This window comes from Corvus cornix, chromosome 3 (genome assembly GCF_000738735.6).
Source record: "Corvus cornix cornix isolate S_Up_H32 chromosome 3, ASM73873v5, whole genome shotgun sequence".
In the NCBI taxonomy this organism is placed as follows: domain Eukaryota; kingdom Metazoa; phylum Chordata; class Aves; order Passeriformes; family Corvidae; genus Corvus; species Corvus cornix.
The window spans coordinates 91,349,142-91,490,289 of NC_047056.1; the positions used below are offsets into that span (position 1 = coordinate 91,349,142).

At 41.8% G+C, this 141,148-nt stretch overlaps 7 protein-coding genes and 2 long non-coding RNA genes across 21 annotated transcripts; 7 read left to right on the forward strand and 2 right to left on the reverse strand.

Moving 5' to 3' along the window:
* Positions 1-15,669: 15,669 nt before the first annotated feature.
* On the reverse strand, positions 15,670-35,289 carry FBXO9 (F-box protein 9). The gene is made up of 13 exons (XM_010406230.3): positions 35,034-35,289; positions 31,155-31,232; positions 29,999-30,157; positions 29,438-29,495; positions 26,447-26,546; positions 23,146-23,276; positions 21,826-21,940; positions 21,177-21,295; positions 20,799-20,889; positions 19,705-19,800; positions 18,901-18,994; positions 18,034-18,188; positions 15,670-17,064 (listed from the first exon to the last, which is right to left on the reverse strand). The coding sequence occupies exons 1-13, from the start codon at positions 35,034-35,036 to the stop codon at positions 16,956-16,958; spliced, it is 1,308 nt and encodes a 435-aa protein (XP_010404532.2). The 5' UTR covers positions 35,037-35,289; the 3' UTR covers positions 15,670-16,955.
* Positions 35,290-35,334: 45 nt separating this feature from the next.
* Positions 35,335-62,238, forward strand: CILK1 (ciliogenesis associated kinase 1). 7 transcript variants are annotated; one of them, XM_010406251.3, is made up of 14 exons: positions 35,335-35,884; positions 41,375-41,636; positions 43,504-43,558; positions 45,088-45,209; positions 46,457-46,536; positions 48,826-48,958; positions 49,373-49,544; positions 50,106-50,273; positions 52,592-52,888; positions 53,950-54,140; positions 54,683-54,837; positions 56,203-56,334; positions 58,022-58,135; positions 58,601-58,942. In XM_010406251.3, the coding sequence occupies exons 2-14, from the start codon at positions 41,536-41,538 to the stop codon at positions 58,753-58,755; spliced, it is 1,875 nt and encodes a 624-aa protein (XP_010404553.1). In that variant the 5' UTR covers positions 35,335-35,884; positions 41,375-41,535; the 3' UTR covers positions 58,756-58,942. The 7 variants fall into 7 exon arrangements, with proteins under 7 accessions (XP_010404553.1, XP_010404546.1, XP_010404567.1 ...); XM_010406244.4 differs by having other exon boundaries at positions 35,335-35,880; XM_010406265.3 differs by having other exon boundaries at positions 35,335-35,880; positions 41,454-41,636.
* Positions 62,239-63,561: 1,323 nt separating this feature from the next.
* On the forward strand, positions 63,562-72,578 carry LOC104693569 (glutathione S-transferase 3). Its single transcript, XM_039569572.1, is given in 8 exon segments — positions 63,562-63,661; positions 65,435-65,538; positions 66,005-66,111; positions 67,955-68,006; positions 68,715-68,847; positions 69,980-70,121; positions 71,126-71,257; positions 71,807-72,578. Coding segments are annotated over 6 exon segments (690 nt in total). The 5' UTR covers positions 63,562-63,661; positions 65,435-65,538; positions 66,005-66,024; the 3' UTR covers positions 71,951-72,578.
* Positions 72,579-83,353: 10,775 nt separating this feature from the next.
* LOC120411731 lies at positions 83,354-86,650 on the forward strand. Its single transcript, XR_005604234.1, has 3 exons — positions 83,354-83,434; positions 83,982-84,064; positions 84,186-86,650. It is a non-coding gene; the product is annotated as an uncharacterized LOC120411731 (long non-coding RNA).
* A 2,451-nt stretch (positions 86,651-89,101) lies between these two features.
* On the forward strand, positions 89,102-96,701 carry LOC104693575 (glutathione S-transferase A4-like). Of its 2 annotated transcripts, none has more exons than XM_019290792.3 (7): positions 89,102-89,137; positions 89,769-89,875; positions 90,566-90,617; positions 94,495-94,627; positions 94,950-95,091; positions 96,124-96,255; positions 96,392-96,701. In XM_019290792.3, the coding sequence occupies exons 2-7, from the start codon at positions 89,789-89,791 to the stop codon at positions 96,512-96,514; spliced, it is 669 nt and encodes a 222-aa protein (XP_019146337.1). In that variant the 5' UTR covers positions 89,102-89,137; positions 89,769-89,788; the 3' UTR covers positions 96,515-96,701. The 2 variants fall into 2 exon arrangements, with proteins under 2 accessions (XP_019146337.1, XP_019146332.1); XM_019290787.3 differs by lacking the exon at positions 89,102-89,137 and adding an exon at positions 89,201-89,370.
* A 3,612-nt stretch (positions 96,702-100,313) lies between these two features.
* Positions 100,314-105,766, forward strand: LOC104693583 (glutathione S-transferase-like). Its single transcript, XM_019290809.2, has 6 exons — positions 100,314-100,461; positions 101,126-101,177; positions 103,251-103,383; positions 104,162-104,303; positions 104,914-105,045; positions 105,376-105,766. Exons 1-6 carry the CDS (start codon positions 100,375-100,377, stop codon positions 105,496-105,498), a joined length of 669 nt encoding a protein of 222 aa, XP_019146354.1. The 5' UTR covers positions 100,314-100,374; the 3' UTR covers positions 105,499-105,766.
* Positions 105,767-108,440: 2,674 nt separating this feature from the next.
* On the forward strand, positions 108,441-118,363 carry LOC104693586 (glutathione S-transferase). Of its 3 annotated transcripts, none has more exons than XM_039569330.1 (7): positions 108,441-108,549; positions 111,698-111,804; positions 113,191-113,242; positions 113,459-113,591; positions 114,159-114,300; positions 117,137-117,268; positions 118,022-118,363. In XM_039569330.1, the coding sequence occupies exons 2-7, from the start codon at positions 111,718-111,720 to the stop codon at positions 118,142-118,144; spliced, it is 669 nt and encodes a 222-aa protein (XP_039425264.1). In that variant the 5' UTR covers positions 108,441-108,549; positions 111,698-111,717; the 3' UTR covers positions 118,145-118,363. The 3 variants fall into 3 exon arrangements, with proteins under 3 accessions (XP_039425264.1, XP_010404620.1, XP_010404628.1); XM_010406318.3 differs by lacking the exon at positions 108,441-108,549 and adding an exon at positions 108,561-108,767; XM_010406326.3 differs by lacking the exon at positions 108,441-108,549 and adding an exon at positions 110,031-111,049.
* A 1,807-nt stretch (positions 118,364-120,170) lies between these two features.
* TMEM14A (transmembrane protein 14A) lies at positions 120,171-129,042 on the reverse strand. 4 transcript variants are annotated; one of them, XM_039569495.1, is made up of 5 exons: positions 128,960-129,042; positions 127,324-127,409; positions 125,557-125,658; positions 122,052-122,139; positions 120,171-121,071 (listed from the first exon to the last, which is right to left on the reverse strand). In XM_039569495.1, exons 2-5 carry the CDS (start codon positions 127,397-127,399, stop codon positions 121,032-121,034), a joined length of 306 nt encoding a protein of 101 aa, XP_039425429.1. In that variant the 5' UTR covers positions 127,400-127,409; positions 128,960-129,042; the 3' UTR covers positions 120,171-121,031. The 4 variants fall into 4 exon arrangements, with proteins under 4 accessions (XP_039425429.1, XP_039425430.1, XP_010404646.1 ...); XM_039569496.1 differs by lacking the exon at positions 128,960-129,042 and adding an exon at positions 128,644-128,764; XM_010406344.3 differs by lacking the exon at positions 128,960-129,042 and adding an exon at positions 128,241-128,261.
* A 66-nt stretch (positions 129,043-129,108) lies between these two features.
* On the forward strand, positions 129,109-132,796 carry LOC104693611. Its single transcript, XR_752577.4, has 2 exons — positions 129,109-129,254; positions 130,680-132,796. It is a non-coding gene; the product is annotated as an uncharacterized LOC104693611 (long non-coding RNA).
* The last annotated feature ends 8,352 nt before the right edge of the window (positions 132,797-141,148 follow it).

Consider the following 141,148-nt stretch of genomic DNA (forward strand, 5'->3'; position numbering starts at 1 on the left):
CCTTTAACCACCAAAGGTAGAGAGCCTCAGCTCCAGCGGCTGCCCAGCTGTAACCATGCCCTGCCTTGCCTGGGGAGCAAGTCATGCCCCAGAGATATGAGGAGAAATAAACCTTTCAGTGGGATGAGTCTGGGAAGACAGCATTAAAAAACAAGTGGCAATAAAAACTTCACAGTACCTCAGAATGGGATGTATCTTGTGTTCATCAAATAGGTTCAGTCTTACCGTGCTTTTTTTTTTTTGGTGCTATTTTTTACCCTTTTAGATTCTCTCTTTTCTTTTTTTAAGATTTTGGAATGGATTAGTTGCTAGGGAAACCACTCTCCTGGTGAAGGGTGTAGTTCAGAGACATTTACAAGACAAGAATGAATTGTATTTATAGAGCGTTTCAAAATGTTTACTGGAATTTGTGAAATGGGGTGCATAATGATTTAAGTGGAAAAAAATCTAAATGTAGATCACAAAATAACAGTGTACTATTGTACATGAAAGTCAACTCTCCAAACTTTTTTTTAGTCAGTGAGTTTCTCCCACACTAATTCCAAGCTCGGCATGCTTTATGATGATTTTTCAGATCATTACCTCAAAGAAGGAAACTTTGATCAACATTTGTAAAAACCTCTACCTCTAAGACAGAAAAAGAGAAATTAATAGGAGCCATGAACACTTGTGCTTCAGGAGGTGATCTGCAGGATTAGGGACAGGCAGGGCCCCCAGGGCTGGTGTCCCATAGCTGGGATTCCTCTGCAACTGCCAAACCGGCCACACCAGTGAGGGACCGAGCAGGGCATGACCCCTGCCACTGCCATCTGGCTCTGTCTCACCTTGTTTCTCCTCTGGATTCCTTGCCTCTCCACTGCAATACTGCCAGCATCACCTCTCAGCAACTGTGCCATACAGATGGGAAGCTCCTTGGTAATTGTTCCCACACCAAAGTTCTATCAGTTCCCTTTACACTCCCCAACCACTTCCTCTGCTTTTAGAAACTTCCAGCAAAGGGAATTTAATAACTAATCCTGTTCCATGGCTTCTCCGTTCCAATCCCAACTGTTCGCATTTTTTCACTCATCTGATTTTCTTTCCTGCAAATCAATCATTTCTTCAAGTCTTTTAAGATGGGTAGCATCCAGTTACTAAGTTTCACAGGCTTCCTAAAGGACTATTACAACCAAACCTCCCTAAAAGATAATTACTACCAACATTTCTCCCTGCCTGAGAAGGAAGAACCTTTTTGTTGGTTTGCCTTTGAGTCTGAATCAAAAGGTTTACAAAATGAAACCTATTCCTGTGATCTCAGCTCCCCTCAGTAGCTCCCTGACATAGAAGAGCCATAGAGGAGCTGCCTTCTTGCAGCTTCCAGGCTTGTAATCCTGTGCAAGCAGGACTGTGCCACAGTTTGGGGGGACCCCCAGCCCCTGTTCACGCAGCGTTCATCACACCCAGCACGTTTCTGAGAGAAACACATTCCAGGCTCAAGGAGGGCAGGTTATTCATTTTTAAAAAGGAGGAAATGAAACTTTTATGATTTTTCTAAGGTTAAACACAGAAAGGCTTTCCAGATTTATAACCTGCCAGGGTCATTTTGACCTTTCCAATCTCTTGTAGCAACTTCTGTGCTGGTAGCAACCCCCTCCGCTTTAGGTACACTCAGCATGGTGGGTCAATATAGCACCAAAGTTATCTGTTTGGCTTGAAATACAAAGACACCAATCTCATCTCTGATCTTCAAAAAAATTAATTTTTCAATGTGTTTGGGATACATGAAAAGAAACATATGTATCACTGCTTTAAGCCTCTTTTAACCCAACCGGGCACTGATAAGAATAGCAGAATCATACATAGAATGGTGTGTGTTGGAAGGGATCTTAAAGACCATTTTGCACCAACAGCACTGCTATGGGCTGGGACACCTTCCACTAGAGCAGATTACTTAGAGCCCCATCCAGGCCCCCTCTAGGTACTGGAAGGTGCTCTAAAGTCATCCCAGAGCTTCCTCTCCTCCAGGATGAGCAGCCCCAACTCTCTCAGCCTATCTTCATAGAAGAGGGGTTCCAGCCCTGTGATCAACTTAGTGGCCTCCTCTGGACTCGTTCCAACAGGTCCATCTTTCTTGTGCTGGGGGCCTGCCATGGTTTGACACTGGCCCAATGCCAGGCACCCACGAAAGCCATTCACTCACCCTCCCCTGCCTCAGCTGAGCAGAGGAGAGGAAGAAAAAATTAACGAAAAAATTAATGAAGGGTTCATGAGTTGAGATAAGGATCGGGAGAAAACACTTCAAGGGCAAAACAGGCTCAACTTAAGTTGCAAAGTGAATTTATTACTAACAGAATCAGAGGAGGATAATGAGAAGTAAAATAAGCCCTTAGAACACCTTTTTCCCCCCACCCCCTCCCTCCTTCCCCCCGACAGCACAGGGAGACAGGGCGTGGGGGCTTGGTCAGTCCATCACTGAGATTTCCTTCTGCTGCTCAGGGAGAGGAATGAGGCCGTGGGGTCCCTCCCACAGAAGACAGTTCTCCGTTAACTTCTCCAATGTGGGTCCACTCTCACGAGCAGCAGTCCTGCCAAAACTGCTGCAACGTGAATCCCCCCATGGGCACACAGTCCTCCCAAAACTGCTGCACCGTGGCTCTCTCTTCCATGGGGTGCAGTCCTCCATGGACAGGCTGCTCCAGCCTGGAAGCAGGGCCCTCTCTCTCCAGCGGGTCTCCCACGGGATCACAGCCTCCTCTGGTGGCATCCACCCACTCCAGTGTGAGCACCTCCCCCACGGGCTGCGGGTGGATCTCTGCATCCCCCATGGATCCCCATGGGCTGCAGGGGCACAGCTGCCTCATCATGGTCTGCACCACAGCCTGCAGAGGAATCTCAGCTCTGGCGCCTGGAGCACCTCCTGCCCCTCCTTCTCCACTGACCTTGGTGTCCCATGTTGTTTCCGTCACTTGTTCTCACCTCCTCCTCCTCTCTGACTAGAATCCAAAACCTTGTGACTTTGTGTCAATTTTCTTCTTAAATCTGTCACCACAGAGGCATTACCAATCTGTCTCATTGGCCCAGTTTTGGCCAGCAGCATGTCCATCTTCAGAGCCATCAGCCATTGGCTCTGCTGGACATGGTGGAAGCTTCCAGCAGCTTCCTCACAGGAGCCACCTCGGTGGCTGCCCCCTGCTACCAAAAACCAGGCCAAGCAAAACCATCACAGGGCCCCAGACTGAGATGTAGCACTCCACTCTAGGTGTAGTCTCACGAGAGCAGAGTAGAGAGGGAGAATCAGAGGTGAAAGAGCACTGAGTGCATTATCCTTTGCATTTTTAAGAAAATACAATGAATGCTCGGGTTATTCAGATTATTTCATGAAGAAACACCAACTGATCTGTGAGGATCCACGTGTAAGTAACCCTGTAACCTTGTTCTCTTCTGCAGAAATGGTTTTCTGCAAGGCACAGCTGCAGCAAAGCATTAGGAAGCCAGCAGAGAGGTGAGGAGGTCAGGATGTGGATGATTACACAGGCAAAATGGTTTGTTCTGGCTTATTGCTGTTACTGATGGCTGTAGCTGCTGCCAAAGCTAACACAAGTGGCATGGATGATCGACACTACATTCCCAAAGTCTTAGCTCTGAAAGCACTGGCCTCAGTATTTAAGGGCTAATTCTTTGGGAGTAACCTCTGTGCTTGCTCTGAAGCAAGTACTTTTATATATAAGGGCTCTTTTAAGGCCATCAGAGAACTACAGAAATGTTCCTCAGAATCCTACACTAGCCAGGCTGTATCTTACAGAAACACAGCTTTTATATTTGGGGGGTTTTGACTAATGCAGCATTTAAAAGTGAAATATAGACATATCATGATAAGGAATACATAAATAGTACAAGACAGCAACTGGGCACCTCCATTTATTAGTGTATTTATCCTGAGAATACCAGTTTGAGAAAGGGAAATGGTTTAGTATCGGTCACACCAAAGGGGAAATGAGAAGGCAGAACAGGGATTTGACCCACATCTCTCCAGCCCGGGGAACATACACGGTGTTTATTTGGCCTTCCTCTCCCCAGGGCCTCTGCTTTGCATGTGAAAAGAATTGCAGGTCAGACTGAGCAAAGATAGATATTTTCCTTTTCAACCCCTTATACAAAGCTCCTGTCCCTGAGGAGATCGGTAAGACTATGAACTATTTTCTAAAATATGGTCCTAAATGCATTCTCTGTATTTTTAAATGAAGGAAGGTTGTCAAACTTCTGGTGTTGGAAAGGACTCCAGCTGAGGAAGCTTTAGGGGATACACCTCGATTCACTGTAGAAAGCTTTTCTTTCCTTTTGGTCTTTGGGATATTTAGTAATCTGTGTGTCTGGTACTCCTGGTAATTTTGCTCTGCTTTCTGTCAGGGTAGTAATCTGGGGCTTTTTAATAATTATGGTCAAGCAGTCAGTGTTTTACTTCATTGCAGGCAATATGTAGAAGTGGCTCCTGTGGTGGATGTCATCAGGGATATGGCCAGGAAGAGGCACTGTACTGAATCAGGGTCAGCCAGCAGAGATTGCACGAGTCAGGTTCAACTGCTTCGGGTGTTTAGATGTGAAATTTCAATATGCTATTCATGCTCTGCTTTGATTACTGATTGCATCTATTTTTAGTCTGACACCAGCAGACTTCCTTAATTTTTCTTTTTAAATGAACTGCACCATTTTCCCATTCTCCTCTGCCTCTCCTGGGTCTCCATGCCATGTAAAGCCTCTTCCTCCCTAAGCTGCTGCAGTCCCCAGGCACTAAGGGGTTTTTGTCTTTCACAAGGTGAACTTCCCCAACATTGGTCATTTCCTGAAGCAAGGAGGACTCACTGTCAATGCAGGGAAACAGGTTAGGGAACACTTAAACAAACCCGACATACATAAGCCCATGGGCCCTGCATGCACCCATGAGCACAGAGGAGACTGGCAGGTGTTATTGTGAGGTCACTCTCAATAATCTTTGAAAAGTCATGGTGATTGGGAGAGTCTGAAGACTGGAAAAAAGCAATGTAACTTTTGTCTTCAAGGAGAACAAGAAGGAAGATTTGGGAAACTACACACTGCCCAGCTACACCTTGAAATGTGCAAAGGTAGTGGAAAAAATCCTCTTCATAACACTGCAAACACATGGAAGACTAAAAAGTGATTAAGGCCAGTCAGCATGGATTTATCAAAGGGAAACTGTGCTTAACCAACCTCAGAGCAGTCTACAATGAGAGGACTGGCTTGGTGGATGAGGGGGAAGCAGTGGATATTTTTTATCTTGACATTAGCCTGGTTTTCAACACAGTCTTCTAAAACAGCCTCAGAGACAAGCTGATGAAGTATGGGATTGTTCAGTCGACAGTGAGGTGGACTGAAACCTCTGCTGTTTTGTGATTCTGGTAACACTTAGGATCAGTCATAGCTCTTCTCATACCAGAGAGCTGCTGTCTCCAGATGTTTCTGTTTGGATTAGCCATGTGAAGTGTGGCATATCCGGAAAGCCATCTGAACTCTGGCATATGAGAGACACCCTGGGGCAGCAGGTCACAGCCTTTGTGGCCCTGAAGACAGCAGCATCAGCAGTGTGAATGCCACAAGCATGGTTGCTCTCCTTGTTGAATTATTTGATTTCTGTGAGCAATGTTAGATGATCTCCTGTACAGCAGATAGTCTCTTAGGAGACAGGGCAAGCCAGGAAGGTCTTTGGCCAGCTTTTCACTCTAAGCCTGTTTCTGCTGTTTCCAGTTAGTAGGTGAGGAAGCAGAACTGTCTTGGAGGGCATGTCTCAGGCAAGTGGTTTTCATTTCTCAAAATCAGTTGTGTCAAGATTTAAACTTCACTTCATTTGGCAATTGTATCATCAGTGATGTGGCTTAAGTATTCCGTTTCCAAGGGTTGCCCAATCTATTTTTTCTTCTGAAGACAGACAGTCATAAATAATACAAACCACAGCACAAGTGTCCTCTTTGCGCAGTGCTTTCTGTCCCTGGTGGAAACTTGTAGGAACCCAGAGTGCCAAGAATATTTCTCTGCCTGTTTTTAAGGGTTTTACCCCCCTGAACAACACTGTTTTAGCCTCAAACCTTGGAAAAAATTACCAACAACCAGACAAGAAATTGAAAATACAATGGTGTGAATTAGGTGATAGACTACTATGTAAGATTGTCACAGGGTGAAAAATTTAGAGGTTTTGGGCTTCTCTTTGTAGTAAATAGATAAAAAATATCAAAATGGAGGATTGTTGTTGTTCTCTAAGCCTTCTTCTCCTTCTTCTACTACTCCATATTCTGCAGTAAAAGTACTTTGGAATGATTGGATAGAGAATTCCGCAGTTCCTGCCCATGTTACTGAATAATTGGTAGGAAAGTGAAAATAATGTACATTTTTAGTAACCATTGGTTAAATTATCTTTAAAAGGCTGTGTAAATCTTGATAGAGGGGCCTCACTCCTGCTTTCTGTGCTCTATGCTGTACCTGGGTCACACGAATGGCTCTGTTCCTCTGATAAGACTTAATAAACAGCTATCTGGAAGCATTGAAACTCAAGGAAAAGGCTTGGTTTATCTTTGAAACTCCTTGCAAGGACTTTCAGCAAATTCTCTCCCATCCGGAGGGACTTGATTTATGGCATGGTACAGTGACAAACTGTTAAGCAAAGGTCAAAGCCACATGGGAACTGGGCATCCAGCTCCTTTTTGCTTCTAGAGGAGAGAGCAATTCAAAGGTGGGGCTTCCTCTGCCGGTGAGTCCGAGCACGGCGTGTGAGGGGCTCTAGGGAGTGCGGCAGCGGGCAGAGAGGAGCGTGGCACAGCAGCTCGTGCAGGCAGGGCAAGCAGGCAGAGTTGCAGGTTTTTGGCGAGTAAGGTCGGATTGTTGTCTTTGTTAAAAATGGTTTCCATGAGATCAAAAACTGTGGTTAGTACAAGTGTGCGTAACCAATCGAGCCTTCCAAAAAGGATGTGTCTGTACAGACCCCTCCCTGTGCAGAGTGTTTGAGCCTATTAGTAGTTCCTGGGGCCGTAAGCAGAAGAAGCTTGCCTGAGATGTGAACAAGTAAATAACCTCCTTTCGCTAGTGGCTGAGCTTAGGGGAGAAGTTGAAAGACTAAGGAGCATTAGGGATAGTGAAAGGGAAATACTGGTGGAGCTCCACCCTTACATCCTTGAGGGAGGCCCACCAGGAGTCAGAAGACTCCCATGCCTCCTATTGCCAGGGACAGGGGACAGGGAAGGGACCTGGTTGACGGTGTCCGGGCGGAAAGGGCCCTGGGGGTGCTGGTCGACAGCTGACTGAACATGAGCCAGCAGTGTGCCTTGGTGGCCAAGAAGGCCAGAGGCATCCTGGCCTGCATTAGGAACTGTGTGGCCAGCAGGAACAGGGAGGTCATTCTTCCCCTGTGCTCGGCACTGGTGAGGCCACATCTTGAGTACTGTGTCCAGCTCTGGGCCCCTCAGTTCAGGGAGGACGTTGAGATGCTTGAGTGTGTCCAGAGGAGGGCAACAAGGCTGGTGAGGGGCTTGGAACACAAGCCCTATGAGGAACAATTGAGGGAACTGGGATTGTTTAGCCTGGAGAAAAGGAGACTTAGAGGTGACCTTATCACTCTCTACAGCTTCCTGAAAGGAGGTTGTAGGCAGGCAGGGGTTGGTCTCTTCCACCAGGCAGCAACTGACAGAACGAGAAGACACTGTCTCAAGCTGCATCAAGGAAGGTATAGGTTGGATATTAGGAAAAAGTTTTTCACAGAAAGAATAATAAAGTACTGGAATGGTCTACCCAGGGAGGTGGTAGAGTCACCATCCCTGGATGGGTTTAAAAAAAGACTAGACATGGCATTTGGTGCCATAGCTAAGTTGAGATGTTAGGACATGGGTTGGACTCGATGATCTTGGAGGTCTCTTCCAACCTCATTATTCTGTGATAATTGCCTGTGGCAGGATCAGGTCCCTCACTCCTTCATCCCCAGCAGAATGTCCCTACCAGGACACAGCATAGACCAGTTCATGGGGCCTTCTCCTGCCCCAAACACCAGGTGGGGAGTGGAGGCACAAGGACATGCTGCTGACCTTGTGCCTGCAGCCTCTCCCCTGGCACCTGCGGGTGGCAAGGTGAGATGGTGACAGCCTTATACTGGACTCTGGTACCTACAGCAATGTAATGACTGCCACATGAACTGTTGTGACCAACTTAATGTGCTGTCATGAAAAGCTGTTTGCCAAACATCCAAATTTCCTCTGCTCAAGTCACAGCTTGGATGGGAGGTAACACCCATGATCTTCAGTGCAGACAGCAGTGGCTGTGGGCAGAGCAGGATCTCTGGAAGCAGGGCCCTCCAAGCCGACAGCAAAAGCAGCAGTACATTTCAGGGCAGAGAAGGGCTAGTTCATGTTCATTGCCTCTAGACTTCCCTGATTCCCCACAGAGACGAGTGGGATTCCCTGTCTGAGAGGCTGGAGATGGTAGGACATGGTGTGACTGGAGACTCACTGACTCCTGCACTCAGAGGAAAGTTCGGGGCAGGAGGTGAGCAGAAGAAAAAAGTATGAATGTCTGGTCTTGGGATGAGTGAATACAGATGAACAAACAGACCTTAGCCAAAGTGAGTTAAAATATAAGTAAATAGATGGTGTCTTGCCAGTTTACTCCACTGAAGTCAATGATACATGTTGGTCTCTGTATGCACAGGAGAAAACTTCAGACTGTAATCCTGCCCTGACCTTCTTGCAATTCAATGCACTTAATCACCCCACCAAGAAGGACCAAACTTTCCAGAAGCCCCAATTACCTGCCAAGAGCCACTCCTAGAGAAATGAAAACCAAAAACTGTTCCTCTTTGCACAGATGGATTAGCGCTTGGTGCTCCAAGGCAGTGAGCCAGCAGAAAGCCTCAGGCAGCAGAGCAGGTATGGCAGTTCTCTGCTGATGGGGGATTCATGGCAGGGTGCAAGATTACCTGCACAGAGCACCATCATGCCACCAGCATTATGGAGGGTGAGAGATCAAAGCAGTGAAACACACAAAGCTCACCTGAAGAGCATCACTTAGCAGGTTACTGGGGCTGGTAACCTGCTCTCCTCTCTTCCTCTTGCTCAACACACAACACACCACTGGCAATGGGCAGAGGGCAGGGTTCAAGCAAGATATGTTCTGGGGTTTTATTATTTTATAGCTCAATAGTTAATAATAGTTGTGTAGCTGATTTAACAGGGGTTCTGGTGTTACTTGACTTGCTCTAACTAAACTGAAGCACTTAGACAAGGCACTCACTGAGTACTTCATTGCAATACTACTAAAACTTGTCACGTACCAGCCTCCTCTTGTGAACTTCCAGAAAATGCTCCTTCAAATACACTGAATTATTTACAGCTTAACCCTGCCCCCTCCCAGTGCCTTGTGGAGCCCTTCCTTGGGGACCAGAGGAGTTTGACTCACTTGTTAAATTCACTGTTAACATTCACCATTAACGCCTTTATGCATAGCAGTACTGACAAATGTAAGGAAGACAGGTTCATCTTCAGCCAGCTTAAACTATTCTTCATAACCATGATTTGCACAAGGAGACCACTCACAAACATGTCTGTGTCCTTCCTGCAGCATGGCAGTGAGTCCCAGCAGCAGGAGCCCTGGCAGCAGGAGGGTGCTGCTGCATGGCACGCAGCAGCCGGGCTGGGGTGACCTCAGCGGCTTGGTGAGGTTGCAGACTCCCCACACAGCAGATCTTGCCTGACCCCATGATAAAGGTCTGATTTGCTCTTTCCTGTAAAATCAATGCTTTCTCAGAAGGATCTTTCCAGGTGCCCACTAAGGGATTGCTTCAGTATTTTTAAAAAGGATCTCTTGAAAGCCCTATTCCAATAGGAGGAGAAAACCTCATTATTCAGCACGAAGCTTTTAAGTTTTTCTAAGCAGATCCTTTTAAGCTTGTCAGTAGGTTTTACTTGGCCACTCACACCCCCTCAAACAACACATGGCTGCTCTTCTCCAAGCCTGATCACTCCTGCATACTGGAAACCTGGTGTCCTGAACTCCAGATAGCCTCCTCCCTCCCTCCCTGTCATTCCTGTCATCCCTCCCTCACTCCTGGCACAGAGTGGATTTATGGTTTTCCACACTTATCCTTGAAGTTTAATTTAATTTTTAAAAGCTCATTCAAAATTTTACCTACTTGATTAAAATCTTGGTCTTACATGGCAGAAATTGTGAAGTTGGGCTTGGCCTCCTCTGCCAAGCTCTCCCTTGTGAGGTCTTTGGGTTCTAATAATGGAACAGTATTAAAGTGCTATAATTTGTGATGATATAAATAAAACCTGAAAATAGATGTTGTATGGCAGGCTTTCTTTCCATGGAGATACTAGAACTGTGTCTCTTTCCCCCCATTGCCTACTTTCATCATCAGAATTTGGTGCAACTGAAGCTTTGGTCCATCTGTCAAATTTATTTCGCAACTGGTCAGCAAGTTCAAAAGCTTTTGGTGGAATCTGTCAGGCTTGACAAGATGACTGCTTAACATTCATTTTGTTAGAGAACTGGATAAAAGACTCTATGGAGGTATCTGGACGGGCTGAATTGATGGACCAAGGCCAGTTGTCTGAGGCTCAACAAGGCCAAGTGCTGGGTCCTGCACTGGGGTCACAATAACCCCATCCAAAGCTAAAAGCTGGGGGCAGAGTGGCTTGTTCTGTTAGGTCTTTTGGAAGACCTTAACCAAGGCTTACTGTAAACCTGGGGTAACCTTTTCTCTGTTCAGGTGCCATGAGTTTAAACTTGTTTTAGGTTACAACTTTTGTATAGCAAACCATCTTCAAGGCCTGGTAAGAAGCTGAACTGCAATTTTAGGACAAGATGATCAGGAGTGCTGCTGTGCTGAAGCTCAGTGATCATCAGTTGATCAACAGTGCACCTCATTGTTATTTTTTTAATTCCTGTGAAAATCAGTAATGACATGCTGACAATACACTGTATGACTATGGTCTCATAAAAGACTCAAATTAGAGTCCTTTGAGAAGAAAGAAGAAAAACTTGATTCATTGTGTTCCACACACCCAAATATTTATCTTATCATCAGATTACTTTTCGTGGCAGTTTTTCAGGTTCTTCAGACTTTGGTGGATTTTCATGTGAAATTACTAAAAAGGCACACTTTTTTAAGAGGAAGCAGGTTTCAAACAAAATTGCTGGCAACTGTGTTAGCCCCCCCCAGTTTCCCCCCTCTACTACCACTGGGAAATGTGGCTGACTTTAATATCTGTAAGTTTATTTTTCTCAGACTGTACTTGCCAGATCACCATCTGTCTAGACACTGTCAATTACTAATATGTGTACTCAAGGCAAGTGTCAGGGTACTCAGTATTTTCTTTCTCAATATTTTTGTGATTAAATTTACAGGCAGAACAGATCCAGCCCACTATATTCATGTTTGTCATTTAAGGCAGATGTCAAATTATCCAAAACAAATTGAAGACCTTTGCATCAATTCAAAGTACAGAAGTTGTGATAAGTACCCTGAACCTCAAGGATTTTCTTGAAGGTCGTATAACAGGAACAATCTTTTCCTTGGGTATCCCCTCCACCCCACCAAAAAATCGGTAAGGCGTGGGAAGGCCACATCCATTGGGATAAATCAGCTAGTAAGAACCCCCTAAAGCTCCTGATTATATATACTCTTAATGAAAACTGGTTGTAACTGATTATTACTTTCATACCCATTTATCAAATTTCCTTTATATGAAGGGATTTGTGTCTTTTACTCTACACTAAACCACTGAATCCTATTCCCCAACCCTGAGGTGCCTGCTCCTCAAGTTGCCTTGAAAGCAAAAGTCAGCTGTTTGCGTGAACACTGTTTGAGTTAGGAGGGAATGGAAAATGGGTTCAGGGAAAAAGGAGAAAAGGGACCAATATTTTGTAGGTTTTTTTTCCTTGAAATATGCAACTGAGAGCTAATAAAACTTAATGCCCCTATAAAATACCTTAACTGTCTGTCCCAGGTTAATAAACTCTGAAGTGTGAAGTACTAGAACTAAACGAAATTTCTTATCAGCGTAGATAGAAAGGAGCTGCCTGAACTCTCCTTGCAATAAGAAACCCCTACAGTATCCTCTTAAAAATATGAGAAAAGATTGCTCCTTTTTTCTCCCCAAAGACAGCAGGTGATGCAACATCAAACTCTGGTGGAGATACACACCTGCAGCTCATGGGTTCACCTCTCTGCTCTCACTGAGGCACCCCATTCACATCCAAATTAACCAGTTTTACAGGGGTTCGGGGGAGAGATATTTGTTATGCCTTATTAAAGCTGTTCTATAACAAATAGATTACTTGCACATACTGGGGGGCAGGATGTCCAAAAACCCCAAAAGCGTGTCTGCTTGGTCCTGGCTGGGGCCACCAACCTCGCCCCAGCAAACAGACTGAACAGAAATGTTCAGAGCAGGGCAGGGACTGCAGTGATGACCCCCTGCTTTGGGAACATACACTCTCCAAGTGGCAGTGGTTAAACACACTTCAGTGCATCATCCTTCATCATATAGGGATGTTTTCCCTTTACATACTGGCTGCCTCAGATCCCATTTGGAAGCCATGATTCTGTGATTCAGATAATTAAAATCCCTCCTAAGAACTGGCCTTTCTGTTTATTCCCATTCAGTTGTGTTATTGTGAATGTCTTCCTAGTGCAGAAACCCCAGGAGATGAATGCTTGCTGGGCTAAATGTAATGTGTAACGACTGCTTGGTCCATTTCCTCCATTTTTCCTGGAATATGCTCAAACTTTAAATAAGTTGTAGGGGAAAATAAATATACTTAGTTTATGAAGTACAAAGAAAAGCTTCACAATGTAGCAAGCCACCTCGTGGCACAACAGCAACAGTGTGCACTGCCCCAGAAAACACAGGAAGCTGCATCCCAAAGCTCTTGTTTACTACTGAGCTGCAACAACCTGCAGGGCCCTATCCCAGAAATAAAATAAAACTAAAAATCAATCAGGCAAACTCCTTTTTTAAAGAAAGTTTACAAACTAAACCAGGTAGAACTTTTTTTTAGCAACTTCAGCAATCTCTTACCCTCATGGAAGTAGAATTTACTTCCATACTACTTAGAATTTACACATTTACTTAATGTGTAAATTTAGTATGGAAATGTTGGTCATGATGCTTGCATGTAAGGGGAAATTCGTTCCTTCAGAAATAAAATGTGTGGAAAAAAATGTCTACTCATCTTGGCCTTTCACATTAAAGAATTATTTAATTTGGCAGGGTTTAATAGTCTTAGTTTCCTTACCTCTGCATCATATCCAGCTGTTTCTCATAGAGCATTCTGAGGCTAAATTAATAAACGTCCTACAAGGATCTTCAAAAGATGTCAAAAAACTTGCAGTTGCCAAGGAAGGATGCCAATCCCAAAAGGTGCAGCAATGTTGTCTTCAGAAGCAGTCATGCTCCATGATATTTTTCTATTCATACTCTGAACATGTGTTCCATAAAGTCGCCCTATACTGCACAGCTAACACCTGTCTGTTACTGCCTTGAATGACAGGTACACACCAGCATGGTGCACCTTCCAGATGGGCCACCCTACCAGAGCTGAAAGAGTTTTAGCTAAGAGAGAACGCCACTTGTACATATCCTCAGAAGTTCCATTCAATAAAACAATCTTATCTCTCTTCCCAATCCTTTGTTCCAGTCGATATTATATAGGACTTCTGGCTCTAACAGTTATTTTAAGGACTCAGGAACTAGACTCTGGACAGGCCAGAGGCAAGACAAAGCACTAACTGTTCCTTTTAAGCAAACAATTATGCAAGTCATTTTAATAAGCAAGCTGCTAGTCTTAGCATAAAGGACAAAGCTTGAATCCAGACTGAGCAACAATCAAATGGCAACCTTTTGATTTCTCCACAGGTGTTAGTAATACTAAGTAGCTTATGTAACAATAATTTCTGAAATCCAAACTTTCACAAATGCATAGAAGCTTTTATGTTTTTCTCATATTGGACCGTAAAAAAATGGTGACACACCTCAGCAGTTCAGCCATTTTAACGCCAACAGAAGTTTCCAAATACACTGGCACACGTTCCAAGGGAACTCTTTTGAATTAAAAAACCCCCAAACAAAACAGATTCTATTGTTCTCTTTCATTAAATAAAGAAACTCATGTAAACACCACATGTTTTTTAAATCCTGACCAGCTTGGCTTAGGGCTATCAAGCAACTCAGCTGAACTAGCAGCTGGACAATGTCTACCTGCTGGTCCCTTGCTCAGGGTGCTGGATTCCACCTTCTCTTTACACACAAAGGTTTAACTGGTGCTAATCTCCAATCAGACTGAGACAAATCAGCATAACATCTGATCACCTGAGCGTCTTCTCTACACAAAACTGTGCACTCTGCTGTCTTTAATTCAATGCATAGAAAAGATCCACAGCTCCGAGAATGATGTTTCTGTCACCTTTTGTAGCCCTCCTCCCATTTTTGTAAGTGAATTTGTCTCAACTCCTTCAGTAACTCTTGGGAAAAAAGACTGTATAGGTGTACACCTTATTCTTTTAGTCAAGTTACTAATACAATTAGTAAAGGACAATTTTACACCAGTAAACTAGTTATACCAACTAATGTCATTATATGATAATGAAAAGGACAATGAAACTAAATTATAAGAACATAGAGCCTCTAGTAATTAGAGCCTTGGACTACTGAAAACACTACACAGAATGAAGGAAAAGCAACTAGTCACCAATTTTTTACTGAAACAGATGCTATTTTAATAGATGCACATAGTAACAGTGCACATATACAACAGTAATAGTACCTGCTCATTAACCAATTCAAAACACAAAACTAGCTTGACTCTTATATCACTTAATGCAAGCAAATTCATCACAGCTCAGTCTCATATATAGAAGGCTCACAGAATTTTCTTGGTGAAGGAGTATTTCATATAATCTCAAAATAATCATTGCTTGAGACTTCTGTTGAATCAACATCTCAATTTGTAACTAGCCAGCTTTTCCTTACGCCCAGACTTACACATGGCCAAAGCAAAGAAAAACAATATGTCAGAAGAAGCAACTAGGTTTTGGTATGAAAAGAGCTCTGAGTTAAAAGGCTCCTCTATTACATCCAACTTGCTTACCATACAAGAGTGTACCTCAACTAATAATCAGTATCATCATCTGACTCTTGTGGCAAAACTGACACTTCTCAGCAGGCAGAATCAGACCTTTACCTTTCACCCTCAACAAAAAGCGTTGCTAATTAACAGATTTTCCTGTTTACAAACTTTGCAATATTTCAAAACATGAAGCTGATGTTCTAAGCAGTTGCTTTTCCTTTGAGCAATGAGCACACACAATAGACTCCTTATTAAACATTCTGTTGTATGAAGTGATAGTGCAACTGCAGTCTAAGGATGCAGACCAAAGTCTTGTAGGCAGAGCCTTATTACAATAGCTAGAAACATGAACTTTCAGATGTACACATCCTTATTGAGAAATCATGTACCTGAAAACTGCTCTACTTTTCTCAGCTAACCTGTAAGGAGTGTAATAAAAAGTCGTTAAGAGGTTAATTCTACCTGTCAATCTTGTCTGGCATGTAGTTTATGCACAGTAGCTCATAATTAATACCATTAACTCTATGAAAATACAGATTTCTTGGGAAAATAAGAAATTGCAAGGGATTGCACGTTCAAAATCATGATTTATTGATGTATTTTTTAATCATGTAGCTCCTTGCAATGATACAGTTTATAAATTATAGAACAAGTATAGTTCTTTCCACAGCTTTCACATTTTAGTCCTCCAGTCCAGATCAGTATTTTGAAACAAGATGATCAAAGGTAAATTATGCAAAATGGCTTAAAAAAAACTACACTAAAAAGCTTCAGTTCTTCCAGGATCCAAGATACACACATAATAAGCAGCATTACAATGTCTGCACTACACCCCCAAGCGATATATGCAGGAGAAGCAGCGTACAGTACCTGCACCAGACCTCAAGGTACACTTCATGATTAGCAGTACACAGCACCTGAATATCTACAGCAGCCTCCAAATTTAACTTAGTAAAACAAATGCTCAAAGGGTTTACAGCATGTGTGGCAAGGTTAGATGAAGGGTTGTAGCACGTTACAATAGTGTCCAAGTGAGCCCTGCTTACCTGTGCATTCACACCAGGCCAGTGCACGAGCAGTACACACCAGCATTTCACCCCTGCACTGTGACACTCTCCAAGCAGGGACACGGACCTGCAAACTCATCCTACAGTACACGGGAACAACTCATTGCCCATATCCCTCTCCCTTCCACGCACATCCCATGGAGAAGGCAGGCAGGCTCCACTGAACTTCTACCAAGATCAAATTACATTGAGGAGCAACTGACACCACTGCATTGGTGGGGATGTACCTCTGCAGTCAAACTTTAAACTTCGTGCTTGCTTGCCCTTGATTGTTTTTCCTTAAGGTTGATGTTGACAAAATGCCATATCTTAAAGGCAAACAAAATTAAGTTTAATTTAAAGAAAACATTTATTTGAAGTTCTTTGAAGTCACACAGTTTAACAGATGACAACTTTCTCCCTTTCATATTTCAAGTCTTCACCAGAGACCATACACACTGTCCCATGGACAATGAGATTTTCCTATTGATTCCTTTTGAACAAATCAGTGTCTAGGCAGATGAAGATTCACATTTTAACCAGACTAATTTAAAAATAGTTTTTAAAAAACCCCAACACAACAAAACAAAACTTTGTTATCAAATTCTTATCACAAATAAAAGGTGTTTAACACTCATAAGCTTGATCTCAAAACAAAATCCCAGCCATTCACAATCAAATAGAACATACCGCCTTCAAAAAAATTCCCGGAATTTTAAAATGCTCCAAATATATACACATTTATAACTTAAGTGCTTATTAGCTACAACCTTTTACTCATGCAAAAGTTGTGAGAGGAGGAGTTTCTTAGAGTGGCTTTTCTGAATATGCAGTAAAACTCTTCACTCGTGCAAAGAACAAAGGGGTGTACATTTTGTCAATGTCAAAAGTAGTAACAGCTGTCTCACCAGTCGATCTGCAAAGAGCATTGTAAAAGTTAAATCAGACATAAGTTGCTGTTTGAGTCCCTCAGTAATGCAATCATGTTCCATGGTACAGTGTGTGCATCAAACTACAGTTGGAATAAAGTGTCTTTTGTAATGCCTTGTTCTGAAAGCATTTGAGTACTGGCTGAATCACACTATACAGAATTCATTTCTACTTTCATATCTAAGAAACCACTTTCCCTTTCCACTCTTATTATGAACTCTAAGACGTGAGTAGTACAGAAACTTCATGAATGAAAAGAATGTCTGCAATATGCACACTTCCTCATAAATTAGGTATGACAACATTAGCTTTTACAAAACTGATTTTTCTGTTTATGGAAGTTACCTATACTCCCAACCATCAGTAGTTTATTTCCTGTATTTTATATTTCCTGTATATTCTCACAGCTCAACAGCTGAGCTATGTTCCTGTAAAAACACTGAATATAAAGATTAAGAACACTGGAAGACAAGGCCTAAATCTACCCTAACTGCCAACATCAAACATTTGGAAAGCCAACTTGCCAATAATTTGGAGGGTCAGGTGCAAGAACAGTGGTCATGGCTCCTGCCTGGTTAGTGATCAGAACAGCTTGCCACATGCCCATATTTCTGCACTGCTGAATTATATATCTTAATGAATATACACTTTCCCTCACTAACACCACATTAAGTCATTCAACCCTGATTCAGTTCCAAAATCAAACACTCTGAATAAATCCTTTAAAAAGCTGAAATACTGCACTTATACTACTTAGGAAACCTCCTATTATCATTAGAACAGGTTACTAAAATCTTGGGATTTCTTTACGTAAAAGTTCAAATTAAGATATTTTGTTAAAGCCACCTAAGTCTCAGACTCTTTACATTTTTTGTGCTTAGTACTGGACAAATTAACATCACTTTTAATTCTACAGTTTAGTATCCTTCTTAGCTCCTGTTCTCCATTCACTTACCTGCAAGTGATGTGACAAGAATGATGTATCCACACAAGTTTGTTGAACCTCTGGCGCCCACTGGAGCACAACTGTAGTCCTACATGGAAACTGTGATCTGTTTCTTGAGCAGGAACTCGGCGGAAATACCTGTATTTGTGGTAATCAACTGGTTTCTGTACAGAGAAATAAGAAGTTTCATGACCTACAAAGAACACATTGTGCAACTATTTATCCTGAGTAATTGTGAGACCAGACTGGTAAAACTCTTGATACTTAAAAACAAGTACTACTGTTCCTTCAAAATACATAAATGTGTATGTTAATGATGGAAGAAGTTTTCAGAGAAAGCAAAATAAGCATGGAGGACACCACCCAACTGTGCATACTCACTGTAACACTTCTTACTCTTCACAGGTTTCTCTTGACTAGCACTTTGGTAATCAGAAGAATGTGTAAGTAAGTTAATCAAATCATTCATAGTTCAATTAACAAATACTGCTTATTTAGTTTTACTAAACATAACTGCACACAGTCAAATCTGATCTTAGAAAAGGACCTATTCATCCTTCTTTTGTGTTAACAATGGTGACACCTAATAGCACCACACCTGGAAATAAAGCCTAAGGGGGAGAACAACTGTTTAAATGTGAACCAGATATTTATTTGCCTTGAAAATTTATTACAGATCTGGGGACAAATGTAAGAGACATCACTGAGGTTATTTATTTATATTTTATTTTTAAACAATTTTAAAAATTAAATTAATTTTTTAATCCTTTGGTGTAATGCAAATCTTTGGGTCCCTTAAAACATTCAGTCTGAGTAAAATCTTGTTAGGAGCACCCTCCTTAATCCATTTCTCCTCTATTCTATTTTTCTACCTACCTCTTCCTTCTTCTTCATTATTACAGCAAATACTTTGGTTTGATTGTCTTTTTCCTGGGAAAGGCGATAATGGCCAAGCAAGATTGCATCTGTTCTGCAAGGTTAAAAAGAAGGATACTATCAAGGACATAAAAATATTCCGTGTCTCAAAAGCATGATGTTCTTGTAAGACAAATATCAGCAATGAAACAAAGACTGACTACATAGCATAATTATATAAACTATTTCTTATTTCCATTCAGTAAAGGCTCATCAATGATATTAAATGATGAAAACATTTTGGGAAGTTGCTTCTAATTTTCCCAAACAGGACAGTAAAGGTAGGTTAATTGGTTCTACCTAGCCTACTGCTTAATATTTACAGATTTCTGGTGAACAGCTCAAACCTGTTTTGAAGTTGCAAATTGTTTTCTATGTTTTTATGTGCAAACATCAAGAAGTAATAATTTCGACATAACCCAATGAAATCTTTATTTTCCTTCAGTTAAGGAAGTATGAGAAGGCAGTCAGTAACCAAATAGTATCTTTAAAAGGACTGTTCTATCTACGTGCCTTAAAAATTTCAAATCACATAACCCACAAATTAAATCTAATTACAATATCAGGACCCTAAAAGGAAAGATATCTTTGCATAAACATCAAAATTTTTTGTAGTTCTTAGGAGAGAATTATAAACATCTATAACACAATATAAATAACATTGTTTTCCTAAGCCAGGATATAGAATCTGAGACAAAAGTAAATAGAAATTGCTAGGTAAAAGCAAAATGAAAACGGTAGAGCCAAATTCTTTATTTCAATAACCTTGTGTTTTTCGTCCGCAAGCGGGGAACTATAGATTGAGGATCTTCAGGAGTTGTTAGCATCATAACTTGACCATCTGGAAAGAATCTCAAATACCTGCAAAAACATAATTACACAATGCAAACCTAGAAAATACATCCTTTTCCTGTCTTTTTTTCTGTTTGTTTGCTTTTAAAATCACAGGATGTCACCCAGAAGGATTTAGGATTTAATTAGTAATAGCATTTGAAAACACATTTCTTCATACATAACAGAAAAAAAAGAGATCAGAAATCAAAAGAGAGTGATGAATATTGAAAGAGGAAGTTATGAAGAGTTACAAAGTTTTGTCACCTCTACCAAAGCAAGGTGCCTACCCTGGGATCAAAACTGACCTCAAGTTTCTCCATTCCTAGCATCCACTGAGACCAATGCAACAAAATCTGTTACAGTATCAGTACAGAATTAGCAATGTCATATGGACTTTTTCAGGTTCTGGAATCCAACTGATTTTTACAGGACTGAAATACTGTGCAGATGTTTGAGACTACAGCAATAGCCATCAGGTTCAATGGTTTCTATGAACAGCTTCCAGCCTCAGAAGGGACAGCAGAATGAAACAATAAATGCTGGCAACGGCAAGACGAACAACAGCAGAAAAACAGGCTGAGGAAACAAATGGCAAGGCATTTACATCAAGTTGAGAAAGCCCAGCCTCTTGAGTTTTACAACAGATTACACATAAGCTAAACGACTAATCTTGAACAATCACATGTATTTTCTTTGCTGAATTCTGTCATGTGTTCTATCAGAAATGTAAAGCAAAAGTTGCTTAGAGAAAGAAATCTGCAGATGAGTATTAACTGTTATACGTGTTCAAGCTTTAGCCACATTACATGGTTTAAGTGAGAATGAAACATGTTTCTAAGCTCATTTCTAATTATCATAATAAATCCTATTTCTAAAACCTATTCTCAAAAAATACACATTGCTTTACACACTGTAGCAGTCCCATTCAGTTTTACAGAATGATTATTGTCTGTGATAGCCAGAGGTGGATTTAAAGAACTAAAGAGAGAGAAACATTTCACTCACTCATTGTACTACAGCTCTACCTGTAATATTCCACTTGGTGCCATGCTCTATAGAAACCATCAAGAGACTGTTCTCCTTGACGTATGTATTTTGTCTTGCTGACATATACACCTACAGAAAAGGAAGATATATGAACAAAAATTAAGAACATAAAATATTTATGATGGAAAACCAATAATCTAAAACTTTTGATAAGCTTTTGTTACTTAAATACATGGAAGTTTTTATTTTCAACCCTTACACCTTTCCCTTCCCTTTGCAGATATTCTACAAATTCAAATGCATGGACAAATTCAGATTAGGTCTAACAACAACAACGTCATAAACATCAAACCCACCTGACTGTTTCTGTCATGGCTACATACATAGTTACAACTATTTCCAGAAGTACTGCTTACCATCAAATCGAACGCGAGGCCTTTCCAAAAACATGTCCCTCCAAGACGCATATGGAACAAGTTTATTGCAGCTCCTGCCCCATATTTTCAAACAGACTTGATGCCAGATTTCAGGATCTCTAGTGAAAATGAGAGAAAAGCAAACCCCATAACTTCCCTACAAACCCTGTTTAGCTTTTATATATCAAAGTAACACTCCCTTACTTAGTTTGGATGCAACTAAAAGAACCTTTCTCAAACAGAAATAGCTCATAATTTAAAACCTTTGACTAATTTACTTAATCTTGGAGTGTTTGAAAGCTTTTTCCTCTTCCAGTGAAATTTAAGAACAGAGTGTCATTTTCATCCTAGTACAGAACCACAACACTGCAGCACACCGGCACTTCTCTATGTGGCTGTATGAGCATGACAACATAACAGACCCTATTTTGGAGACCTGAAACTAATTTGCAAACAGGGAAGAGCAAGTAATAGTTTCTGCTAGATTTTTTATTACAGTAAAGTCATCTATCTCACATACAATTTAATAGTCTATTCAAAAACTGATTAGCACTGTGAGGAGCTTAACATGAAAATGTCCATGGGAAGGAAAAGCAGGAGATACTCAGTGCAAAGAGAAGCTTCACTCTGGATAAATTATCTACAATACCTGGCACAAATGTAAAATCCTCGACAAACAAGGGATAATTGCTCCAATGATCTTAGATCCAAGTCACTTGAAACCACCCATCGGAAAATGTACATTAGTACTTCCATAGGTAATGCTTAAAAGAGAAAAGAAATCCTTGTTAGATGCAACCCGTAAATCAACAGGTTATTTATAATTCCATGTTCGGCTTTTGACTATCCATTAAAAAATCCTACTTTTCACACTGTAGCCCAATGCCAGAGAACAAAAAAAAAATTATCTTTAACTTAAAAGGTCACTATAGATTAGATGTGATATCCATAAAGAATCCTTTTCAGCCTACTAACTTCTGAAGCAGACATTGTGATTTTTTGAAAGTTTTCATTCTGCTATAAGAAAGTCGGTAAAAAAGATACTCTAACACAGGACTGGCTGGAAAGCAGAATATAAATCTAGAGACCAACATTGCTTCTCAAAGGACACATCTCCTGAGATCATTTTAGAGTACTGTCTGCAACATCTTGTCTTTATTGGCAAAAAAAGAAAATACATTTTCCCAAGTGTACAATGCACCAGTTATTAAAATAAAATAATTTTTTAAACCCTATTTTCTTTATGTTTTGATTTGCTTCACTTACTTCATTTTCTTTCCTTGACCAGAAAAAAGGAGATCAGGCCAAGATTTCAAAATGCAACTGATAATTTAGGATGCAGAACAAAAGTATCTGTTTTTAAGAAAGGTCATAGCTCATATACACTCTCTACAATTTAGATCTCATAAGGAAGTCTCGGGATAACTGTCCCAGAACTGAAGCACTGGAAGTCATTAACCTTCAAAAGACTTTCTAGCTTTGTTATATAGTCTTTCTAAACCTGAAAACACACTTGTTGCAAAAATCTCATACAGAATCAGATAAAATCAAGACATGTGAAGATGCATACCATTCACAGAACAATTGTCTCTTACTCACAGTTAAAAACTGTAATACGTATTTGCAACCAAAACAAAAGAACTGGAAGGAAAACTGGAATACACTTACTTCAGCAAGTCATTCCTAGAAGTTGCTACTTTTAAGTATGCCTCTGATCCTGAAAATTCTACTCAGAAATACTACACGGAAACAGCTTGTGTGATAAAGACAAGATCTTGTATGAGAACAAGATTTGTTTACCTAGTTGATCATTTTTTGTTCTTTGTATCTAACTATACCAGTAAATAAAGAGATCATGTATGCACTTCTTCAAAGGTGGCTTTTGAAATAAGGAGACAAATGTTTTCATCAAGTGAAACGTCTATATAAATTCTGCCTCTCAACTCTTACAGTGTATCATAACTCATACCTGAGATATGGGTCTGGCTGACATCAACTTCAGGCTGACAAAGTTTGACTGAAGATTCCTGAAGAGTTAACTGCTGTTGGAAATCCGTCAGGAGATCTGCCATTTTGTCATCCTCTTTGTTATCCTCAACACTAGAAAAGGGGCAATGCCAACACTGTAATATTGGACAGAACATACCAACAGATGTCCTCATCTTGGCATCAATCCACTGCCTTACTCTCATTCAATAGAGTTGTTTCCTGTGTGTTTTTAAAGCAATCTCATTTCATCATACAATAAAGCAACTACTGAAATATGATCAAGTTCATTTAGATGTTGCTGGAATGCCTCTGACAGTAACAACTGGGTTTTTTTCATTAAATTCCCATCCCAGTTTTTTTTTTGTATTTGAGAGTTTTTTAGTGAAGTCACTGAAGAATTTCTTGACCCTATGAAAAGAAAAATCTCATCTTGCACTTTGTCTAAAATATGGCATATGCAGGAAATAAAGTGCCGTTAATGAAAACTTGTATTTTGTAATCCTTCTCATATAATGTAAGATATTGGAAACAATTAAGGATTATTTTTCACTCTTGTGTTATTCACTAAAGAGTGATCCTTGGTGGGTTTATTCAACAACAATGAAGGAAAACTATTTTTGTACATATTCTGTAAATAGGCAGAAATAAAAATTTCAGGAGCCAGAACAAGATAGAAGAATGAAAACAATAAGCTTGCTACTCATCAGTAAACTTGAAGGATTACTAAGTGATAAAAGAACATTACCACACTGAAAAAATATGTCTAAATTTAAGTTGTATGTCATAATAAGATCTTTTAATAGCTGCCTGCTTGCTTGCCCCAAATAACCAGAAACTACATAAAACCCCTTAAGCGCACCACAAAACACCTTTTTTCCCCTGACTTGGTATACAAGCCAATTAAGAAATCTTCCAGTCACTTTTTAATACTATTCAATTCTACTTTAAACAAGCTAATAGAATGAGCTGAGAATATAAGCAAGCAACTAGTAGACCTACCAATGGGTTTTGAAGTATCATAGAGAAGACGATTATGTTTGGGCCTGCCATAACTAATACTACAGTAAAATGTTGCACTGAACATATCTTCCTTTATTTTGATGAGTACGATGGTTGGTCCCAGTATCTACAGGCCACATTGTAAACTGTTTTTTCAAATTTGATTGTGTAATTTGTTTTTTCTCATTAAGACTGTATGAAAAACCTTCAACAGTAATTCAGAAAGCACAAACACCACAACTAAAATCTCTCAAAACAATGTATCTCTACAAATACTGCTTTTAACCAATTGAGACTACTGGTTGTTTTTCCATCACTGCCACATAGTGCCGGGAACAGTACAGCAACACTTAGAAAACTAAATAAAAATCCACAGATTTGTAGAATCATTTAGGTTGGAAAAGACCTCTAAGATCATCAAGCCCAACCATTAACCCAGCACTGCCAAGTCCACCACTAACCATGTCCCTAAGTGCCACATGTACGCATCTTTTAAATACCTCCAGGCACGGTGACTCAACCTCTTCTCTGGGCAGCCTGTTCAAAGTGCTTGACAACCCTTTCTTCGAAGACATTTGTCCTAACATCCACCCTAAAGCACACCCTGAGGTCATTTCTTCTTGTCCTGTGCTTGTCATTTGGGAGAAGACAGCAACCCCTACCTCAATACAACCTCCTTTCAGGTGGTTGTAGAGAACAGCAAGATCTCCCCTGAGCCTCCTTTTCTCCAGGCTTAACACCCCCAGCTCCCTCAGCTGCTCCTTGTAAGATCTGTGCTCCAGACCCTTCACCAGCCCCATTGCTCTTCCCTGGACGCACTCCAGCCCCTCAATATCTTTCTTGTAGTGAGGGGCCCAGACCTGGACACAACACTCGAGGTGTGGCCTCACCAGTGCTGAGTACAGAGGGACAATCACTACCCTGGTCCTGCTGGCCACACTACTGCAGATACAGGCCAGGATGACATAGGCCTTCTTGGCCACCTGGGCACACACTGGCTCATGTTCAGACAACTATCAACCAGGATCCCAGGGTCATTTTGCAACATGCAGATTTCCAGCCACTCTGCCCCCAGCCTGTAGCTCTGTGTGGGGTTGCTGTGACCCAAGTGCAGGACCCAGCACTTGGCCTTGTTGAAGCTCACACTGTTGGCCTTGGCCCATTGATCCAGCACGTCCAGATCTCTCTGCAGTGCCTTCCTACCCTCCAGAAGGACCACTTCCACCGAACTTCACGTCAGAGAGTCTTAATGGAGTAGAGAAAGTGATGATAAAGAAAGAAAATAATCCTACGAAAACCAAGATTTTTACATGACCATAGTGCATGATCCAGTAGTTTTCCTAGTGCACAAATGCACAGCAAAGATTTCATGCCAGCAACACATTCAGAAATTAAAATAATGGATGTAAGTAAAGCACTTAGCTCATCTTGCACTGTTTTATATTAAGTCAACTGCTGCATTGGAGCTGTACTGTTCTGGGGCAACAAGACTGAGCTAGTAATACCACAGGGACATGATTGTGCTTTCCTCTTTCAGTCTCCATTTTAAAACTCTTGATTTCTTGATGCAGCTATCAGCAGCACCAATGGCTGCTATGAGTAAGCAAGTAATTGGGAAGCTGTTTCATAAGCTTGTCTACGTTTGGCTGCAAGGGCTGTAACAGAAGTTTTGGCCCTCCTTAAACAGATGTCTGGGGCTCATGTTACACCAACCATAAGCCACTACACACACATCTGCTGTACTAAGGCTAGGGGTATTCTGATGCCTGTAATGATGACAGACTAGACTACTCAGATTGCAATCTTTGAGCTTCTAAATGTATTGCTCTACTGAAAATGCTCTCATTTGGCTGTGTTAGCACAAGAACAGATTATTCCATCGTTTAAGTAAGATGCTTATTTTGTACTATGAAGCTTTGACTAATTACTCTTTTTGCCATCTACAACTTTGTAGATGACCAAAAAACAAAACAAAGTGACTGATGCTTTTTTTTTCTTAATTAAGTAACAACGTAACTATTTGTAATCCTTCCCCCTGAAATCAGCTACCTCCAAACAAGCCTGTTATCATCTTCAAAAACTAAAGTCAAGTCCTCCTTGGACTAATACATCTGTAAATGTTCTGTGAAGCAGTCTACTAACTGAGATTAGGTAAGTTTTCCACATACTAAGAGACTTAAAACTGCATGTTACAGAGTATTGATATCCTTCAGAAACAAAATGCCATGTTTCGGTACTCCTATGCTACTAATCCTACTTAATCAGTAAAATTTCATACTTACCACCTCTTTCCAACTCCATCGCCATCTGGGGACCGTGTATAGGTGATCTTAAACTCTATGTCAGGTACAAGCTGCATGGCTAGACGATAAAACTTGATGGCTGAAAATAAAGGTTTGATGTTCAAACATATCTGATACCCATACTAGCTTATCAAAGCAAAGACTATTTTCAGAGACATGGTTTCAGCTAAAAGCACTAAAAAGGTGGAAAATGCCTTTGCCTAAGAAAGCTTATTTAGTCTAAACTGTTAGGTTTAAATTCAATACAGAAGAGAGGAACATTAAGTACCTATTTTCAAAACTAAAACCTCATACACTTTTTCAGAATAAAGAGTTATCTCAGATGTGTTTCAGCTTTTACAGATTTATGTTATTTACCACAAATTCAATTATGGACTAGAAGATTTTACATTAAAACATTACAAGTCCTGATGTTGCTTGTTACCCAGCACTTCCACGGATTTCTCAACAAGCTGTAAAGATTTTAGACAGAAGATCCATAACTAGCTATAAGTTAAATGAAAGAGAAAAATTATGCAGGTAGCTTAAGTCCCTGGTATAGCACAGACAGGCATTCAGATATATACAACACTACAAAGGTGAGAATGATGAATAAAATATTGTTGCAACTTTAAAATTTCAACAATAGATGCAACATATCAATTTCTCTATGGAAACCCCTGGGATCTAAAGAAGGCACAGAAGCAAGCCACTCAACACACTGAAGGTGAGGAAAGCAGCCTTGTCACAAAACTATGGGATGTGAAGGAAAACCTGACAGATTGGGTTTTGCACGCTTTTCTCACACACAGAGAAAATACTTCTGCCTCTTGCACTACAAAGATCCTACAAACACTGAGTAGAGAAAGGGGTTCAGGAACATCACTGTGGCAACAAACTGTTATTTAAGCTGCAGAATATCTTTCTTCTGAGTCAGCTCTGTGAATCCTTCTTAATTTAAATGAATTGATTGTATGTACACTAAATCTATTTTAATACCAGTATTAAAATCATGTATGCATGTATATGTTTCTTTGTATTCCCGCATCATGACACCAAGATCAGACGGCAATTCTTCTTCAAGCTTGGACTCTTAAAACCCAAACTCAAATAAATCATCAATAAGTGTGGAGCTCAGAATTTGTCTAGTGAGTCTGAGAAACCAGAGTTTGAGGCTAGTAAGTGTTCCTATTTCCTTGAGTTCATGTCAGGGCCAGTGACTGATAAATAGTATCACTGGCTGCTGAGGATGAGAAATACCAGCAGACACAGATCAGTCTCAACGTTAGCACTTAATATTGCAGACAAGGCCTTTACTGTACTTAAGCAAGAACAAGCTGCAGCACATAACTGTCTCACAAACATCAGGTATCAGCAGATTTCAGAAGCAGGTTTGGATTCTGGTGACCTGGGCCAGGTCAGCAAATAAAAGCCTGGTCTGAAAACAGATGTCCCAACATGCGCTCAGTACTGTATCTGTGTCTGGCATAGGACTGTGCCTCTAAGGTCTCACATAGATCTATGTGCAGAAACAGTACAGTTTAGTTCTCTAAGTCTCAAATCAAATTCAATTGAGAAAGATGAATTTATATTCATGCAATCCAGATGTCTGAAACACTTTTGTGAATGGAACTCTGTTAGATATTACTATTTCTCTGCTGCTATGTTTAACATACACGGAGTGCACTGAAGCAGATGAAGCAACAGCTTTCATTTTATATACACAATGGTTAAATAGACTGCTTTCCTCACCTTTTTTTTTTTTAATTTACTCAGAAAGAACCTTCACAATCTACTACATGATTTCCTAAATATGTTACCAGATTTTTAGTTCTGACATACTTTTTATTGTGCATTTAATCCTATACCAAACACCCACCATATCTTAGCCTAAAGTAGTTTTGCCCTGTAAAAACATGTAACAAATTAGAAACTGAGACAACTAATTTTATTAACTACAGGGGACTCATATTTCTCTCAGTTAATATGAAATATGAAATAACAACCAGAAATCCTGAAAAGGAAGGAAAATTCCCATGGTGGAGTAGAAGTTTTGTATTCAGCAGGTGGCTGAGTTCAGGAGCTTCCAGAGTTCTCTCAGATTTTTATATCTTAACTTATTTTGCAGCTGCACTTTAAACACAGTGGTCAAACCCTCTGGTGGATGAGCAGGATGGCACATACGTTCTGCTTCGCTTTCTTTCTCGCATGTAAGAAATAGAAAATTGATATCTCCACTACTGACCTACAGGACTTGGAAGTCAGGACAGACTTTTTACTCTCTAGATTCTAAAAACTAAATATGAGAAAGAAAACTTGAATTTCCATTTTTACTAGTGCTGATAGCAAGAGTGCAGGTAAGCAAGCTAGGCACCTTAAACATTTATGACAAACCTCAAAGACTACCAGACTTAAACATTCACTTCAGGAATTCTTGAAAAAGCTAATTTAGCTGGATGTGTTAATTAAAAAAACAAACAAAAACCACCAAACCCAAACAGCACCTTAAAAAAAAAAAAAAAAAAAAAAAAGCACCAACCAAAGAAACCCACAACCAAACAACAAAGCATTCCACGGATTAAGCAGTTTTATTCTCAGTGGAACAATGAAGAACTGTGAGCACAGGAAATACAGTACATTTCCTTGATTAATTATTATGCTAATTTCATGTTACAGAAGTAACGTAAAGAAGCATTCTATATGAAGAAGCAATCTAGTGCTCCATTAAATTGCAGTATTTCAAGATACTGTTATTTTCCCTGAAAGCTAGAAATTCCTTCCTTGATATCACTTTTAGCTTTACCTCAACCTTAGAACTGTGATACGATGGTTCCTTCTATAGCATGTTTGTTTTCTTTTTTGAATAACAGAGCTCTCAAATGACTAGTAGCCTGTAGTTTAAGTTCACTGACACCATGCAGATTTTCCCATAAATTAGAGGGTGTTAGATTTTTCTGCAATAAAGGTGTTCATTGTAGACTTCCATATTACCTTCATAAAGGGCCCCATTTTGTTCTTCTTCCACTGCCTTCAGGAAAAGTTCTTTTGCCTGCACAATAAATTACACAGAGCACTTACTTAATTCCTTATAAATACGTATAAATATGACATAAACGTATTTATAAGGATAACGATAATATACAATAACGATATTTACAATATAAATAAGTGCAGTATCACTTGACTTAGAATTATTTTTTGATCTTACCTACTGTACCCTATGACAGAGATGAACAAAATAATTCCATAAATAGATAAGACATACTCATGTGCTACAAGACAACCGAAATTTCCAGTCAACAAACTATCTATATTCCTGCTACTCGCCCTTTACCTACAGTTTTTCAGAAAGCAATTACAAAGGTGACACCAAGGCAAACATAAAGACTAGAAAAATCAGTGTAGAATTATAAAGACATTTAGTATGGAGACAACAAGATAATAACCTCTGTTGTTTCTCCAGATTTAATTCAGCATTAGCTTTTAGAATAGTTATACTGGAACAGTAATACAGACAAATAAAACCTCAAAATTATGCATCTTTTTCTGTACCTTTTCCTCTTTTGCTATCTCCTGTTTTCCCCTGGCATCAACAGACTTTAGTCCAGGTCCTCTTGATGATGCTTTGCATGGCAGAGGTTCCAACCCACTAGAACTCACACCTGGGGCAAGCTCGAACATCCACTGAGCTCTGAACATCTGGAGCTCTGCCTAAAAAACATTAGTAATTTTACCTAGTATCACATATTCAGACAGTGTATCTTCTGAAGAGACATTATAAAGTACAAACACAAAAAAGAATTTCAAAACTATGCTTTACATTTCCATGTCTTAGATGGCTTCCGTGAATTTAGGCACAGAGAGTCAGCAATTGTTTTATGGTAAATTAAAAAAAAAAAGTGCACAAGTGCTTGTTCAGTCTCACTCAATAACAAAAGTGCTTTTTTCTGGACTGTTCACCTCAGAAGAAAAACTGGTGTTTCAAGAAGTGGTTGTTAGTACTATGGTTATGACCCAAGATTCCATAGGAAACTGTTGTTTCCAGACATGATCATGTTTGTTCTTGTTTATGCAGAATTATCATAAGCAAGAAGTCAATTAGCTCTTAAAATCAAAATTTAGGAAACCTAGTTTTTTGTACACAAGCATGGTAAGCTCTCTGACAACCAAAGCAGTCATTTATATATTATACAGATAAGACCTTACTCTTTTCTCTTTTAAAAATTATGGACTATGCTCTGTGAAACAAGACAAGTTACAATTCTCGCCATGCCTCTTTTTCAGCATCTTTGAATTACACTTTACACGTCTCTTGCAATCATCACAACTTTTGAGGAGCAACTACACAGAAATCTAGTCTTGTAAAAGAACAGACTTTTCTATTACACTGCTTTTATCAGCTTTCTGGTCCAGTAGAGAATAACAACTTAAACTGGAATTTGATCCATACAGAAACAGCTGTCCAATTCCTACAGTTCTTCAAAGAAATTCCAGATCTGTCATAAACTTTCTTTTCATCTACACAGACAACTGAAGACTGAATTTGACACTTGAAACACAATGCAAAATTTATCTCACTTTTGGAGGGGCAGAGAGATTAAGTATTTGTCAGATCAACAAATGTGTGGTGACTAAATGAGGATACGTGATGCAGCTTAAATCACAGCAGTACTATGTTTGTAAAAACTCACTAGCATGGGAGACATACCTGAAGATTTGCTTCACCAGATCTTTCACTGTCATCAGTTCTCACCAAATCAGTGTGACAATCTTCTTCAGCTTCTGCCTAGTAAAGAGCAGTCAAATGTGATTATAGGGTCTGTATAAGTCCCCACAGCATATTCACAAAGCACAACTGTCATGGACACACATTTAAAAAAAAAATTAAGCATACTCCCCTTTTGATGATAAAAATTAACTTTAGAACTACTGAGATCAGTTGTACTTCCCTATTAACTCAATGAAGATGGGTTTTGCATTTTAGACAGGTTAATCCAACACAGATTAGTTGTGTATCACTTGAAGGCTTCCATGCTTCAATACAATGGCACACCTGACTAAATACACTCAGTATCTACGTCAAAGCATAGAGCAAAAGCTTCAGTATTAAACAATAATGTGCTTTGTTCCACAAATTAAAATTTAATCACTATCTTCTCTTTCTAAAGATAACCAGTAGTTTTGATTTGTTTAATATTTGCAAGAGCACAAAATGCTTTGAATAACAATAGATATTTTATATATACATGTGAAACTAAACAAAAAATGTATTGGAAAATAAAACAAAAAACTAGCATGAGAGCTTGACAGCTGGTTTTATTTACAGTACAGCTGTGAGACAGGTTAAACAAATAAGATCTGAAATAAGACCTTTGACTAAACTTAACATGGCTCTACATAGGAAGTTAAGCCAGCTAGTTTAAGAGGAAAACTTAAAAATACGCAAATTATTTCTCATTGTGAAATATACTGAGATTTACAGTCTACACTAAAACAAAGGAAAACTAATTCTGAGCATCAGTGACAAGTCACTACAATGACAACAGCAAGATGCCAGTAAGGGGGAAAAAAACCCCAAAACCTCAACTAAGACACTTGTTTAAGGTTCTTTCTGCAGCTGAAGAAAACCAGTTTTTCTGCTATTCTGCACTGAAATTCACACCTGTAGTTCTGCAAGTAGATAATGCAAAGTGAGATTACAAGAAGGCAAACCTGACATTAAGATTATCACAACTACATACAAGAGTTTTATTTCCCACTCCTTTCTATTGTACACAGTGCTCAGAGACTTCAAGCAACATTCTGTCAGTGAGATCTACCAAGCTCTCAAAAAGAAATCTCTACCTCCTGCACAGTCAAAGTGCAAAAATCAAAGCATTCTTGTATTCAGAAAAATTATACCATTTTTACAGCATCTGGAAGTTCTGATCAAACTACAGAATACTAGCAAGCATGATGGGAAGGCAACCTTTAATCTCTTTGTCTTGGTGACAAGCACCTCTATGGAGTTTGCTTATGTCTTCAGATTCCCCAGCAACCACAAATTTACTGGCTTGTCATCTGTAAAAGTGTTTTCACTGATGTCTCAGATAATTTATCATTTACAATTGATAGACATGGTTGGTTGGCTAGAGATAAACAGATATTGCATCTATTTCTACATTCTCATGTTTAATTTCTGTACATTTTTAATTTCCCAGTCGAGGAAACAGGTGAGCCAGAACACTACAAAACACCATTAAATCTGAGCAAGGAGGAAATAACTTGGAAATTTCATGGGCTTTGATTCCAGAATTTAATTGCAGAGAGTTAATGCCCTATGAGTTGAGACAGTCCTACCACATTATTAGCATCCAGGAATATTTTGTAGGCAAAGCACAGCCAGCCTAGGAATGAGCTAGCTCTGAAATGGGTGTCTGTAAGTGCATTACTATGGCACTGGGCTGACAGAAATAAGGCGTAAGTCTGTGTGTAGTGCAAGGCCTCTGGTTTGCAGCTGAATTATGTCCAGTCAGCTCTCCAGTCTGGGCAGAATAAGCCTGGTTTTATCTCCAAAATGCAGAAACTAGCAATTTCTAAACTAAATCAACACACTATCTTCTTGTGCATAAAGGAACGCCCATTAAAACCTTTAACTCCTGAATTCTGTAAACAAACTGATTTAAGCGTTGAAACTACTTAGAAGGTTAGGAAGCTGGATGAAGTTTACCTCATTCAAAAACTTTTTATTTCGCTAATATGTTCAACTCTTGATTTTCATCCCCTCCTCTCTGTTCAACTGCCCTATTTCTTCATTTCTGAGTCACAGTCAGACATGGTAGTGGACCAACTGCATCCAAAATGTCATTTGATGCTCTTTAAAACCTAAATATGCTCTCAACTCAAACCAAAAATACTATGAAGACTTGGCCCACAGTCTAAAAGCTGTCAAAAACCATCATAAAAATGCTTATAACCGATGTTTTGACTTTTACCATCACCTTCCCTATATTTTACGCATGTGTGATCTGCAATCTCTCATACCTCTCAAAAGTCTGTCTTCTGGCAGTGGTAGCAGCCTAAGTGGCCACACCTCTAAATTTACTGGTAAAGCAATTAATTCACATTGCTACTGCACAGAAATGAACTGGAAAACTGATGTCTATTAACAACCTTTCCAGTATTTATTTGACCTGATGACACCCTACGATTTTGCTAGGACAAATGAGTAAACACAGGTACTGTGAAGCAAGGACCTTCACCTGCAGACAGCTCATGAGATCACACCTAAAGCACTTTAAAAAGTGTAAAAATTGGCTCCTTGCCCCCACTCTGACAATACCTGTGTTGTACTTATAGTTTATAAAATTCACAACACTGTGCTCTGACTGCTACTTAGTGGATAAATCTAGACTGTGCATCCTTGTGCTGCTGGGCTTCCTCCTGATACAAGTCAGCTGTCACATGGAACAGTGACTTCATCCTGATTGAAAGCAAGACATCGTAGTGTGTACTGACTGATTGGCTTGATTATTTTCCCTGAGAAAAGCAGTAGTCTGTCAAGCCACCAAAAGGCAACATGTCAAAAGTAAACATCTGAATTAGGCTGCAACCTGTAAAAAATGAAGTCAGCTGAATAGATTCGATTCTGATTTGCTTGCAAAGCTTTAGAAATCATTTGCCAAATGCAGAACTAGTTTATTTGCACAGTTGAGTTTTGTTTTGCAATCAATAGTTGCATGCTGATTTCCTCAGAGTACATTAACTGCTTACTAAACTGTCTGTAACATCACGTCCTTTAATGGTTCTGATCTCTGTTTCAGCAAAATAAAACCAAGATCAGAAACAGTTCAAAGATGAGTGTCACCAGTTGAACAGGGCTCTGTGTTACGTGTGAACCACACAGAACTCAGGGAGGAGCAAGCACGGCAAAGCGAAACAGTGACTGTCAGCTAACATTCCTCTTGGTTTTATAAAAAAATGAGAAAGCCGCCCTATTTTTCTGTAAATGTGGTAGAAGCGACACCGTATTCAAAAATAAGAGCTTTTGTAACCGTGGTGAGACATTTTAAGAGCTCCTGTGTGATATAAATGGTTTAACTTTGAATGACTGAGTTCTCATCATGGATACTTGAATCCATATTGAGGCGCCGTCAATAAAGCAATACTGAACCAAGGAGTATTTCTGATATGTTAAATAACAACTCAAATAACTCGAGTCCCTGGCCCACGGAGCACTTTAAATTACTGAGTGACTTTAAGCCACCACATTTTCGAGGGAAGAAAGGGAAAGGAAGGGCACGCTCCTCTGTAATGACACAGGGATTTTGTTACGCGCTCCTACGGAGAGCTAGATCGCTCCACAACCAAGCAGCCCCACTGATCAAAATCCTCTGCGGGAGGCGGCCGTGTCTCGCCGCGGTGGGGCGGGATCACGGCATGTTTCCCACAAGCATCACTGGGTGCCCCGGGGCGAACAGGCGGGCAGGGCAGGGCTGCCTGTCAGCAATTCGGCCAGGGGGCCGCTCCCACGCACACACCCCTTATCCCGGTCCCGCCCGGCCGTCCCTGCACGGCGGCCGAGCCCCCGCCGCCCGGGCCCGCTCACCATGCTGCCGACGCTCGGGCGGCGCTGTCCCGTCCCGGGGGCTCTGCCCCCGGCTTGGTCCGTGTGTCCTCCCTGCCCGCGGGGGGCACTTAGCAGAGTTCTCGGTCGGAGAAGCGCACCACGCAGCGGGAGTCCCTGCGGGCCCTGCGGACGGCAGCCATCTTCCCGGCGAGCGGGGCCGGCGGCGGGAGCGGCGGGACACGGCCCGGGCGAACCCGCCAGGTCAGAGCGCCGCCTCCCGCGCGGGCCGCTACGACGCGCGACCGCACAGACTCCCTGTCCCAGTACGCACCGCGGTCCGCGCCGCCTCTGCCGCCCGCGGGGGAGCGGCGCAAGGCCTGCTGGGGAGCGTAGTCCGCGGCGGCATACCACGGGAAGGGTTGCGGAGCAAAGGCTGCCGGGAATTGTAGTCTCCGCGAATGGAAATCCCGGCAAGCGGGATCCCAGGGGCGGGAGCCGAGGTAAAGCGGCGATGTCCAGGAGCCGCGATTTCCGCTGTGACTGTGGTCAGGCCGGGATCTGGCACAGGCGAATTGTCGACGGGTAACGGGAGAGCGCTCAGTGCCGCGGCTGCGGAGATAACAGCGGTGCCGAGGCCATTGAATCTCGTGGCCCTGGTCATTTGCCCGTCCAGTTCAGTGAGCGCAGTTATCACCTGCTGTCAGCACACGCCTCGTCAGGTTTTCTAAAATTGGACTAAACCTATTTTTTTAAGCGTGTCACAGTCTTTTTGTTCCAGAAGAAAACCACGTGTATGGATCGGTGAACCTTTGTGCATGTCTACTGCCCTGAGCGTTTTCAGGAAGAGGAGGAGGAGGAGGAGGCGGCGTGTGTCTTCTCTGGAGGGGTAGGTGAGCGCTCAGGCCCGGGCAGCGGGAGCAGGAAATGGGGACGCAAGGGCTGTGGGAGCCGGCGTCAGCAGTGCGTTTCAGATCCAGGTGACTGTAGAGCTGCTCTGTGGAGAGGAGAGCGTGAGAGGCAAGGGAGCTGCCTGACACGCCGGGCGCCGATCCCTGGGCGGGCAGCCGGAGGTGGTGCGGAGCAGCAGGGACTGGGTGCTGCTGGCGTGCTGGTCGGCCCGGTGTGAGCAGTGGAGATGACAAAGCATGACCACTTGAGGTTTTGATATGGGGTGCTCATGGCTACAACTAGTTACCATTAGTGCTGCTTCTTGTTTGGAGTTGGAGTCAAAGCTGCTTTTCTCCTGCTTGTCTCTTCTTAGATATTAAACATTAGATATTAGTAAAAAATTCTTTACTGTGGGGGCGGTGAGGCACTGGCACAGGTTGCCCTGAGAAGCTATGGAGCACCCCATCCCTGGCAGTGTTCAAGGCCAGTTTGGATGGGAGTCTGAGCAACCTGGTTTAGCAGGAAGTGCCCCTGCCCATGGCAGGGGGCTTGAAACTAGATGATTTTTAAGGTAATTTCCAATCCAAATAATTCTATGATTCTTTTGGGAATGAAAAAGCCTTGCCTCTAACAACAGAAAAACGGCGTCCAATGACTATCACTGGGCTGAGTGCTAATATGTGGTTATGCACATGGGATGTAATACAGGTGGCTTAAAGCAGAAGTCTCATGTAAGTGTACACTGCTCCTCCTGGCTTCACTGAGAATCATGCCTGTCTGTTGGAGGGAATTTGAGTCTTTATTATATATTCATGTAAATGTAAAGATTAGCCTCTGACTAGATGGGTTGGAGCGAGGCACCCAGAGCTTTGTTTTTCCCCACACCTGTTTTAGCAAATGAATGTCTTGTCCCACCCTGTACTCCTGAAGTACAGCACCAGCTCATCCTGTCTTTCCATACCCTGGGAATTAACTCTATGCTTTACCTTTAAAACCTAAGCGATAAAGTGTAAAAAGAAGTGGAGACTTTCTGAATCGCTATTACAGTCCTCATAATCAATTGTTCTTGAACAATTTTTTGTTCCTTGTTTTTGTTTTTCTGCCATTCCTGGTATGTCTTAGGCTGACCCTGTCAGAGCCAGGGTGCGCTGCTGCTGCTTGTATGAGGAAGGTACAGGCCTCTCTAGCAGCACTTAAGATGTCGATATTCTTCCCATTTGTTCATAATTTAGTATTTCTGCATTCTAGTCTTGTTTAAATTCTTCTCTACGATGTGGGAGAGGCCCATCACCGTTGTGGGGTTTTTGTTTGTTCAGCTGGGTTTTGTTTTCACAGAATCACAGAACTGTGAGGGTTGGTAAGGACCTCTGGAGGTCATCTAGACCAACCCCCTTGCCAAGGCAGGGTCACCTAGAGCAGGTTACACAGGAATACATCCAGGTGGGTTTTGAATGTCTCTGGAGAGGGAGACTCCATGACCTCCCTGGGCAGCCTGTTCCAGTGCTCTGCCACCCTCAATGTAAAGAAGTTCTTCCTCACGGTTAATGGAACTTCATGTGTTTTAGTTTATGGCCATTGCTCCTTGTCCTGTCACGGGGCACCACTGAAAGAGTCTGGCACCATCATCCTGGCACCCACCTTTGAGATACTTACACGCATTAACGAAATTTCCTCCCAGTCTTCTGCAGACTGAATAGGCCCAGCTCCCACAGTCTCATAAGAGAGATGCTCCAGAGATGGTTTGGTTTTTGGTTTTTTTTCGTTAAAACCCAGCTCCGCGCCCCCTCTGCGGGGGGGCCGGCCCGGCGCCCTCGGCCGCAGTCGTGGGGCGCTGTCCCCCCGCGGGGAGCCCCGGCGGGCCGGGCCGGGCCGGGGGTGCGGGGGGCCGGGGCGGGGCGGGGGCCGGGGCCGCGCCATGGGCCGAGCGAGGCCCGCGCGGGGCCGCCCTGGGCCGCAGCTGCTCCGCGGGGCGGCGGGGCCGCGGCGTCGCCATTCCGGGCCTCTCCCCAGGCCGTGCCGGAGCGGGGAGACGCGTCCGTGGTGAGTCCCGCCGGGCACGGGCACGGGCACGGGCTGGGGGACCCGCGTTCCGGTACAGCGAGGAACGGGAGCGGGGGCACTCGAGTGTACAGCGACCGTGGCTGGGATCGGGCGCCGCCGCAGCGCAGAGGCCGGGCGGGGGCTGGGACTCGGCCTGAGTGGCGAACCCGCCATCGCACATCTGTCCCTGCCTTGGTGCGCAGCTCACGGGGCACCCCCAGAGCCCTCTGTAACAAACGCGGCAGCCGCTGGGACCGCACCCATGGACACCCACGGCTTTGGACCGCGCCTTTCTCAGCGCTTCCTACTTACTAGTAATACCTTCGAGTAATTGCCGGAGCACAGCACAAGTTTAAAAAGGCACATGCTGATTGTTTACTGTCTGCGTTTCTCAGCTGTGGCAGAGTGAGCCAGTTTCGCTTTCAGTTCTCGGCGCTTCAGCCCTTCAAACAGGAGTGGATACATATTTAAAGGGTTCATAAGCTAAATAGTAGGTTTGAGTTGTACTTAGTCATAAAGTAGTCTCGATGCATTAAATTAAGCTTGCTGTTAAAGGCGCATTACTGGTTGATTTCTGCGGGGAAAAAGTTACAGGTAAGGTAGAGTCTGAACACGGTGTTACAATATGGTGAAAATAAGGGGTTTACATTTTAGTATCAACACACCTTTTACTTCAAGATATTTTTGCAGTTTATATTTGCATCCTCTAACGATGTGAATTGGTGTAGATAGTACTTTTAAATTAGATTATGCATGTTGTAGGTCTGCAGACTGCTTGTCGGAGACTCATGCTCTTTTCAGTGATTTCAGTGGGACTCAGGCAAAGCAGTTGAAGGCCAAGTAAAGCAGATTTTTAAAAACAACTTCACTATGAAGTTCAAGAAGAAATGGTGCTGACTGAGTTACCCAGAGAAGACTTTTATTTAGGGTTTGGTCAGTGGGGTTTTCATACAGGTGGGTTTTTGCTTCCATAGGAGCTGGGGTAACTTCTGTGCGTCCTGGACTGTTTTTTAACATGCATTCCTCACTGAAATCTCTGTTTTCTGACTGGTTTGGGGGGGTTTTTGTTGGTTTTTTGGTTTTTTTTTTGTTTGTTTGTTTGTTTGTTTTGTTTTGATTTTTTTTTTTTGGTTTTTTTGTTTGATTTGGGTGTGGGTGGTTTTTTTGTGTTTTGTTTTTTTGTTTGTTTGGTTTTGTATTTGGGGGGTTTTTGTTTTTGGTTTTCTTGGGGTTTGTTGGTTTTGTTTGTTTGGGGTTTTTTGTTCGGTTTTTTTTTGCTCTGCTCAGCTTTATTCCTCAAAAATATTTCGATTAGTCTAGTTTGGTCACATTTGACACCAGAGCTGGAATTGCAAAGATAATTTCATACAAGTTTTGTGAAAATTGGTGGCTGTAGAAAGGAGAGGGACTTAAATTAGTATCCTCAGCAAGGAATAAGCAGTTAGGTTCACCACTTCATCTGCTCAAGAGACATTAGATAAACAATCTATCCAGCTACTGGTGATTATTGCTAGTAGTGTTACACATCTTTAGTTTTGCTGTGGTTATCAAACATGAAGCAAAGGTGCTCCTCCACTCTTCAGTCACAGTTCCCTGAAAGGGATATGTGAATGGTGAGTCAGGGACAGCATAGGAGTCTGTGAATTGTAAGACATCACATCTGTTAGGGTCACAGTTTCAGAACTCTGTTGTTAGGGCAGTATGTGCTGAAGAGTCCACAAGTCCCATCTGTGTTGATTTGAAATACTGTATAAAATTGTTTGAATATTAATAAATTTTAGATTTTCAGACTAAAAGAACATGCAAGGATTTGTTGGTGTTTGAAATTTTGTTGCCAAGGATCTGAATAAAAGTTTCTGAGTTGCCATCCAGTCACTGACCAGCTGGAGTAACCCGCTTAAAGCTTTTTAACCTGGATGCAGATCGTTGAACATAGCTTTATGCCATTCAGGTGCACAGCCTGAAAACCAGCCAAAAAGGAACTGGTACTCCAAACTGCTGTTGTTACAGACAGGCTCTGTGTTCCTTGGCAAGTAGTACAAACTATGGAATTAGGTCTCTAATGTAAGGTGCTCGGTTCTGGTTCTCTGTAGTAGTGTGTGGAGAGAAACAGGTACTGCTAGAGGGTAGTTCCTCCTGCCTGTCTGAGACACTACCCAGTGTCTGAGATAGGTTTAGAGACATGCTACTCAATGGGTAAATTGTCAAAAGGTATGTTAACTTCATATTTCCTGATCTTTGTTCCTGTATCAGTATTAGTAGGACTAGTAGGCTTAGAAGATGGAAAATAAAGGATGTTCACAACATCTTGAATCTACTGGATTGTGGCTCTGCAATGATGTCAGTTCAGAGTTCTAGTAATATACTCCCATTACTTCTAAAATCATAATACAGCTTTGTGAAATACGGGAGATATAAGGCTACTACCAAAAAAAATTGTGAAAATGTAGTTAAAATACATGTTACAGAATGCAAAAGTCACAAGCCATGAGTATTGCTGTCTTTTTAAGAGGTGGAGAATAAGAGAACGTAGGGACCAAACCTTCCTTGCAGGGGAATTCTGTTTTATTTCAAATGTATGGTTAGTTTACAAAGAATAGATTACATTTTTTCTAAACTGTAGTGGAGGAAATACCAGCAACAATTACATTAAACTAGAAATAAGAAGTTTTTTGCTTTGTTATCTAGCAGAGATTCTGTGGATGCCTCATCCCTGGAAGGATTCAAGGCCAGACTGGGTCAGGCTTTGAGCAACCTGGGTACTGGAAGGTGTCTCTGCCCATGGCACAGGGGTTGGAACTAGAAGGTTTTTAAGGTCCCTTCCAACCCAAACCATTCTATGATCATTTTGTTCATACAGTGTCACAGCAAAAGATCAGGTAGATAATCTGATGTAGCTGCTACTTCTAGAAACCGATTCATGCTTAGAGTTACTGTAGTAAAATAATTTATTCTTACCTGACATGAATGTAATATTCTTCCTCTGAACGCTTTAAGGGAATGCATGTGGCTGTGCTCTCTCACATAGGATCTTATGGAAATTCAGGATATTGGTTTAACTGATGGCAGTGTGACTTGTAAGATGGTAACTTACATGTCTAATAATTTGACTAGGACAGAGCCTCTCCTATTGCATTGTAAAGCTTCATTTTTTCTGTTACCAGACTGTTTTCTCCAGGCCATGAGATTTTATCCTCTGATTTAAGCAATAGTGTCTCCCATCAGGGCTGTCTGCAAGCTTGCTGTAAGGTACCTTTAGCTTTAGCATAAGAGTGGCTTTGGGGAACATACCGAGTCACATCCAGATACAGGCTGGCCCTCTCTGGTGAGAGACCAAGACGAGTGTTTGTGTATGGCTGATGAGGACTGTCCTCCTAGAGGAGAGTGGAATCTGCAAACAAGCAATCTCAGAAGGGTACAGAAATCAAATGGATTGTGTTCTGTGCTTTCAGACCAAAGGCTAAGTCTTGAAAACATGATTCCTGCAACTGTTCACACTGTCCTGAGTGCTCTATATTTATGCTGCCACAGAAAGAACTGGTTACGCTCGGAGGAGAAAAAACACAAGAAATGCTAAGGACTGAAATGCACTTGCAGCTAAAGTATCCTCGTCATGAATAGGTACAAAACTATCAGACAGCTTGGTGATGGGACCTACGGCTCTGTTCTCCTAGGGAGAAGCATTGAATCTGGAGAGCTAATAGCCATTAAAAAGTAAGTGTTTTCATACATTACTTAACAACGGATAGTCCAGGTTTTTCTTTTCTAGGTCTGCATCAACTTGGTCATGCTGGTTTGAGTACTTCACATTTCATGCCACTTTTTTGTATGGAGTTGTATTGGGGCCACGTGAAAAACTCAAGTTCCTTGTATCCTCCAAGGCCTCAGCAGGAGATAAAGAGGGTGAGATACAAAGGCTTATCATAACAGCACTCTGCTGCTATGTGCAGTCAAACGTGGTATGTATTAGAGTATTCTGCAGTGCTGCTATGAAATCTACAGCCCTTTCGCTGCTGCTTACATGGAGCATATATTTTGTAGTCTAATTTTCAATGTAATAATAATACTGCAGTGATAATTAACACAATTTATGTCATTGTCCATTATCTGTATCTTTTATGCTATTGCATATTGGTCTTTCCAGCTTAAGATTTTCCTTGAGAAATTCATTTGATTTTCTCTGCTGCTTCGGCAGTGACCTTAGTTTGTAAATGGCTTATTTGTCCTAGCTATGGTAAGAAACAGCTGTAAAGCATTGCAGGCACCTTCCTGAAATACCAACCAAGACCCAGGGACAGACTTGTCAAAAAAGCTTTCAGTACAATGGTGTTTTGTATGAGCAGTCAATAGCTGGCTTTTTCAACTTTCTGAATCCTCTATGCTGAGGGTATTTTGCCTGTATCAGACCTTGCTAGAGGCACCTTTGATTTTCAGTTTGCAGTATGGGAGAAACTCAGAAAAATCAGAACAAGCTGGAAGCATTCTCTTAGCTTACACGTTAATGCCAGTCCTTTATTAAAAACAGAAGTGGCCTGGTAACTGAGTGCACAAGACAGTAACTGCAAAAACACTGCTCAGAAAAAAATAACCCCGACCCCTTTATGACGTGAAGGGTTTGTAGTTCTTAAAACTACTCTAATTGTAAGAGCTGATTTCAAACTGGAAACTTGCTACAATAATATGTAATACTGAATTATCATTAAAGGCAAAGGCTCATATCTTCACAGAGTGCCTAACTCCCTCTGAAATCCAGACTCTACACAGTTGAGTATTTTTGTAAGTTTTAATCTGTGATCTTCTGTGTGCATGTGTGTGTGAGCCTTCATCCTATTGGTCCTAAAGCATAGAGTTACATCTCAACTGAGTGGTAATCAAAATGTGTATGAGCACACAAAAATAATGTGTTCAGGGTTATATTCTGGCTTAGGAGAAAACTGCCATGCAGTTTGTTTCTGTTAGAGCAGAGTCGCTTATAAGCTTGAAGGGAAAAGCAGAATTTGACAAGTAGTTGGCACGATAGATGCACCTTGCAAGGGAAGGAGAAACATAGGAAGCAGTGGACAAAGGAAAACGTGGAAATACAGCAAGATACTAAAATTACAGAGAAATCTGTAATAGGGAAGAGGAGTAAGGAGAATATAATAGAATTGGAGACCCAGAGAGGTGATTGGATCTTCATTTAATTTGTTTTAAAACCTTCCTCTGAGTTGTTCATAATTGTCAAAACTACCCTTGTTCCTTTTACAGACTCTACTCCACCACATTGTTATACCAGAAAGAAAATTAGCATGCCTAGGCTTGTTGAAGGCTCTGAATTATTTTCAGCAAGATATATATACACAGAAGAATGCACTCCCGTGTAATAGTAATTATTATTTGAGTGTAATTCTATTTGAGTGTGTATTCGGGTAATTCTGTGTGAGTGTACCTTGTCTAGAGATGGAAAGTTTTTTGACAAAGGAACTAACATCTTCTATTTTGATGGAAGAACTGAATTGTTATGATGCAGTGAGACTTTTGGTTCTAAGAACAGTTGATGTTTTCAATGCATTAGTCATTATTTTCCCCTCTACTTTTGTAGAATGAAGAGAAAGTTTTATTCCTGGGAGGAATGCATGAACCTTCGGGAGGTTAAGGTACTTGTTTTCTTCAGTGGTTGACTTCAGTTTAGACGATCACTGTCACGTTCTGGGGTTACATCAAATTCTTTACAACTCTTCCGTGAAAAACTAGTCCCAGTGTGAGCTGTGGCATATGACATTACAGTTCTGTTTCCTGACTCTGCATTGGAAGGGAGTGTCTGTAGTCTTAGGAAAATGCTTATTGAAATTCTGTAGTCTTGCAAAAAATCATTTGATTGTAGAGAGCTGCTTCCTCCTTGCGGTGGCGGGGGGGGAGAGTGTGTGAGTGAGAGCTTTCCTGTCACAACACCTGGAGCTGATTGGTGTTTGTTTTTCAGAGCTTTAGAACACACGCCCTTTGCGCAGCATTAACTTTTGTACATGCAGTTGTTTCTCTGTAGTTGGCTTGGGGGCAGACATTTAGCATGAAATTCTGATGCCAGTGAAACATTGGGGGTATGCTTTAAGGACCTCCTTAATTTATGCTCAGCACCGAAAACATGCAGAAAATCTAGGTCATTTTATTACAGTACCATGTAAAAATTAAGGTCGAGTACACTAAAAATCTAAAAAAAAGATACCCAAGGAAGTGTATGTAAAGAAGGAAGACCCAAATATGCTAGTTTTGGCTGGGGTAGAGTTACTTTTCTTCATAGCAGCTTCTCTGAGTTTGTGTTTTGGATTTCTGACCAAAACAGTCCTGACAACACAGGCATGTGTTAGTTTTTGTTGAGCAGTCCTTTCACAACCTCAGGCCTTCTCTGTCTTTCATGCTTCCCTGTCAGTGAGTAGGCTGAAGGTGGACAGAAGGCTGGGAGGGGACATAGCCAGGACAGCTGACCCCAGCTGACCGAAGGGACATCCCATGTGACATTGTGCTGAGCAACAAAAGTTGGGGGAAGGAGGAGGAAGCAGGAGACCTTCAGAGTGATGGCATTTGATTTCCCAAGTTACCATTATATGTGATGGAGCCCTGCTGTACTGGAGGTGGCTGAACACCTGCCTGCCCGTGGGAAGCAATGAATGAATTTTGTATTTTGCTTGCATGCTTGGCTTTTAAACTCTGTATCTCGGCCTATGAGTTGTCTCACTTCCTGCCCTTCTGATTATTTTCCCCATCCCGCTTGGAGGGCTGAACAAGCTCAGCTGCCCACAGAGGTTAATCCACAGTACCAAGGAAGGCTTTCCAGGGTTGTTTTTAGTCCTGACTCTGACCTGACTGTTACCAGTGCAGGTGCAAGAAGGATGTGAATTCTGCCATTAAAAAGTTACTTACAGAGAAAATGCAATTGTTTTGGTGCTTACAGTGATAGCAGATAGCTGGCTTTTGAATGACCAGCACATTAAATTACTACATAGACTGTATATGTATGTGGTAGTACTTGGAGATCTGGCCTTTGTTCTCAGAGCTGTCTGATTATTTAAGACACCAAAGAGTTTTTGAAGTTAATTCTTCAACAACAGTTGAAATAAGTTGGTTTTTTTTTTCTTTTTTCGCTATATTAAGACCCTTGTAAAATGCTGTTTGTATTTTCTCTTTCTAGTCTTTGAAGAAATTAAACCATGCCAATGTGGTAAAGCTGAAAGAAGTTATCAGGGAAAATGATCATTTGTATTTTGTGTTTGAATACATGAAGGAAAATCTTTATCAGTTAATGAAAGAGAGGTATGTATTAGCATCACCCATTCCTGATACAAATTAATTACTTTTGTAATGTGCTTTTAACACCCCTGTTACTGTTCAAAGGACTTTGGATCATTTGTAGGCTTAGATCACTATGGCTTAAAGCTGCAGGCTGTAGTGGGAGCTATGGCTGTCACCTTTGAGCATATCCAGGCCAGTCTAATGAGAGTTTCCAGTGTCTTGTCCCAGATTAGTGTGGCAGGTGAGTAGGGTGCTCTTTTGAGAGATAGGAGCTGGGTAACAGCCCTCACACTGAGGAAGCATTGGACCTAGAACTTTTGTCTATGTAAGTATTCCAACCATGCTTTTTTATAAGAGAGTGGTAGCACCACCTCTTCTTTTATGGCTTCCTCAAATAAATGAATAAATAAAAAGTAGTTGGAACAGTAATCAAGAGGTGTCAAATTTTGGGTTGCTTCCAGGAATTATTTTTCCTTGCAATTTGAGCTGACATGACCAAAGACTGCCTGTTTCATTCGTCAGCATTCTTAATAAAATCTAGCTTTTTGATATTTGCTGGAGCATTAATAAAGTCTTAATTTTAGCCTTTGGGCCATGATAACATCCACCAGAGGATAACTGAGGGCAACATTCCCTGCTTTGAATTGTTTCTCTCTATAGACCATGGTATCAGCCTGGCAGATGACAATAATCTTCCTTGATTTAACAAAATAATGTTTTTGTTACAATATGTGAATGCTACATAAAATACCTTTTTAAGCATAAAAATACTTAGTCTGCATGCACAGGTATATAAAACTGTAGCTTAATTTGGCACATATGTATGGGTGCTGATTTTCAATTATATGAAATAATGAACTTTGAAGAAATGATTCAAGTCTATAACCAATTATCTTTAGGAATTTCTTAGAAATGCATGATATCCTACCTTCTTATGAAAACAAAAAGCCCAGATGTCTTTAAAAGTATGCTGTGCATCATATTCTCTATGGTTTAGCTAGGCCTTGGACTTGTTAGACATTGTGTAAGTCAAACCTTTAAGAATGTGGTTTATTTGCTTAATTCTTAGTTAAATTGCCAGTTTTGTGCCAAAGGACTGTAGAGGAGATAAGAATTTCTTCTGTAACTAAAAAAGATAATAGGCAAATATGAAAAGCTGACTAGCAGCTTTATTGTCATTTCTACCTTTTATCTTTGGTTCATTAGAAAGCATAAGCTGATGTGTGAATTTAATAATTAATAATTATTTATTCCCTTTTATTCCACAGAAACAAACTGTTCCCTGAGTCTACCGTTAGGAATATTATGTATCAGATCCTGCAAGGGCTTGCATTTATTCATAAGCATGGTAAGTTACGTTTTAGCTATAAGCATTCTAAATTAGAGCCAGATAATGTTTGTGTAAGTTTTTTGATGAATATACTAGCAATTACATTACTAACTTTAGTAGAAGGAGTGATCAAAAGAATAGCACTATATGAGAGATCAGGTTACTGAAAATACCTGTATTTTATAGTTGACTAATACTTCAGTCTGGAGGTTTGCTCAGTTCCTTGTCTGTAGATTTCCACTTTCTCAGTCTGGCAGCTGGCCACTCTCAAACTCATTGGATGTTAATGGACACATTTCCTGATAGATTTAGAGGTCCCCTGAGAGTGAGAATAAAGAAGAAATTACTCTTTTCTCAAGGTACACACAGATACCTGAATAAAATGCACATTCTCTATAAGACACATTTAAAGTAATAAAGTCTGAGTGACAAACAGCTTTTGTTGCATGGGCTTCCAATTAATTTTTCCAACAATGATAAAAGCTAAAGCTGATGTACGAGCCAGTAGTAACAAGACCCACTTAACTAACAAAAAAAAAAATCTCAAACACCTTATTTCAATTATAGCTTCCTCACCATGTTTTGGTGACCTCTGCAATTCTGTCTGCTAGATGCACTGTAGGGTCTGTTGCTGGAGAGCTCTCTGGGTTATCCCTTCTGATAAGGAAAACTGTGTTTTCCAAAATATTTTCAAGCTAATGGCTTTATTTGCTCTTCTGATGGATTTTGGATACTCATCTGAAACCAAACTAAATTCTAGTCTGTTGCAGTGACATGTATAATCTGTGAAGATAGATTTTTGCATAATATTTTTCTAAGCTACCTTTTTTCAATAAATTGTCAAATGGATCACAGCCTTTCAGAACAGCTTTTATTGCTATTTAACTTACTGTAGCTGTGAAGACTGAACAGTTCTATGTCAAAACTAACTGTCTTTTTCACTGACCTGCTACCACACTAGACTTTCACTTCTGCCAAGATGGTGCAAATCTGTAGTTAAAAACACCTGGAAATGTTTGGCAGGCCTGACAGGATGATTGTGATGGTATTGTGGCTCACAGTGTAAGAGTGGGTCTCCCAAGATTCTCTCTGCAACAGTTTTGGAAAAAATCACATGAACTTTTTTGCCCTCTCTGTATTTCTCTGTTCTGCTCCTGTATGGCATAGAAATGCTTGTCAAGTATACTTTTTGCATTCTTTGTCCATCCAAACTCTTAAGCATCTTCTTATATTTGAGCACACAACGGATTGCTCTTTTTACAAGTTTGTCATGAAATAAATTGCCTCACAAGCATTCTGTTGGTGCATGTCTGTGCAGCAAAATACAGACGTGATTGCACTAAATGCTAAGAAAAGCCTTGATTGCTCTGCCTAGTACATTCCATAGAGAGGCAGTAGCTCAAGCTGGCACCAGAACGTCAACTCAACATCCCTAGGAAGGATACAGTGTCCTGGTTAGCAGATACCTACAGCACTATGTCTTCAATGCTGTTATACATTAATCTAACAAACAAAAGCTAATCTAGTTATGGTGGACAGTATAGACACATCCTGTGTGAATGTTTAGTCCATTCTCTGTGGGAGCATATTCCAACCCATGGAAGAAGTAAGCATATTGGAGTCTCTGAAAAGGAGCTCAGTAAGGTAGTACAGAGGGAGCTGTAGATAGGAACGGTGGTTTCAGATGCTTGCAAGAAAGAAGCATAAGGACAAGATTTGCAGGCTAACGGTGGAAGCAAATTTCAGAGACAGTAGTCAGTGATACTCCAGTCCTCTTCTCTCATTTGTATTGAAGGAGCTCTTGCGAAACATTCATTCATGATCAGTTCTTGCTGAATGCAGAGGGCACTAAAAAAATACACTGAGATCTTCTTACAGGATGATGAGTAGCTGAGTGCTTGCAGATTATGTTCTGAGATTTAAAAAGAAGTTCAAAATGCAAAAACCCCCTCATTTTCATATATTGTTTAAAATAACGTTACGTAACTGATCAATAACTTCATTGGGCAGTTTCCATTTAGAATGAAGCTAGCATTAAAATGGTGTAGAGAAGTCTCACTTTCTTGAAGGAGCTGTCTGACTGAATGCTCTGAATTGTTACAAGATAGCCAACTTGTGTGTACTGTTTTTCACAGTCCAACTGTACAACCTTGTACTGACCAGCTCTGCTGATCACTTAAGACTTTGACGTCTGTGTGATGCTGTTCCAGCTTCAATGCTAAGAACTAAAATAAAACAATCCAGTTGGGAAGTAAAGGATACAGCTATGACATTGCAATCCACATCAATATTTCATTTGAATTTCAGGGTTCTTCCACAGGGACTTGAAACCTGAAAATCTGCTTTGCATGGGACCAGAACTTGTGAAAATTGCAGATTTTGGCTTAGCCCGAGAAATCCGATCTCGACCTCCTTACACTGATTATGTATCCACAAGATGGTAAGTGCTAGTACTCAGCTACATTGTAGGAACTTGACACTTTAAAGCAGTACAGTACTGAATTTGTGCTGATCATTATACCACTTTTAATGCCTCCTCCTTATGAAACTTTTATTTAAAGTTGCCATAACTTGAAAAGCTTCAGTTAGTGCAAGACAGTTTACAGATGGCAGGAGCACAGAGGGAGTGGGGTAAGGCAGGTGGGAACATGCTAGGATTGTTGCATGTCAGGAAGGTATAAGAGAGTTTACAGAAGCTTATGTAGTTTTAATCAAAAAAAGAAAAGGTCTGTGTACAGGAGAGGAGGTTTTTAAAGGATGTTTGCTCTTAATAGCAAAGAATGAAGAGGTGAGTTATTTCATGTATGTTTGAATTGTGTTGATTGTTGGGGTTTCCTTTTCTTTCTTGTTACAGGTACAGGGCTCCTGAAGTCCTTTTGAGATCCACCTGCTACAGTTCTCCAATAGATATTTGGGCTGTTGGTTGCATAATGGCAGAAGTTTACACACTGAGGCCTCTCTTCCCAGGCGCCAGTGAAATTGATACTATATTCAAAATTTGCCAAGTCTTAGGGACCCCAAAAAAGGTAACTGAAGTGGTGTTCCATACTGCAGTAATCCTGGAGCTGTTCTACAATACACAATGACACAGTAGCAGTAAGCATAAAAATAATAAATTTTCCTCCTTACTGCTAATTTATGGTATTGATCTCAGATATAATAATATAAATTAAAGCTTATTTTCTGTGCAGTAAACATTATGTAATTATGCTGTAAAAGCTGACACAGAGAGGAGGAGAAACAGATCCCTGAACAGCAAACTAGGTCCTTAGACTGTGATTTCATTAGGTGGGAATTAAATTTTCTCTTGTACATTGCGTATAAACCTATGGTTTAAGAGGCTAAAAATTGGGATCATGGCAAGATTCCTATTTCCTGGTTCCATTTGTGCCCTTGACTCTGTTGGATGTACAGCAAGACTCACCTCTCACCAGAGGTTTGAGGTGAAGATTTTTAGTGAAATTTTCAATATAAGTCCAGAGCAAGTTGGACACAGTCTGTTACTGGTAAAGTATGTGCTAGAGTGCTTAGGCACTGATACTTTACAGCTTGACCTTTTTTTGTGTTTGGAAATCTCATTCTTTCAGAACGACTGGCCTGAAGGCTACCAACTTTCAGCTTCCATGAATTTTCGCTGGCCTCAGTGTGTACCTAACAACCTAAAAACTCTCATACCTAATGCTAGCAGTGAAGCAGTGCAGCTCATGAGAGATATGCTTCAGTGGGACCCCAAAAAGCGGCCAACAGCTACTCAGGTTTGATTTTGTTTTCTTTTTCTCATTTCTGCTTGTGATTTTTTTTCTTTTACTGCAAGGAACAGTCATTTAGCAGTTGCTCAGGGGTGCAGTTCTTAGAAGGGAGAAGAGGAGAATCCAAGAACAATTTGCAAGACAAAGGCGGGTAATTAAGAGAGTGTCATCAGTCTTTTGCATGAAACATTAACTGCTTGGGGTATATGCTCGATGATCAAAGGTGTGACTGCAGCATGCAAATACACTTGAATTAAGTGTAACCCAGTCACTGTGAATAGCAGCAGAGTAGGTAGGAATAGCAGAAGGTAGGATGTATGGCTGCAGGCTGTGATGCTGTTCTTTCTTTGCTGTTCGCCACAGAATGGCTGAAATCTGGTTCAACCACCTTGCCTTAGGCAACCTGTGCCAGTGCTCAGTTATTCTCAGAGTGAGAAAGTGTTTCTTGATGTTCAGAGGGAGCTTCCTGTGTTTCAGTTTGTGCCCATTGTCACTGGGCACCCCTGAAAAGAGACTCACTCCATCTTCTTTGCGCTTTCCCTTCTGTTTTTTTGCATACTTCGATAAGATCCTCAAGAACCTTCTCTTCTCCAGGATGAGAAGTCCCAGCTCTCTGTCTTTCCTCACATGTGAGATGCTCCAGTCCCTTAATCACCTTTGTGGCCCTTTGCTGGACTCTCCATTATGTCCATCTCTCTCTTCTGCTGGGGAGGCAAAAACTGGACACAGCAGTCCAGGCATGGCCTCACCTGTGCTGAGCAGAGTGGAAGGATCACCATTCTCGACCTGCTGGGAACACTCCTGCTCAGGCAGCCCAGGAGTTAGTCTTATTTGCAGCAAGGGCGTATTTGGTAGATCATCTGTGTTCAAGTTGGTGTCTACCAGGACCTTTCTTGCAAAGCTGCTTTCCAGGTGGTTGACCCCAGCATGTACTGGTGCATGTGGTTATTCCTTCCCAGGTGCAGGACTTGGTATTTACCCTTGTTAAGTTGATGAGGTTCCTGTCAGCCCATTTCACCAGCTTGCAGAAGTCCCACAGGATGGCGGCTCAACCAACCGGTCTGTCAGCCCCTCCTTCCACTCGTGTCATCAGCAGACTTCCAGAGGGTGCACTCTGCACCACCAGCTGCGCCATTAATGGAGGCGTTGAACAGTGTTTGCCCTGATAATGACCTCTGGGGAAGACAGATACTTCCTGGCCTCCAGCCAAGACTTTGTTCCATTGATCCACCACCCTTTGGCCTGGCCTTTCCGCCAGCTGTCAGTCCACCTTGCTCTCTGTTCCTCCAGCCCAATGTTGCCTGGGTAAGGCTAGCTTTTGCAGGGCAGCCACAGCTCAAGTGCACTGCAGGTATGTTCCAACATCCTGTGCATAAGCATTGCCCAAGTCATCCATACTGCACATATGGGTGGTGGTAGCCACTGGTTTCGGATAGTACTCAATTAAATGAGCAGGGCACCTTTTGGAAAACAGATGTGATTCTGGGTTCAAATCTGACTTGACTTCAAGGGCTGTAGCTGTACCTTTGTGATTTAATTAGACCTTCAGTACAAATTGCAATAAAAAGCTTGAAATCTAATTAAAACAGTTTAAAAGTGAAATAGATTAAGAGCTCTCAAAGGTAACGAAAAACAAAAAAATACTGACTGTAACAGTATTAAGAGCATTAACAAATGTTTTACAGTAAAGTACAAATAGAGTGAGGAATCTGAGCTTTTAGAAGTTTTTTGCAGTAAGAGGTCTTTGGGAAGATGAGTATGCTTGAAGTAGCAAGATAGGCAGATTAATTTCCTTTACAGACAACTCCTTAATTACTTTTAAGGCAGGATAAGAGTACTTTTATTAACTTGTCTGTCAGAAAAGATAGAGGCTAATTTTCATAAGGGTTGTATTTCTTTCACTTCATTCCATCTTGGAGAATGGAGAACGGAAGACATGGGATGTCTCTTGGGGTCATTGAGTTTTGCTGGCTGAATCTGTAATGATGGGGGGGATGTGTTTGCACATGCACACATGAAGAGACAGCATGTAATGAAACATGCCTTTAGATGCCATATACTTGGTTAAAAATCTTAATTCTGCAGAACCTTTCCTTCTGTACTAGTCCACAGAGGATTTGATAACTCAGTATCTCTTGAAACTTCTCTACTAATGTAGCATTTTTTTGAAGTGGATTGTGCTCACTAGAATCTAGTGTTGAGAGATGGGTCTTCTGCTGTTTCCTACCCCAGAAAAAAAGGAAATTAAATTTTTATTGACACACAGGATTGGGGTAAATGAAAAACTATGGGTTTCTAAGCCTAATGTCTATATTACTTTTTAGGCACTTCGATACTCATACTTCCAGGTTGGGCATGCCCTGGGCATTCAGGAACTGGGAAAACAAAAGGAACTGCACAATAAATCATCTCTGCATATTAAGCCTGTCCCCCCAGCACAGCCCCCTCTGAAACCTAATGCCCGAATTTCATCAAGGCCTTTTCAACAAAGTCAGTCTTCCCAGCATGTGGTGTACGCATGTAAGACAGACAACTCTGGGGCTGAGCACGGTAACTACTTACAGGAGGACAAGTCTAACCAGGTTCGTCTGCCTGCAATTCACAATAAGGTTCCTCAGCAGGTAAAGGTCCATCCTAGCATAAGATAAACTTTCTGATATACTGCCTAATTTTTTTCCTTGTGTTTCTTTTCCTTGTTCTCTTTTAAGGTTCTTTACTGAAAGGATAGTGACTGGGAATAAAAAATGGTTACAATTTCTGATAGAAACTGGGACTTACTCTATTGAAATCTAAATCCAGTTGTTGTAAAACAAGCAAGTCAGTTTCTCATTTTAGAGCCATTTTGTGCTTCCCTTTGTTGAAAAGCACCACTTACAGGATGACACTGATTTCATATGAGTAAAAAGGATGTACAGTGTTCAAACTATTAATGGGATTGATGCTAGAGAAAAAAGTATTAAGCTAAATAGTATGGAAATGAGGGAAAGGAGGCTATTGCCTTCATCCATTTATGGCATCCAATTTATTGACTGGGAATAGTATTCCCTTTGGTCTTCCATACTGAACGTGGAAACCAACAGATTGTTCTTTCGGCATGAGAATGTACCCTTCTTGTTGACTGATACGGAGATTGGACTAATAAGATAGATGACGAGAGCAGACAGTGTGAATCAGTCATAAGTAGGGTCTGTACTGGCCAGTGTCACACAAGGTCAAAATGTACTGCTGAGCCTCAACGGCTGAAGAGACACAAATTTGTACCTGTGCTGTCCTGCAAGAGATAAAATTTTTTAAAATGTCTAGACACAGGCTTGTGGAAACATAAACATTCATGCAGTTTCTTACTCCCAGCATGGGTCTAGAAGTAAAAATTGAGCATAAGGTAATGGTTTGGGAGGTGCATACTGAAACATGAGTAGAACTGGAATTGAGACTTAAGAAATTTCTTCTTCTGTCAGTTCAAGACACTTTATTACAGGATGAAATGCAGAAGATAAGTAATAATGTCGGCAGGCTACAGATTGTGTTCTTAGCGCATTTAATGGAAGATGAAGATTGTGTTGTTACAGCTCTATTACCACTATTACTCTTTGAGATAGAGGAAAAAAAAAATCCTCTTTGTTCCTGTCACCTGATTTATGGCCTAAGCACATGGGTTTGTTTCTTATCAATCTTCATACAGAAAACATCTGCTGGGTCTGAGAATATAAATGGTGAACTTAAACCAAAACCTAGGCGAAGATGGGGACATCTTCCCAGGACAGTTAAGAGTTCTGAAGACTGGGATGACTTAGAAGACCTTGATTTCACATCTTGCATCATGAGAATGGACTTGAAAAACAAGAAGAGGCAGAATGATGAAACTCTTTGTAGGTAAGGGGCTTCTTATGTGCTTGTGCTGTTTGGTCTATTTCTTTGGCCTTTTTCTCTTTCTTAGTGCTGTTGCTCTTCATGCTTTCTTTGTATCTGGAAATGTATTTCTATACAATTTTGTATTCTTTTTTTCTTCCCCACTGAAAAAAAGGGCTTAAGTTTCCCCAAGTTAATCTTTGAACATATACTTTTCGATTTTATATGTGGACTATTTTGACATACTCCATGCATATAAACTGTTCTGGACAACTCTAAGCTGCAGTTTCCATGGATGGTATACAGAAGAGAGAAACCTACTGAGTGATTTATAAAAACTTTAAAAGCAGTATATAAGGGAACTAGAAGTACAAATGTGATTTTCAGGGGCACTTGTATGACTTCAGGTTGATAATATTCCCTGTTGTCTGTGTGCTTACAGTGTAGCAAACACAGAAGGAAATGATTCCTGGAGATGGGATGGAGTTGAGAAAGCCAGTTGTGAATAAACATGTGCTGTAAGAATTGGATGTGTACCAATATGTGTACCAATTTTTGAATTACAGATTTGAAAGCATTTTGAATCTGAAGCCTTCGGATGCTGTAGGCTCTGGCAGCAGTGCCCGAACTTCCCATGCAACCTTTTTGCAGCAGGATGCTCCCACACTGAGAGTTTCTGCAGCAAAGCAACACTACTTAAACCATTCTAGGTATCGACCTGGTTAGTAAAAAATACTTTCCTTTTCTTCCTGCAATTCCAACAGCAGTATGAAATAGTCATTGGTACATTAGCTGTTATCCTTTCACCTTGTGGAAGGGGGCTACTGCTTAAAGAACGTGAGGAGAGAAAGAGCTTTGCTAATGTAGATGGCCATGACACAAACTACATTCTAGCAGTCTAGCAACTGAGAAGTGCTGCTTACAAGCAAGGGGACAGGATTGTTGGTACTTCCTTCTCCTGATGGATACTTTTATACTTGGAGGTGTGTTAGATGTCTGTACATGTGCCAAACTATTCCCTGTCTCCTTAACAAGTATAAGACTAGTCTTCTAGACTGGGAAAGAAGTGCCGTGCATTTACCTCATGGGTGTATAATACCGTGAACAACAGGCTAACTAGTAGTGGGAATATGCTTTGCTGTAGTTTGGAGTTAAGTAAAATGCAGATCCATGTCTCTATAGAGAATTACATGCCTGTCTTCATGATAACCTCTGCTATACTGAGACCAGTGCTGGGGCAGGGTGAAGTACAGGAGGCAGACAGCATATCTGCTAGTATTTAAAATGAGCTGAAGTGTATTCTTTCTCATAATGGCTATTCATAAAAGTAGTGTTAAGTATTCATTCACTTGTAGTACTAATGTTTCAAAATGAATTAAGTAAACTAGAAGGTATTATGACAACAAACTCAGTCTTTTTTTATGAAACAATTAATTGACTTTCAAATTGTCTCTCAGGTAGAGTTTTGGTAGCTAAAACTTGTTTTACTAGAGGAGGTTGTAAAACACATTGATCCCAAGTCTGCTTTAGCCTTATCATAAATTGTGGGTGTGTCCTTGAATGTTAGGTACCCTGCTTAAATATGGGCTCTATGTTAAATACAAATAATAGGTGACATCTGAACTGTACTGCAAACTGTTGGCATAATCTGTGCTTGCAGTAGAGACACCAAAGACGAGTATAGTACTATGAGAAATGGAATTGCTAGTATTGTCTCTCAGGTTATGTTGTCACCGTTAGGCTTTTATGGGAAGCGTAGATTTCATGTACATAGCAAGGTTCACCTTCTGTGACTTGAGAATATTTGTGGCCCTGATGTAAGGATCCTGCCCTGTGATCTAAGCAGCCATTGATGCTAGTGGAACTACATACATTGTGATGTTTGCAGATTAGGGCCTGTGGCTAGTTACAGCATTCCTGTATTATGAGAGGATGGGGAGTGACCCAGAGAGTTACTGAAAGGGAGAGGTTTTGGTTAAGTTGAACCAGACATCTGCTCTAAGACTGTGCATCAGGTGGAATGCATGCAGGCCTGTGTGGCAACAGGAATTTTAATGAAGTAATCTTTGAATTTTTTGCAATATAGGAATAAGCACAAGGAATAGCATAGTCTCCACTTCAAACAAAGAGTCTGCTCCATCTCATCCCTGGCCCAGTTCTGGTTTGTCTGGGAAAACTTCTGGTTTGGGAGGAAGTACTACCAACAGGATGAATTCAGGTAAGAAGGTGTGCTAAGACTCTGAAAAACGGTAAGTGATGTCTCTGCAATTCCCCACTGGTGTATGTTGGAGTGATCCATTCCCAAAACACTGTCAGCTCCTAAGATACCTGCTACCCTGTCTTTGTGTTAAAATTGGTTATGAGTACTCTTCTTTGGGAGACTGCCTTAAACTGAAACATAGTCGTATCTTCTAATGAATCCTCACAAGTCTGAAGTACCCCACGCATAGAAGGCTGGACAGCTTAGGTCTGTTCAACCTGAAATATTTCATCTTGCTTTCAGTTTCCCTCCTCAGTTTTTTTTAAGTCATATTTTCTGGTTTCCAGAGCATTTCAGTCCACCGGCTGCATAAATGGCTGTCACCACAGGAGGAAGCTGGTATAAATTGAACTAGCCATACACACCAGTCTTCTTACATGAATAAAGCAAAGAAAAGCTATCCTTATGTCTTTTAATTGATGTTGTTTAAAATAATGTAATAATTGTAGTTTTAAAAATTCAGACAAAAAGCAAAACTTTTCAATTTTTCTTCTTCAGGTTTTTTTTGGCATTTGGTATTTCAGGTATTTAATCACTGTTGTTTGAGTTGAAGTAATTAATTTGTAGATTTTTACATTAGATTTTATCAGATACACTTAATCATGTTGATGTTTCTAGACTCTTATCTGTGTATTTCCTCTCTAAACTGTGGCTTCAGGTTTTCATGTGATACAGTTCTGCAGTGCCATACTTCTTTTCTGTATGTTGTTTAGAAAGTATGTTATTGCCAAAGTTTGTGTTGAATCTTGGCCCAAATAAACATTTTGGACCTCTAGAAGCTCAGGTTAAAAAAAACAACCCAACTTAAAATTTTGGACGTAATTTAATCAGAAAATCATTCTTTAAAGATTCAAGATGGAAGGACACTGTAAACAGCTAAACTACATGAGAACCTTTATATACGTAGCATGTCTCCTTCCTGGCTCTTCTAGAAGTTTTTGCTTCTTTTGTAGCAGCATAGAATGTAATTAGTTTTTTCTCTTTTTTATTTATTACCATCATTTTCCACAATAGGCTTTCCACTGCAATAGTACAGCGTAGGCATGTGTGCAATGGTCTGCATGATATCTTGTTTAGTGTCCATCTGTGCTATAACTCTAGACTGTTTTGTTCCCTATCTATGGCTTATCCTACAGGTCAGTCAAAGCTGCTCATCTTAGGGACAAGTTTTGTAACTGGCTTTTAAAATTTGAAATGTGACTCTGTACCAGATTTTCAAGTTGTGCTCTCACAGGCTTCAGTAAGAGCTCTGTGTAGTACCAAAGCCCCAGACTCACCACATAGACACCAAGAGTCAATATACTCTTAGCACGTAGTTGCTGAAAGTCAAACAAGGTAATTCCAACTGAATGCGAAGTTTTGGAAGCTTTGAGAAACCTTGAAAAAGCTGAGATGTATTCTCCCTGACAGGTATAATTTGTAACTGTTTTCCGTTCATCTGTGATGCAGTCTGATGCTGACAGTCTCCCAAATGCAGGTGTATGTATAGGAGCTGTGGATTTCTAGTGTCTTCAATTAAGTTCTTGTTTTGATCAGTCCATGATCAGGCTTGGTCTTGAACATGACCCCTCAGGGCACACCTTTGTCATCTGTTGATAGTATGGGAGATCCACTGTGTTAAGATGTTCCTTGTCATTTCTTTCAGGGCCCATAGGATCAGGTGGTCTAACGAGTGCTTATGTCCCTTCGTTTCTGAAGAAGGAAGTAGGTTCTGCTGGGCAGAGGGTTCAGTTAGCACCAGTTGTGGATCCATCTTCTGGTAAGTATAGTACCAGCGTTCTCTTGGTCCCTTGGTCAGTACTCCAGTAATGCTGTATGTATGCAGCACTGAACTGCTTATCTTTGCTTTATTTTATTTGTCAATATATGACTGACTGGAAGTATTGTTTGCAACCTCTCCTTCATATGGCAAAGGATTTTCTTTATGTTTACTTTTGTTTATTAAATATGTGGGTTTATCTACAGCCTGTTTCAATGGGACCTAGAGGTTGGTGTGAGAGCTGGCACAGAATTCACGCTTGTCAAATCAGGGATGTAAATAGTCTTTGTCTGCTGAGTCTTTAGGGATTGGATGCACTATTGTTTCACATCAGCAAACTGTTAAAAAAGGAGGCTTATTTCCTGAAGAAGTAACTGGACCTGCATCCAGTTGTTGTTCAGTGTGGATGCAGTGGATGTTCAGGGTTCACTGAACCTTTATATCACAGTATTTTTTGTCCTTTAGATTTTGCTTCTCTGACGTCAGTCAGACCCCTTCTTGGATGGCCCTCGTTCAGTTCACCTACCAAGAGCTCACCGAGGTTAATGCCTCTCCCGCCGGCCGCGGAGCCGATCCATGGGCGCGTTGACTGGTCTGCGAAGTACGGCGCTCACCGGTGACCTGTGGAAATACTCTCTGACCAGTGCATGCTTCCCAGGAAATGGCCAACGTGAGACCATTTCAGACATGTATAGGTTTATATACCTGTACCTTTAAAAGAAGCAGATCTTCCATGAATGAGACATTTTTTTGAAGGGTTTTTTTACTTATTTGCATTAATTTGAATGCAGTCTTGTACGTTTTTGTATAAAAATGTTTTGTTATGTACTTGGGTCCAATTATTTTCATAAAAGTGATACATTTTGTATATAAGGCTTAGGGGATTTGGCATTTTTATACAGCAAATTTTTATAATGAACTTTTAAAAAAAATTAACTTTTTTGTTAGATTAAACTTTTTGATAGAAGTGGATAAAAATATGTGGTGCAATATTGCAGTGAAGGAGAAGTACTGAGGAAGCAGCATTCATTACACATTTTCTAAAGTTTATGTGCTAATTGAGGCTGTGTAATTTCAGTGATGCCATGTCTCAATGCCACACTTCCGCTGTCTTATGACCGACCATTTGCCTTTGTACTGGCATCAGAGGAGTGACTTAACAGTCTACACTCTCCTTTACAGTCACTGAGAGACTGCTGAATGTCAGTGAGAGGCACCTTTTTTTAAATTTATTTTTGCCTTTTAAAAGGTTTTTTGTTGGACTGCAATCCAAATTTACCAAATCTGAGGACTCTTGTTTGGTGAAGGGTATTCTTCTCTTGATCCATTTTCTGACAGAGTGTTCCTTTTTCCTGCTTTAAAGTTGTTCTTTGGCATTGTTCACTATGAAATAGAATGTGAACCTACCTCTGTTAAATTCATTTAAATGTTCCAATGATTTCTAAGGAGAAAAAGCAGATTCTGTTTCTTCTTTTTCTTTCATTGTGAATATAAGATCTGAAGACCTATTAAAGACTGTATTAACAATTAATAGTAAATTAATAAAATTAATAAAACTGGTTTCAGAGTAACAAAATATTAATGATATGCCAGCAACAGAGTTTAAGGAAACAAGATCTATGCAGCTGACTTACTTTTCACAACTGTTTTAAATCACTTAAGAGGGAAAAAAAACCCCAAAACAACCCAGAGGAAATAAGTCAGTCTAAGCTTGCTTATGTTTATACTCAGTTCTTCTTCACACAATACATCTTCATTTACAATGTGAAGAATATGTCAACTTCCATAAATTAGGCCCAGAGGCTCTGCAGGGAAAGATGGGATCTTAATGTGATCCAGTTAAGAAAATGTTGTAAAACTGTGGTTGATTTCACTGAAATTTATACAGTTCTTTGAAGAGCAGTTTAACTCAGTTTATAAGAGAGAATGATTTATATCAAGTTAGAGAGAAAAGAAAGTAGCCCCATAATCTGCTTTAGTTCTGCTCTGGAAAGGAGTGCCAGAGTCCAGCTAGCAGCAGAATATTAATTTAGATCACAGTCAGCATTTGTCTATTCCTGCACCTCCTTCTACAGAAGAAAGATAAAACTGTTCAGTGCTGTGGGAGAACACCTTCCGTAGCTGTGTTCTGGAGCAGTGCTGCCAAAGCTGAAGTGTTCTGAGAGAATGCATCTTCCTGCAGAAGTGTGCAGAAATGCTCATCTTTCTGAGCTCATTGTGAGATCAGCTCAGGCAAATGGTTTATTTATGAGATTTAAACGCAGCCTGAAGGGATCAGAGCAGGTGCAGTTCTCAGCTCCCAGCCCTTTCACAGGAACTGAAGGGCTTGTGTGCCAATGAGATCCTCTCTGTGGGATCTGCTGGCACACACAAGGGCCAGCTGCTGTGGACTCCGGACTGAGAACAGATTCTGGCCGTTTCAGTGCTTCCCATGGAGAACATGTGGGATTTCAAGGAATCTGCACCCTAGGTGGGCTGCTGGCTCAGTGCTACAGGGGGAACCCCGAGGAGCATTGGTCGCTGTTTGCTTTTATGGGCTCAGCCCACAGTGAGACAGTACAAGACAAAGAGGGAGCAAAAGTGTGCATGTAAGACTTACACATGCCAAAGACATCTTCTGTGTCCTGCTGCTCTGTTATCTGGGCATAGCAAGTACTCACTCCAAACCATACCTAACTGCTTCCACAGCAGTGATGCCAATGCTTACCAGGAAAGTAAAGCAGCCGTTTAATTTCTAAAGCACACACTGGTAGGCATCTGTGGGTAAGTGGAAAGGGAAATACGTATATTTCTGCAAGAACTGGAAAGATAGTTGTTTCTCTTGGTGGAAATAAATACCTGTATTTATGTCTACATACCATGTAATTTATTTTCTCACTGGGTAATTTGTTTTAAGAATGAGCACCCTGAACCTATCCTGGTATCCCTAGACCAAAGTAGGCAATTAAAGTAGTCTGGTCTGTACACTTAGTTCCTAGGAGTGGAAGGAGACAGGTCATGAGAACAGGTGGCTGAGGCTTGGATTCATCATACCTAAGTGTTGAGCTCCTTTGTTGTGAGGTGACTCACCCCTGGTGAGTGAGAATCATCTTGAAATCTGTCTCATTTGAGAACATGCAAACACTCTGGAGAGACCTGAGTCTCTCCACTAAGGAGGGGGACAACTCTGTGAGATTCAAGTAACACAGGATGAATCTGAACCTGGCCTGTAATCTCTGAACCTTTATCAGACCTTCGGTGATTTTTTTGACTATAGCATTCAGGCTTTAGTCAGTCCATCAAAAAGATTAGAAAAAGAAGCTGTACTTTTAATTTTTTTTTTTTTTTGTATCTCCTCCTTTCCTAAGTTAAAGCCTTTTATTTTGGGGAAAAAAGCTAATAATATTGCACTCAAAATCACTGCTAGTTTTCACTTAGTGAGACAGAAAATTAGCTATATTTAATGGTTGTATCCTTTACTCAAGCAAATTCTTACTGAAGTTGGAAAAGTTCTTTTTGAGCAGGACAGAGGTGGGTTTATGTATTTTAACCATGCTGTCTCTGTGCAGTACAGAGATGGAAGAGATGGAGGTCTTTATATACTGAAATCTGGACAAGCAGCATATCTGAGAATTTATGATATGTAACCTGCTACCTTGTGCTTCAATGTTTAGCAGCATCTTTGTGGAAAATGTTTTTAGAATTGTACTGTTTACATTTTCTCAGGCTTAGGCATAACATGTAATAATAGTGACCACTGGAAATAAAGGAGTCTAACAGTGGATTCATTCACCTCTGTAATCCAGATTTTCCTAAAAGTAGTGTGTAAGTGCCATGATGTTAGCCAAAAAAAAAAAAAAAAAAAAAGCCAGAAAACCCACTCCCATGGTGTTCCTGTATCTGATATGGCTGTTGATGTGAGCAGGATATTCCATAATGTGAAGACAAAAACGTACTGAAAAAACATTTTAGAATTTAATATGGAAGGAGGGGGTAGAATTGTCATTGAGGGGAGAAATAATGGTTCTTGTTTATTCAGTGTTTTCGTTCAGAAACATTCTAAATGCTTGTTTCATTCCTTCTGTGTCAAATGTCCTGCCCAGAATAAAGTTATTCTTGAAGGAGTACTGACTAACCTGCTCTTTTATTCAGTTTTTAATGAAAACACTTTAGTTTGCCTTTTGTTTGGTTGTTTTTTTGTAGTTGGGGTTCAGTTTTTTAATAAGCCTTCTTGGAGGGGCACTGCACATTCACTGACCACATGATTCGAGTCTAAGCATGTAATTTCTGCAATATACTGTGAGCTCCATGTAAAGCTCATCACTGAGTCCTTCCTTGGATGTCAGCTCCTCTGAAACTACCTGCAAGACTGAATTATAACATGCATTAACACTTCGGGAGGACAGGCAGCTGAACTAGAATGTTGTAGGTCCCTCCCAAGGGAAAATAATCCTATTCTATTCTAGTCTAGTCTAGTCTAGTCTAGTCTGTTCTGCTCTAGTTTTGTTCTCAGTGTCCTGTGTCACCTCTTTAGCCTTCTCCGCTGGCTTTCAAGGCAGTAGAAGCTGAAGACAATTTATAACTTACAAGCCCAGCCCTTTCGTTAGCTGTTTAAGTGGGCTGAAAACCACTTGCACAGGTGAAGAACTAGATGAAAAATACATTTACATGTGCAAGGATTCTGATTTTACCTGGGGGGCGTGTGTGTGTCGTGCGAAGCTCACGGATTCCTAGGTGATTGGGGAATTGAAGCTGGAGAAGCGATAAAGTGAAAAAAAGTAGCGGCTTTGCATACACACACCCTCTCTGCGAGGGATGTGCGTACGAGGCACAAAACAATGGCAAACTGCCCCATGCAGCGCCTCACTTGGATGTGTCTGCAGTCTTGGAAGCTTGACTACCCTACGTTCTCCTACAAATGGACCTTGAGCTTGTTTGGAGGTTCTAGCAGGGGAGCGCAGCTACCGTATACCCTTGACCGATGAACGGTACCGTCTCTATCGGGGAGGTCGTCCTCTTCGACCGAGCGCGCAGCTTCGGGAGGGACGCACATGGAGCGTTGAGGGAGGAAGGGGACACCCGCCTAGCCAGCCAGATCAGCCGAATCAACCCTGGCGATCAATGGGGTGACAGATGTCGCAGCCAGATCGCCCTCACATCCAGGCATACACTTCGCACACGCAGCTATTTATAGCTCAAGAGGCCAGGGTCCCTTTACCTCACGGTTTGCGGCTGCCGCCAAAAATCCAATGGCACAGCGCACGGAATGATCACTTTGCAGCAACAAAACCTTCCAAGACAAACCAGTTCTTAACCCAGTTTAAAAGTTCTAGCTTTTAATTCTTTGGGGTGAGATTTCGTCTCAGAAGGCTTTGCGAAACATGCAAATATGCGGCTTCCTATTGGCGGCTGTGCCGCTCTCACCGCCCCGTGTCCTGGGCGGGGAGGGCCCGGCGGCGATGGCGGCTGCGGGCGGGGCGGGCGGGAGTGCTGTGCGCTGGCGCGCCGTGTGTTCGCTCGGCATCACCGCTTTAACCCCCCGTGTCTGTGAGTAATGTGGGGCCCTGGGATTTCCCTCTTCCTGTTTCCCCGCTAACTAGTGCCCGTGGCTTGGCTCAGGTGAGGCGGGGAGCCAGGAGTCTGTGCCGGGCTCGGGCCTGAGCCGTGGATCCGCTCCCGGCCAAGGGCTCCCCGTGTCACAACACGGACCGCTCGTCATCTCGTGTCTGCCAAAAGCTTGTCCCCAGGAGGGGTGGGAGCTGATGGCCCCGGGGGCTGCTGCCTGTCACACGCTGAGCACGGGACGTGCCCCCGGGTCGGTGTTGCGGGGGCAGAGTGGAACCGCTGTTGGGCTGCTGAATGCAGGCAGAGAAAATCGGGCCCTAGAGTCCTGGATCTGCGGGACGTGCGAGGCACAGCTGGTCCCCTGGCCCTCTTCACCGATTTTCTTCTGGTCTGTGTTCTCCTAGCGTGGGAGTGATCGCTTCTTGCACTGATATTCATGTTCCGTCATTCCCCCTGTTAGCCCAGATGGCCTTCATAAATCACACCAAGGGAGCAAATCTTTCCCGAAGTCCCTTTTGCTGTTGAGGTGTCAGGCTGAGGGGAATGGACAGCAACCTACCAGCATCTGCGGCTCCTGGCTGCAAACTGCCGCTTTACCTCCTTCTGATGAAGGGCGGAGAAGGGAGAAGCTCTTTACCCATCACCAGGGTGCTCTTTCCATCAGATTTTAGTTCACAAGTTGGACCTTCTCTTCGAGTATAGCACGGCAGGCTCGGTCTTAGGAACCTAGGATACTACAGTTCATTTCAAACCTTGTTGGTCCCCCGGTATTTACAAGACAAGCACCCACCACCTTCCTTTTGCTTCTGCTGCATTGAGGTGTGTTGGGCATCAGTGACTTGCTTATGTTCTGTGACCTGTCCACTGGCTTGCTAAGAGCAGGTCTCTGGAGGTGGCACTCAAGAAAAGTGACTCTTCTGTTTGTTTAGTTTTTTAAACTGCAAGTTAAAAGTAACCTTTGGCTTTTTTTCTGTGAACACAGCTGTATTACAAGAAGCTCCTGTTTCATTCTGTTCTTTTGTGTAGCTCACCGTGATACTTTTCTTCAGCCTTTTTGTATGTTTCTAATTCAATTGCTATATTTATCACAGGTAGAGATACTACTTGGCAGTGTTTTAGTTCCCTGTGACTTACCTAAGAGCAGTCGGAGGCCCCTGAGCATGCGTGGGTGGAATAGCCTGGCTCGTTTGAATTCCCATGTTCTGATGCAATCTCGTATTTTGTGTGCTCTTTTCATGCCTGTTGGCTAACAAGCAGATCAGTCTGTGCGTGCTCAAGGTCTTTTTTGCCTCTGCTTATGAAGGAGCTCTTGGAACACTGGAAACTGGAGATGATTGTTCGCATGCCAACAGCCTCTTTTTCAGAATTACTTGAACTGTGGATTGAAGTGACAATAAACCACCTTACAGAGGGAAAACAGCTCTCAGTTGCAGCAAGGACTTGCTGTTACGGAATTCTGCATATGAAATGCCAGTATGATTAAATTTGGTTGCTCTCTTGGCTTATGGCTCTACAGTGGAATCCAGTTCCTGCTGAGGCCTAAACAACAGTCTATTCAAAAAATAACAATTAATAGCCTCATTTATTAAGTCATTAAAGAACTAAAATGCTGCTTGCAAAGCAGCATTTGATCATCTGAAAAGTCTATAAGGTTTTGCATAGCAACAGGGTTTATTAATAGAAAGAAACGTGGCCTGTAGAAGGGTAAGTAGTGCAACACTCTGAAACTCTGTATTTTAATCTGGATTATTACAGAAGAAACAGGCCATTCTTCTGAAGTTTCTGCTGATCCTGGATCACATATTGCGATACTTTTGAAGTTTCTACTGACTGGTGCATCACCACAGCTAGAAAAAAAAGTGAGTGGCTTAAAAATACATTCCCATGCTTCACCTAAACATGTGTAGAATTACTGTTTAGATACTTTTGGCATTCCTTGATACAAGGTCTGCCAGTTTTGCAAACCTGGTCTACTGCCTCTTCTCTTTGGTCATGACTTTTAGTGGTGTCTGTGTAACTTTAATTCTAAAACATAAATTTTCTAAAAGTTTTAAGGATTTTCTTAGTGGTTTTTTTTATTTTTTCTGTTATCTCCTGCTTAGCAACTTGATGCTTACTTTTCCTGAATTTCAGGGGGATGAAAAGTCTATGAAATCATTTGACTTTACTGTGCAGCAATAAAATCAAATCAGTTTAGACTGAAACTTTGCTGAAATATTTTGTCAAAAATTAACTTAAATTTTTGTTCTGTGGGTGAACCATTATTCTAGCTGCCATCAGATATTCGGATCATTATTAACCTACTATCTCTTACAACTATTTTAGGTAACAGGAAGTTTGAAGTCATGTCTGGAAAACCGAAACTTTACTACTTTGATGGAAGAGGCAAGATGGAGTCAATTCGTTGGTTGTTGGCTGCAGCCGGGGTCGAGGTTTGTTTTAGAGTTTTTAACTTCTAGCTGCACATTGGTAAGCTTGTCTTTGAGGCAGATCCCATGTTATTAGTCAAAAAAGAAAAGGCATCCTGAGATGCAATAGCAAATGAATATTGGCTGTTTAGTGTAATTAAATACTTTTACTTTAGGCACACAAAAGCATGGCTTCAAGTTACGTGTCTTCTGAGCAGTGACACTGTAAACCAGGTTCTTGCTTAACACAAGAATGTCTAATCCTTAATTAAGCCCTTGATTACTGACCCAGAGCTGCTGTGCTGATAGATGTGTTCCTGGCATAAAAAGTGTTATCTGTGCCAAGTAAAACAGTAATTTACTTTCTCTGGTCTTTCTGTTTTCAGTTGAACGCTCACACAGAGATTTTTGTTTTATTTTTCACTCCACTGCCTGCACCCTCCATAATAAGCTGTAACACAAAATACGTTGTGTCTTGCATCATTTAGATGAAGCTTAGCAGGGTGAAATGGGCAAATTGACCCACATGTGTAGGGAAATTAGAAATCTCTGCACAGGAGGAAAAATACTTGGGTAAAACAGAGAAGGAAGATACCTCTTTAACGTATTTTTTTCTGATGGTATATAATTTACTTATTCATTCGCTATCCATCCTGGTGGTAAACTGGTAAATACAGTTTGAGGACACAAAGGACAAAGATTTGCTCTGAGTGTCCTCTTTTGTACAATAAGCTGTTACAGTACATACAGTTATTTGTGTACTGAGACAAAGAATACAAGTTTTTTAAAAAGACCACCAGTCTTTATTTGAAGGCCTTGCAGAAAACAGAACTGTCTGCTTCCCTTCATCATTTGTTCCTATGTCTCAAGTCCCTCTCTCTTCTTTATCTTTTTTTTTTTTTAAGTTAAAAAAAGCACTGTTGATGAGTACCAATTACTATGGTTTTCCTTGGAATATTCTTTTCTCAGCTTCTCATCAGCAGAAGTCTGGGTTCTGAATTTAAGACTGTGATCACACTTGCTATGGTTGAACATTGGCAGTATATTAATATGCCTGATCATCTGGGGTTTCCCTAGTATAGCAAGTCTTAATTACTGACATGAGTGGCACAGATGTCATGAGAGAGGCTGACTGAGCAAGGCTCTTAGGGATTGGTAACATCAATCATTTTCTAGTCTCCATGTTCTGCACTGACCATAGACATGTATGGCACATGCAAATACATACATGTAGATGTCTAACTTTGGTGTCTTAATCTTGAACTCAGTTTCTATGTAAGTAACACTGACTGGACCAGCCATCCTCAACGGTATTCAATATAACTACATCCATCTGATCGCCAGCAATTCTGTATCTTTTTGTTTCTCATCTTGTGAATAATTCATCTTCAGGTGTCTGAAACATGCATCTGTACTAAACTTCCTGCAGGCTTGCTACTTGTACATTATTTTGTAAAAGCTTTGTTTTAACTGCCAAAGAATTTGTTCCTGTCTAGCTCCCAAATCAAAATATCCCACAGCAGAGCTTTTTTCCACATTCCAGAAAGCATTTTAAGGACAGCCTGGACTGTATTGTTGATTGTCTCACATTAAGTTGACTGTTCAATATCAAACAAACCATCCTCACTCCAGTTCTTATTGCCTGTTCTTCTGCTAGGGTTGCCCTTAGCAGCATTTATCAAGTGTGACAATCCAGGAGATTTTGCCAGCACTTCTGCTCTGGGTGTGTTCTCCCTTAGAGCCGTATCTGGAATGGAAGGAACCATGATGTATATTCTTTTCCTTTTATGGTGCTGAAAAAGTTTATCTCTTCTAGAAATGTGAAAAGATTCTTATTTCCTCTTCTTCCTCACTCTCCCTTTGACAGTTTGAAGAAGAGTTTTTGGAAACTTGAGAGCAGTATGAGAAGCTCCTGCAAGGTGAGTCCATGTGAAACCTCAAGAAAAGTGTAACCAGACATAGAGAAGATGTGTGAAGTCTTTGAAGACTGTATGTGACTTCCTTTCCACACAGAAGGGTACAGCTGAGAGCCGTGAGCAGCTGCAGAGGCTGATTTTTTCCATATGTGGACAGATGAAATTGCAAACTGGCCTCTGGATTCTTCTACTCTCCATCTGTCTACGCATCCCACCTTGTCCCACAAACTTAACCATGGGCTTCAGTAACTAGAAAATATGTATCCGAAATTTTCATTTTATGTCCTGATAAAGCTTAAAGATTGATCATAAGAGAGAAATCTGTGAATCTAACATTTGCTTCAAATACTGTTTGAATAATGGAACAGAACTTTTTTACATTGTTTAGAACTAGACACTTTTTACTCAGTTGAGATGTTTAGTGTGCTTGTCTCCACTGCACTTCAATTTCATTTTAAAAGCTGCTGTACACAGTCCTGACTGCAACTACAGTGAAATTTTTTAAAGGAAGGATGGTAACCCACAATAACTGTGTTTTTCAATTGAATTTGTCTGCATCACTGTAATTTATTCTTTGCATGGAAGAACTCCAGTTTAATACAATAACTGCCCACAGCAAGCTCACCAGAAAAGCAATGATCCTCTGAAGACAGCAAGAAATCTGACGTGGACTTACTAGATCAGTCAAATAATGTGTGTCTTTCTTTTTAGGTGGATCCCTGCTGTTTCAGCAGGTGCCCATGGTGGAGATTGATGGGATGAGGATGGTGCAGACCAGAGCCATCCTCAGCTACATTGCAGCAAAGTACAACCTCTATGGGAAGGACCTGAAGGAGAGAGCCTTGTATGTAACAGTATTACTCTTGAATTTAGTATAGTAGTTCAGATGCATCAAAAAGTAATTGCATAGTCACACACACACAGAATCATCTGTGGGCCTCAGTGATATGCAACTTGCAGTCAGTGTGAGAGGCCACAGTTAGATGTAAGCCAACTGATTTGTTCTAACTCAGTTACTTTTCACATAAAAATATCTGAGTCAGGGGTTTATTGTGCCTTAGTGAAAGCTTAATACAGGTATTTGAGAGGTGACTGGCATGTAGATGCTGAACTACTTTTGTAACCAGAAAACTCTGGAAAGAAATGGTTCATTTCTAACTTCTGGCTGCAAAATAAGAGCTATCATTGACATTATCTGTGGTTGCATGATGTCCCACTGCACTGTAAAACGTGCATGGTTTAGATCTTTGGGAGCTGGGGAAAAAACAGCTAAAAGCTGTTGAAAAACTATTGGTTTAATCTGAAATTACATCCACATGAAATTACATCTTGATGTTGTGTCTGTGAAAAAAAAAGTATGATTGGGCTGTCTCAGTATGTAGCATTTTAAATGTCCATCTACAGTATGAAACCTGCACTCATAGTTCTGGAAAAGGGACAATCTGAAGAACTGTACTGATAATTTAGCTGGATGAAGAGCCTGGTATGCTTCAGACTTCCAACCCCATTATTTATCTATTTGGCACTACTTGGATTTTGGATTAAATTCTGAAGGTGGGATACATCCAGACAATTCAGTCAGTTGGGAGTGAGTCCTTGTGGTGCTGTGTGTTTCTCTGGTGATTGTGATCTGTAGCACCAAAGTTACACTCTTAACCTCTGTGCAATCCTGTTTAAACCTGCACAGTGATGCAAGTAAAGAGCCAAAACCACTACAAATACCAGTAAACTCAGACTGTGACATGTTTTTTTAATTGCAGAAATAATTTGTATGAGGGGGTGTCATGAATGAGTGTGTTTGAGATCACTTAAAAAAACATTTTTCAGATCACACTGCAGCCTGGAAAGGAGGGAGGGGGAATGCACCACCACAGGGGGATGGGAAATACAATTTTTACTATCCTAAAACAAATATAAGGTAATTCTGCTTGTGAAGGTGCCTTCTATTTAATATTTTTGTTTGCTTTGGTTTTAAGGATTGATATGTATGTTGGAGGAACAGATGACCTTATGGGCTTTATTTTGATGTTCCCTTTCTTATCTGCGGAGGATAAAGAGAAGCAACGTGCTTTTATAGTTCAAAAGGCAACAAGCAGGTATTTCCCAGTATATGAAAAGGTATGTAGGAGGATCATTCTCTTCCCTGATTCTGTAGGGATAACAGTGGGAACACTGGTATTTCACCACAACCACAAGCTAAAGTGTCAGTGCAGTACTTTACACCAGGACATCCATACTGTCTATTGGCTGGAGATGGGTCAGAGCAGTATCAGAAAAGTTGGGGCAGGTCAACCCAAGAGCCTTTCATTGAATTTTCTTCCCCATGCCCAGGTGAGGAAGGGAGTGATAGAGCAGCTTTGATGGGCACCTGGTGCCCAGCCAGGATCAACCCACCACAGTAATTTGCATTGCAAAAGCAGTGCTAATTATCTTCTTTGTTTAACATTTCAAATACATCTTGTTGGGTTTTTTTTAAACACAGTAATACACAGCTATCACTGCTGACTTCTAGCCATACTGGAATCTTGGTGTTTTTCTGATTATAGTTTGAGAGACAGGACCCAAGAGGTACTCACAATGTAAATTAAGATGCATGGACAGGATGATCTAGCAGGAATAGATCCTTCTCAATTTTAAAGACTAAAGAAAAGACAGTTTTCCACTTTGCCAGGTCTCCCATACATGGTTGCCAGGGTGCATTCTGCCCTATATTCTACTTGTTGTTCCACTTGTTTTAGCCCCAGTGCTTTAGGCTGATCACCTCTCTTTCATACTCTCTTATTTTCCCATTGAAGGTGTAACAATGTGTAGAAAAATTCCATATAAATTAGACTTGAAAGGTGTGAATACCAAGAAGGTATCTAACCCTGTACTCCAGTACACAGGGTTACCTAGGGCTATAGGAAGAAAGGACCAGTAAGAGAAACCCTGGGATTCTAGATTTCTGCTGTAAAATCATCAGTGACTGCTGGCACATCCCCTGTTCCCCCTGTTAGCTGCGTGGGAGAGAAGGGTGAAAAGGAGACAGTAGTATTGTCAAAGAAAGTGTGCCTGTGCATTTTGAAAACATGAACCTCAGCTGGCTATCCACACCTGAGTGTTTTCATTTATGACATTTCTAGGTTTTGAAAGACCATGGGCAGGACTTCCTTGTTGGCAACAATTTTAGCTGGGCTGATGTTCATCTTCTTGAAGCCATTTTAATGGTAGAAGAGAAAAAGTCAGATGTGCTCTCAGGCTTTCCTCAGTTACAGGTACCTTGCACTAACAAGATGCTCATACGGTTGTAAATGTGATAAGTGATATTTCAAAGTCTGTTATGTGTAAATAATTCCACAAAACATTTGTTACTTTTTCATTCCAGTCTTGTTCTTCTTGCTTTAGGAAGAGGTTGTAAGATGTTTCATCTAAAGAAACTGTTATTTTCAGGAGTAACCCCTGTACACATCTGAAGAAACGCACCCTCCCTTTTTTTGCCTCTCTTCACCAGTTCTGTGGTACTGTTAAGTGGAAGATAGTTTTGGATCACAAGAACTGATCTGAGTAACATACATATCAGAAACCACAGATAACTGTTAACACTTCATCCCATATCAATACAAGACAGAGGGCTGATTTGTTACTGTGGAATATAAAAGGGTTGAAGTGAGTGGGAGTAAAATTCATCCACGGTTAAAACCGTATTTCCTGTCTCATCTCCACATACAGCTTGTTAAAGGATGTTACATAAATCAGCAAAATAGGGGGTTTTGTTGTGTTATTTCTGTTCTTTAAATACCATGTACTTACTGTTTACCTTTTAGGCATTTAAAGCAAGGATAAGCAGCATCCCCACAATCAAGAAGTTTCTTGAGCCAGGAAGCCAGAGGAAACCTGTTCCTGATGATAAATATGTGGAGACTGTCCGGAGAGTTCTCCGCATGTATTATGATCTAAAAGCAAATTAGTTTGCTTGGCCACAGGCTGTAAGAGAACTGCCAGATTGCACGTGGCCAGTTATGCTGCGAAGGAAGGTGAAGGGGTGTTTGGGAGGTGTTTCAATGGGCAGGAGGTCGTGCCCTCACACAAAATATAGTAGGCAGGTATCTTTTACAACACTTCAGTACTAGCCTATTTTCTCTTTCATTCATCTCGAGATTTTTCCGGGTAATTTTAAGCAAGTGAAATAGCAGCAAGTACACTGTCTTCCTAGAGACTTCGTGGAATAGCAAAAAAGAGAAATGGGAGTTGCTGACTGATAGCTTCAGCATGTCATGCTATTTCTCACGACTTTTTTCTAGATCTAGATCAGATTTTTATATGATGATTGCTCCCAATGTAGGTCTTTACTGTTCTTTAATATCACTGTTGGCAAATGAAACAAGTGGTTTTTAAAGATGGTAGGAGTGAGGTCTTTCTCCTGCCAGTTTTACTGGACATTAGTGACTTGTCTGAAATGTCAACACTGTGCCTTTATAACTATGCTGCACTTTTATTAATGAAATAGGAAATAAACTGACTGCCAAATGACATTTTTGTTTAACTGCTGCATCTAGAGGACCTGTACTAAACAAATAAACTTTTTATGTAGTCACATTGTCCTGTTGGTCTCGTGAATGAAGGTTGGGGCTTGCAAACATAATTTTTACTTTTCTTGTAGCTTAAATTCTTTGTATTTGATATGAGGAGGGTCCTTGTTAACCCATACGCCTCATGGGAAGGCATATTTTGTTTGTGTTTATAAACAAGAGAATGGAGATGTGAGAGGTAACAAACCATCACACAAACCTGATACAGCTCCTGTCTAGTACCAACCAAACTCAAAATGTTGTTTCTTCTTCTCTTTTTTTTTAACTCTATGGTTTCCACAGACAACTAGATAATGGAATTTAAAGTTTTAATCACTTCAACAAGGCACTTGGGTTTTGAAAAGCTGCTCTGCAGGATGTTATCTTGGGGTTTCATATTTGTTGTTTATAGTTCTACATTAATGACATATCTTACAAGAAAAAACTTGTGCTCAATCGCTAATGGCACTGGTTTATTCCTGTGTTAGCTTGAGTTGAGAAATATGATGCTGCTTGACACTGGGATGTAGTAAGTACACTCATCTGATACTTGATGAACAAGTTGCCCACTTGAGAGCTCGTCAGGCTCCCCAGCTTCAGTACGATCGAAGTTTTCAGTGCTACAAACACTCTTCCCTCATTGCTAGGTATACAAAGTTTGTATTGACCTACCGTAGTTCATTAGCTACTGTAATGTCAATTGCAATTACAGTTCAGTCCTTGGTTTAATCTCAGATTAGTTTAATAGAAAAGTTTGGAAGACCCTGTAGTTGTTCATTGTAATTCCTTGCTAAGTGAACTTTTTCTCCACAATATGAGGAAAATTGTGGCATAATGCTGTTCAAGAGGACCATAAGCAAAGGTGCAGCAGATGTAGGAGGTGCCTCTATCAGTACTTGTTGGTGATAAGCCTAACAGCTGATGGTTATGCGTTTTAGTAAATAGAGTGGTACAGCAGCAATGAATGTGAGCAGGAGAACAGTTGGTACTGAAGCCTTGTCATCAACACTGTATGTGTTTGGCACATGGTTAACTTCAGCATAGCTCAAGAGTGGTTGTGTGGAATGAATGCCCCTTAAACAGCATTTGGTGCACTCTTGGAGCACATTTTTCAGTTTAATTTCATCTAGAAAGAATCCAGTTTGTACACTCCAAGATCACACTGTGATGGGAGCCAAAGTACAGTTAAGAAATTAAATTTTAAAACATCATCCTGTTTCAGACCACTGATGTAGATATACCCTGCAATGCTCCAGGTGTGGCCCAACTGATGGTTCATTTCCTGATATTTTAGTAAATTGTTGATGAGAAGTTCTATTTTGTTTCATTATTTTTTACTTACCTTCTTGATTTGTTTTGAAATGAAGACACCTTAAAAGTGTTTATACATCATGTGGACTTCTCCATATAAAATCTACAGTCATGTTTGCTTATGCTGTGGTGGCAGAGCTGTATGGTGTGACAGTGCTGCGGGTTAACCCTGCCTGATAACCTTATTTTGATATTCCCATGCAGGTTTGTCAGTTTACTTTCTAACCTGTGAAGAGCAGCAGGTTTACAGACTATTATTGTGATCTTCCATATTCTGGGCAAACTAGGGATGAAATCAGCTGAAATCTAAGTATCTTACAAAACAGTTTTTTCACTGAGCAACCTTGAGTCCTGGTAAGTGTTGTAAACGAGGCTGAGACTTTTGAAAGGAAAAGTCAACTCGTTAATTTATTAACTGCTGAGAGCAGGAACTCAGGATAAGCCCAGGCTCTGCACAACAAGCCACAATAAAACAATACACAAACAAGACAGTGAGACCCGCTGGGTGCTCCCTTGGACCCCAAGTTCCTCAGGAGGACCCCTCCCACCCTGGGGGCAGGTGGCTTTTAAAGTCTCTGGTGCCACCGGACTGGTGCATTTCTTAATCCTCGTGCTGATTGGTCCCTTTCCTGTTCGCTGGTTGGTCTATACCTCCGTGCATTCCTCACCAATCATTTTCAAACAAGTCCACATCATTGGTTGGCTTGTTCTCCAATCACAGTCTAGGGCATCGTCCTCATCCTTTGTACCCTATGAAGCAATGTACTAGAAAGTTCCTGCTATTAAACCCATTGGGTCCTTGTTATATCCCCATCCAGTGGTTACATTCCAGCATTACACCCGTACAGTCTCGCAACTTCCCTTCAATTAACATGTCCATCTATTCCACCCTCAACTCCCCTCTTTTATATCTTATCTAAACAGTAATAACCAACACCCTGAAACCAATTCATTTATTACAGTAAGCACTCTAGCAGTAATTATTTAGGGGGTACCTTTCTTTAGTATTGCTTTTACAACACATCAGAGCTTTTCAGTTCTGTTACCAGCCTTCAAGACAGTGGTAAACAAGTAAAATATACAGATGTTTGTTGCCGTTTGTTCTATGTCTCTCAATGTTGCCAGCCCAATAATTCCTGGCTAAAAATTAGTTAAGAACACATAATAACCTCAGGATTTGTTTCACTCTTAACTCTCACAAAGTACTTTGGTGTTAAACAGGCAGTTTTGATGTGTTCTCAAGAAGGACTTGGGGTTTTCTTCAACTTTTGCTCTGCTAGGACCTATTTATGTACAAATCAGCTGGGAGCATCATTCTGCTAGCCAAGTAAATTATGCTTAGTGGAGGTAAGGGTTGTGATCCTAAGTAACCATCTTTGGTTTAAAACACTGTCTGGTAATGGAATGACAAGTTCATTTCCATTGAAAACACTAGGATAATTCTCACTGATTTAATAGCGAGTACAGGATATTTGCTTTAGTACACATTATGGTTTCTGATGACTGTATGGGATCTTTACTCTGCATTGTGCTTGCTGATGTTTTGGTATATTGCAGTTAATTCCAATGGAACTCTGCTATTCGGATGAGCACATCTGAACGTGCAAAAGAAGCATCAGCTATTCAAAGGAATTTTTCAAGTCTCCTGCATGCTTCCTGAGGCACTTCTTCACACCTGACTATAGCAACACTAACAAAACAAAACAAAAACAAAACAAAACAAAAAAAAAAACAACAAAAAAAGCGCAAGATGGCAAATTTAGGGAAAACTAGCCAGGTCAACTGACTGGAGGATTCCTAACATTGCTTCTAGCAGGCACTTAACAGATATTCCTATGCTTAGTATCACTTGCCAATTGCCACCATAGGAAAAATAGACTTGATTTGGGGGAAATGTCTTTACTACCAATTAATTTAGTTGGTGACAAAGCAAAACAAGAACACCTTTGATGAGCGGAAAAGACTCCACTACTAAATAAGTAGTAAAGTAGGTATGTTTATTCCAGCGCTGGGACACACATGGAATGGCTCCTCCAAAACCATGCGTGCCAACAGCTGCATTCAGCTTGGTATTTATCGGGTTACAAGTGCCATATTCATTAAGTTTCCCAATACGCCTATACATATTCATCACCTAACCCCGCCCAGCCTCACTTTGTATTGTAATGAACCCAAAAGTCATTTACATCTACGTTTTGCGTGCGCAGTGTTGTCTGTTGGCTTTGGTAGGGGTCTCCGAGGGTCTTCCTCCGATGAAGTCAGGAGTCTTCTTCATTCTGAACTTTTCACCTTTCCTTTCTGTGCATGCTCTTTATACCCCTGGCCCGAGTTCAAGCTTCGAGACTGGTTTGAGCTAGTTTTGGGTTGAGCACAGGATGTCTGTCCGAGACTCCCCCTGCCCTTATCAGTGGTCTCTTATCTTTTCTTCCTGCTTTGGTATGCTGACCAAGCTCGATGCATTGTTCCTAACTAATTATTCTGCTTCCCATCCCCCTGATTCACCTTCGCTCCCACTCCTTCCCAAGCTCAACCTTTCTCCTTCGTTCCCAACTCCTCTGCCTTCTCCCCTCCTTCTCCTCGTGTGCAGGGCATTTTCTTCGCTGTTTTTCCCCGGCACTCTGCCGTGCAGTGTTCTACCCCTTCTTAAACACATTCCGCAGCGCCACCCTGGCCGTGGGCTCAGCCGCGCCCTGCAGTGGGTGGTTGGATCCGGCTGGAACCGGCTGTGTCCGGCTGGGGCAGCCCGGCCTCCCCTCATGGAGCCCCTGCTGAAGCCAACGCCCCATACAGCTGTGTCTGGTTTAATAAGCGGGTCCCTCAGCGGGTTTCCAAACGGGTCATGGGGTCACTGGGATCTGCTGGTGGTGGCCCACAGCCTTGCGGCCCAAGAGGGGAAAAGTTCGTGTTCCAGAGGCGTGTAGGACCTGGACACCAGGGCACCTGGGCACTGCTGGTGCAGAGGAGTTCTCAGGAGGCTTCACTCGGAACCTGAAATTCGGAATTTGCATTAAAGCCCAAATCCTGCTCTTAAGAAAGGCTATTTTATTTGCTGCTGGGGAAAATTTGAGACGTAGGCAACTCCTCTGCATGTCCCCGGGCTCCCTTTTAACTACTCGGAAGCTCTCGGCATGGAATTAGCCTGACAGTACTTTTCCTGCCCCCAGGTGGAGCCCTGCGCTTTCGGCAGGTGCCCTTGGTAGGGGCTGGCGGGAGGGAGGTGGTGCATCCTGGAGCCATCTTCAGTCACAGAGCCTGAAAAGTACACCCTCCGTGGGAAGCACCTGAAGGACAGATCCTGGTGCAGTAACTTCAAACCTCAAAGCACGAGATGCTCCTTTCTAACATGTGACTATTTTTGGAGTCAGTGGCAACAGTATTATCAGAATGCAATTTATCTGTAAAGCATGGTCAACCTCTGAGCAGCTGACTGGAAGCATGTCTACAAGCCACCTTGGAGTGCAGAGCAGAGAAAAGCATATATATACACATTTCCAGCAGCCCTTTCCAGGCTTTGTTTCAGTGCTGATGTCTTGTTGGAATTTCCCGTGCTACAGCCTGTGCCTGTTGTCTCTTCTACTTTCACTATAGTCCTCCAAGGACAACCTGGTCCTGGCCCCTCTGCAGCTACATATTAGGTAGGTGAACAGAGTAACTAGATCCTTGACACTTCACTGTTTCACATTTTTATCAAAGGGCTAAAAGAAAAATTAGCATGTTTCACGGTAAATAAAATAAAGTGCCAATAGGTAGGCAAGTTGAAACTCAGTGATCTGAATCAGTATGCAAACTGGGAATTAATAAACCAGAGGCATTTAGTTTTGTTAAATGCACTTTGCCAAAATTCCCACTGATGTGAGAAGCAGGAACTCAAAGGAGGAGGAGCTGAAGAACACAGTGGATAATTAGCCATATGCCATCTTCCAGCACACCACTGGCATCTGAAAATGCTGATGTGACCTTGGTGGATAGTGGAAATTTTCAGATAGCATTATATGTCTGACTCTGACATTGACCCAAGAACTACTAATAGGTATCACTTAATCCTAATCCAGAAACTGGGGACAATTTTGTAGTTATGCTGCAGATTTGTGCTGCTTACCCTACAACTACTACTTTCCATTTAAGACCAATTTCAACACTGCAGCAGTGCCATTTAATCTCACACCTGCAAATGTTATCCAAGAGAAGATGGAATGTAATGTTAGCCTTTCTGGCAAGAGAAAAGGAGCTTCACCTCATGGTTCAGCCTCGGATGCCAGAGCTTAGTACATATAACCCTAGCCTTGCCACCCTGCTTGGATACACTTCAAGCAGGGAATATCTTTCCACTCGCTTTCTCAAGGAAGTAGTTACCTTATTTAACTCTTGCTATTGTTCAGCAGGTGGTTTTGCTGCAGAATGTCAGTCAAGAGGTGATCTGGGAGACAACTGTTCTGGATTCCTTTGAAAATCTAATTTGAACAATTATTTCTGAGAAAGTTCAGAACGGGTTTGTTGGGGTTTTAGCTCTCCTGGTTTTTTTTTTTTTGTTTCCTCTTAAAGGAATTTTCCCTGTACATGTTGCCAGGGAGACAAATTACTGGGTGCTTAAGAAAAACAAAGGACCTGGCCACAGAAGGAGGGGTGCATCTCTTTCACCTGGGTTTGTGGGCAGTCAGTTCCCGGCGTTTGGACAGAGAGAGAGAGGCTACTTCTTCAGCTGCCTTCCTTCTACCGGAGAAACCCCTGGATCCCAAGCCTGCCTTCCCTGCCCTGCTGGGAGCTGGGCTGCGGCCGCCCTGCCCCTGCCATTGCTTCGAGCCTTCGCTACTCTGTAGCCCCATCACGCCCTGCCTGCCCAGACCTCCGGGGGGTTCCCACCGCAGCTCCTGAGTTTGGATAGATCCCATCTGCCACCCGGGATTTTTGCTCGTCCCTGCCATTCCAGTCTGCCGTTCCAGCCTGCTGTTCCCGAGAGTCCGGCCGGACACCGGGATCGGCTCCCCAGGGGTTTGTGAAGCCTTTGTCCCATCCCTTCCCGGGATCCCAGGCCACCGGTGCCGCGTGCTCCCCGAGCTCGCTCCGGAGCGCCCCCTGCAGCCGCGGGGGAACCATCGCACCTGCCCTGCTCACCGGGAGCCGCCAGCGCCCCTGCCGGCTGCGAGCGGAACTGCACCCGAGGGGAAAGGGCCCGACAGCCGAGAAGGCTGGCACTGGGTTTGTGATTGTTTGCTGTTACTGCCATAGTTATTGTTGTTTGTTTGACTGGTTATACACATATAGATATGTAATAGTAAAGAACTGTTATTTCTGTTCCTCATATCTTTGCCTGAAAGCCCCTTAATTTCAAACCAAGACAGGGTTGCACAGAGACAGCTTTGAAATAAGCAGTGTGACTCTCATACTTTTCAGAGTATTTTGTTGTTCTGCATTCTCCCAAAATATGCCCACAAAACAAAACAGAGGTGTAACAGAAGTGTGTATGTTTTAATTAAACAAGCACACTATTTTTCTAATACCATGGTGCTTTTTTGCTAATAGTAGCAGTTGCTAAAATGAAGACAGTGTAGGGCTGAGGCTGGAGAACGTGTATCTCCAGGATTTGGGGGTCATTTTTACCCTACAAGACAGACAAAGTAAGACTTCACTAGTTGGAAGTGGCTCTCCTTGAAGCAACAGGGATGTCTCTTCAAAACACACAACTGAACTGTAGAGGTTCGGGCCCCAAAGATTGTTGTGTCTTTTCTGCTCATTCCAATATAGAAGATTAGGAATCTTCACATTCAGCAGTGAAACATATCCCCATTAACACTTTTCTAACATGAGTGTACGTATGGTATTTTATTACTACAACTTTATTACCTTGTGTTTAGAGACCATAAACAGTTTCAGCATGGTTCTCAAGCACACCAAAGTCATCTTTCAGTATTCGTGATATGGTAAGGACAGTTCAGGTCTCTGTGTACATACATGCAGTTTAACCTGTCACCATGCAGGCTGATGAAAAGAGGCTTATGTATGTGTAAGGGAGCTCTTGCCTTTGTGAACTGGCCGCTGAGGTCTATAGTGCTACTAACTAGCTGGGCAGGATGAGCCAGATTCCTATTCCATTATCAAACTTGCATTGAGCGCTTCCCCTTGAGAAGAAGGGAACAAAAGCATATGAAGGTTTGTCTCTGACCCAATGGACTTATCTTTCCCCTCACTTTTTATGTATCTTGTACCATATTTACAGTTTCTTCTGATATTTTTCATTTTTCGTTTTTATGGAAATGTAACAAGTGTTGTATATGTGCAACTTACAGAACTGACTAAGGATGCAGAAATAAACCTGAAATGAAGGTTTAGATTGTTAATAACTTCATCAACTCTTTTCTGGAGCAAAACTCAGAAAAGTCATTAGTTTTTTAATTCCTGTAAACATTTTTCTTCTTGAATCAAGCTGGTTACAATCTTTCATACCTGTCAAACTTCTGTGGACAGAAGTCCAGCAACTGATGGAAGCTGTCCTGATGGTAGAAGAGAAAGTGCCCTCCATTCTCTCCACGTTTCCTTTTCTGTGGGAAATTAAATTGAATAGTTATACACACATATACATTTCAAGTTTTGAGGAAGACAAAATGCTTGGCAGTTTCTTGCACTCTTACAGAATGCAGATGTAATCAAGAGAGAATCAGGAAATAGAGCCAAGAGAGTAAAATACAAAGAATAGAAGACAAAAAAGCAGAGATGAGAAATGCACGTGAGAAGTGAATTACAGCTCCATTAGTTACAAAAATTACTAGATAAATTATTTTTATGCATGTGATTTCAGTAAGAGAGACAGAGAAGGGCTTTCATCTCCCCTATATTATAATACAAGCAATGAAAAGCAACATTTTCACAATAAGACAGTGGATCTCATTGTTAGAGGATGTCATTGAGGCCAGGAATTTAATTGGATGAAAGTAGTATGAAGGATATAATGAATGTGGTGATATCTTGAAAGATTGAACATTTTGGAGCTAAGCAGCTCTCTTGTGCAAAAAGATTAAACTTTGAAAGGCAGATTATCCCAGTATTGATCACTGTATGGTTTTATACCTTGCCTCGTAGGCTTGTACCATCTGACTTGCATCTGCTTTTCTCTGAAGTTGTGCCATCTGCTCTTAGGAAATTGCCTCCTCCCTCATGATCAGCCTTGAGCCACCATCTCATGAAGCTGATTTCACAGGCTTTTGTTGGCTTGATTAAAGCTTTCCCCACCCCTATTCTTAGTAGTAGAAAATAAAAAGATTCTTTAAACCTAAGTTTAGATTATTAGTAGTTTTAGTTGTAATAACGCACATAAAGTGAGAGTCCTAGAAAGACTCCAAGAACGTAAGAGATACCAAATAGAGGAAACATAAACTCGTACAAGTTTCTATGAAAATATGAAGTAATTATAATACATGAGCTATTTAAGTTAAATATTTCTCAATGAAATTTGTACTGCTAAAGGTATGTTTCATTTGCCTTTGAAACCTTGATTTTGCCTACCACATGCCTTGATAAATCAGCCCTTTGACCATGTTGAGATCATTAGATCAATAAAGACTTAACCATCCAAACAACAATGTAGTCTCCATTTAAACTCTCCTCACAGCACTACAGCAGGTCTAAACCAGAATTAGGGTTATTGTTTTCAGACTTTCCTGTGCCAGTGGTCCAGCTGAGAGCCAAAGAGCTCAGAGAAATATGTGTGAGTGTGACTAGAGACTTGGTTAACCTTGCTTTGGGCATTCAGTAAAGCTTCCTGCACAGAACCAGAGCAGTCACTGAAGGTTTGCAGCAAGTCTAGGCTTAAGTGATGTATGACTTGTTGTACCTACTCATGTGGACTCTAATTTATCACAGTGGTGTTGCGCTTCAGTTTAGGAGTGCAATAAGCAGCGTGGGGAGAATCCTCCTACCCTTTTGTGTTTAATTCTTTGGTGGCAGTTTGTCATGTACCCTGTGCCCACCTCTGAGAGGATGCTGCAATCAGGCATCATCCCCCAAGCCAAATGCTTAGTGTTTTGTGAGGATTGCAGGTAGATACATTTTGAGAAGACTTTGAACTTGCCTCATCTACAGCACAAGGAAGTGTGTCCACAGAGCACAGCGGAAAGGTGACATGCCAGGACATGGTATACTCACTAGTTAAAATCTGCCTTTGCCCAACCCCAGATCACTTCAATGGCACCTGGGCCCCATGCCTGCTGCCTGAATACTCGTGGGTGTGGCTTAACAAATAATGTGTAAAAGAAACTTATTTTCTTTTTTGCTCTAGAGGTTTACAGAACACCTATTCAAGTTATAGATAGCAGCAACCTCATTGATATGATTGCCTTCAGATTCCAAAGGAGCTTTGTAATTACGTTATGAAAGGCTGTGCTGGAAGCAAAATAAAAAGAGAACAAGGGGTAAAGTCTTCGAACAGGAATGTGTAGAAGGGGAACAACAGTCGAATCTGGATGTGGCTATATTCAGCAAATCCAAAAAGCATCAGAATGCTTTGCTTGACCACTCAGTCATCCCTGAGCCTTAAATTAGGGACCTCTCCCTCCCATTCTTCTTTGCCACCAAGCCTACTGCTGTCCTTGGTGGCATCTGAGACTGCAGAGACGACAAAGAGACTTCAGTTACACGCATGCCCTTCAGTGTTCTCTGTTCCTGAACCAACTCTTGCACTCAGGTGCATGCTGATATCAAAGACCTCAAAAGCAGGAATAGATTAATCTTGATTCAATACTGCCATCATGAGTAGGTATAAACAAATGCTCCTTTCTACTCAGCCATCTGTGTATGTGCCGCATTCCTACTGTAGCCACATCTGCATTACTGGTTTAGGCTCATGGGGATCATCATGCCCATGCTTGGTACGGCATGCATTTACACATTGTTCAGACCTTCCAAAACAGGATATGTATGCTGCTAGCTGGGAACTGTTCTGGGCCTCTGCTGGACTTCTGACCCATGTTTAGGAATTTTCTGTACGGTAGCCTGGTAGTAACTAGGTTTGACATAGAAAAAATACAGAAACGTGCATTTAATGTTACGCTTCACTCAGTACATTATGAACTTAAGAGAGAGTTAGAATTAGGCAAAGTGCAAAGAAGCACCATACAGTTGGGTTTTGCTGACAGCATCAATCTCTGTAGCACATAAATTACAAATTTGCAGGAAGCCTCTAGGGGAAGTGCATCCTCTAGAAGACACTGCCAGCAATTTCCAGGCAGAAAAACAAAACTCCAACTGCGAGGAAAAAGCTACCTGGAGACTTTTGTCCTCAGATTCCCCATAGTGAGGTGCTATGTTAGTACAGTCATAGCTTTAGACAGACAAATACAATTTTGATAGCAGTGTGGGTTCTGTGAACAGATCTTCAGATTAGTTGTACTAATGTCTGCTACAGGGATGTAAAGCAATGCCCAACATCATGTGTGTCTGTGCCAGAGTAGAGAACCTTATCTTAGCACCCAAATCCTGTTTTCCATTTGCTATGCCGTCTTTGTGTCTGTTCACATCCACTTTCAGTTTTGGGATTTTTAGCTGAAATACAGATAGAAAAGCTGACACAGTTACTTCTCATGGGTAAGAAAATCATAGTTTATTTTATCTCTATTAGCTATGTACATTCAATTTAATAAATTAATGCTATTGCCTTGAGGCATAGGGTGAGTTGTGACATAAACGGTCATCTATTTTTTATATCAAGTAGGCTTGATACTGTATTTCAAAGTAATTGAGCCCTGTTATCCCATACTCTGGGTAACTTTTCCATCCTATACAGCAGCAAAAATAAAAACCTGCTAAATAATTAAATAAGCCTAGAAACTTAAGTGTTTTTTCTGTAAATGATTACTATTACCTTAAATATGACCCAGAAAAAAATCTATAATTTTCTCAGTGTTTTTAAATGTCTTGCTGTTGTATTTGGGTAAAATGCCCCCAAAATTCCAAGAGAAGAGTTTGAATAGATGGCTACCATAGAAACTGTGAGGTTACCATCATGATTTAGTCAAAGCAGCAAACGAAGACTGTCTCTGCCTTGGGTGTCAGTTTTCAGAGCCATACGTCTTTAAGCTGGATAGTGTCCGTTTAAGAGCATTGGGATTTTTTTTTCTCTAATTGGGCACAGCTGGAAACTCCCCCAAACTGCAGAGTTTAAACAGCCCTGGGGAACCTGCCTGTGCTGGGTGGAGTCTGAGTTAAAGTCAGAAGGTAAGTAAGAACTTACAAATTCCCTTTTCTTAAAGCATTTGCTTGACTTTTTAAAAGTGAAACTACTTCTAAGTTTTTTAGGGCATCTGCTGGTGTAATGTAAATTCTTTTTTCTCTTTAGTCTGTCCGTGTGCCAGGTAGCCTAAAAATGGCTCAATAGTTATTCACCAGCTGGAAGCTGCAGGAAAGAAAATGCCAGAAAAAGATGTGTTTTAACCAGGAAATTAATTCTGCAGTGCAGTCCAGAGCTGACCGGGACGGCCATGAAACAGCCGAGAGCACAAAGTGCAAGCCTCTAGCACTGTGTTGGTTTCTTCTAGGTTGAAGCAGGAAAGCTGGCCCGTGGGATATGCTGGACTCTGATCGCAGCTCCAGGGCCAAAGAGCACTTCATGCTGAGTGCTGCTGTTTCTGGAAGATGATGATCTCTTAAACTGTTCTTGCATCCCTCAGATGCATGCTCAGAGAAATTCCAGACAGGTGTGTTACTAAGGCTCACACGGAAATAGGATAGAAATACGGACTTTAGACAAAAACAATTTAAAAAAATGTATATAGTCAAATTTTGTATTGAGGCCTTTGCTAGATATCAGGGTAGTGTATGCGAGATGTGATTACTTATTTGGCTTCAGCATAAATTCATGACATGAATCAGTTCTTCAGCAGTGTCTGGGTTAGTGCAGTAGTCCCCAAATGCCCTGAGTAGTGAGGTATTTTGGCTATGGGAATCAAGTATTACTTAAGTAAAATTAGAAGGTTTTCCATGTCTGCTCTCCACATTCCCTGGACGTTTGGCTGTTTGTACCTTTTGCAAGAGTCAATTTTCTTCAGCAGGAGCAGTCAGACAGCTTTTCAGGAGCAAGCAACACCAGGTCAGATCATTGGACTGCTTGTAAGTCCAGTGGTTTGTACTGCTGCTGTGCAATATATGTTAGACCATTCCCTATCTCTTTTTTGTCCTGCGGTATGGTCTGGCTGATGAATGATAGCACGTTTCTCTGGCAATTGTACAGCTTTAACAGTTCAGTAATTCATGGAGCATTTGATATTTTACTTCCACTAGAAGTCATAAATCCACACAGCTTCCATAACTGCCCAGTGGCAGGGCATACACCAAATGCGTATTAAGAATCAGCATAAATATTTACAGTCTCTTCTTGGAACAGCCAATAGGCCTTTGTTAATGCAATTAATTCAGCTGCTTCTGTGCTCAGCTTTGGACTGAGTGGTGAAGCTTCCACTACTTCGTACACAGTAGTCATTCAATAACCTGTATTCCAGTTGCTGCTCAGATAATATGACCACCCACAAATAACAATTCCAGACTGGGATTTAGAAACAGTGCATCTGTTAAATCTGCTTGAGCCTTTTAGGCTTCATAGATGGTTTCTACACAGCTGTGATGTCGTTCCTTCCCTGGGTGAAAGGAGTAATGCAATGGGATTCAGTATGTTAGTTACTATCCCAGAGGCTACTCCTTGCCCTTCTTGTGCAAACAAGGTAAAAGGTTTACCACAGTCTGGCAGTCCCAGGGCAGGTGCAGCTAGCTTCAAAATCTTGAATATCTACTTTGTGTGTTGCCCAGTGAATGGGTTCTTCATCATCTTAGGTTATCAGTATTGGGTTTTTCTATTCCTTGAAAGAGCTGTCTGGGGATGGCAGAATCCTGCAGCTCCTGAAAAGTATTTGTTTTGAGTAGCTGGTCTTGGAAGATTTTGAATTATTTTAATATGATTTTCAGATAATCGCTACTCCTCTTGCTGAAGAATGTAACACAGATATATTCTGATATACTTCTCTTACACAAATTGTAACTTATATAGAAAGGTCCAATGATGATTTTTAATTAAAGCAAACAGTAAGGAATGGGTGACAGCTATACAAGATTACTTGGCTATTAATAAAGTATCAACATATTCTATCAAAAATGGATCAACTTTTTTAAACAGTACATCCTGAAAGTCTTTTATTAACACTAGAAAAATAGTGGAGGTCTGAGCAAAATCCTTAGGTCTTGGCTCTGTAGGATGTATCTTTCCCCAAATATATGCAAAAAGGTGTTGAGAGTCTGGATGAATACGTTTGCTTTCTTAAGGTAGAAGTTGCCCGGTTTCGAGTAAGTTGAAGGTTGTAGCTTCTGATCTTTAGGAAATCTCAGGTGTCAGTACTCACAGGGGAATGAGTACTGTGATGAGCCCACCGGACAAGACTCAGGTCCAGACCCACTAACTGAAAGTAGCTGCCTGCATGTGAGCTACAGGTGTCAGGTCCTTGTATAGTCAGTGGAGATGCATTCAGTAGATCTAAAGATTGAGGCGACTTTTAACCAAAACCCAAGAAGTTGGGGGTTTTTTTGGTTTTGTTTGTTGGTTTGGTTTGGTTTTGTTGGTTTTTTTTGTTTTTTTCTGTGTTGGAAGCTTAAGGTAACTAAAATCCACTCAGAGCTGATAGTGTTATTTTTAATTTTAAAAAATGATCTTAAAACAAGTTTTAATTCTATGTTTGTCATTCCTCTTCTTGCATAATTTAATGCCACATAGAATCTCTTGTTCGTGTAAAATAATAAAATGATACCTGAGGCTTCTTACTCCTTCTACTCTTCTTCTGCAAACGAAAGATAATGTTTCCAAGAGGATTAAGTTTCATATACTTGATATTTCAGTCATTGACTTTTTTACTTAAAGGAAAAGTCTTACTGTAAGTTTCTGTGCATTACAAGTTGGGCAATGTGTGTTGAAATGATACGGATGCAATGTAGCTGAAAAGTGTGATAATGAAAGAAGCACTAGCTAATTGTTGTGAACTAAGTTGAAAAGCTGCCCTGCAGTGAAAGCTAGTCACACAAGGTGCAGAAACTAATAGAACACTGTCCTTTAAGCCAAACATTGTAATTAGGAACAGCTATTCACACTTTAAAACTGAACATACTTTTTTCCTTAATGTGTACTTGGATTATATTTACTAAATTACCCAAGATATCCCTATATATTCTAGTAGCATGACTCAGTTCTTACTGGAATTGCTCAAGAGAGAACCCTCGACCTTGTTTTTTCAAGTCAAATTTTGGCAAAATATGTTCCAAATGTACTTTACTTTAAGTACACCTACAAAGCACTGTGACTTGAAGAAAACATATCACTAGAGTGTACTGAGCCTGATTCAAATAAGAAATATCAAGTGGATGCTAGGTGTGACAGATGTCATGTTGCAGCTTTGGCTTTTAACTGGGAAAACTGGAGTCATCTGGAAATTTTTTTAAGTGAGGCACTCTGAGCCAGTAGGATATCTATTTTAAAGGGGTTTTTTCCTTCTGATCATTAGTGTATGATACAAACATCTTTATGAAGGGGAATGCTAGTCATATTCTTTTAGTAATTAGGGCATAAGCACAGAGGAATTAAGGCCTGGATGCAGAAATTCTGCTCGTGTGTGAGCACTGCCAGTCCAGCTGGTTGTCCCTGCGTATGAAACAGCTCGGTACAAACGCGCTGTCTCTGCCACGCGCTCTGGGAGAGGCACAGGTACAGCAAAGCATCGACAGCCTCGGTGTGCCTGCCAGTCCCCGGGACATGCAGGGCCCCTGTGCCCCAGGGGCTACTTCTGAGTGCACCTGAAGCCAGTTGTTGGGGTTTTAAGAGGTCTAGGTTTTTTTTCTGTTAAAGGAATTTCCCCCCAAACTGTTACTAAGATACAAATCGCTGGGTGCTTAAGAGAAAACAAAAGACCTGGCTGCTCCTTTTGTTTCACCTGGGTGTGTGGGCAGTTCGGTCTCGGCAGTTCGGAGAGAGAGGAGCTGCTGGTTGTTTTCGGCCGCTTTTCTTTCTGCTGGAAACAACACTGGGATCCCAAAGCCGCCTTCCCTGCTCCGCTGGAGGCTGGGCTGTGGCCGCCCTGCCCTGCTAATGCTTTGAGCCTTCGATACATTGTAGCCGTGCTCGCCCTGCCTGCCCGACCTCCGCGGGGTTCCCCGTTTGGATACATCGCATCTGCCACCCGGGATTTGTGCTCGTCCCGGCCGTTCCAGCCTGCCGTTCCAGCCCGCCGTTTCAGCTTGCTGTTCCCGAGGGTCCGGCCAGGGGTTTGTGAAGCCTTTGTTCCATCCCTTCCCGGGATCCCAGGGCACCGGTGCCGCGTGCTCCCCGAGCTCGCTCCGGAGCGCCCCCTGCAGCCGCGGGGGAACCATCGCACCTGCCCTGCTCACCGGGAGCCGCCAGCGCCCCTGCCGGCTGCGAGCGGAACTGCACCCGAGGGGAAAGGGCCCGACAGCCGAGAAGGCTGGCACTGGGTTTGTGATTGTTCGCTGTTACTGCCATAATTATTGCTGTTTGTTTGACTGGTTATATATATAATATATAATAGTAGAGAACTGTTATTCCTATTTCCCACATCTTTGCCTAAAAGCCCTTGATTTCAAAATTATAATAACTCGGAGGGAAAGGGGTTACATCTGCCATTCCAAGGGAGGCTTCTGCCTTCCTTAGCAGACACCTGTCTTTCAAACCTAGACACTAGTGCAGCTAGGTTCCACATCTGGCTTCAAGGGACACCTCAAGGCTGCCATAAGCAGCAAGGAAATGGGCTGCAGCCATGCAGGATGGCTAAAGAAGCTCATTCTGTTTCATGGAATAAAGGGAATGTCCTGGGTTGCAGTGTATTCTGTTACTATCCTCAGGAGCTATTGGAACCAGGTGGAGCAGTGTTTCCTTGCCTCCTCCCCCCAGACTATCTTTCTGTTAATTGCCCATCATTGTCCTGCCGCCTGACTCAGAGATAACTCCCTCCGGACTATCTTCTGTTAATGAGCCTAATCAACACTTTGCCTCATGACTCATTACCCCATTGTGAGATGCTCCACCCAGAGGGAGGAACCAAGCATCCCATCGTGAATATAATCTGGGACTCTGACCACCAGAGACAACCCTTCCCACTGGATTTCCAGAGGACAGGAGCTACACAGCCACCATTGAACTTCCTGAGGAAGAGCAGACTCTTTTACTACAGGATCACTGCTTCAGAGGACTGCAGCCACCATTCTACCAGACTGCTACCACCACCCTGCCTAACAGGGTGTCAGGTTGTACCTTGACTCTGTCAGTTTGACAGTGTTTTTCTTTTACTTTTTTCTTCCTTTTCTTTAATTTCCATTAAATCGTTATTCTGACTTGGTGCCTCCCACTGGTTTGTTTTCAAACTAGTATAGGGAATAGCAACAATTCATTTGCCCCTATTTGAGGAAAGAAATGGACTGCATGTGAAGCTGCAAAATGCACATATGGCAAACAAAGCAAGATGAATTTCAGCTTACTGGTAAAACGTGTTTTCCTTCTTTTAATCTTTTCAATGATGGTGACAATGAGGCTAAGTGAGTAGCTTCCCTGAGATGTGGTGGCATTTTCAGTGGCTTTGTATAATTGTCTTCATGGGCAGCAGTGTTCCCCCTGTAGCTAGGGACTCATACCATTTGTTTAAACATGTCTGTATTTGCTTTCAATCATAAGAAACCCTCCCTGTCAGCACTGGGTACGGCTTTACAGATTCACACATCTTTCCTTTCCTAGCACTGGCTGTCTCTCATTTTATATTTTGAACCAAATGAAGTTTAAACTTGATCAGGCATAGTGAGAATAAACGGTGCTGTCTCCCCTCAAAATAATGGTGCTTACACCAGTTTTATGAGAGACTGTTTTCTGCTTAATATCTTTCAGGGAACCAGGAGCTCAGGAACATGTCGGGGAAGCCCAGGCTTACCTACTTGAATGGAAGGGGCCGGATGGAGCCCATACGGTGGCTGTTGGCAGCAGCCGGTGTAGAGGTTGGGTGACGTTTTCAGTAGAGTGTTACAGACTGGTGTTTGCAACTTCCCTCAGTGGGGGACAATTTAACATGCGTGTGGAGGATAAAAGCTGCATGAGAGTGGCTAAATTCATATGTCCAATAGCACTGCATGTTTGTAACTACGTTGTTCGGTGGTTGATACGTGGGATGCAAAACTCATTGGCATTCAGAGTTCATTAGCAGTAGTATCAATCTCCTGAAGTAATTAACCCTAATGGGACAAAATGGGGATTTATTTAAAGAACCTTTATTAATTGTAAGTTTTGTAGCTGTGCTAAACCTCCTTAACTCAGTCTTATTAAGTGTGCAGTTACGATGTGTGTAAACTGGGGTGGGGTTAGAAATATTTGATGTGCCTTTTTTCCTTTGGCGCTGGCCCCAACCTGTCTTGTTTCTGTAGATGCTTGCACTCTGTTTCTGCTTGGTCTTGGTTTATTTCTGTATTAGTGCACTAATGCAGAAGTGGCCGGGCCCTCCTTCTCTTCCCCATCAGCTGTCAGGGAGTGTTGGATCCTCAGGACATCTGTACCCAAACAGTGTGATTGAAGATCTGGCCCATTACCTTTTGCTTGACTCAGTAGTTCTGTGCATGGTTATGTGCTATCACTTAATAGAAGAAAGTTAACAGAAGAATAGCAGTGTGACACTATTCTCACTCCTTTTTCAGTTTGAAGAGGTGTATTTGGAAACAAAAGAGCAGTATGACAAGTTAATCAAAGGTAAGAATCCTGACACCTGAGGTGTAGTCCTTCAAAATATTTGTCCAGCCTAGCTAAATTTGTGTTCAAAAATAGTTTACTTAAACGAGGGGAAACTTCTAGGTGCACACCTTGAATAGTGCAATACTAGTTTTGAATAACCCATTATTTCCAGTGCCAAATAACTGCTATAAACTAAAAGCCAGAGCATCTGTGATTGTGTTTATTGTAGTACATTAAGCAGGCAAACACTTCTATTTAATATAACTTACTTAACTATGCTGTTGAATTGTTAGCATGGTACCTGGCACAGTTTTCGTCCAGGGCAAATAGAACTCCCTGAGCCTGAGGTATGAAGCTTCCCCTAGTTAAAAAGCATGGAGCCAGCAGGGAGACCTGTGGAAAGCCTGACATAGTCCAAGCAGCATGCCACAAAGGCGACCAGCATGCCACATGCCAACCTTGGGCGAGCAAGACCAGTTCTTCCCACACACCAGTGCAGACCTGTAGCCACTGCCCTTGATATCTGGTCAGAAGAAATCCATCAGTGAACCCCTCCACGGACACCCTGCCTGCCAGGTGGGGAAGGAGTTGGGACTGTGAGGAGCAGTAGAGAGTGCACATGCCTCACAGTTTACCTGCTGCCCAAGACACGTGAGAGAAACCTCAGAGCAGGCTAAGCGTGCCAAGCTATACAAGGAAAGTTGGAAGAGGGCTTGCATGTATTGTGGCTGAGCTCAGAAAGGAAAAGCTGTGTCTAAAGAAATTCTGTCAGGGAAAGCTAAAGTGAACAAAAATAAAATAGAAGTGGTATTAACTAGATCAGAATTAAATTTGCAGGTCCAGTTGGCTGGGACTCTTACAGTGTGGGAGGACAGTGCAGTGTACACAAACCAATCATAGCTCTAAATCTAAGAGCACAGGTAGTGAAAGCCCAAGTCTGTAAATCCTTCACAAGTATAGGTTATCTAGAAAGAGTGATACTGTAACCAGGATTGTATCTGAGCTTATTGATATCCAGAGAGAATTAAATTATGGTGAAAAGGATAGGGAAGTTTTATAAAGAACATCAAGCGTTCTATGTCTATATATTGAGCTTAAGATGGTGAGAACACAAAGAAAAAAGGTGTGGTTTAATAGAATGGGTTGAAGAAAGATAGATAAATTAGTCATCCTGATAAAGGGACCTCTGGAATGTTGCCAGTTGTGCAGGGCAGGACTCAACAGGAGTAACTCCACATTACTTCTCCCTTAAACTTTTTTTCTCTCCCTACCAATATGCTTTTTGACAGGGTTTCCTGTGTTTAGACACTACCACATCGTTAGACTGGCCCAGGCATGATTTTGGCATGTACCAGCTGACAATCCTCCAAGCAATGCCCCAGCAGTGTCAGGATGATGCCTGGGCCAGGGGCTCTTCCCAGCAGGCAGCTTGCAGACAGACAGCTGTTTCAGAGGCAAAGAGAGTTAAATAACTTTGGCCTGGGCAGACCTGTACCTATTGGCCTGAGGGATAACTAACCTGGCACAGTCTGTGCAGCCAAATGTTGGCCAAGTGCTACCTGGGTATCAACGAGCTCTGCTGGTTGCTTACAAATAACAGGTTGTTGAGCTTTTGATGGGGTACCCTTCCTTCCCGGACCAGGGTAAGAGAGCAGAGGAGGCTGATGTTCTGCTAAGTTCAATAAAGAACTTATATAGTCTCATAGCTTTCTTGAAGGCAGAGTTCAAAGGGGTTATATGATAAAGGCAAGCAGCAACAGCAAACAGCAGGCAAACAGCTTCTTCTTCTTCTATATCCTCTATGCTCTATATGCTCTGTATTTTTTCTTACAGAAGTGTGGATTATATTTGTTAACTGACCAATAAGATTAACACACAATTCTAGTTTTCTTTTTCTTAACTTATCCTGGTCTAATTCTAACAGTCGTAAGTCTTACACAAGTGTTACACATGTATTACACAGATTTGCATATACAGTTTCTATCAGTTCTTCTTGTTTATGTGAACACGCCATCTAAAATATGTGAACAGTATCATTCTATCTATATTTTGTCCTAAAGTAAAGAATTCTGTGAAAAGGTACCACTGCTGCAGCAAGAACTATGTTTAAGGTCTCTGCTACAGCTTTTTAATGTTTAAGGCACTTAGCATATATTTCTACTAAAAGTTAAAAATCTATATTTCTATTTCACTTCGGTGTGGCTTCATGTATCTCAGCTTGTCCAAAGGTTCTAATTCAACCCCTGTGCTTTGGCTTCCCTCTGAGCCCAAGTCCAGAGGAGCTTTCACTCCAACAACAGGTGATTGATTTTTTAATGTGTACTCCACAGACCACCTTTGGCCAGCACAATCCAATCCCTGAAATTACTGGCAAATTCCTTTTAATCCTGCATATGTATTCTGTGCTGTGGTTATGTGAAGTGGTTCTCCCTGCAAAACGAGGGAGGAGAGGCAGTCCACTACTGATTTTAAGAGGGACTCCTCTTTTCTGTAGATAAGAAACAAATGGTGTATTTAGTTCAGTCATATTTGCTACACTGCTTTTTGTCAAGGGCCAGAAAGACAAATTTCATTTTTCACTTCACATCTTTCTGCTGAAAAATATTCTTCCCAATCTATTAGTTTTCCCATTCTGTTGTTTCTGCTAGATAGATACCAAGTAATGTTTCTTCCTTAAGATGCAGGAATGTGTTCTGGAAAGGCAAGAACACACATGATCTTTCTGTGAATGTTTACAAGAAACAAATCTAGGCTATTTGTTGCTGCAGAGAGAACTAATTTTTGAATTTTATCTGTAAATTAATAATATAGAACAAGTAAAGAATCTTTGTTAATTCTAGCCTAGCAAGGTATTTTAACAGCTATATTTTAACAGCTCTGGAGAAAGAGGCAGGCAGACGTGCCCGTTAGAATGAACCTTTATATCTGAAAGAAGGATTCACCAAACAGATAAAAACTGAGCAATTAAAAGAAATCATTAACTTTGAGCAATGCGAGTGGCAGCTGCCTGTTTGGACCTGGAGTTCTGCTGTGATTATAAACAAGGCAGGATTGTTCTCTGGATGCCCTTAGTGTGTAAATGGAGGAGGGAGTGTCTCTAAAAACAGTGAATTAGTCCAGCAGAAAACTGGTCTAGAATAGACTGACTTTGCAATGCTAAATCTCTGTGTCTACTTAGCTCTCAGAGCTGCCTCACTGAAAGCTCAGACAATTGCTCCGACCATCACCAGCAGAAAATGGGACTACAAAGTTGTTTCTAAATAGGCGTGAATTGTTGTAGAATGACACTAAGGCTAGGCCTGTAAAATCTATGGGGACTCTCAAACTCTTGTCCTGGAGTGACTGTGTGAAACTTACTCAAACACCAACAGCTGTCACAGGCTCTGCCTCTAACTCTGTGGCTTCAGGATGTTCAAAGTGGCCTGACCCCTTCCTGTATTCTATCAGCTTGGCCTTGCTGCAGTACTACTCGTGTATGTCCCTGACAGGGAATTGATCTGCATTCTAAAGAATTGGAATTTTTTGAAGTTCAGATTTACCACATATCTTTATTCTCCTTCTATTCCTTGGGTTGGAAGTGCTGGTTCAGGCTTTTCCTGCCAGCATGAGGCAGGCTCCAGAAGTACAAGCAGGGCCAGCTCTCACCAGCCGGTGAAGCTCCGGCAATGCTGTCAAGCCCAGGCCTCAGCTGCACTGTGGTGACCTCACTACAGGAGTGTGATGCAGGCTGTTTGATCTTCCCCACAATGTTAGCTGGGTGCAGTGAGTCTTACAGTTAGAGCAAGATATCAGTGGTCTTCTACACTGCAAGAGAAATGTGCTCAGTGCCTTGCTCTCCTGTACAGCTTGCAGTCTAGGAGGAGCTAAAAGGCTTTCCTTCACCTCTCCACCCTAGATGGATTCCTGCTCTTCCAGCAAGTGCCCCTGGTCGAGATTGATGGGATGAAGATGGTGCAGACCAGAGCCATCCTGAGCTACATAGCAGGGAAATACAATCTGTATGGGAAAGACCTGAAGGAGAGAGCCCTGTATGTAACACTTCCTATCACTTATGGAGCAGTTTGTTATTTGATAGCTACATTATATAAACCAAATTCAATCCTGTAAATCCAGTATAAAGGCATCAAAAAGACTAACAATAAGTTTTAAGCACTGCTTCTGAAATGTTCCTAAACAGAAACAGGCTTTTATTCCTTTTGAAAAATATTCATGTTTAGTTCATGCTTACTTTTGGCTGTGAAAATTGGCACTGTGTTGGTGATATAAAATTCCTATAAGTTGCCTTAGTTAATTGGAAAACAGATGAAATAACTTCTGTGCTTTTTTCTACCATCTTCCCCTGACCAACAGGATTGACATGTATGTAGAGGGAATAGCAGATCTGATGCAGATGATTTTGATGTTTCCTTTTTCTCCACCTGATGCAAAGGAGAAAAATCTTGACTCAGTTAAGGAGAGGGCAACTAACAGGTACTTTCCAGTCTTTGAAAAGGTAAGTGACAGCAAGTATGTATCTATCAAACTGGCAATTATCCAAAAAGTTTCTGCAAAATAATGCATTTGTAGTGTAGGTCAGTTCCCAATCCTCAGCTTTCTTGGCTGTCTCAAAGAAGGAGAAATATAGCAGCACATTTTCCTCTATTTGTTGGCTTGTGTTGTCAGGGCTGTGGTATTTGAACATCTGCAAAGCAATATGTTCTCAGCTGTACAGAAAAACTTTTCACTGAAGTGAAAGCAAGCACATGAGATTATTTTTGTTGAAGGAACAGTCCTATACTTATATTTGTTTAGAGCCCATCTCTCTGCCATGCTTAATTTCATTTGGAAAAGTTTCACTGGAGGAATGCAAAAATCCCTTGCAAATAAATCAGATAGAGAGATTAGGAGTACTTTAGTAAAACAACAGTCATAGATTTATAAAACAACAAACCCAACCCATATGATTCATGCATCTGGCAATATTTCCCACTTTTGTAATATTTATCTAGTTTTGGTGGAAAACAATAATAAAGGGTGAACATCACAGAACTTCTTAACACTAAAATAAAATAACCTGTTCCCAAAGGCAGGGATTTTCATTACTTAGCTGTTGCAATTCTGCATTTCTAAGTTTGCTTCCTGATATCAACATTGGACATCACTTTACATGAAGCATCTAAATGGGAGTTCTATGAATTCCTTAAATTGCTTGTTACTTCTTCCATTATCCCTATTTCTAATTCTAGGACTGTTACTAGTTTATTTAAGCATGTGGTTTTGTTTCTGTTCCCGGTGCCAATCATCATTCATCATTACTGAGTGACCAAAGTTTGTAGTCTGTCTACTAGAACATGAAATGAACAAAACTTCATTTTTTTTCCAGCAACAGTGAAATGATGTAGGCTCAGCTTCAGCTGAAAAGTCCACCCTGAAATTTCAGATAGAATTGCTGCTCAGCTCTGCAGCTGTGCTGTGAGGCTTAGCTGCCAAGGATGCCCATATGCCCCACTCTCATCTGCAGCCCATGTTTTCTTTTCTTCTCCAGGTTTTGAAACAACATGGTCAAGACTTTCTTGTGGGCAACAAATTCAGCTGGGCAGATGTTCAGCTAATGGAAGCCATTTTAGCAGTGGAGGAAAAAATTCCTGCTGTGCTGTCAGGGTTTCCTCAGCTGCAGGTAATTTTATTACTGAGCATGCTGTATTCAGGAGCTGGAGGTCAGTCCTGAAGTGATCATCTCCCCAGGCTGTCTAAATCACATTTTTGTGGCCAGAATTTCTCTCTTAATTGTTTTTTAATTATTTTTTTTTTAGGCATTTAAAACCAAAATGAGCAATATGCCTACAATTAAGAAGTTCCTGCAGCCTGGCAGCCCAAGGAAACCGCCACCAGATGCCCATTATGTAGAAACTGTGTTGAAGGTTTTTAAGAAATGAAAGCCTTGCCACCTTTGGGGAGACCCAAAATGCTGGGAGAGCAGGGGAGAGCAGAGCAGCAACTCCAAACCCTAAACCAAAGGAGAAGGAAGCTCAGTAAATTAGTATTGTTTTAGTTAAAACCAGTGCTAGAAAAACAAAGCAACCCATACCAGAAATAAAGCATTCTATTACTCTGGCAATGTGACAACAGCTTTGTCTTTATTGATAATAAATGCTTGGCAAAACATGAAAACATAGGCATATGGAGGCAAAGAACTATTTGTAGGGTAGGGAATTTATGAATTTAGAGAAAGAACAATGCATTGTTAGTACTGTCAGAATGTAACTTGTTGAAGAAGGTATTTTCTACATGAAAAGAAGCTCAGAGTAAGACCTGTGGAAGAGAAGAAAGAGAAGACCATTGGCACCACTTAACCTTTAAAGAAGTACACCTGTTTCAAGTTTCCATTCTTAAATTTAAGCTTGTGGGTGAATTGGGTTTTTAAGGTCTCTCAGCAAAGTTTTTGCAAAACTGATTATTTTTCTCTATAAATCAAGTATTTCAAACCTTTTGTATGATCATACCTGCTACTCACAAGCATGTTACAAATACATTACCTCTTGAGAGCAAAGTGTCATGAAAGAAAGGTGCAGTCTGTTTTGCAGACTCTGGCAAGGCAGAGGATGTTTATTTCTACACATTTAGGACAGAACACAGAGCAACAGATACTTAGGTTTCATTGACTTTCAAATAAAAATATTTACAGCAGACAATAACAGCTTTGTGAAGTGGCCTGATGCAACAGAGAAGCATCTGCCTAGAAGGAAACTTGTGTTCCAACAACTGTCACTAACCAGATCTGCTGCTTAATATTCTATGACATGAGTGAAGAAAAAAAGAAATTAGAAAAAAATATGGGAGCCAGAATAAAACAATACACAAAAAGACAGTGAGACCCACTGAGTGCTCCCTTGGATCCCATGTTCCATAGGAGAACCCCGTGCCCTGGGGGCAGGTGGCTTTTAAAGTCTCTGGTGCCACTGGAATGGTGCATTTTTCAATCCTCACGCTGATTGGTCCCTTTCCTGTTCGCTGGTTGGTCTATACCTCCGTGCATTCCTCACCAATCATTTTCAAACAAGTCCACATCATTGGTTGGCTTGTTCTCCAATCACAGTCTAGGGCATCGTCCTCATCCTTTGTACCCTATGAAGCAATGTACTAGAAAGTTCCTGCTATTAAACCCATTGGGTCCTTGTTATATCCCCATCCAGTGGTCACATTCCACCATTACACCCGTAACAGTCTCGCAATAACAATTAACTTGTTAACTGCATATCCCCAAAAAAACTTTTGACCATTTATTACAGCTACACTATTTCTACATTATTAACTTTCAGGCTCGAACTCGTGTTTTCCTACAGTGTAGTCTCTAGACCCAGGATGTCTCCTAGAGTTTATCATGGCCAGGCCTACAAACGGTAAATCCAGACAGCCTACCTAAGAGCGAGTCTGGGTTTGTGAAACACCACCAGATGCACCTTGGTGCACATGTCGATGCATGGAAAGCTTCAATCTCCCACATTAGCCTAGATTCTGCATCATAAGTCATATATGTCCAAAAACATGGGAAACACTCTCCAGCAGTGTCAGAGGCTGGACAGGAGACCTGCCCAAAATGTAAGGAGGGGATAGAGGGACATAGAGCCCTAACCAGAAGGGGGAGCTACAGGAGGTGCTCTCAGTAAGGGGTCTCCTTTTGTGAAGCCTGGCTGTCCTTATGTGCCATATGGGGTACAGAGTGTTCCACCTGGGGACTAGGCACCTCCTAAAATACAATACATTGCAGTGGTGACTCTTGATGCCTTGTCCTTCTCTGGTTCTAGTTCTAAATAAATTATTGAGCTTATTTTATTGTCAAGCATGGAACACATTGATGTAACAGGTACCAACAGTGATGGCTGATAGGATGAGGATCATTTTCAGCTACCAAGCAATGAAGTATGTGTACAGGAAGGACCTGAAGGAGACAGCTACCTGTACTGTACCTGCAGGTAATGCCTCCATCACTATTAACCACGTAGATTAGATAGGCAGGATGGTGCATGGGAATGCATGCTGTATTGACTTTTTGAAATCAATACAGTTGTCCAAAGAAAGCAGTCAGGAGTACAGAGGGCAGTTTGCCATCTGATACCACACTTCACTCACTGTCTCTTACGTTGTCTTTGGTGTTTATTTTCACTGAGCCAAATTCAGGGAAACATTTTTGGCAGAAAGAACAAAAAAAGTCCAACCCAGATGTCCAGAGATGAAATTCAGCCGAAGTGTCCTGAAGGAATATACCCTAAGCAAGGCTTAGAAATTTGTGAAAGATTTGAGCTGAATTAGTTGATGTGTTAAAATTTAAAAAACCCCATCAAATATTAGAATAAAAGTGTAATTGGCATAGCACTATTCTTTTAAACTGAGTGAGCTTTTTGGCTGTTATAATTACTTTTAACTAGCATGGTGCCAAGCAATGAAAATGGGAGGCATATTACCATTTTGTGCTGGCACAGATGTTCCAATGATCATGATCTCTCATCTATCTTACATTTGTGCATAGTCAGCATGAGGCAGGAATTTATTTTCTGTAGGTGAAAAGTAACTAAACAGAACAAATTGATTTGTTTGCTTGAGAGAGAGAAGTTTCCTATTTGCAGAGAATTGTTTGCAATTCTCTATGTAGGAGGGGCTACACATTTATATATAATCTCAAGGCAGGGCTGCTGGGAACTTAGAGTTACACTGGGCCCAAGGTAAGTGGGGTTTTTTCTTTATTTTGGACATGCAGGGAATTGTTGTACATGAAACTCAGCGAATGGGTTTTATAGATTAAATGTGTGTATGTACTTTCTTTATTAACATGGTTTTGTTTAGATTCTTAATCAGCTGCTTTTGAGGTGTACAGAATTAAGAAAAAGAAAGGTAGATCTCAGAAGTGGGGCATGTTTCCTCTCACCTCCTTCTTTCTTCCTACAGTAGAGAAGCTGCTGACATGTTATTTACAGGTGGAATGTGGTGGGGGTTTGGGCATTTTCCTTTTGCTGCTGTTAATGCTTTAGCTTTGTTGTGGACAGGGTGTCAGTAGCTGTGAGGCTGGCATAAGCTGGGCACTGTTTGTGTGTGTTTGTTGCTGATGCGCAGCGGGGTTGTGAGTTGGGTGGGTGGCTGTCTGCCTAGAAACTGCTGTTGCTTGAAATTCTGGCAGAGTTGGAACTGGACCAAGCAAGCATTGCCCTGTGGCTTTGCCTGTGGTAAAGGCAAATCTGATGTTACCAGAGGCAAAAGTAACTTCCATGTCTTTGGAGGCTTGTCTAAAGAAATTACAGAAGCAGGGAGTGTTGTAGAAGAGGTTGCCTGGGCGAAAGAATTCCTTCCTGGCCGGTTATAATGCAGCATAATGGCTGCTGGAGGAAGCACAGCAATTTCTGAGTTTATAGCATGTATCTGGTTAAACAGTAAACTGTATTCTGAGTAAATGCCAAATTACAGAGAGAGCACACTCTGCTTTTTGGTCAGAACAGAACACTTTGGATGCAAATGGTTTTGATTCATTTGTTCTCTGAGTGGGCCAATTGTCCTAAATACAGGGTTCTCTTTAACTATCCTGCATGTGTAAGGAAATATTTTAAGGCAGAATGATACAAGGCAGCCTCTCAATATAGTCTTTTACCTCCTCTATTAATTTGGTGAAAGTCTTGGACCATAAATCATCAGTTTCAAACAACACAACTTTGAGAGCCATTAGAGACTCAAAACCAGGATTCTAAATCTTTATTGTGTGAAGCTTATTTTTTTATTGCAGATACTAGGAAATCAGGCACGTGGAAACATGTCTGGAAAACCCAAGCTGCACTACTTCAATGGACGAGGCCGAATGGAACCAATACGGTGGCTACTGGCAGCAGCTGGGGTTGAGGTTTGCCTGTGTTTTTTTATACTGAGAGCATGTGACAAATATGTACTTTTACTGTTCCTTATGAAAAGTGTGACTGAACAGCAGTTTCAAACTCTGCACTTAGTGCATTGCTGAGCAAGCCAACAGTGACCACGAGCTTACCCAAGGCAGGGGGCAAGTTCCTGTCTCAGTTCCACACATCATGTGCCAAGCCTACTGGTAGCACCACAAATGCCTCTCCCCTGTAGCCAGTGAAAGAAAAAATTTAAACCCCAGCAGCGCAGCAGAACCTGGCTTCTTATCTTCTGATCACCGTGGTCAAGCACTTGCAATTCTGAATACCTTCAGATAAATTCCAACGTCCAAAATAGCAAGAGATTATTATTGCTACCATGATGTAGTTTACCCTTGAAGGTACTGTATACTGAAAACCACAGTAATATTTTTTTACCTCTAACAGGTTCTGATATTAAACCAGAGATGGAGTGTTTCAAGATTTGTGTGTTTCAAGAGCCATGGGTTTCTGTCACAGCGACGGCCAGTGTGCCTGAAAGCTTTCAAATATGATTTATGTTTTAGAAAATAGAATTCCCCAAAACACAGCCCTTTTGTGCCTTCTTTACCTAAATGAAGAGAAACTGAAACATGGAATGACAACAGAACTTTTCTTCTCTATTTCCTGCAGTTTGAAGAATCTTACCTGGAAAAAAGGGACGATCTGACAAAGTTACAGCAGGGTAAGTTTCCTTCACTTTTAAATAATAACAACAGCAATAGCGATAACAGTAGTAATAATAATAATTAGATTTAGAAGTACTTGTCTGAAAACACTTAAGAAGTCTAAGTCTTAGTCTCTGAGGAAGAAAATCTCTTAACTGGATTGTACATGAGGTTTCAGAGATACACACTGCAGTGTGTTAAGTGGTATCATCCCCCCAGTTTCTTCAATCTTCACTGATTCACAGAAGTGCTGAGGTCAGAAGGGACCTCTCAAGATCATCTACTCCACCTCCCCTCTTCAAGCAAGGCTGCCTACAACCAGTTACCCAGGACCATGTCCAGCTGGGCTTTAAGCATCTCCAAGGATGGAGAAGTTACAGCTGCTCTGGACAACCCACAGTCAAAGAGCCTTGTTACAGTGGGGAAACTGCAACACGTGCATCAAACAACGAGCCCATGGAAAAGAAATATATATGGACCGATTCTTGATAGATATTTCAGAGAGATGTTTATTTTCCCAGCCGCATGGCCGGGGCTCTGCTGAGGAACTGCGGCAATCAAGGGACCCGAGGGTCCTTGCCCACGCAGGGGAACACAAACCAACCAATGGGGAACGAGGCTGACCAGGGGCTCCGTGTCTCCCCTCAGGGCCCCTCTCCCAGGACCACATGGCAGGGGGGAAGGGACCCCGACAGAGCCTTTCTTTAAGTTCAGATGGTTGACTCTCCTTTGATTCAGCTGGTGTCCATTGCCTCCCGTCCTAGGACATACAGGCTTTTGTCATCAGATCATCTTGAAATTCACTAGCATTTTAGGTTGCCTACAACGTTGTTGTTTTATAATCCATTTGCAAACAGAGTTCCAGATTTCCGAGTCTACCTGTACCTCTGCTGTGTTCCTGCCTCCCAAGGCAACTACCCACTGTGCTAGCTTCAGCTTCCATCTTCCTCAACATGATGTTCACGTTTCCTCCAAACCAAATTACATGTCTGTGCTTTTCACTTGGCCTGTCAAAAGAAATCTGAGCTAGGGGTAGCATGTGCAGTCCTGTTCTCCTTCAGGAATAATGACTTGATCCCCCTGCCACAGGCTGCCTTTCAAAAAGTGTTTTGAGACACAAGTATAAATGTAAAAGCACCCCTACTAGCAGAGACTTTCTCTGCATGACTGTCTTACAATGGATACAAAGAGGGACATAGCTGATCAGTTACCTGAGTCAAGACATGATTCCCTAGAGCAAAACCTCTCACTCGCTCCTCTGATCTGATACCTCTCTTTCCACAGGTAGTTTTACTTCTTTCGTTCTAGGACAAGGCTTCTGCAGGCTAGGAAAAGGGTTACATGGCTCCAGCCTCACTCCAGGTGGTATTTGGGTCTTGCAGGAATCTCATGGAACTCACTCATTTTTCCCACTACATGCCCATACAGATGAGATGCCATTTGTAAAATCAATAAAGTAGACACAAAGACATTTTATGCTTTTATATTCACTATTATTTATATTCATTATTATTCACGTTATATGTTGGCTGGTGCTTAGAAAGTCCAGACATACTTAGCAAAGCATGACAGAAACTGGCTGGGTCAGACCTTCAAGTCCTTCTCATCTGTGTTAATCTCCATGAAAATCACCTGAGTTAGGGCCATGCGGTGCATGTAGTTTTCAGTGTATGACAGGTAGAAGTTCTGCATTTGGGTGCTTCCCCAAATCTGAAATTTCCACAGTTCATTGCTTTAATATTAAGTTATTAACATGTCACTAAGAAACGGTTGTTGCATGCTGAGCATTTTCCATACCTTCTTGTAAGAATGAGGAAGATTGCCACCAAAAGGGCTGTCAAACTCTGCAACAGGCTGCCCATGGAAGTGGTTGAGTCACTGTGTGTAGACTTGCACTTGGGGACAGGGTTTAGTGGTGAAATTGGGCATTGTTTGGTTTACAGTTGGATTTGATGATCTTAGGATACTTTTTCCAGCCTAAATGATTCAGATTCTAAATAAAAAATAGTACACATGGTTACTTTGCCTAACACACGGTTGTGGTTCTCATTCAGAGACTGAATGTGTCCTTGTTATTCCCTTTCCCCTAGATGGATCCCTGCTCTTTCAGCAACTGCCAATGGTAGAGATCGATGGGATGAAGCTGGTGCAGACCAGAGCCATTGCCAACTACATAGCAACGAAGTACAACCTCTACGGGAAGGACCTGAAGGAGAGAGCCCTGTACTGTCACAGTAGCACCTTTGCTTGTTAGACCCCAGCTCACACCGTAGCTCTGTGTAACACAAGGATATCCCAGCTCACAGCTAGATTCAGAGGGAGAGAGCAGCGCTTCATGCAGCATGTGATGACTGTGACTGCAGGTGATGGCTACAGCAGTGACAGCCAGCTAGATTAGATAGGGCAAGCGAGCCCATGAATCATCAGTCAGAGGTCAATGCAGTTATGAGAGGAAAGCAGTCAGGGGGCAGACTGTCTTACTGATGCTGCTTTTCATTTTCTCCTGCACTTGTCAGCAGCATCATTTTCACCTCATCAAATTCAGGGCAATGTTTTCTAAGGAAACAAATAAACTTCTCTCTCTTATACCCAGGAATTAGTATAGAGTTAGAGTGAATAACTGGTTGTCAAAGGATAGGACTCTTAGGGCACGTGTTTTGACCTGAGGTATTTTTGAATGTTTCAAATTAATAAGCACTGGTAAACACATGTCAAGATATTTGCTAGATATTGTACAGACCTGCTGTTCAACTTACCCTGTCTGACTGGGTTTTTAGCACAAGTTTGAGTGACACACCCAGTAGTTTTGCTCACGAATTTTGCATTTGTTTTTCACCCAAGCTCCCCTGCTGCCTGCCCCCAATGAAACTTTTCCAGACTATGCGTGTGTGTGATAGAAGAGGCAGCGATTTCCCAGCATCTCAGAGAGGTTATGCCAGTAGCTTTTGTGCTGTTCATACCTGCTGTGTTTGACCTGACCAAGTGGATCCATTCCTTTCAGAATCGATATGTATGTGGAAGGAATGTTCGATCTGAACGAGTTGCTCATGTACTACGTCTTCCAGCCAGCAGACAAAAAGGAGCAACATTTCACTAATATGATGGACAAGGCCACAAACAGATATTTCCCAGTCTTTGAGAAGGTATGTGGCAAAGAGGTTGTAGCTTAATTGATGCTGTTATCTTGAACCTCCATCCTGGATCCACACAAGTTTTATGAAGGAAAACAGAAGAAAAATTACCACTTGAACATAAATGCTCTGGTTTTGGTGGTGCTGGGAGTAAGATGGAGGCAGGACACTAGAGAGGGGACAGAAGGCACTACAGATCTGGGAGAGATGTAAAGCTGCAAAAACCTAGCACACACTGAGCTCCCCAAATGTCCATGTTTGCATCTGTGTGTTGTTTCAGACCAAAGACACTACAGCATCAGCTTTGACATAAAGTTTCCTCCTGAAGTGCAGATTCCCCTCTACCGCAGATGCTATGTGAAAGTATTACAGTTCCTTCTGTATCTCATACAGCTTAGCCTTCAATGCAGCTACAGCAGCCAAGGCCAGATGAGCACAACTGAGCTGCCAGACAGCAGTGTAGAAGAGAAAGGGCTGATAGATTATGCCTAGGATGGCAGTGCCATCAGATCACTGTTTGTACTACAGGTGTTTGAAGAACAATGGATGACCCTGCTTTGAAGATACCCTATTAAGTAACACAGAGAAAAGACATCATCTCCTTCTGGTTCTCCGTTTTTAGGTTTTGAAAGAGCATGGAAAAGACTTCCTGGTTGGCAACCAGCTGAGCAGAGCAGATGTGCAATTACTTGAAATCATTTTAATGGCAGAGGAGTTCAAACCTGATATACTTGCCAAATTTCCTCTCTTGCAGGTAAATGAATGGGCAGTTTGAATGGACAATGAATTGGAAAGGAGCACTGATTTAAACTGGCTGAGAAGTATGGGAGAGTGGGAGGGTGAGATGTGACATGCAAAATAATCAGATGCCCTAAGTACTTCTAGCTGGCCTCACATACTCATTGATACTGCTACCTTCTGTCACCACAACCCCAAAAGTATAAGAGGGGGACGCATATAGTTTCTTCTGCAGCATCAAGCCACAATGTGACTTTCAGAGTATGGGTAACATTGAAATGTCTGACAGTTGCAATGATTCTTAAGCACAGTGCTGTTTTGGTTTTGGTTTTTTTTTTTTTTGTAGAGCTTCAAAGCAAGAATAAGCAATATCCCCACAATAAAGAAATTCCTGCAGCCTGGCAGCCAGAGAAAACCACCAACACGAGAGGAAGATGTACCCAAAGTGATGAAAATTTTCCACTCCTGAGCAGCACCCTAAAGCCACAAAAAGTCAATTTCATTGTGTTTGCTGATAGTGAGAAATTAATGAAAACACTGAAAACCAAGGTTTTTGATCTCTCTTTCCTTAGCTACAGAACTGGTTTTAGCCTACTGCAAACACTTCAAGGTAAAGCTACATGAGCCTACCAGCAAAGGAAAGAGTTCACTGATTTGGGGGTATAGTGGACAACACAGGATGCCTTAAATAACTAAAGAGAATACCTGAAATAAAGTCTTACTATTGATACTCAAAACCCAGCTGTTCATTGATTTCTTGCTGCTGCTTCAGTGCCTAAGATCTCTCTGGTTCTGTTTTTCCGGCGCTCCCAAGAATAGTTGGAAAATTAGGAGAGTTTATCCCAAACAGTAGGTCATGTATTTTTTCTGGGAAATGCCAGGAAAAGCCTGCAGGTTGTGGTTAGATTGATGCCATGAAGATTTTTTGCCTTTTCTTTTATACCCCTGTTATACCTTTTTTACAACCTCTGTATTCCTAGTGCTTTTTGCCTATATTCTTGGACTTGTTTGTCAAGCTAAGAGACTAAACATTTTAGAAGCTTCATAGCTAGGGATCAGTGTGCCCCAGACCCCAAGGTCCTCTCCAGAACACATTCTGTAAACCAAGATAGAACCATCCAGGGGAAGGTTCCTTGGGGAGGGGGGTTCACTTGAGCCTCTCATTGGGGAATCTTGGATAGATATGCTAATTAGTGAGACCTATAATGTTATACCCGATCTTTGGGGGATACTCGGGCAGGGTGCATCTCGATGCATATGACGTGGACATGTGCACCTAAGGATCCTTAAAATAAATACCAAGGTAAAATCCCTTTTCCCCTTCTAACCGTGTACGACTCTTGATTTTAAGACCAGGAAAAGGCATCAAGATGGGGATGAAAGGTTTGGATTCAGCTTTCCTCTGAGCTTAACTTGGAATATCCTTGGACCAGAGGTCCTACTGCACCTCTGGTTTAGACTCTTAAACTCTTGTACTGCAGCTTCACCAATGTTTCCTTTATCAGAAGGTCTATTGTAGCAGCTAAAAGCACTTTGCAGACTCTGAGAAAGGAATGCTTGTCACCAGCTGTGAAGTTTAAAACCTATTGTTTGAGGAAAGAGGATGGTGTCAGGTATTAGTGAGACCTTGGAATGTAGGACTCCGTGCTGACTTGCATCACTTTTTATTAAACCAAGTTTTATACAAGTTGTACTCGAGTTGTTCATTACCATCACTTAAATCAAGCTCCACTACTGAGGTTAGCAAGACTGTTGAACTGACAAATATGTGCATTTATGTAGTGAAAGGTGTTCCTGCCCAGGGCAGGAGGGTTGGAACGAGATGATCTTTAAGGTCCCTTCTAACCCAAACCATTCTATGATTCTGTGAAATTATTTGAACACCAAATAAACCACGTAAATGAAAGAGCCAGTGCTCTAAATCCAGCTAAAACTAGAGCACTGGCAGTTTTCATCTGGGTAAACTGAGGGCAATGTAGCTCTTGCTAAACCCAACAGTTTCTTTATAAGAAATGTCAGGCAGCTGGAACCAGTTTTTGTCATCAAAAAAGGAAATAAACCCGTTTTTCAGCAGCAAAGCATGTATTAAAGGGAGTTGCTGCAGGAGCTGTTTCCCTCCTGCCTCACTGAAGCATTCAGACAGCACTTGCAGCTGCTGTGTGCTGTCAGAAACTCAAGCCAGAAACTGGTGCTGTGCGTACTGACTCCATGCCAGGAGGAGCTCCGGGCATGGCTGTGTGGTTTCACGATCCCCCACACAGATCCCCGCCTTTGCCCACACAGAGCCAGAGCCCCTGGCACACGGAATGCTTGGCACCCCTTGCACAGGGGCTGCAGCCCCGGTGTCTCCCCTGGTCACACCATCACTGCTGCTCACTGCTGCCTCGGGGGTCTCCAAGCCTGTCCCCTGCCCACTCCTGTCCTAGCCATGTCCCTGAGGTGTGGCTGCCTCGGAACCAGCCCAGTGAAAATGCTGACCAGAAAACCCGGGCTTGTTACCCAGTGCACAACGAACCAATAATTACACACTTGAGAGAGACTTTGACTCTCTATTTCAGAGTTGTGCAAGCCTGGTTGCTTGGTGGTATTCCAAAAATCAAGCACAACTTCTTACTATTTATTCATTTTAGCAAGCAAAGGCATTAATGTTCATTGATTACATGTTACCTAGTTCTCTTAATAATTACTATTCTATCTTCTATTGGTCAATTATTCTCCCTCTTCTCATGCTAGTTAGTCCACATGCTTGGTCTTTCTCTTCTTTTGAGTTGGGTTTCTTGAGTTGGCGGGCTGTGAGTCAGTGGTGGGGGAATCTCTCCCTTCCGGAATTACCTTTTACTCAGCCAGAGCTGATCTCAGCACAGTTTCTGAGTGGGCTTTATTAGATTCTTCCTTATCTTGGGAGTTCTGCCAAATGCCCTCGTGGCCCGTAAATTCTGCATTCTTTGTATCCACTATCACAGGCACATCCTTCTTCCCAAGCCTTGTTAACTCCCCCTAGGTCTGAGATCATTAAAACATGTTCAGCCCTTAACAAGGCAATTCTACTGACAAGCAATGACTCTTTCCAACAGCTGGATATCACTTAGACCTTGTTTGGTAGCTGCTCTCTGTTTCACGGATTAAAACTTCTTTCTTGTTGATTAAGCTTGAAAGTATACAGAGATCAAACTTCAAAGCACATCCTTTCTCAAGAAAATGTTTACATATTCTACATTTTGGAACAGAAACCCCGCAGGACTGCAGGGACAAGGCCGAGGTGGCTTTTCCCTGAGCTGCGGTGGCAGGGTTTGGCGCGGCGGTTTGGCGGCGGGGCGGGCGGTGGGCACGGAGAGGCCGCGGCCGCAGCCCAGGGAGGAGCGGCCGCCTGACGGGGCGGGAGGGCCGAGGGGCGGTGTCGGCGGGGCGAGGAGACGAGAGGAGCGTGTTGGCCGTGTGGCGGCGGGCCGGGCGCTGTGCCGGTGCTGTGCAGTGGCGGTGCTGTGGCGGTGCAGTGGCGGTGCAGCGGCCCGGGCGGACGGTACTGCGGCGGCGGGCGAGGGTCGCGGCGGGGGGCAGGCGGTGCCGGCTCGGTGGAGTGTGTGGATTTTGCCGGGATCTGGGCTCCTGCCTGGAGGGCAAAGGGCGAGGTGCGTGACAGACCGGCTAGCCCTCGAGGAACGTCGTGCCGTGCTGCTCCAGGGAGTTTGTCCAGGGGTTATTCCCCAGCCTCTCTCCGGCAGCAGGGACTCAGGCCGGGTGAGTGGGCACAGAGGAGGGTTGTGTTTGGCTCTGGGTAGGATCAGCGGTGAAGCTGAAGAGGAACTGCTCTTTGGAGTGCAAATTTTGCAATCTCTGGGGGCACTTCACCTTTCCCCTCGTCCGGACACTCCTCCTAGCCCGGGCGGTGGAAGGAAGCGTTCCGGATCCAGACTTGGCCCGAGCCCCAGTGGAAAGCAGCCGCTGGTGAGCAGCAGCTGCAGCCTTAAGGTGGTCCGGAGGCCGAGCCGGGCGGTGCAGCGCGGTGCTGCTGCGAGGTAGAACAGCCCCGTGCGGGACGGGTCCGAGCAACAGAGCGTTGCAGAGAACTGCTGTGAGGCCCATATCCAATTAGGAAGAAAGTTTAAGATCTTGGATCAGGTTGTGAGCTCGCTGCTAAATTAATTTACTTATTTCTCACTGAAAGGCTGGTGCCTGAATTGTTTTGTACAAAACAACGTGGGGAGTTTTTAATGCAGCGATCGCAGCACTAGCTGTCTCTCTGACGCCTGCGTGGCTGTGGTCCAAGGAAGGTCTGATGCACTAAAACATCAAGAAAGTTTGTGATTAATTTTCAGGTCCATTATTGCTATTCAAGAAAGACAATTTACCAATTTTGTGACTCTTTTAAAATGACTCCTCACTATTTACAAAGGGATATTCATTACAGAGCCATAACAGGGTCACCAAAATACTTTGCAGCCCTATGTAGGTATTCAGCCTAAACCCCAAATTCAGACCTTTAGCAGTGCATTCCTGGGAAGATATTCACGGCTGTTTTGAGTGGAACACTGAGTTGAGACTGGCTCTGGGTGGGTTGAATTTTATCAGCTCCAGCTCTGCTTTGAGGAGAGGTCAAGGAAGTTTGCGCCTTCTGCTTACGCTGGTATTACCGCAGGCCTGGGCCCTAGGGTATATCACCGTGTCCCGCAGCCATAGGGAGGAGGAGGGGAGAAGATCCAGCAGGCAGGAATTGTGCAGCAAGATTGATTTATTTAATTATTTTACAAACTCTTTTATAGACTTTTTTCTTCATAGTCTAATTGGACCAAGGATCAGCCACCCCTTGGGGTGATTGGCTAAAATCCTAAAACATCCATTGTCAAAATATTTTTCTACTATACCATAAACAAGACTTTTCAAGGTTGCAGGTGGCTTGGTTGTTTACATACTCTGCTACCCCTTCTGTGAGAGAGAAAAGTCTCTCATGGACTTAGAAAATAGCAAGAAAATCCTCACTAGCAGCATTTTTGTATCTGCAATGCTAGCCTGTCCTTATAGTGTATTTCCCAGCCTTGATCCCACGTGCTGGAGGTTAGAGTGTTTGTCCAGTCTGTGAGGGTTCTAGTGCTGTTCTTTGATGGAGTTGAGACCTACTTTTTGAGCATCAGGGAATGAAGTATTTCTGAAGTATAGAAGATCAGGAGCTCTCTTACTTGGTATAGTGTAAGTCATACATGGGAAGTAGAAATGAAGTGTAGGTCATGGTCTTACGTGTGTAGGGCCTGGTAAGGAAGCTGTGCTAAGTCACTTCTCTGAGTGCCTTGTTGCTCTTCAGGGGTCAGGAATCTAGCTGGGCATCCAGCAGTGCTAGATTAGATGCCAGCTCCAGTCAAGACATAATCTATTGACAAGCACATCTTTTTGTATCAGGAGAACTTTGCTACTAGAGACTGAGGTGTCTGGGGACACGGCCAGGGCTAGGTGGAAGCTGAGCAGTGGTTTTGAAGACCTGCATTTTGGATGGGGGCACCTGTTTCTCCTGTGAGTTCAGTTCCTAACAGAGTGATGGCTGTTTGCTGTGGAGCCTGTTGAAGATAGCACCCAACACAAAGGACTTAAGTAGAGAGGGCCAAGGATGCAATCTCCCATGTCACTGTTCTATTTGTTTGTGCCTCTTTATTGATTGGGATTATGGCCAACACTTTGACTTTGTGGCTCAGCTATGTAATGTGAAGTCAATGCAAGCATAAATAAGCCTGCCTGTGAACAGATAAACCCTTATCTTAACAAAGAAGCATTCTGTTAGTCTGTGACTCTGTCTTCTCATGAAATCTGCTTCATTCTTCTGTGACCCATTAGTGATAAGAGTACAGCGTTAGCTTTGTTTCCAGCATCAGGCAAGCTCACATCAGCTGCCAGTGTCATACAGTGGCATGTGACTGCACATAGTAGGGAAATTTGAAAGGACAAAGTGTTTCATCCCAGTGCTATCATCTGATGGGCTGACTTGAGCCCCCTGCTGCTGAGGGCATTGCCCACGCCTTATCTGCGCAACAGAGGTCAGTTCCATTCATTTGGTTTTGATTTTAAAGTTAAGTTTTCAGGGCAGAAAGAACATAAATCCCTCTTATGGTTTGATTGTAGCAGAGCTAGCTAAATAGGGAACACAGTAGGCCTGGTGAAATATGTTGCTTTTAAAAGCATATTTGTAAAGGCACAGGAGCACCGGGCTCTGAATTGTCATGAGAAAGGTGAAAATAGTGCTGGTGTCACTAGTTTGGTGTTCTTTGGAGGCCATTCATTTGATAGAGTACATTTTTCAGGTATGGTATGACATGTCACAAAGCCCAACACCTACTGAAGAGATTGCATCACTGCAAGGTTAAAAATGTATTAATTCAGGAATACCCTACAGTTCTGCTTTGGTTGTAAAACACCAGTAAGCTGTTAAAATGACATTAATATATGATTTAGGAGATGTTTATTGTCATGATGTGGTTGAATGGCTGCATGTTCTGATAGTGTGTAGTTTTTCTTTTATTCCATTACTCCACAGGAAACTTGGTTGCATCAAGCACAAGTGTGTAGGACTTGGTTGTTCTTCTACTTCCACATTCATCCAACTGTATTTAGTAGTTTGGAGTGGGACATTCAAAATGCTAATTTAAAGCATGCTTCCTATAAGATCATCGCCTTGATTTTATCAGGAAACAAGAACTCTGACATCATGGCGGGGAAACCCAAGCTGCACTACACCAACGGAAGGGGGAAGATGGAATCAATCCGATGGCTGTTAGCAGCAGCTGGAGTTGAGGTTTGTACCTTTTTTTTATAAAGTGATTTGTGATTAAAACAGGTATTCTCTGGAAAGGTTTCCCAATTGCATCTGTGCTTAGGGATATGCACATCATCATATATTGTGATGCAGAATGCTTAGATTGAGTGATACACGCCTGTGTTGTATTTCATGTATTCCTTGAGCAATAGTTGTACAGTAAAGAGATTTTAACATACAAAGAGAATTGATGGGTGTCATTTTTGAAACATACTTTAAACTGAGTAAATTGTTGCTACAGACAAAACTGTGGCTTTTTTCAATGCTCATAACTTCCCTGTATCTCATGAGTCTTCTCCACTGAAACATCATGCATGCCACATGAAAACTTTTGAACATTCTCTCCAAACAAAGTGCCTTTTGTTCTTTGGGTCAGGACCTGAGTAGGATAAATCAGCAGATCTGCCCCAAAGGCAGTGTTAGAGGATCTATTTAGATTCACATCAGGTGAAGACCATCCTAAGGCATCTTAATTTCTACAATAAGTTTTTGTTTGAATATGGTTTTTTGAAACTATTTATACTCTGTTGGAAATAAAAGGCTTTTTTAATGGTGCTCACTTGAGAATGTTGCTGACAGAAAATTTCCAGAGCATGAGTGCTGAGGAAACTAAGATCTTGTCCTCATTCAAATGTCCTCATTTAAAAAAAAAAAAAAATCCAGTGGATTAAAGAGGGAGATAAATGCTGTGTAAGAAAGGCACAATTTACAGAAAGTTTCTCAATATTTCATGTGGCATCAGCTGCTTTTTAAGTGAATGATTTGGTGTTTGTTAATGGTTCATGCAGGCAAGTAGTCTGGTCTTTATAATGAGGAAGTTCTTTCTGGAGCATAATGCATTGTACAGTCCTGTAGGGTTGGGGACACCATAGTCTTGGGTTATTTGCTGGAACAGAGATGAAGTAGGGGGTCTGTTAAGGAAACTTTCCTGTCTGACCATCCAGGAGCCTCTCCATCAGTCTTTAAATCGTGGTGCAACAACAGAGTAACAGCTCGAGCTGGTGCCTGGGGAAGGACCCGGAACAAAGGAAACCCCAGATCTTTTATACCCTTACAGTCTAAGTGAAGGCTTGGGGTCATCGGCTCCTGCTGTGTCTCACCTGGCCAGTGCCACAGGTCCCCGCGCCCTTTGTTGTGCAAAGGGAGGCAGTTCCCAGCTCTTGCCTTGGGCTCCCAGAACTCCACGAGCAGCTGGAACTGCTGCTGCTCACCCAGCTACTGGCACTGAATGGATTCCTCCACAGGGTCAACACAATGAGAAGAGTATGGACAATAGTGTGGAGAGGTGGACTCTAACTGCCAGACATCCTTCCACTTCTCCACTGCCTTTGGAGTGACACAGTGCTTTCTGTTGTTGCTTTTCAGTTTGAGGAAGAATTCATAGAAACAAAAGAAGACCTAGAAAAATTGCGCAGTGGTGAGTCTGTAAACTGTACTCTAAACATAAATTCACACGAATATAACAAAAAAACAACAGGTGGTATTTTTTTGAAGACCTGCAATATAATGTGACCTGTAAAGAAGAGCTGCTTCCTTGTAGATGCTTTCATCCCTGAGAATCAGAAATGTCCTGGTCTCTTACCACATCTCTTCCTTCAGCAGCCTGAGTAGCTTGCTCCTTTTTCTTCCATAGATGGAGTCCTGCTGTTTCAGCAGGTGCCCATGGTGGAGATCGATGGGATGAGGATGGTGCAGACCAGAGCCATCCTCAGCTACATTGCAGCAAAGTACAACCTCTATGGGAAGGACCTGAAGGAGAGAGCCTGGTATGGTAACAGTGCACCACTTACTAACACTCCTTTGTGATTGTTAATATTTACAGAAAGAATGTTGCTGTGAAGTATCTGCATGTAAAGGTGATGATGCCTAACAGACTGTCACTTACTACTGAGGGTTTATTTTGTGAGAATGGAAGGACAGCTCCAGAGATTGTGGAGATTATTTTGGGCTGGCAACTGGTAGCCAGCATCCTCTCATGATTAGACCTCAAAATTATTTTTTTTTTCCTAATGTGGTTTGCATATGCAGTCTTTCCTCCCACAGCATAAACGAATAGATTATCAGTGGAAAACAGCATGAATTCCACTTTAAATACATTAATTTCAGCCTTTTATCTTGCTTATTGCATACACTGTGAGCCTATTTTAAAATTTGTGATTTGAAAAAAACTGGAAGTTGTCTCAAAGTGGAAGAACCAAGAAAATAAACCAGTGCCTTACGTTACATCCACTAATAAGCATTTTATTCAGTGATCACTTCAGCACTGTGTTTCAGGAAAATAATCAAAATGGAAAGTTTGAATGATATATATTGAACAAAAATATTTGTTTCAGGATTGATATGTACGTGGAGGGAACTACAGACCTAATGGGAATGATCATGTATCTCCCTTTTCAACCAGCTGATACAAAAGAAAAGAATCTTGCCTTAATCATTGAACGAGCTACAACCAGGTACTTTCCTGTTTATGAAAAGGTAAGTGGCAAATCACCAGTAGTTCACAAAGAGAGTGAGTTCCAGGCTCCCCCTCATACCCCACTCCCCTGTCCTCCCCACACATGTACTTTCTAGAAGGCAAGTGACAGTACAGCTCTAGAAATGTATGATGGAGCCAGTATTCAGCAATGTGAGAAGAGGGCAACAAAATAATTTTCAGCTGGTTTCAGTACTGGGTCTCTTTGCTGTACTTCTTTTCTTAGTGGCTGATGGCTCCCACCATTTTGCATAAATGCACCATTTCTGTACTTGTGCCAGCCTTCAGTACTTACTGCCTGGAAGTGTAATGTGTTGTCATAGAATTGTTAAGGTTGGAAAAGACCTTCTAAGATGATCAAGTCCAGCTGTCAACCCAGCACCATGATCATATTCACCATTAAACTGTGTGCTCCTGTGACATATCCACATGTTTCTTGAACACTTTCAGGGACGGTGAGTCCACCAGTTCCCTGGACTGTGTGCTTTACAACCCTTTACGTGAATAAAAATTTCCTAAGATCTAATCTAAACCTCCCCTGGTGCAACTTGAGTCCATTTTCTCCTGTCCTATCACTGGTTACCCCAGAGAAGAGGCTGACCCCCACCTCACTACAACCTCCTTTCAGGGTGTTGTAGAGAGCAAACTCTACAACTCAGCCTCCTTTATTCTTGCTATTCAGAGTTAAATATATTTGTGCTTTACAGCTAAGGATCCAATTATATGATCTTCCTTAAATCCATTGCTTAAATGTATTATACTTAGAGACTATGATTGTTGTTCTCTGAGTTGCTACGTGGCATCCTTAGGTGTGCACAGAGAGGCTCTGCAAACAGGATACATGTAGCTTAGAAAGCATAAAGCAATTATTTACTGGCTAGCATGCACTAAGGAGTTAGCCTGAGCTGTGAGGGAAGGCATTGGTATGCTTGCCATCCCCTTAGAGCACATGAAGAGGCTTTCTTGGCTAGGGAAGAGTAGGTCAGGAGGGGATGGATTGTTCTTTTCTTCTCCCTGGAACATTGCCTGGATGTTATTGAACTGCCATTTTCTACCAATTTGCTGTTTGTTCTGTTGTTTTATTTTTCCTGTAAGGATAGTTTAATTTTTTAATGTGTTAAAATTTTCCTGTTTGAATTGAGCCAGCTGTGACCCTCATGTCATGAGTTTGCTTCTGTTTGTAAGTCTTCCTCTTGTGCCATATGTGGTTGTGCTGTACAGACCTTCTCACAGTGCTTTTTCAGGGCATAGTGGTCTCCTCAGAAATCTGCCAAGGGTACAAAGCTGTGTTGTTTCAGAGCTGAGCTGGGTTTCCAGCTTGAATCCCTGGTTACCAGGCAGCTGAAGTCCAGGACTTGATGCAATTTCATGTCCTTCCACTTTATTAGAGCCTTAAATTGCACAAACAAAACCCACAGAGGCTGCCCTGTAAAATAATGATGTAAATTACATAATCCAGCACTTCTGTAAGCAGAGTTCCCATCTATCCACTGCCATAGCAAGGGAGAGCTGTGCTGAGAGATATTGATTACTCACATCAATGTTTCAAAGACTAGAAGTCTGGTAAGTATTTTCAGTTATTAAACAATAAAAAATAATGCACCAAAATTCTCTTAAGTGTGTGTCTAGGTGGCATAAACTCCTGTTGTGATATGTTTTAGTGTGTATGCTCCCTGTAGGAGAGTCTTTAAAGTAATCCTTGTTTGCATGTGGTAAAGACACAGCTAAACTTTTCCATGATTTTAGCCTAGTTAATTTTGTTAGAATGGTTAATAGTTTTCTTTCTGTACCAGCTGTTTAAGATGTCCATTGATTCAGCTTATCAGGGTTTGCAGTCTATGTGTTACTCATTCAGCAAGCTGACAGGAAACATCCCTAGCTGTGAGTGTTCACTTTAAACCCTCGGCAGCCAGATAGAGCAGCAGAAGGCAGTGTAAAGCCCTGCAGGCAATCAGATTCTGATGCTGTTTGGGAGTTTTTATACAGGTCAGATAAACAAGCTGTGGTGGACCCTGCTGGAGCAGTGTAGGAAATAACTACGTGAAGGTATTAGCTGTGACTCTGCCGGTGATTGCTGCCTCTATGGTAAAATTGGCAGATGGGCCTGGAGAAGCACTTGCCTTCCAAAGTCACAGACCGATGTCTTACTGCAATTTGTTACTTGTTTAAGAGTAGCCTTAGTGTGACTTAGGCACAGACACGCCCTTCTCTAGCTCCTGACAGGAGGGTGACAGTCTTCAGGACAGAGAGGTATAGTTAAGACAGATAGTCTTCAGCTGGAGAGCTAGTAACTGCTCTGAAGCTGTGCTGAAATGTTCACCTCAGCTTGTCTACTACAGCTGTTAGTAGCTTTGGCAGGCTGTGATTTCTGCATCAGCAGTTTGCCACAAAGGAATCCTTCCTTATAAGATAAAGGGTAAGAAGGCTGTATTCCTTCATTCTGGACCTATTTCAAACTGTAATCAGCACTCTCAAATTTTGCTGAAACAACTTAACCTTTTTCTTAAAAATTCGAGGTGTGCTTACACATAAACTGGCCTGACTACTTCTTCCAGTTACTTTAGTCCTGTTTGTGTGATTAAGTCTTTCTTACGGTACTGGACTTGCTATACAGCTACCTGGTGCAGTAGGTTAGAGTGAGAGATAGGATCATGCACACTGAAACATGAATTCTGATTTAATTTTTTTGTTTAAAGAATATTTATAACTTTCTAACTTCATAGGTTCTTGCATGGCTTTGCTCTGCTGTATTTTTTTAGAAATCTGTCTGCAGTGAAATACCTAGATAAAATTGTTACATCCCATGTGACTTCTTAAAAATTTGTTCATATTTTATAGGCCTTAAAAGATCATGGACAGGATTATCTTGTTGGCAACAAATTAAGCTGGGCAGATGTCCATTTGCTGGAAGCCATTTTAATGGTAGAAGAATGTAAGCCTGATGCACTGTCTGCATTCCCTCTGCTACAGGTTAGTAATCATCTGGTCTCAATAGGAAAGGTAACAAACAAATTTCACTGACTGTTGTTAAAAGTTAATTGGTGTTTACATCTTTTGAGCCATTGTACTGACATTTCTCTGGTCTGTTTGACTACAAAAACCTGCACTCAGTGCACTGCCTTGCCCCAGAGCTGCTGGGAACTCACCTTTCTCCCGCTCTACTTTTTCCAGCTGTTCTCAGCTGCCAGCAATTCACTCACTAGTGCTACCAATTTGGTTCTTTAACTGCTACTTTCATGTCTTCAAACACAGCAACAAGCATCAGGAAGGGAAGTCAGTGGCCTGGTGTGTCTGCAGTTCCTGTCCTTTTCTTTTTGCCAGCAAAATTAAATTTTTAAGAGATCATATAAAAAGAGCACTTAAGTTTTGTATGTCTTGACTTCTGTAGTGCTTTGCACTGAGGTATTCCTGTCCTTGCCTTTTTTTTTCTCAAATATATCTGCAGGACTTGGATTCAGGATATGGGTTTTTGTTTTTTCTTTTTTTCCTTCCACTTTTTACTAGATGAATCTTAACTCTTTAATATTAATTTCTCCCATTCCCATCTGGGAAACTAAGGTAAACTTCATTGCACCAGCATTATAGATCAGAAAAAGCTACTACCTTTCTCTGTTTAATAAAGTATGTCTGACAAGTAAAAATCCAAGTCACCTGATCTTTAAACTATGAAGGATGGAATTATAATTTCCTTACTCTCACTGGCTTTACTGTTGCTTTTTACAGGCTTTTAAAGGAAGAATCAGCAACATTCCAACAATCAAAAAATTCTTGCAGCCTGGCAGCCAGAGGAAGCCACCAACAGATGAGAAGCTTGTTGCTGTTGTGAGGAAAATATTCAATATCTAATCTGATGAAGATAACCCAACTGTAGTATATTACCAGAGCTTGCTTTGTAAGGTTAAATTGCATAGATTTGCTGTGTAACTTGCATCATATGGTCAGTGTTGAAACAATACCCTGTGAATACACTTTTAAATTAGAGTAAAAGGCTGATTTGGACCTGTTGAGTCCAGAAAGCAGTATTTCATGAAGTCGTTATATGAAATAAAAAATGCTCATACTTTGTGTGTGTTTGATTACTGTGCATGCCTGGTAGGGTAAAATGTTTCAGCTGTAGCTTCCGGAGTACTGTAGAAAGCCACATGATCCCCAACCCCCTTTTTATAAACTGCAATAGAGAGGAACCACACCATGAAAATTGAGAAGTCATTTAAATTCAGGGCTAAAATCTTTTGGGTTGGTTCTCTAGATGGTCTCCTAGAAAGTTCACTGTCGTCCCCCACCCTCCCCACTGTATTTCACTGCATTTCACTGCTGTCTCTCTGCTTACAGCTACAATTTAAAAATTGAGTAAATAAAACCTTTAAAAATAAAATCAAAACTCATGATCCTTTTAAGTTTAGGGGCAGAAGTAAGAAACTTTTCTAATCCCCACATGAATCTCTTAGGAGTGATTTTTTCAAGGAAAGATCAGTCCTTTGTTTAATTGGCCTGATGTGGTTTTCATCCACTGAAAGCACCTATTCCCTTGCTCTTCTTTTTGCTGCTTGGCTGGCTGATCAGTGAGGCAAATGCCCCTTGAGTGGGTTTTTTTTTAAGGTTTTACTTTCTGCAGTCACTTCCCACAGTTACGAAGCAAAGTGCCCTGGCTGCTTACTTTTTCAGTAAGTGAGTTTCACCTCAACAGTGCTTAAAGCATGCACTATTATGTCAAATTCTTTACCCTAATTTCATGGGAACCATCACTATTTCCTTTATGAACATTGCCATAAACCATCCTTCTTTGCACTTAGCTGTTTCTCCTCAGTAGGACTCCCAGCTGATTAGGCAACAGTCAACCCGTGTACATAATGAATTACTGCCCAGCAAAGTTAACTCCTTTCCTGACTTGTGCCTAAGAAGAGCCACGTGCATCTCAAGAGGTACAAACCACAACTGCCCCACTTACCTGGGCACTGCTGAGTTCCAAACAGGTTTACATTAAAATTACCTCAGTAGCTGGAAGCAGTGCTTTGCCATGCCCACCACAGTACTCGTTTCACTGGGCTATTCCTTGTTGCAGTGGGGATCCTGCAACACGCATATATCAAACCAGGAGTCCCGTGGAAAGGAAATATATATGGACGGATTCTTGCTAGATGTTTCAGAGATGTTTATTTCTCCAGCCGCATGGCCGGGGCTCTGCCCAGGAACTGTTCCAGTCACGGGACCAAGGGTCCTTCTGCCCGCGCAGGGAACACAAACCAACCCATGGGAACGAGGCTGAGCAGGGGCAGGGAAACCCCGTGTCTGTGCCCTCGGGGCCCCTCTCCCAGGGCTACACGGCGGGGAGAGGAGACCCCAACAATTCCTCTCTTCCAAACAAGTGCTATGATTTAGGAACCATCACAAAGACTGGCACAGGACATTGCTGTTGCATTTTGTGAGTGCAGGTGCCCTTCCAGTCTGAAATCCGTAACATACCAGCTTAATCACCTGTAAGCCTGGCACCATCTGGAGGTGACTGATACCAACATTCACAAGCAAAAGATTCCAGAGCTGCAGGCTGTGGTTTGGGGTTGGTAAGAATCTTTTTGTGTCATGTTGTCCTGTCCCCCTTTTATTTTTTATTGTCAGTTGTGCCTTAGACATCTAAGCTGCTCACAAGGCCTTGTCACCACCTAAGCCCCTGACAGGAATAATACTGGTATTTTCCTCATGAATTTGTGCAGCACCGAGATCTGATACATGATGACCTTCATAAGCAACCTTTGTATGAAAAAAATGAAAAGCAGCAAAATTTCTCTTTGTCTTCAAGAGCGCACCCACCCATACTGTTTCCTAATGATTTTGCTTACATCCCCTGTACACCAGAAGACAGTCTTAGCCAAACTTTGAGACCCAGGCAATATTTATTTTGTACACAAATCAAAGCAACTTCAATCCCTGAATAGTTTATGGCTGAATATTCTCCTTTGCTTACGGGGGGGAACTTCAGCAAGATAATCAGTTTAAGAGTGGAATGGCAAACCTGTTCCAGAGTGCTGGCAGTTTGGAACCTCTCTGCGCAGTGACAAACCTCAGCCATGGTTCATGTCAGTGGCAATTTACAGCATGCTACAAGTTTTAAACCACCACTGAGTACAAAGCAGAGCACCAGACTCTTCCATTGACAAAATGGCTCACTCGCCTGCTTAAAAAATTGATAAGCTTTGAACATTTTATGTTTTATTTGAATATTGATTATAGTTTTTACATTTAGAACCAGTGGAACAAGAACGTGTGTTGGAAAGGAAGTTGGTTTTCTAGTGCAACACAGTACAGGCCCAAGACATTTTTGATTTAAAACTGATTATTTAATCTCAGAAACTACAAAATTATACTCCAATACAAGATACCTTTTTAGCATAAACATGTATTTATATATATTCTTCTCTCAGAGACACAGTGCAAGAGTAATTCAATTTCCTGAGGCGCTCTGCACCCCTAAAACAGATCAAACTTAAAAAGAAAGGTCCCTTGAGTTAATAGACTGCTTAAATGAAAGTAGATCAAGATATACCAACAAAACACTTGCTTTAGTTGTTAAAAAAAGCTTTTAAAATATCAGCACATGTCAATAATCAAATAACAGGTACAGATCTTTTACAGAAAATATAAATGCAGTATAAGACTTATGTTCAAACTTGTCTTTCAAGTATGGAGAGCATGTCTGTTTGGTGGGCATGGCAGTCATATTCGGTTCTAAATTCTCCTACAGCAGCATAAAAACAAGCCTCAAAATCATCAAAAGGCTGAAAAAAACCCAAAACAAGAAAACATAAATATAGCTGTCATTAATAAAACCAGTGAAAGTCATCATTAAATAACAGTGCATTCATAAATAACTGACACTAGAGTCTCTATTAAGCTGTCTTTTCAAGTGTCTAAATCTACAATCTCAGTGTCGAAAAACAAAGCCACCTAGGCTGGAAAAGCAATCCACAATGGACAATAACATTTTCCAGTGTAAGTCCTGATTCTTAAATTTTGCACCTTGACAATTTACTTCTGATTTTTTCCTCCCTGTATGTAACTGAAGTAAAACAGAATGGTGTTATATTAAATCTGGTAACAATGAAGCAACAGTTATTATTCCTTCAGAAGATGGGGATTCTGATTTACACTTCAAAAAATGTTTTGAGTTACAGACTCATTGGGAAAAAAGTTTTGAACTTACTCCATAATTTAATTCCAAAATAATAAGTTCAGAAAATTGTATTTTCCAGAATGCCAAACAGCAGCAATAAAGCAGCTGGAACAGTTAGAAACATCATAATTTGCATTAATACCGACCACAGTTCTTAGCTCAGGTCAAAAATGTCCTGTTTTTCAGCAGTACTGTGGTTCCAGTAGTTTTGAATGCAGCCAAAACTAAACCAAAGTGTTGGCCTTTTTTTTAAGATGACCGTGTTGTACGAAATTAGACTAATTTTATGTGGATGTGTTCAAAACCACTAAGGCTTATCCAGGTTCTTCCAAAAGCCTTACCAATATGCATTAATATTTAACTCCTGACCTCTCCTTTCTGTGCTGAGAAAGTCACTTCTTATCAGCTGTATCTGCCTAGTGAGAGAAAAAAGCTGTTCACTGGACCTCCAAACTAATTTCACTTAAGCTGTATAGTTGCTGAATGACAGTGACTTCCATCAATACTGCCTTGAATCAGGTGTGAAATGGCAACTATTTGAAAACCAGTGAAATCTTTGCATTAAGATCTGCAATGTATCTTTACCTCAGGCATGCTATTAGTCCGGCTGGCATTAATTTCTTGGACCTCTTGAACCGCATTCCCATTATAATGGTCAAAAGAAAAGATGAAACTGTAAAAGACAATCCAATATATTTATGTTCTCACTTTTTGCAGTGGACCACTCAGGAACATGTGGAGTTATCAAAGGTCATTGCTGTTTTCTTATGAACTGCAATTTAGTAAAACATTAGATCAGAGATAGAGTCTATAAAATCATTCTTGCTTTTCCAAAATACACCATTATGATTTCTTTTAGCTACAAATAAGGTGTCCATGTGCAGCAGAATGCTAAATCCTATTCCATGGAGACTAAGTTTGTTAGTTAGTCAATTCTACTCACCCATATCTACATTCATGGGCATACAAATAAAGTAGAAAGAATCTTGGCCATAGCAGTAACATGTATACTGAATTACAGGAATAGTGTCTCATAAATCACACCATCCTAGATCATTGCAGCTGTTTTCCAACTATTCAAGGAGCTAGAGCATTCAACTTCTTTTTGGTTTTATTTTTAGAATATTAGCTCTTCATTTGCTGAGCCTTAAAAACCATATTAGAAGGTTTGCCACTTGTTTTTGCTACAGAATATGGCTATCAACATCTCCTTCTTCATGACCACGAGTTCCTTTGTAGCCTTTTGCTACGAGGGAACCATCCTTGCCTGTGACAAGAGCTGGGCAGCCCAAGAGGGCAATAAATGCAGCACAAGCAGCAGAGAACAAACATCATGACAGAAACTACATCTTCTTCCTGGAGCAGTCTTAACTAAAAATGGAGGCAACAATGAACTCATCAGGCATGGGGATTTCATCTTGAACTGTGGCTGCAGAGGGCTACATAAATGAGAAGGCTGAGGAGAACACATAAAACTGCAAAGATAGCTACCTTTATTAAAGAACTGTCACTTGAAACGCTTCCTAGAAGTGGGCAGAGAGGCAGAACTTCTCATGAGCAGCAGGGCCTTATCACTCTCGCAGCCAAAGTAATGGCAGTTACACAGATCTCTTCCCTTTAATGGAGCATTTAAACCTTCTGGCTAATTCTCTTCAAATTCCACTGTCTAGTCCTGGGGCCAGTCCTGTGTTCATAGGTGTCAAAAATTAGTTTTAAGCTCACTTCAGCGTTATAAAACAAGCCCTGACAGCTACAAGTATCTTACAGAACTCTACCAACTATGTGCACTCATTAAAGATACCTTGCAAAAAAAAAAAAATTACGCTCCATTAACCATTGCTCGTATTTTCTAGTCACATAGCCTTGATCCTCTCAGGAATGTCTCAAGAGTAAACTATTCCACAGCATGTGTCTTGCCAGAGTCCTGAGTATACTTACAGTTTATGACAAGCTACAAAGCATGTTCACTCTGTAATGTTCTTTTTTTTCCATTTGCTAGTACATGGCTGTTCACAGGTTCCAGTGACTTTTTAAGACATTCAAGTTTTAGACCTGATTTTAGAAAGTTATATACATTCACTGTTTCACCTTAAACCAGGTCAAAGAAATTCAATAAATCAAGACAAATTCAATCCAGTGAATCATATTCAGATCAGGATCAACTTGCACTGTGAATGCTACTAACTCTTGCATACTGAAATTTGAATTTCTACACCTACTTCAAACACATAAAAATGCATTAAAGTATCGAAGAGAGCACAGAGCTAATTTCAGATGAAGGAGGAAAATGCCTGAAATAATAATTTATAAAACAACTGAGAGAATTTGCCTGCGGTATAGGCTACATACTCTTTGTATGTAGCACAAGTTACAATAACCTTCCTATCAAAGTCTTGTACTAAAATATTACCTAAATTACTGTAGGAGACTCTTGCATAGGTGAAGAATACTGTCAATAGTCATGGTTTGGATGGATGGGTTGTTTTTAGATTTCCTAACCTTTTAAAGGTTTGGGTGCTTGCTTTATTTAACATTGTAATTTACTGTACTGGTTTCTAAGTTCAGAGTGGTCGCTTTCTTCCATGCACTTAATTTCCATCTTTCATTTGTGCTCTAGCTGCTTTTCACACTTTGGCATGTTAAGACATAAGTGAAAACATTCTAGTTTTCCACAAAAGCAATATACATTTATAATAAAAAGCAATTAAAACATTTTTTTGTAAACATTCTAAACTAAGACTGCTTTAAAAAGTCTTTGTTCCTTTTACTCTATGTAAGAAGAACTTTCTAGGGCAGGTGTAGTGAACTCTGTCTCATCTCATCTCATTGCTGTGACTTCTACTAAGTAAGTAATATACATTTCTCCAGTTGAGAAAGTCCTCAGACGCCTACAGCTACATGAAATGAAAAACACCGACTATTTTAGATATCAGACATTCAAAAGCACATTAAAGGAAAATTTTGTATTAGTCCCTTCAAAACCTGGGAATTGGGAAACAGGCAACATATATTAAGTTTTAATGAGTCTTCCATAAATTCTGTATCTAACTTAGTGGCTTAATTAACCCATAGAAGTACAATACCATACACTAATTAAAATCATCTCACACTAATGATTATAAATTTACATATACTTAAGGCTATGTCTTCATTCCAAATGAAGTTTTGGCGTTTATTTAAACAGAGGGAAAACTTAATCTGAGCAAGGTCTTGGTGGCAAAAGTGGAAATCCAATTTAAGGCCATCTAGGAGCAGATCAGGTCCACCATTACCACCTTTTCTAAAGAACCTGGTGGAAACACTTCACTGACAATGCTACTCAACATTTTTTTGAAACGTAAATTTTTATAATTGTGACTGAGGCAAAGCACAAAATCAGAATGAACAGTATACCACAAATTCTAAGTTGAGAAAAAACAATTGTGTGCTCACATCATCTGGATTATATGTATTTTAAATGTATTTCTGCATGTGAAACCACCTTTGCTAAAACCATGAGTGAGACAAGCTCCCAACAGCTCTTATTGCAAATCACTTGGCGAGGTTAATGCCCCCCTTAGAGAATGTAGGTTTTGCCTCCATGAGGCAAACTAGCTACCATGACAATTACTGCGTAGTTTGTATCCTGTCTTAACAGCAAAGGAAAAACACTAAATCAAACTATTTGATTCACTGGGAGTTGAGGATACGTTAAATTATGCAACACTGGATCCTGCACCCACTTTACTGCTCAGATTGTGAAATTCTAATCTGTAGCGCTAGTGATTTTATTGCAGTACTATCTCCTGTTTCTCAGCTGGATTTCACAATCTGTGCAATGTTAGGCAACCACCTCATAAAAGGAGGTGCTGCCAGGTGGCTTGACACTAGTCAGTGTTTTGCATTCACACACCTGCTGGCTTTGTGTGAATGATCCGCCTTACCTTGCAAATGGCTCCTGACTTTTGCAAGCTACGTTGAAGTGTTGACCTCTATTTAAAACTCAACATTTAAACCAAAGCAATACTCAAAATTTACTAAAAAGAGAATTTTACATGCAGTTAAGGATGCTGCTTGTTTGTTTGTTTGTTTACTGTAATGAAACACTTACACAATGATATCTTCACATTTCTTGGATCACATGTTACACAGTAAGCTCCATAACCAGCCACAGAGCCAAAGGTGAGTCCAGCAGCTAAAGAGATTTTACTACCTGCAAGAAATCATTCAAGTGTTATTTCTAAATACAAGGTCTTTAAACTCAATCTTTATACGGCAGTTGTCTCTCTACACAGTATTATCCAAATATATTAAAAATAAAACGGATTTTGCCACATTCCAGCTTACCTCACCCAGTGTGAATAGAGAGGTAGTATTTCTGTAACTGGGTCATTCTAATACGTGGCATTAGGGGCAAAGTGAACTATGTTAGAGGGAGATGATCAGGATCCAGTAATACTTACACCTTGGGAAAAATACAACCCTAAATTTGGCTATTTTCTCTATCATACTTAATAAGGACTTTGGTAATTTCTCGGAACTGTCTGTTCGTTTTAACTATATCTTACTGCACTTGGGAGTCTCCAAAAATTGTAGAAATGTGTCAATATATATAGAGTAAATGGACAACATGTGTGGTCATAATGTCAGGCCTTTCAGTCTGACATCAGTCCTGGACAAAGAAATGCTATCACCAACATCCCATTTAATAAATAATGAAAAAACAAATAAATGGCAGTGAGGATGAAAATAGGGCTTCTAAAAGTAACTTGACATCTTCTTGCAGTGCTATTGCAAAACTGGTTCATAAGTCCCGGATATATCCCTAATATATTTAGATTTCTGAACAGACATTTGTCTTGGTATCGTATGATAAAAGTGTAGAATCTGCACAGCAGACATTATTTGGATTAAGCTGATCCCCAAATGTTTATAAATAAAGAATCCAAACCCCCTGATGTCATTTAGCTCCCAATCCTTTTATTTTGAGTACTTTTAATCATGACTTTGCAAGAAATGGAAATCATAACCCATAAAAAATAATCTAGATTTGCCACGAGGATTGACCAACTAATAAAGAGTGAAAAGAACAGGTGAATGGGATAGTCAGAGAGTGCAGCTGGCTGCAAACACAAAAATACAGCGTCTCCAGAAATTCAGATGCGAAGCCGTGTCTCCGAGAGCACAGCATGTGCACACTGCGAAGGGAGACAGTGACCCTAAATCACAGGAATGGTGACGGATAATGGCCACAGGGCCGGAGAGTGAAGCGCTGCCGAGGTTTGTGAACCCGCCTGCAGCCCCGCCTGCCCGTCCTCGGTACCGCTGCGACCTCTGCCGGTGCAGGGCCCGGGCACGGCGCTGCCACCCGCGGGACCGCGAAAATCCCTGGAACACCGAAACTGCGCCTTGTGGTACACTGCCCGCTAAAACCTGCCTCGTTATCTTACTGTGAAAAGGCACAGTTCTAACAGTACCAGAGAATTAACCACCAACTCAGAGCACATAAGTAAAGGGGTTTTTTTCACCGTGCATCTGGAAATGTCAGAATCAAGCCTGGATGTCTCTGTAGAAAATAAGCTTTAATCAAGGATCTACTGTGCTCAACACAGGAATGATTAAAAGGAGATGAGAAAGCTCAAAATGCACTTAAGGTCAAAGATAACATGACAACCCCCACTCTTTGCCCTGAAAACAAACTCAAGTGCTTCAGCTGGTCCAAGTACATCTCATGAGACTCAGTGCATTTACAGCAGCATATGATGGATGTAAAATGCAGTTGTGTTACAGCAAAGTTACAGTTACAGCAAAGTTGTCATGTCTCACACTGCATAGAGGAAATTCAAATGCTTTGATTTCCTGCTGTCCCAGTACTTACCTTTACGAGTGTAAGCTACAACACCTCCAAACATCAGCAATGAAGCATATGCAAAACCAATCCAGTCAACAGCCATGGTCCCAACTCTGGAAAAAAACCAAAACATATTGCAACTGAAGGCAAACAAATTCCTTCCTCGTGGTAAAAAAGAAATCATTACTTAAAGGGTTCTAAATAACACTACAATCTCCTAAGTTGTGTTTGACTGCTGTGTCAAAACATTCAGAAGGTGAAGGTGTGTGTGCCTTTTGACTATTGTACCATCCTTTCACTAACTGCTGCCCTTCCTTACACCCCAGTATCTGGGTATACCTTATTTCCATTAGCAGATTTTTTGGGATGTACGTGGCATGCATTTTTCCCAGTCACAAATACATGTATGCAGGCAAAAAGCTTGACACCATCCAAAGAACGTTTTGTCGCACTTGTGCTACAGGGCTGAGCTGAGCGCACACTATGGATATGTACAGGTCTTCTGAGTGCTCAGCTCAGTGCTTTCATCTCCTTTCAACCACACTGCACCTGGTGCATTTCAAGCGGAATCTAACAAACCCTGCACCAGACAAAAATACCAATTTTCAGAGTCTGTTCAATGTTTCCAGACAGAAGCTTAGGCTGTTTTGGGAAGCTATACATACAGCTGCTTTGGCCTGTGTCTATGCCCTTTTGTTTCACCTTTACATTTTGGTGCATTGTCTGAAGTTAGGCTTCTGCCCCGCAGGAAGCATTTAAGGTTCTGTTGTGATGCTGGTCCCTACTTCCCTGGCAGTGCTGTGTAAAGGCATGAATGGCAGTGCTCTGCAGCCAGAGAGCTCCTGCAGCACCACGGCCTCTCTCCCATCAGCTGGTGGGACACATCTTTTCCCTCCTTCTCCCAAATTAAGTATACACTTAATTAAGTACGTCCTTCTTTATACCTCAGCGCGTGTGTCCTTTGTTGGGGTCCCTCCCCTGCCGTGTAGCCCTGGGAGAGGGGCCCTGAGGGCACAGACACGGGGATTCCCTGCCCCTGCTCAGCCTCGTTCCCATTGGTTGGTTTGTGTTCCCTGCGCGGGCAGAAGGACCCTTGGGTCCCGTGACTGGAACAGTTCCTCAGCAGAGCTCCGGCCATGCGGCTGGAGAAATAAACATCTCTGAAACATCTAGCAAGAATCTGTTTGTCCATATATATTCCCTTTCCACGGGACTCCTGGTTTGATATATGCATGTTGCAGTATCCCCACTGCAACAGTCCTTGACCACAGTGTTAAAGGGCAGTAGCAAACAGTGCTCACTCAGCATTTCATGTCAAGCCTTTAGTATTAAAAGTAAGCAACTCACAGCGAGCCCCCTCCTCCCCAGGTCGTAACCCCTCAGGACAAAAGCTGGATTTAGGGGGCCATGGCACCCCGGAGAACGAGGTTTGCAGAGGCAGGGGCCAGGGATGAAGGGGCCAGGGATCCCCAGGCCTTTGATGTGCCTGGCCTTCGCGGCCGGGCCCGCTGCCCGGACCCGCAGCCCGCGACTCGCTTCCCAGCGCCGGGCGCAGCCCCCGACAGACAGCAGGTGCCTGCGGAGGGCGGCCCCGCACCCCGCCCAGCCTCTCGCTCGGCCCCGGCCGCCCCCCCCGCGGCTCGGCCCCGCCGCCCCGCCGTACCTCGTCCCGCCGCGCCGCCCTCTGACCTGCCGCGGCCCCGGCCCCGCCTCCCGCCGGGCTCCGTGGGGCGCCGGGCCCGGCCGAGCTGCCGCGTCCCCGGCTCAGCCCCTCGGCGGCGGAAGGAGGGCGCCTGTCGCCGTCATGGCGCGGCCCGGCCCGCCCGTAGCGCCGCCGGAGGAGCGGCGGCTGGCGGCGCTTGGCGGAGCCGGGCTGCGGGAGACAAGTGGGTGACCATGGGCCGGCGGTACCCTTGCGGCCAGGAGGGCAGTGGTATCCAGGGGTGCATCGGGAAGAGGTGATCCTCCCCTTCTTCTCGGCCTTAGTGAGGCCACATCTGGAGTGCTGTGTCCAGTCCTGGGTTCCGCAGTAAAAGAGAGACGTGGAACCACTGGAGATGGTCCAGCGGAGGCCACAAAGATGACTAGGTGTCTGGAAGATCTCTTTTGTAAAGAGAGACTGCAGGACTCGGGTCTGTTCTGTCTAGAGAAGAATGAGAGAGGGTCTCATTCATGCATATAAATATCTCAAAGCTGGGTGTCGGGAGGGTGGTGCCAGACGTTTCTGGTGGTGTACAGCAACAGGACAGGGAGCGATGGCCATAAACTAAACCACACGAAATTTCAGCTCAGTTGGTGAGAACACGGTGCTAATAATGGACTAGATGGTCTGCAGGGGTCCCTTCCAGCCCTAACAGCTCTGTGATTCTCTGAGTCGTGGCTGTGCTGGTGCAGGGCAGCAGGGCAGCACACTCTCTTTGTTGGGGCCCCTCTATGACAGCGTCCTGCTCCGGGGTGGGCATCTCTTGCTGGAGACTCTTTATCCAGCCCTTTACACAGTGGAAAGGTCCGTGGATATTTTACTCTTTTAAGGCCAACCCCTCTTGCCGTGTTTGAGATGGAAGAGCTCATGAACGAGGGAGTCACGCCTGCAGATCCACCTGTCCCCAAAGCATGCCCATCCCACAGATGGGCAGGGGCAGGGTGAGGGTCTCCTTCCTGCAGCCCCCACAGGCACCCTGTGACCCAGCAATGGGCACTCGTTGCTGTGCCAGGCACCCTTCTGTCCCCTGCCTCTCTCCTAAGAAAGTTTCTCTCTGTCCTTGCTTCTGTTTTTTGAAAGTCTGAGGGCTGCTGCATGAAGTCAGGTGAGCAGGCACGTAGGCTGAATGCTGGTATGTGTTTGTCAGGGAAAACAGCAGGCACAAGCCCCAAGACTCTGATACTGAACAGGTAGCTAATTTATGAAACTGCTTGAGGTGGTTATTTTAACACCCTGACTTCTTGTCTGCTAGCCTTGTTTGCTGGACCTATTCCACTAAAAGCTATTTTTGTCCATATTTTGTCCCCCTCCACAGTGTTTCTTTAGCTTTTTGTCAATTGAGCGATTCTTGACCAGCACAGGATGTGTCCTTCAGGAGTGATTCAGGGGTGCCTGTGTGCAACATTCCCCACACTTCCCTTGTTCCCACAAGCAGACTGAGCATAAACATGGCCACAACAGGGAGAGACTCACAATGCCATGTGATAGGACTTGGATACCTGCCTTCTTCAGGGGTCATTTGAAAATCTCTGCCAAAATCCCGTGTTTCCTTTAGATTTCTTTGCTTAAAGGTGTGGGAGTTTTCCGCTCCAAAGAGCTAGCTGGAAAGCAAATCAGCATTCTCATTAGGGTTAACATATCTAATTTCCACTCCTAACGTTCCATTTGTTTTTTCTTGTAGTGTTTAACTGCTGCAACACAAACCCACTCCATGTGAGCTGTCCAAGTCTTCTGTCTGCTCAGTGGAAAACAGAACTGCTCTCCTTATCTCACCACAGTGTCTGTTGGAAGGAAGACTGAAGGTGCAGCAACTTTGGAAAACAAACGTTGGACACTTGAGGGCAGGATGGCTCCAAAATGCAAACAAAAAGTGGATTCATAAGCTGAAATCCAGAAATCTTGGATTTTTTGATGAAGTATTATGAGACTTGCAGCTCTTGAAAAGCACAGTTAAATAAACAGGGAATTAAATGGAGCAGAACCATGCAACTCTATTTGAGGGGATTCCAAAGTGGAACACATACAGTATCTTTTGGCACCTCTAGGATAATGACCAGTTGTGATTACTGATTCAATGATACTCATCACTTAAGCAGACTGGGTGACCCTGAAGTCTGGATAAAATTTGAATTCACATAATTATATGCTGCTTGTTATGTTCCCTTCAATTTTCAATTACAAAAAGTATTTGGTACTGTTTTCCCTAAGGTTTTACTTAACTGTTGTCTGATGTGAAATGGTTGCTGTATTTTACAGCACAGATGGGAGGTTTTGAATAGGAGGAGAGTTAATTAAATTAGTTTGTTGGTAGCATGACAAATCAAACACCTCAGTCCTTACAGTGAAGTATAACAGCCCCAGCAGCATAGCTAGTGTTATTGTTGCTATGTGCTTTCTAGTATAGTTTTCACTTGCTTGTTACTGCCAATCTGAGCTGAAATTTCCCCTGCTGGGTGTCCGCTTCCAGCTGTTTTGTTTTAGTTTGTTTTGGTTATTTTGTTTTGTCTTATGATTTGTTTGCTTTGATTTTGGAAAGTTCCATTTACAACAATTGAGCCAACTACAAGGATGAATTTAGGGGAGAATACATGGTTTTGTCCATTATAAACATAACCATTTCACTGAACAGCCCCTAGCATCTCTCTGCTTTGGAAAAACAAGCTTTCAAATCTGGCAAGCAAATTGCCTTAGTTTCAGGGATATATTTTTCTGTGTTCAGGAAAATGTGACCTGAAGAGAAAAAGAATTTAAAATGTAGAGTGGAGGCTTCTTAAAATTGTACAGCCCTGTCCCCAGAAAGTTTCACCCATATCGATCATGTGTGACCTTGTGTTAGCCCCGGCTACATTCTCACCTGAATGTAGGCATTCTTCCCTGAGAAAGTCTGAGCTTGTGCCTTTCTTTGCTTATGTCCTGTCTAAAACAAGAAGCCTCTAAGGGGCTTGTATAACACAGTCCATCTCCCTCCCCTGGAACATTTTTGCTGGGGCTACCTGTTGTTAGAGAAGGTGTTGGCAGCATGAAGCACATAAAAGACCTCTCTCTGCTGTAAGCTGTTTGTGTTATTTGTTGGTTTTCCTGTATTAACTCTAAAGGATACTCATAGTTGTAAGCACCAAGTAAGATTTAATGCCAATTGCTATCCCAGAACATAATGTGATACCAGAACGGATCTGTGGAATGGAAGAGTGCCTCTGAAATCCCATAGACAGAAGAAAAGGTCCTGAGATAGGGAAAAAAGAGCAGCTAAGCACCCTTACACAGGTGTAGTTCTGGAATATTTTCGTGCAAAGATTGTTCTCCTCATTGGGTGGGATTATGGAAAAAGATTGATGTTTTCCAAATCCTGCAGAACTAGAAGTAGGGGCAGTCATTGAAACCAGTAGGAGATTGGTTTAGAAAAGATAAAAGGGAGTATACTTTTTTTTAATGTAGCAGATATAGTGAACTTGTGGAATTTACTGCCAGCAGAAGTTTTGGAAGCAAATAGGCTAGCAGATTGGAAAGGAGACTAAACAATTAAATGGACTGCATATTCATAGAGACATGAAAGAAGAATTTAGTAGGGATATGCTCTCTAGCATCCCTAATACAGTGGTTGTGGGTGCTGGAGGAGAGTAAAGGTAATGTATATGCCTGGCTTGCATGTTCTCTTTAAATAGTATCTCTTGTTATTAAAGAAAGGATACTGGGGATAGCTGGATATGGGTCTAACCCTCCAGGAGATCCGTTATGTTTTTTTCAGGGCTCTGATTTTGTGTCCACAGGTATGCGAGAATAAATGCAATGTTAGTAGGAGTTTGTATTTTATTTTTTGAGGATGATGCCTCAGGGTTCTCTTACTTCAGTAAGACCTGAACCATAGGTCACTAACACTGCATTGTACCCTATTGAGGAAACATACACTTTCCAATACATACACAATCCACATAATATTAGTGCTTGGATAGGGACTCAGACTGGGCTATAGCCCTCCTGATGTTGCATTTTCCCCAGAGATCCTTCTGCTCTGTCTGCATAGAACTTGATGAATACTCATGACTGAGGAAAGATTTCATAAGCTGTGATAGAATTTCCCCCAGGATATCAGTGTATTTTGGGAATATTATTTGAGAGTCATCTGCTGGAAAACATCTAGTGCAGCTGAAGGAGAGAGTGCCAGATTAGACAGATTACTAGGCATGAATCCCAGCCCCTATTTGTATGAGTACTCCTTCTGCCTTTAGATAATCACATTAACATCAGGAGTATTGCTTACACAAGTATTACTGAGAAAAAGTGGTGAACAGGCTTGGGCCCTCACAGCAGTGTTTTTGTTCCAGCACTTTCCTGGTGAGATTTTGATCTTTTCCTCTTCAGAGCTCATTAAAGTTGGTATATTCACTAAGGAAGACCACCCACTACTCAGCAACCTCCTGTAATGGTTACCAACCCATCTTTTACATCTATCAGAAGTAATATTTTTAACAGTTCAGATATTGTTTTCCTTCCCCTTCCTAAGCTCTTCCCATGCTTAGAGATACACAAGTACTGTCTTTCATGCTTGGTTGATTATGAAGCCAGATCTTTTGTCTCCTCTGAGGGTTTTTTTGCTGCTCCTCCACTACAGATGAGCCAGAAACCTTCCACAAACATATGCTAGAGGAGCCTCCAGTGGGTGGTGAGACTGGTATCTCATGGTGGTTGTCATCAGGCAGCATGGGTTAGGATATGTCTCCTGCCAAGCCTGCCTGGAGAAGCACAGCTCGGTGAGACCTTAGGGATCTTGACTAATAACAGCAGTAACCTAATTTGAAAAAAAGAAAAAAGCTGTATTCATTTTTTTTTTTGTGGCTGATGATACCCAAAGGAGTACCACTGTGAGTGCAAAGGGAAGATTATAAACATCAAATCATAGAAAGTGTTTACATGTCTACTATTGGGTGCAATTACTCAAGCTTGGAAAGGATGAAGTAATTTTTATTTGTACACCTAAAAGGAGAAGCCAAGTTAAAGTACTTATATAGATCAGCCTCCAAAAATTAAAGTGTGAGATAAACAATGCCAACAACACTGTAACAAAAAATCCAGATTTCAAGCCAAATATCTATGAAGGAAGAAGTATTCAATGGAAAATATCATATTCCTGCAGTCTTTCTGACCACAGAGTTACACTCATTATGGTAGAGCTATAATTGCAGCCTTGTGAATACAGTGCCGCAGACAATGGCCTGTCAGTGTTTTTCCACTACAAACTCTCATGTGAGGTTTGCAATTTTGTGAAATACAATTATCTTTGGCTGGAATATTCAGCTACATTCTCATCCCAGAAATTGACTTTTTTTGTGTGTGTGTGTTTGTTTCCTTTACCAAGTTGTTCAAAGTTCATTGGTAAGTGTTTGAGCCTTTCTGATTGCTTAGCTGCTTGTGCCTTGTTCATACTGTGAGGATGTGTGGAGAGTTTGCTGTCACTGGTAATGCATCAGTGCTTCACAATATTTAGGGCTGCCAGGCTGTTGCAGAGTCCACACTTTGGACCAAATTGCCTACATTTGTAGCGATGTGGTTTGGGAAAGTCAGGGCAGCAGGATTATAGCAAATTAGCACTGACTAGCATACCCGGGCATGCACAGCAAAACATGCTTTAGGGAATACTAGACTATATTATTCCAGCTGTGGAAGGAAGGAGAATTGGCCAGGCCAGTTAAATGGGTAAAACTGTAAAGATTTGTCTGTCTTAAAGTAAAAGGAAATTCTGAATTGATGTTTCAAAAAAAAACCTCCCAAAACCTGTAGGATTAGTGAATCCCTGCAACATGCAAAAACCACTTCTACAGTTCTGGTTTTGATTCATTCTTTGGCTTAGCTAAGGGTCTTCTCTGTGAGATTGTGGTAATAGAGATCCAAATCCATTCCAGTTTGGTTTTTTCACAGATAACTCAAAGGGAAAATACAGTGCCAACAATGAATGCTGATTCCCCAGATGGAAGCATGTTTAGTTACAAATGCTAACCATGTAACACCTGTGTATGAACTCCTGGGAAATAGGAGATCTGAAATAACCATATGTGTAATGTCTTACTTAAAAATAATTATTTTGAGACAAATATTACATGCACTTAAGGGATCTCACCTGTAGTTAGATATGGTTCACTAAGCATGAATTTATTTAGTGTCAATCAATGCTTTGGAAGAAAACATGAAATCCTTTTGCTACAGAGATCTCTGGTTGCTTCAGCAACTTGCTACATGTTGCAGGGAAAAACTGCTGAGTTCACATAGTTTAAAATAAATATGAATCAAAGCAGTTTATTGCTTTATTGGCAGAGTGTAATTATCCAGCAATTAGTGAACTATGAAAACGAGATCAGTAATACAAATAGGCAAACCATGCTATAAATTTCTAAACAGTCTTCTATAACTAATCCCAAAGCTTTCTTAGTGTACGCATATGCACACACAGAAACACTCAGGCACATGTATGCACAGAGTTGTATGCACCCCCTCACTCATGGGCAATATGGGTTACAAAAACACCCCCCCTTCCCAAAGATGGCAGATTTTCCTGTTTACATGTCTCCTGTGGGAGATGTGGATCCTCTACCTTTTTACAGATCCCTGCAATTGCCTACAAGTCATGGGCTGAACCACACACCCCTGAGACAGTTGTTTCCTCTCCAAGGTGTGTCCTTTGTATTACAAGTTTTCGCACTTCTTTTATATTTCTCTTCAGTCTGGCTCCTGCTTTGTGTCAAGTCTTTTGGTAATTCCCCAGTAACTGTTTAATCTGGCTGATGATCATCTTCTGCAACATGATCAGTTTGGGCAAATGCTGACCAGGCACTTGGGTGTGTTTCATCTGCGGGCACAGATACTCACTTCACACACATCTTTATCTTCAGGAGTGACACTATCTATGCAGTTTGTTGAGACGGCTGCTGTGCATCCCTGCCAGATCCATAGTGAGGGAGAGCCCTCCTTGAGAGGCACGTGGGCCTAGGAGCAGGGAGAGTAAGGGGCATGGCCAAGCAGCTGCCTGCAACCATGTGGCTGACACTGTTCAAACCAGAGTGACTTGTGTTCTGGATGCATCCCACGCAGTTGAAGGTAATGCTAAGTGGGCATGACAGCCTATTTCCAGACTCCCTTCATGCTCCAAAATCCAAAAATAAAATTAACAGTTTCTTTACTAAATGTCTTTTGAACATCTATTATGATTCTCAGTAAAGGCATCATAAATGGGATGGAAACAGCAAATTGGATCATTGGAAAAACTGCAGAGAGACCATCTGGGCCTGGAGCTTTAATGGATGATGAAGAATTTACATTTCACACTCCCACAGTTTACATTTTCTGAGGTGATAAAGACATTTGGATCATTTTATTTTTGGATGTTTTACATAAAATGAAGAGCCATGATTAAAACTGGAACTGGAGTCAGGAAATAACCAGATTGTGTACAATGTGGTAAAGTGCTAACAAATGCCCACGTGCTACATGATTAATTTAGTATAAATGCCAGTTGTGGATTTGGTTTGTCAGCAGTTGGCTTGGGTTTTGTGATTACTGGCCCATAATTTAACTGATGATTTGATCTGTAACAGAATCCTCAACTTTTGGGAATGAAAGAGAGTTGCAGTGGTAGTAGAATGCATTAACTATATGCAGAGCTGTTAGCTGCTAGAATGGATACTGATACGTTCTGGGGTCTTCATGCAACTGATGAATAGCCTTGTCTCACCACAGTATGATTTATGGTGGTAAATCAGGGCAGGGGATAGAACCAAGTGACTGCTATTTTTTCAGTATGTCTTCAGACGGTGTTTTTGAATTGCAGATATAGAGGCAAAGAAAACTCTGGGTCTGACTATAAATACAGCTGCAAAGTATGGCACCATTCTTGCCTCTGAGTCAATCTCTAATCACTGTTCTTGGCATATCAGCACTGGGCCATAGGGAAGGGCCATCTGTCAGAGGTAATTGAAAATGGAGGCACTGACCATCTGTAGGTATTTAAAGTCTCCTGACATTTTTTACGAGCTGAAGGATAATCCAGTGTTATAATTGATAGTGTGTCTACCTATTAGCCTCTACTTTCTTCAAGGGAATACATTATTCTTGGTCTGTTGTCTTTCATTTCTGTGGCCTATGTCTTTACGTCACAAACTTATATTTTGCCCCTCTCTGCAGTTCACTCATGACTGAAGTGACCCCTGTAAATCTTTGTAAGTTTGAGAATTTTTCAAAAAATGTGCCATGTAAATTACAGGTCACTGTTACTGCTGGGCCAAGGAAGAACCTTCCCATAAAGCCTTAGGATTTCACTAGGCTAAAATGGAATTCAGATCTGGTTTCTACTTTGCAAAAGTCAATCAGTACTATATTACATTGCTTTCTCTTATCCATATGGTGTAAATGATTTAGCAAATGCAAATACCAGCTCTATTCCAAAGAAAAGATGCATAAATGTATAAAGGTGCCTGCAGACTTCCCATATGTGCACAGCTATAGCTGTTAACAGTAAATAATAATGTACACTGCCTGTAGGATCAAACTCTTGATTTCAATTGAGAAATTAAGAAAGATTTGGAATTCTTATTTTACATGTTGAACAGTTGAATTTTATTTAAACATTTGTTGGGTGTGTCAGTGTGAACGAAACCAGCTGTATCAGATACACACACACACACACACACACACAGAGTAAGTTTTCTTTCTTCCAAAAATAAAGTTGTTGGAATATTTTTGTTAATTATCCTTCTAATCCAGGCATTCAAATACTGTACATGTGCTGGGCTCACATGAAGAGAAGGGGAAGATACAGAGAATTTTTAATAAAAATGCACTCCCAGCAGGATTTGAAGTACACTACTTCAAAATAAAAAGCCAGAACTTTATTATCAAAGTTAAGCAAATTTTCTGAACGTATTCAAGGTGCTGTTATGGTAAGTGAAGGAATCCTGTGAAGTTGCTTGGAGTTGTTTGAGAATTAAAAGTAAAACACATTTACATTTCAGCAGATGGTTGGCAGAAATCAGAATGGAGCTCATTTTTCTGAGCAAGATCTGCATGCACACAGACTACAGAGAGGGGAGACTAAAGGCTCATTTTCTGCACAGCCTTGTGCTCTTTCTAGGCAAACATTCCATCAGTGTTAGGCATTGGGGCCCTGAGTATGGGATGCAATATGGAGCACAGAGCAGCTGAGCTTGAAGCTATGTTCTTGTGTCCCAGGGAGGGCAGGCAGGGAACATGCGAGGGTGTCCCACCCTTTCCCCGTAGCATCCTCCTCTCCCATTTGATCTTAATACTGCATTGCCAGGAGAAGAGTGGAGGATATAGGAGTTGCAGAGTAGAGAATGTGGAGACTGCCTATGGCATGCTCATCCCTGACACCTTAGAGTAATGGTGATGTTGGCTGTCCTGGCCCCTGCAGCGTTCTGGGGCTGCAGTGCTCTGCACACCTGCATGGAGCAGTGTGATTTGGACCAGGAGAGCTGTGACCATCTGCCTGTTCATTTTCAGAGTTGGAAGCTGGCAGCTGGTTGTAGAGCTGGGAGGAAGGTGACTTTGTCACCTCCCTGTTCTTGCCACCTCCAGAGCCTGCCTCTAAAGGCCTGAAATGAGTTGCCAAAAAGTCTCTCTGAAAGACTGACTCTTTCTTAGGGTGGAAGTGTTCTTCCCCACCACCAGAGAATATAAACCAACTGGCTTTGCTTTCCAACAGGAAAAAAAAATCTATTTGGATTTGATTGGTATTTTTCTTCCCTCAGAAGCCTTTTGAGGTAGAAATGACTCTGTGAATCCTGTGTTAGAATAATTAGTCTGACACAAACTAGCTATCAAATTCATCACTGGAGTGAGTATCTGAGCTATTCTTGGGTACCATATTGCCTCACAGAAGCTACCACTGTCTGTTGCATTCCTACTGCTGTTTACTGTCTCCAAGGAAAGGAAGGAATTTGCACTTTTTTTAGGGTTGGTTTGGAGGCTTTATAGAGGGAGGAGGTAAAATTGGTTCACAGCCTTCAACCACAGACTCTACAAAATGCTTGTATTTCCAGCATGAACATAGTGCTCCTGGTCAGATTCACACTTCTAATACTACAGTGAAGGAGTGTACTTCTGCAGCTTCTAATGCTTTACCACTGTTATCTCTAAGTCACCATCATCTTCTGGGACTAGAAGTGTCCGACCTCAGCCCAGCCTGTTAAAACCTCTGGTGATTTGAATTCTCTTTTTATGCCTTTGTGTAGAGCAACATCTTAGCTGCCTTTGATGACAGTGGTTTTGAAAAATAAGGAAGCAAATTCTCACTCTTGTTTACGATTTCAGCCTCTTTTTGAGAAAAGGTTCAGTGCACATAACTTAGGGTTTTTCCTTCCTATTTTTGAAACTTACTGTGCATGTATATTATGGAAGATGGATGTTACTAGCACAAAACAGTGTGCTTGTTATCTATTATACCATGATATATTTACTGAGAAAATTTTAATAAATAAACCACAGGCTTGAACCTCTGAACCCTTCTAAACTAGCTGATTCCCATGAGGGGTTCAGGAGTTTTTATGGATGGATACTGTGTTCTCATGAGAATTTTATTGGAGCTCATAGACTCAAAACTGACTAGCAAGAGAATTTATGAGGTTACATGGGAACGATCACATCTTTCATTCCAACACCCTATGAGTTTATAAAACGAACCCTTCCTTAAACTGTGTTATAAAATAGAAGAGTGTTAATGCAACTTTAATAAAATACCTAATGTTATCAGTGATTTCTCGTCAGTCAGAACAGCTGGGTAATTTTACCAACTTTTCAGTTTTCAGTTAGCCTAGATTAGTGTTGGGTAAAGAGTTTTTGCTAAAAATTGTGAAAAAAAGAGAAAAAGCAAAGAAGGGGGGAAGGTCATAAGTTACTAAAGGCATCAAAGAACCCTTGTCAAGATGGATAATAGAAGGGGTGAATAGTGTCCACTATGGATTTGCTTAGCCTCTATTCTGTTTACTCTCTTGAATACTCTCTAAAATTCCTCTTGTGATTTTGTTTAAATTTAGAAGTTCAACCATGTTGAAGTTCTGTAGCTGCTCATTACCCGACTTGAAATTTAACTTAAAATGTTATTTTGTATCATATAGTTGAGCTGGAAACTTGCCTAAGCCATGAATTGAGGTCTGTGGTAGTGAACTACAGAGGAAGTGGTCTAAGCAAGACTCCGTTTTGGGGATATTCCAACATTTTATTACATTGTGTGTACTAATGAGTAGAGAAAAGGACTGAGAGCCAGGAAGGGCAGAGTTTTAACCAAATGACTCATGATATGGCCTTCAGCAAAATACATGACCTTGTAATTCAGTCATCTTAGCTGTAACAGTGGGTAAAAATAGGGGCTCAGTGTAGTGTTCAAGCAGAGATACACATGTGCCTGTTTCAGCTGCACTCAAGGTCTGCAGTTTTTTCCTCCTGTGGAATAGACATGATGGGAAGACAGATCTCCTTTCAGCTGCTCCAGAGAAGCTCAAATCAAGTTTGACATATGTTTTTCCTCAAACAAGAGCTTTTAAAAGCTGTGAGATGGAAGTCAGTCATTTGCTCAGTCTGATTCACCTGTGAGTGATCAAATTTGCTGGTCACAGTGGTGATCAGGTGCCAAGGAGACCAGGCACAAGGAGGATGAAGATGCACATTTTGAATGGTTGGTTCCAATCAGGTACATTCCTGGTGCAGTTTGTCCAACCAGACAGAGCTAGGAGACTGTCTGGACCACATAGTTTGGGCACACTGACACCCAAAGGTTGTTCTTTAATTGGTACATGATTTCCAAGTGGCACTGGAAATGCCGGCTTGGCCATCATCCCAACAAACTGTGGTTGTTTCAGATGTCACAGGCCTTGTTTTAAATCAAAGGCAGATCTTTGGTACTTGACTAACGCTGCTCCAGTTAAGAGCAGCCTGTTTCTTCTGCTGCTTCCTTCAGCTCTGTGTGTTAGTCCTTATGGTTGTTTTGGATCATGGCCCCAGGACTCCACCTGGGAAGCTGCAGGCTCTCAGCAGTGTGCGAAAGCATCCACCTGTCTCCAAGATCCTTTTGAATAGAAGGTGCCATACAGAAATATCAAGGAAAGCTAGCTATTGTATGTCTAAATATTTCAGGTCCTAAAAAAGGAAAAG

What these genes read in the sequence shown, in the direction of transcription:
- TMEM14A (XM_039569494.1), bottom strand. Translation starts at nt 127,429, where the DNA reads ATGTTTTGGTTTTTTTCCAGAGTTGGGACCATGGCTGTTGACTGGATT. An exon ending in TGTAGCTTACACTCGTAAAG is followed by an intron (nt 125,659 to 127,323) that starts GTAAGTACTGGG and finishes GATTTCTTGCAG; the next exon opens with GTAGTAAAATCTCTTTAGCT. An exon ending in AAATGTGAAGATATCATTGT is followed by an intron (nt 122,140 to 125,556) that starts GTAAGTGTTTCA and finishes TGTCTTTTACAG; the next exon opens with TTTCATCTTTTCTTTTGACC.
- LOC104693583 (XM_019290809.2), top strand. Translation starts at nt 100,375, where the DNA reads ATGTCTGGAAAACCCAAGCTGCACTACTTCAATGGACGAGGCCGAATG. An exon ending in TCTGACAAAGTTACAGCAGG is followed by an intron (nt 101,178 to 103,250) that starts GTAAGTTTCCTT and finishes CCTTTCCCCTAG; the next exon opens with ATGGATCCCTGCTCTTTCAG. An exon ending in CCAAATTTCCTCTCTTGCAG is followed by an intron (nt 105,046 to 105,375) that starts GTAAATGAATGG and finishes TTTTTTTTGTAG; the next exon opens with AGCTTCAAAGCAAGAATAAG.
- CILK1 (XM_010406251.3), top strand. Translation starts at nt 41,536, where the DNA reads ATGAATAGGTACAAAACTATCAGACAGCTTGGTGATGGGACCTACGGC. An exon ending in TGAACCTTCGGGAGGTTAAG is followed by an intron (nt 43,559 to 45,087) that starts GTACTTGTTTTC and finishes TTCTCTTTCTAG; the next exon opens with TCTTTGAAGAAATTAAACCA. An exon ending in TACCAACAGGATGAATTCAG is followed by an intron (nt 56,335 to 58,021) that starts GTAAGAAGGTGT and finishes CATTTCTTTCAG; the next exon opens with GGCCCATAGGATCAGGTGGT.
- FBXO9 (XM_010406230.3), bottom strand. An exon ending in CTGGTGAAGCAAATCTTCAG is followed by an intron (nt 30,158 to 31,154) that starts GTATGTCTCCCA and finishes AATGTTTTTTAG; the next exon opens with GCAGAGCTCCAGATGTTCAG. An exon ending in TCTTGTCACATCACTTGCAG is followed by an intron (nt 17,065 to 18,033) that starts GTAAGTGAATGG and finishes TGCTCTTTGCAG; the next exon opens with ATCGACTGGTGAGACAGCTG.
- LOC104693575 (XM_019290787.3), top strand. Translation starts at nt 89,328, where the DNA reads ATGCACATATGGCAAACAAAGCAAGATGAATTTCAGCTTACTG. An exon ending in AGATGAATTTCAGCTTACTG is followed by an intron (nt 89,371 to 89,768) that starts GTAAAACGTGTT and finishes AATATCTTTCAG; the next exon opens with GGAACCAGGAGCTCAGGAAC. An exon ending in GACCTGAAGGAGAGAGCCCT is followed by an intron (nt 94,628 to 94,949) that starts GTATGTAACACT and finishes CCTGACCAACAG; the next exon opens with GATTGACATGTATGTAGAGG.
- LOC104693586 (XM_039569330.1), top strand. Translation starts at nt 111,718, where the DNA reads ATGGCGGGGAAACCCAAGCTGCACTACACCAACGGAAGGGGGAAGATG. An exon ending in TAGCAGCAGCTGGAGTTGAG is followed by an intron (nt 111,805 to 113,190) that starts GTTTGTACCTTT and finishes GTTGCTTTTCAG; the next exon opens with TTTGAGGAAGAATTCATAGA. An exon ending in GACCTGAAGGAGAGAGCCTG is followed by an intron (nt 113,592 to 114,158) that starts GTATGGTAACAG and finishes TATTTGTTTCAG; the next exon opens with GATTGATATGTACGTGGAGG.